Genomic DNA, 144179 nt, shown 5'->3' on the forward strand with positions numbered 1-144179 from the left:
ATACATAAAAGTATTGTGGTCACTTATGCTTGACTAGGTAAGACTGAGGAAAAAGATGGTATTTGAATCAAATAAAAACCTTAAAACATGGGAATATACTTCTGTCTACTATAGTTCTGTAGAAAAAACTTTGGTTATCCTTGGTAACATAAGTTGTAGTTGAAAAGATAATTATTTTTATACATTAGGGATAGATTTACTTAGTTGAAACACTTTGTCTTATGTAGACGAGAAATACCAGAGTAAGAAACAAGAATACATCATTCAAAAATTCTGTATTTTGGAAGAGCAAAAGAGGAGTGGATATTGAAGTAAGCCAATCAGTCCACATGAACAGTGCAGTAGGTGGAGAAAGGGGGACCAGAGATAGGCAGGCAGAAGCCCAATTCACTGCAAATTCTTCAGAAATCAGTGCTCTTTAAGGGGTTAGGAAGCGTGGTGGACAGATCAGCCGTGCATCCTTCCCTTACAGCAGGAATGGTAAGGTGGGTCATAACAGTTTGTGCTGCACGCTGAGGGGCTTTCTCCTGCCCTGGCTGGCTGTGTCCTCTGTGAAACATTGGTGGGGCCTTCAGCTAGGGTGACTCCAATCCTTGAAAGAGGTCCACAGACTGAGAAAATATGGAGAAGAAAAGGCCAAATGTTCAAGATGCAGGAGGAACCAACATATTAAGAAAAGATGCTAATTTTTAAGCAATGAAGGGGTGTGACAGTGAAATAATTTAGGGAGGCGTATACCTCTATCACTAGATTTTTGTTGATTAAAATAAGAAAATAAGTTGAATAAATATCTCCTAGTCCTCTGTAAGTCTATCTCCATCGGCTAATGTCCAAAGGAGGATTTAAAAAGTAAACACTAAAAAATATAATATGTCCTGAATTACATAGGATACAGAATTCTCTTTTCTAATTATTGAGTCTCTAAGAGTAACAATTTTTCAATAAAACAAAGTGAACCAAACTTTAAAAACTATCAACAAATATATTTATTGTGGTGGCTTTCCCCCCTACTAGATACACCTTGTTAGAAAGTAGTATCCCTTTTTAGTTTCAGGTGGACCATTAAGCAGGTAATAAAATCGTTTCTCCCTCATTGAGAACAAAAACACATGACTTTGCAAACATGTTGTATTCTCCTTGTTCTAGTTTTTGTTTTCTATGAGATCAGAATTTTCTTGTAATAAGTGTGATTTTGCTTTTGGAAGTAAGTTACAGGTATGTGTTTACAGACTTCCATAACCAAGGGGTAGCAGAGGCTGAACCACAGTGCGGACAGAGACTGGAGACTGTTCCGGGTTATCACAACCCTTCACAGTTTTGGAAAGCATTTAAGTAATCTCCAACTCTATGGTTTCTTCCACATTTGCCTTTCTCCAATCCCATACAGTATATTTAACTCTATGTGCATTCTCATGCTTCTTGCAGGACAGGATGAGGGCAATAGAACCGATCTTAAAACTGTTGTTTCTGTGGTGATAATTCTTATGATTCCAAATGCCAGGCCCTAACATCTGATCACTCTCTAGATCTCCTGGACAAAACAACACTGTCCTTGGAAAGTTGTTTCTTTCCCCCCTGATCTCTTTATTTGTTTTGAAGGGATACTGCATCTTTGAATTTGCAGACCTATCTTTTGCTTCTTAAAACAACAGCTTGAAGAAATATTTTTTTCATAGGAAAAAGATGTTGCTTTTCCAGATGTCATCATTAGGTTGTTACAACTTATAGCCTATTGATAATTATGTACATGATTTCTTGTCTCTTAAAAATGCACAGAAGCACGTAACATAACAATTTTAAAGCATCCCTTCTTTGAACTTTGGGCTCTGTGTTGTTAACTATGCTTGTAAGAAGATATAGCAACTATTTGGAATGTTGTTTAGACTGAGCTGTCACTGACACGTTGTCCATTTGTGGTCCTAATGGCTAGAGCACCTGTCCTGGGCATCTGGTTGAGATAGCAGCATCACGAGTCTACAACAATCTCATGGGACCCTCTAATGCACAGTGCTGATGGATACCGATTTCTGTTGTTTATCTTGGACCTTTCGCTTCTTCTGCTGCTGTTTATTTTCTCGTTGTTCTGGGGTTTCTCTGCTGGGTTCCAGACCTTTGTTATCAGGTACTGCATCCTTATTTTCTTCTTTATTAAGTTTTTTTCTTTTTCTTTCCCTTCCTTTTCTTCCTGAAATGAAAATATACACCTTTTAAAAACATATTCAATTATTTTCTATTTGGTTATTCTAAGTTTTAAAAAATGAGTTAAATTTCTCTTAGGTTGCATACTATAATACCCATAGATATCAAATAGCTTCTCTTGAAATCATTCACTCAACTACTCTTTATTAAGTTCATATTGTAGTTCCAGCAATGTAAACATGAAACACATATAAAATATAATGAAGCAATTAATAAATAATAGTTCTGAAAACTGGATTGTTTTATTGTTATACATTTGGCGATGTTTTACATAATAGTTATTTATAAGTATTGAAATGTATTAACAAGTATATGTTATCTGGATTGTATTAAGGCTCTATTTTGTATTCAAATTTTTCCAAGTAGCAATTACATATTTGCAATCTGCCAATATATCTGTTTGCCCTCTTCTAGAAGAGATTTGATCTGCATACCAAATATGCAAATAATGGTTCATGAAGAATACTAGGATAACTATATGTAGTTTAACACAAATATTTATATATTGATATTAATTTCCATTGCAATTTCTACATGCAGGGACAGTGGGGACTATAACACCAATAACCTATAGTAAGCTACAAAGGCAAGGACTCTTATCAATCAAAATGTGTCTCTATCAATCAAATGAGCTGGTTTTTATTGCATATATACTGGCTTCCATGGTGTTTGAAGTATGGATTTTAAGTCAGATTGGCACTATGAGGCATTTTACAGAGTGGAATCAACACTACTTTGAAGGTTTTGATGAGGAATGCCATTCTGCAAGGCAGACGGAGCCAGGATGAAGACCCGACACTCGTCCTGTGGGCACTGGAGAATGGCCGACAACTGGAGAGGAGAGTAATGTGATAATGCGCTTGAACCTGGCACTGCATGGGATGGATTGTTTTTACTTATTTCTAAATCGTGAATTAACTGGATGTTTTTCTGTTGTGTAAATATTTTACATATACAATCGACAGTGTAAAATAATTTCTGAGAGCATGGTTTTAGTAGCAGCCATTAACACATATATCTTAATGAGAAATTACTAATTAATTCAATATTATAGTAAATGAAAACTAGAGACCAACTATTCCTTGAGAAGAAAAAAAAATACTCAAAATCTGTATTCCCCACCTACTAAGCCATGCAACATTTGATATTAGTCTCTGCCTACAAAATGTTACTTTGGACAAAGGTATTTTGGAGAAATTATTTGCATGAGAGAACCAAAATATTTTCATGTCCTGAAATAGGCTGCAAATATTGAATTCAGTGGTTTGGCTTTCCTTTTCGAGAGGTCTGGTTTCAGAATCCCAGGGAACAATATTATTAATAGTGCATACGTGTACTCAGCCAATATAGTCTCCTTGGATTAATGATTTTATGCCACAACTAGTTTTGGCCGAGACTATGTTTACAAAAGCTTCCAGTTACTTTATGAAAACCTGCCTTGTTGGACTCAACATAACACACCTCCAAATCCTGGACTGTGAAAGGACAGTTAACAAAAACGAGAATTCAGACCACTGTAAGGCACACATCAAATTGTTTTGGATATGTAAAGATGAACAAAAAGAAATATTTATTAAGCCTAGGCTGAACTAGCTGTACACTGGCTCATGAATTCCATTTTTGTTTTCACTTAAAAGAACACTGCTGGATTGATAAGATGCCTATAGAAGAAGTCCACATTTTGTTCTGTCTTGGTTTTTGTTTTTCCCTATACTGGCTTTAATTACTTCACACTGAAGTGTTAACTTGCACTTGGTAGCTAAGAAGAGAAAAGTGAAGAGTAAATATACCTACTGAAAATCAAGCATAATCTAAGTATCATAAAGCTTCACAGACTGAAAGAGAGAAATGCTGGTTTTCAAGGTATGTGCTTGGTTTTCAGAAAGACCTGGCTGCAGAGGTTAGATTATATAATATTTCCATTTTGAGGAGTATTTTGGAGGTGTTCAAGTTCAACTCTAAAAAAAATATTGTCAGTGAAAATCAGTCCAAAGTTTCATAAAAATTACTGACCCAAAATGTTACTTTTATGGAAATCATCCAGAAGTTCAGTGTTTGACATTGTTCTCTTGATGGTGGTCCAACATCTTACAGCTGTGATCCCAACCATAATGTTTTGAACACATAAGAAATATATTGTTTCTTTCCTGGTCACAGATTGATTTATATGTTTTTTAGCCACATGTAACAACATACTCAACTTACAGCGCTTTTCTGCTTATTAGCAAACTGATATGATTATTTCTTAAGACAAGCAGAAACATTTTTGGAAGTAGCTTGAAACTCAGTCTTATAGTTTTATTATCCAAGGGATAGCTATTTAGTCTGGGCGGTGAGTGAAAGGGGAGGCTCTAGTCAAGTAACAGGAAACTAACACATTGTACATTGTTGTTGCCCAACAGAGGGCTATTGCACAATAGAAAAATGGGATTATTATTTTTTACAGGCCATGTGTTAGTGGTTGGAAACGCTAACTACCCTTTTGCATAAATAATATATTTTCCTCTAGTTCAAGAAATAAAATAAAAATGCAGAAGAGTGGCTGCAGTCCATTAAAAATTATGTGCAGTTCGGGAAATTTTGCAAGGTTTTCATTAGAAGGGAGTTCTTTTTTTTATTCTGGTAACTTTTCATTGATGCGGTCAATAGTTATTTTTATATTTTATTTTTTTGTAATTTTGCAAACTAAGCATTCCAGGTATCACTGTCTTACATATATGTTTTTGTATCGCCACTCACTGATTATGCATGTGTGCACATGTACGCTTGCCCTAGAATTAGGCTGTAAACTATTTTTATGATTAAAAGAATTTTCATCTTTCCTTAATGTTCCAGCTATAAGGTGGTGTTTGGATAGAAACATCAAAAGAGAAATTGCCACTAGCAATCAAGTACATTCTGAGCTCTTGCAGAGAAGACCCATGGTGTAGTTTTTAAGATCCCTGTCTTTAGAGTTAGAATGACATGGTGTTCAAATTCTAGGTCTGCCACTACCTGTTGTGTGACTTTTTGGCACATAGTTAAAGTCACTTCAAATTAATTGTCTGATATTTAAAATGTGGATAATCATGCCTGACCAGGTGGTGGCTCAGGGCATAGAGAGTCCATGCGGGATGCTGAAGACCTAGCCTCAAAACCCCGAGGTCTCTGTGGCTTGGCAGTAGGCTCATTCGGCTTGAGTGCAGGCTCACCAGCTTGAGCACAGGTTTGTAGGCTTGAGCTTGGGATCATAGATGTGATGCCATGGTCGCTGGCTTGAGCAAGGGGTCACTGACTCAGTTGGAGCCCCCCCCCCCAGTCAAGGCACATTTGTGAAAGCAATTAATGAACAACTAAAAGTGCCTCAGCTATGAGTTGATGCTTCTCATCTCTCTCCCTTCCTGTCTTTCCCTGTTCCTCTCTCTCATTAAAAACAACAACAACAATATTAATAAAATAAATAAAATGTGGCTAACCATTACTATTTGTTAAACTTGGTAAGGATTACACAAGACACTTGTAAAGAAGTTCCTGGCACACGTTAATCATGGATGAAATGAAAGCTAATATTATTAACTCATTACATAAACATGAATGAAGCCTCGGCTCTGTGCCAAAAATTGTGCTAAAACCTGGGGAAACAAGTGCGATATGGAGACAGATACAAACAGTTGTAGTCACAAGCTAATACTAAAATAGAAGTATGCTCAAGATCGTGTTGGGAGCACAGAAAGGAGAGCAGTGAACTCTGCCAATGGAGATCGAGAGAGACTTCCCCAGATGGGTGATGTTTGAGCTGAGCCTTACAGAATGAGTGAGAATTTACCACACACTCATGGGGTGGGGCAGTGGGCAGTATGTGAACAACATGAAGGCATGCAAAGATATGAAGAATCTGGGGAGCTGAAAGTAGCCTTCCTTGGTTTGGTCAGGGTCTGTATATAGGATATTACCCAGAGTGGCTGGAATGGCATACAGGACTTGATTGCCATATTGGGAGTTTGTTCGGGACGAAGCGGTACTGAAAAGTGGAGAAGGGAAACTATCAGAATCTGAGAGCAGGGTGGAGTTTGGCTGTTTTTGTGATGAAGTTAGAAAGGCCAGTTTTGACGTGTATTTCTTATGTCAGAAACACTTCTGTAAATAATTACCCATAGAGGGAGTGTAGGCAGTCACTGGTATTTAATTTTGAAACTCAATGGTTAAGAGTAGCTAAAATCTCTGTTCATACAGCATAGGTACATATTATTTAAGACTTTGTTGTAAAACAGTATCACAGAAGTGAATCGTATTGACATTTTTTGGGATTCTGAAATTATTTTTCACTGATACAAAAATAAGCTTCATTATATAAGCATCTCCTAGGGCTACCGACCAGGTTTCCAAGAATAAATGACTTCAAAGAATGCAGAGCTCCGGGCTCTGCTTCTGGAGATGATGATTCAGTAGTTCTAATAATGGGCCCGGGAACCTGTAGTTAATAACAAGTTCACCCCAGTTTATTCTGATGTGCAGCACATTTAAGAACCAAAGCTGTAGATCAATAAAAGATTCAATTTTCTTAAACATTACTCTCAAAATCTATTTTATATTACAGAGTTTCTCATTTAATTTATCTCTTTCCCAATGGATAGCATATATTTTTGACTTACTCTCACTACTAATTTTTAAGTCAAGTTTCCTGGTTAGGTACCTTTTAAATTAACACATAGGTACAAAATAAAAACTAATTGCTGATTGTCTCTTAAAAATATGTCCAAATAGACATATGAACTAAAAAGCATAAACATGTAAAAGGGAACAAAGACAGAAGGAAATGATCCTGAATTATTTTTCCTAAGTTATGTATTATATATTCAAATTCCAAGTGAATATAAAACCTAAAGAAAACGCTCAATTACCCTTTTAAATGTAATAATGTTATAAATAAAAAGTTTCTATCCTATAATCACAAATAGAAATTCCTTATTGAGAGTTACTCGAAATATGAATATTAGCACATGCTTTTCTTGATATTTAGAAACCTGTTTAGAAAAGCTGTGAAATTCTTAAAAGACACCACTAAGGGGAGCCATTGAGCTATAAGTAACTTCCCTTCCAAGACAAACATTTTTTTTTTTCCCCTCAAAAAGCTACAAATGTATCCCACATTCTAAACTGAGCACTAAATATCACTGAATCTGCATCTCAGATCAGTTAAATAATTATTCTATTGAAATTTTAAAAAAATTCTAGGTCTTTTCCTTTTATTGGGAGTGGAATGAAATTCGGTTGGAAACCCACGGCTTTATGCCTTTAAAAAGGCACAAATGTAAAAATGTGGTTAATGATTTTTGAATCCAGAGTTGGACCTGATTTTTATGTATAGAGGATGGAAATTCCAATTTTTGTTCTTTTTGGTTAAGATATCACTTGGGAAAATTTGCAAAGGCAGGTGAATTGCTACAGTATAACTTCTTCTGCAATTATGATCTATTGTGTATCAGGGGTCCCCAAACTTTTTACACAGGGGGCCAGTTCACTGTCCTTCAGACTGTTGGAGGGTCGCCACATACAGTGCTCCTCTCACTGACCACCAATGAAAGAGGTGCCCCTTCTGGAAGTGCGGCGGGGGGCTGGATAAATGGTCTCCGGGGGCCCACATGCGGCCGGTGGGGCGTAGTTTGGGGATGCCTGGTAGATATTTATTTAAAGGCGTTTGAACTATGGGTTATATAAAAACAGAACGGCCTGATCCAATGAAGAAGCAAGGCCAAACTATTTCTCAGCTATATTATTACCAACTGGAATTGATTTGAGAAATGCATTCAAACTTTTTGTCTAAATTTTGTGTTTGTTTTAATAAGATAGAAATACTTCTTTCCTTACTATTATTTTACCTTAGACATGTACAACAATATGTACTTAATGCCTCCAAATTGAAATGTAAAGCTATCTGAATAATCTACTCCATCGTTTTGATATGACTTAATTCAATTACATTTCTATTCAACTTCCAAGATGTTTTCAATTAATAATTTACATAAAAATAATCTGGCACGTTATTACACATTCTACTAGATGCTGCTAATTTAAGAAATTACTTTGAACCCATTTTTGCAAAGATAGTTCTGATCATTAAAACATATGAAGATGGAAATAGCATTTTGCCACCATTTATAAAGAACCAACTTAAGAGATGCAGTCTATTTGTGTCACATTCCTTTGGAATTCTGAAATAAGACTGACCTGACAGCGAGACACTGATGGTGAATTTTAGGAGGTGACGGATACACCCAAGTATCTTAATACGCACTCAGAGTCCTTGCCTTTGGTGACCTGGCCTCTTGCTTATTTTGTTATTCGTTTCTATAGCCTCACACTTCTCTTCCTTTTCCCTCCTGTAGTTCACTTGCCATAATTCACAGTATTTATTGATCCCATATATTTGATACATTTACCTAAAATGCATTTTCTATCCGTTGCTCTAACCTTAACCTTTTCCTTCACATGATTATCTATGATTCTATTCTCTTTGACCTATAAACTTCCAATTAATAATCTGTTACATTAATCAAGATGATGACCTGGTGATCTGTTTTTAAAAATAGGAAGAGTAATGACAACAAAAATTAATAGACACTGGTAAGTATTAGGCATACTTCTAAGCAACAGCACCATTTCTACCATCTTTATTATAATCGCTATTTACCAAGTAAAGAAAATGAATGCTCTTAACCCCTGTATTTTTCCGCCTCTCTATTATGTCTGGATAGAGCACAATGTGACATGGCATCCTTGTTTTATTTCACAAGTAAGCTACTGAGTAAAAAAACAAAACCAAACCAGGAAAGTGTCCAGGTGTGAACTTATTAAATAGATGAGTTTCATAAAAGTTGAGGTTTAGAACATACTGAACCTCTCTTGAAATTTGAATTTCCCGAGCAGCAAGTTGCCTGTCAGAACCTAACTGCATTTTTGTAAGCGCCATTCAGTTACCTCATTCTCTACTCTCTTCTTTTTTATTGCACAAGTATATTTTTCCTGTATGTCTATGCCTCCCCCAATCATATAAACAAACATAAGATACAATATATATATACAATTTCAAATTATTTTTGTGGCATATATGTTAGAAACTTAATTTTACTTTTAAACTACCACCATTACATTTTGAAATCCTAATTATCGGAGATTTTTATATTTTACATTTAATACCAAAAAAGAGAAGGAAAACCTGTATGAATTTAAAATCCCACTGAAGTTTGAATGCAGTCCTGTCCATTCATTTTATAAAAAACATACTAAATATCAATAATCATATTTTTAGGATCTAAATTTCAAAGGATGTAGCATAATGAACTGCTTTGCCAAATCAAATACATTCCTTATGAATCAATTATGTCAATAGGCCCATACAGATTTTTTTTTCCTCTGTTGTTTCAATAATTTTATTATTCACTAAAGATTTAGGATCTAAAGTTTTGAATTTTAGATCCTAAGTCAGATGTCCTGACAGAAATTTCCACAGCCCTATCGTCCAAGGTAATTCCATTCTATCTTGTCGCTTTCATTGCCCAACTCTAGCCTGGACTTTTTGCATTCAAAGGGAACACTAACTAGAATTCAAGAGAAACTGTTAAAGTATTGAAGATTGCTTATTAGAAAGTTTTGCTGCTGTAAATCAGCACTAACAGAATAGTTAAAAGTACAAGGAGGAAAAGTGCCCAAAGATTTTTTACTATTTGTAATATTTACAATTTATTTATTATAAAAGTAAAGACTATACTGTATTCTATTATTTCATTTTACAATATTTTAAAACATATAGCATTACAATTTAATTTACATAACTATTTTAAGTTTAGTATTCTTAGTTACCTTATTTAAAAATATTAGCTGTCAATCCAGCTACAATATGCTATGAAAAAAAGTTTAGTATTCCTTTATGTGGGCTTATTTCTCTTGAGTCATCGACCTTTTGATTGAAAGTTTAATTGAAAGTAGTAATTTCAGTGGTTTTTATTTTGTTTGTTTTTTTTTTTTAGTATGAAAATCTCTTGGCTTGACTTTGAAATTCTATCCATCACATTAGGTTATATTACAAATCTCTCAGAAACTAAATCACACACATTAATTTACGTGTTAAAAATTTCTTGACCTAAGCATGTTTGGATGATGTGTTTTGAACAAGATCTTGGGTCTTTGACAATTCTATCTATTGTATAAACAAGGAAATCTTACAATTTTTACTTACTATCAAAGGGCGTGTTGATAAATTTCACCTTTTAAATTTAGTCATATTTTGTTCATTACTTTGCCATAAAATTCATGACTAGTTTGTAAAATGATATTATTTCTCCCTTAAGAAAAAAATGATTCTGTGCATATTTTGATTGCGTTATATGCTGTTTACAAACTTCTAATAAGGAGACTTATGTGATGCTGCTTATCTGCATTTTAGACAGCTCTGTGGATGGCTCCACTGTTTCTTTTTTTTATTTAAATAAATTTTTATTAATGTTAATGGGGTGACATTAATAAATCAGGGTACATATATTCAAAGAAAACATGTCTAGGTTATCTTGTCATTCAATTATGTTGCATACCCATCACCCAAAGTCAGATTGTCCTCTGTCACCTTCTATCTAGTTTTCTTTGTGCCCCTCCCCCTCCCCCTAACCATCTCCCTCCTTCCCTCCCGCGTCCTCCCTCCCCCCACCCCTGGTAACCACCACACTCTTGTCCATGTCTCTTAGTTTCGTTTTTATGTTCCACCAATGTATGGAATCATGTAGTTCTTGTTTTTTTCTGATTTACTTATTTCACTCCGTATAATGTTATCAAGATCCCACCATTTTGTTGTAAATGATCCGAAGTCATCATTTCTTATGGCCGAGTAGTATTCCATAGTGTATATGTGCCACATCTTCTTTATCCAGTCTTCTATTGAAGGGCTTTTTGGTTGTTTCCATGTCTTGGCCACTGTGAACAGTGCTGCAATGAACATGGAGCTACATGTGTCTTTACGTATCAATGTTTCTGAGTATTGGGAGTATATACCCAGTAGAGGGATTGCTGGGTCATAAGGTAGTTCTATTTTCAGTTTTTTGAGGAACCACCATACTTTCCTCCATAATGGTTGTACTACTTTACAGTCCCACCAACAGTGGATGAGAGTTCCCTTTTCTTTTTTTTCTTTTTCTTTTTTTTCCTTTTTGTATTTTTCTGAAGCTGGAAACGTGGAGAGACAGTCAGACAGACTCCCGCATGCGCCCGACCAGGATCTACCCGGCACGACCACCAGGGGCGATGCTCTGCCCACCAGGGGGCGATGCTCTGCCCCTCTGGGGCGTCGCTCTGTTGTGACCAGAGCCACTCTAGCGCCTGAGGCAGAGGCCAAGGAGCCATCCCCAGCGCCCGGGCCATCTTTGCTCCAATGGAGCCTTGGCTGCAGGAGGAGAAGAGAGAGATAGAGAGGAAGGAGGGGGGGTGGAGAAGCAAATGGGCACTTCTCCTATGTGCCCTGGCAGGGAATCGAACCCGGGTCCCCCGCACACTAGGCCGACGCTCTACCACTGAGCCAACCAGCCAAGGCCGAGAGTTCCCTTTTCTCCACAGCCTCTCCAACATTTGCTATTACCTGTATGGTTGATAATAGCTAATCTAACAGGGGTGAGGTGGTATCGCATTGTAGTTTTGATTTGCATTTCTCTAATAACTAAAGAAGATGAGCATCTTTTCATATATCTGTTGGCCATTTGTATTTCTTCCTGGGAGAAGTGTCTGTTCATGTCCTCTTCCCATTTTTTTATTGGATTGTTTGTTTGTTTGTTGTTGAGTTTTATGAGTTCTTTGTAAAATTTGGATATTAGGCCCTTATCTGAGCTGTTGTTTGAAAATAACATTTCCCATTTAGTTGGCTGTCTGTTTATTTTGATGTCAGTTTCTCTTGCTGAGCAAAAACTTTTTATTCTGATGTAGTCCCATTCATTTATCTTTGCCTTCACTTCTCTTGCCTGTGGAGTCAAGTTCATAAACATAAAATGTTCTTTAAAACCCAGGTTCATGAGTTTAGTACCTGTGTCTTCTTCTATGTACTTTATTGTTTCAGGTCTTATATTTAGGTCTTTGATCCATTTTGAATTAATTTTAGTACACGGGGACAAGCTGTAGTCGAGTTTCATTCTTTTGCATGTGGCTTTCCAGTTTCCCCAACACCATTTGTTGAAGAGGCTTTCTTTTCTCCATTGTGTGTTGTTGGCCCCTTTATCAAAAATTATTTGACCATATATATGTGGTTTTATTTCTGAGCTTTCTACATATATATGGTCCACTGTTTCAAAAACCTGCGAAGACTGCCTCGCGGATTGTCAAGTGTCTTCCATGAAATTCTGAGTTTAGTCCAGTCTTCTCAAAGTACTAAGGACTATGTCAAAAATGAATTGATATGTTTATCTTCTTTGTAACTCAAACCTTACCTCATCTCCCTCCTCACTGCCCACCCCAACTCATATGGCTGCTACCTTATATCTCAAGGTGGAGAATATGTGGGAAGCTATGGAATATTATGTCAAATATTTCTTTCATATCTTTTTGTAACAATCTATTTCATTAATTTAAATACTGAGAAAAACCAGTGAAATAGCCTCTTTAAAAATGCCTATCATACACATATTGGCAGATGTATGTAAGTAATATCATGGATAGATTCTTTCCCATAAAATTATTTAAAAGCAGAATACACAATGGTCATTCAGACCTTCTGTAGAGCAATTTCTTTAAAAAGTCTGGAAAAACTATATGTTTAATACTTCATTATAATTATGGTTAAAAAAACTTTTCATGTTCTTTGTGATTAATTAATTTGCCTAATTTGTGTCAATTTAAAATTTAAATGTAACTTTATTTAATATATTACTAATTAACAAATAAATTAAAAGTACTGCCTAAAGTATAGATGACTTTGAAAATCTATGTCTTAAAAACATTTGTTTCCAGTGGACTTTTATTTTCTTACTCTAAATCTGAGTTGACAATTATTACCTCAGCCCCAATGACACATATTAAAGTAACACAATAAAGAATGCTTAAATCGGATGACCTAGCCAATTCATTTATCTTAGAAAAACCGGAAACTTCACTGGTATCAATATTTGATTCTGAAAGTTAGTAATAGTTTGATTTTTTCCATCCTTTCATTTTTCTCTCATCAGACAGCACAGTGACAGTTTTTTATGTAGAGTTTAGAATAACACTGGTATTTGAATTTTCCCCATTTTTCTTTAGTTAGATCCGTAGGCTCACAGTGCAGTCTTTTGTATTTGAATTACATGTTCCAGATTCTGTTTATTATAAATATCCACCAAATGCCCCCCCCCCCATTTTTTAAGAAAAAGAGAATCACTAAGCCAAGAGCACTGTCTTCATCTTTGATGAAATATAGCTTTCCAATTAACAGGAAAGGCCTTCATTTCAAAAGGCTGAACAGAATGCTACTTGAAAATTCATTCCAGCTGGTTAAATTGAAGTACTGAAAGAATTCCAAAGAAAGAATATTCTCTTGGCATTTATCATTTGATTTTCATTTGGATAAATTTTCATTTGCTCCAAGAACTTGTCTCAAAATTTTGTTCTTCTGAGACAGAAAAAGAAGTGTTGATAGCCATGTTTGACTGCGCTCTACTTCCTCCCTTACCCAAATTGTCTACTCGGTTGTATTGACAGGAGGGGATGGCCTCATACTTGCTGACACATTTGTAGTGATTGATTATACAAGAAATGTTGATATTATTCTAGTCTCTTTCATCATTTTATGCACTGGTTGCCTCTGCTGTCTAATTCTCATTCTACCATAGCCCACTCTCTTTTTTCACTGAAGCTTTTTACTGTTCTAAGGGGAGGGGAGAAGGGGGAGGAATGTAATTCTAATCAGGAATTACATCGCAGGGATGAAAACAATTACATCACAGGAGAAGAAAAAATACCAAGTATCTTACTTAGCGTACACTATGCCATGATATTTTTAGTACAATGTTGCATAGTTTTATAGCTATAATTAGATATTTTAGCAATTTATTACCTTTGTAAAGCAAATTTTTTATGCACCTTTATTATATTCTGAAATGTTTTCACTCTGTTTCAGTTTTCTCTTTCCTTCTTTTTTGTTTGTTTGTTACAGACTCTCTCAAACTGTTGATTTCTTAACTAGTTTCGGAAACATAGGAAACCTCACTCAGCCTCTATTATAATTTGTAAAAAATAAGTTTTATTCAAAATATAAACAAGATTACAAGGGGCATATTTCATTTATGGAAGATAAGGCAAGCTTTAAAATACTTTTTCTCTCCCACTCTATTTCTTGGTGAAAGTATCTGTTCTTTGTTAAAAAGACTTTCACATGCATTTCCATAACCAGCAAGATAGCTCCTTGTAATTACTTCATCAATAGTGGTTACGTATACTTGAATGGAATACAACTGATTTCATTACCTTAAAAAATTTTGGCAGTTGGAAGTTTAATAATCTAGAAATATCAACCCTATAATTAGGCAAGATTAGGAAGATTTTACTGTCTCTCATTTTACAGCTTCCATTGTGCTTCCTTTACCATAGTATTAGAGTGTGTCAGCATGGAGGAGGAGAGTTGGGAGAGTAGACACATGGACAACAAATGTGTATGTATGTTTGTGTATATATACATAAATAAATATGCACGTATTTATTTATAGGTCCCTTCCCACCACAGATGGAAAAGTTTTATTTTCCTGGTTGATTTAAAAAAGTCAATGAAAAGACCATGGGCCTGTTTTCCAATTTAATTTTCAGTGAGTCTGAAAGGAGAGTCATTCTATTTACAGGAGCCTTCAGAAACTTGAATCCTTAAAATAAAAAGACTTTGCTAGGTCGTATGACTTTGAACTTTTTCTTACTACACTTATTTTCCATGTGTTAACACATGTATCTTCTCTATTTTCTTTCCTTGAAAACTTTCAAAATATTGTGGGGTAAATAAAATATGGTGCTCTAATAAGCATCTGATTAATGTAGAAGAAATAAAAAAAGTTGCTTTTGTTCTTCAGATACTCATCCTTCTAAATGTTAACTTTCAATACTGACTATCATTAGAAGCTCAATTTTCCTCTTGTTTCTTTGCTAACTAGTTCATTTTTTCCCCATTGTTTTGATTAGATCCCTAACTGTATATTATAATGTATTATCTACTGAATTTCTTTTCTATATTTTAAGCCCTTTTGCAATTTGTCAGATGATAAGAACTGCTTCTATTATTTTGTGATATAAGGAAGAACAATGTAGTAATAATTGCATAGAGCATAAACCTATCTTTATAGAAATTCATTCTTGATTTCCTATAAAAATATTAAAAGAGAAAATTCAATTCACAGGACAGATTATTTTTAGGTGGAGTAGGGTGAATAAGATTGGGGCTTATAGTGGTGGGTTACTGATTAATTTTGTGTACTGAGAACCTCAGAAGTATATGAAGCACACATACCTGGTCAGCCTTGCTATCACTGTTCCAAAGAATGTGGTAGCTTTGCCTTTCTCTTTGGCAAGAGTCTGTGCACAGTAGCTACTCAAAATACTTGTTGAAAAAATTAAATGAAAAGATGAATAATGCTTTCTTTTCTTGGTTTTATATCTGCCATTCTATTAGCAGAAGAGTTGGGGAAGGACAGGCGTAGAGTTGCTTTGGGTGTTATTCTCACATAGGCAAGCATGCTGTGATTACCCAGTAATTCAAACAACTGGTCTTAATGAGTCCATTATTATTATGGAGTCCTCAGCCAATTAGCCACTTCTTTTTCAGTATCAGCTTCACGTGGCTAAAGCCCACTCCAAAGAGCGCATTATGGTCTCAGGGAAATAATTTTGACTTGTCATGCTCTAGAAGATCATCTTCGGGACCAAGCCAAAGATGAAAAAGAGATTGCTCTAAGACTGCTTCAAGAAGAGAGCTTAGTAAGTCCAGGTTGCAACAGAGAGATTACAGAGGATTCTACTCTTTCCTCTTATTTTGAGAAGAAACTAATTCTAGAGCTGTTTGGGGGATTTGAAACGGCTTAAAAAGTTTCACTGAAGTTGGGAGTGTGGACCAGAGTCCATCTTCAAGCCCAACGCCGGGAAACGGTGGCCTAACAAAACGTTCCCGAGACTGGAAGATAAGAAGTGGGCAGGGAGAGGGACAGAAAGGGGAAGTGGAGGCAAAGAAGAGGGGACTTTGGATGATTGTGAAAAGTTTTAATGATGGCAAAATAACCTTTTTGTCTTGAAATTATCCTTTACAGTAGGAGTAAATGATGCTTTATCTGGTGGAGTTGGGAATGTAGTCTTCTTTTAAAGTAATGAAATATGACCCTGGCTCATCTTGGCTCAGTCTTGGGGCTTTTGAAGTGGCACTACAGTCTCAGAAGCCTGATTTCCTTTTGAATTTTGAATGGCTGTGGCTTTGGTTGTGATCTGTTGAATTTTGCTTTCAGTGGAACTCCACCAAAATGAAGGGCCACTGGGAACCATAATAAAGCTTCTCATTTCAGAGGGTGCAGCAAGGGCAGAAATGGCATGTGCAATATGATTAATGGCGAGAGAAAGTCCTAGAGAAGATTTGAGCAAACAAGTTGAAATTTAAAGAAATTGCGACATTTCCTGAAGGAGTGAACTCCGTTGTGATCAGTTCCATGGAAATGAATAATTTATTGCTTAACTGAATATTTAAGAATCAAATAAGGTGGTCTTGAAAATAAAAAGTCTAAATGAAATTTAAAAAGCATGTTTTAAAAGGATAAACAGTTTTCATAATCCATACTCTTGGTTTTTATTTTCTTAGCAAAGTAAATCATCTTCTTGTAGGCCTACAAACCATATCAAGGTAGAACAAGGGAATTTTTAGGGAAAGGGGTAAGGGTCAGGAGGCAAATAAAAATACTGAAGTAAAAATATTTAAGGAAATCAGAAAAAAATTTAGATTGGCAGATATGTCTCTCTGCTGTGCTGCGGTTTGGGGAAAAGAGAAAGGAGAATCCTTTCTTCTCTGTTACACCTTGGCAACCCTTAATCAAATACATTTCTGGGGGACCTTGTGAACTCTGTTGGTGCTTTTTAGTTGCAGAACCTTGAGGAGTTAAGCACAAATCTCCTGGGCAGCCTGCCCTGGATCTGAATAGGTCTGGGTTTGAGTGTATGAGTTGGCCCTAACAAAAAATGATACCAGGGATTTCTAAAAACCAGCAAATATTTCAGAGATCACTGACTGGTCTAATAGATTATTTTCATTGACATTTACAACACATGGGAAGCAGTTGTATTCTTTATGTGTGTTGATATATTTAACATTTTTTATTTATACACAAACTCGACATATTTCACTGTACTGGCTGTTAAGTATTCTGTAAACCATGTTTTGCCTATATATATCCTTCAAGATACTCTTTGAAGGCTGTTTTCTCCATTAAATCTTCCCTGCCATTCTCCAATAGGTGAATAGGGATGCAGTAAAGCACTGCTTCTGTGACCAGAGATTCTGAAGTTAGAAAGATCTGATTCTCTGCTAAATCATTTGTCATTGTCTTTCCTCAAGGGTGATTACTTAAACCCTTAAGAACTCACTTTTAAAAAATATGTGCTTAAAAATTACATGTGACATTAAACTAAATGTGAAAAGTCTGATCTGGGTATCAGAAAATGTGCATTCTAGACTTGGTTATAGTACTTATCAGCAGTGCGACCTTAAGTGAAGCCCATTCTGTACTTCAGATAATAAACTGAAGTGAAGTCCATTCTGTGCCACATTGATAAACTAGAATGAATGATTTTTATTAGCTCACTATGTGGGCTAGGTGCGAGGAACAAATAATATATAAGCATTAAGAAAAGGCAAAGACTTATAAAATAATATCCCCTAAAAGGATGATGATGATGGTTCCTTTGGAAACATAAAATGAGTAGAAAATGTTATTTTGGAAAATACAGCAGTCTTAATTTGACTAGGGTAAAACGTCAGGGGTACCTAATTCCTTTAAGAATTTTGGTGAAAGTCACCAACTCACTCAAGTCCATTTGCTTTAGTAAAATTTCACAAATTTTACTTCTTAGATAGCTCTCAAATGTCTTATACCTTCCTCTATTTCATTTGCTTCCTGTCTCAGTCATCTCTAGAATGTATTTTTGCAAAAACCAGGTCTTCTTCTTTTGTTTGCTTCCTGTTGTTTTCTCCCTTCCTGCCAGGTTCCCTTCTTATAGCACTGAGAGCTGGTCTATTGGTCCTTTATGTCTCTTGTTTTTAAATCTCTCCAGGGTCAGTTATCCCACAGTTTGGACTTCATGGTTTAGAAAGCCCTTCAGAATTCCACTCCAGCCTGTTTTATAAAGCATTATCTCTCCATAATTTGCCCTGTTTCTGCACATGACACGTCTCACTATTATTTGATCTCTCATGCTTTTTGTTACTTTTGTGCCATAGACACTGCTGTGACCAGAGATTCTGAAGTTAGAAACATGTGCTTCTCAATGGAAAAATTCTATTTGGCCCAGAAGAGGCAATAACAACTCCCCTCCTGTGTTCTCAGAGCATCCTACCCATCTGTCTACCTTGCCATCATCTGTTTCTAGTCAACACCCCCATGAAATTATGAACTCTCAAATGAATCTCATATAGTATATTTCTTTATCTTTCCTGTCCTTTTCACTTCTAGCACCAAGCACGGTCCCAGGCATATAGCTGTTATTCAATACACGAAGTTGAATGAAAGGCTAAAAAGGTAGAACGTAGATCACCAGACTCATGCAAAGCTCGATGAGTGGTGATTCCACAAGGCTTAAACAACAAAACAGTTTAATGGCAATTTTATACATAAAAACACATTTTCTAGTTGGATAGCAATTTATTTTATTAGATTATTTTTTCCTTTGTCACAATTACATAGCTTTGTCTGCTTCTTTATGTTGTTCTTAGTAAAGGAATCTTTGCTTATAGTGATAATGTGATCCAGTAAATAAAATTGTTCTATATGAGGCCTCGGGTCATTACATCACCCCAGCTGGGAGCAGTGAGGATACAAGGCTCTCACAGTATTGTCTCATCCAGCTTCCAATTTCTAGGCTTCGGTATGTCCTCTGATTAATATGCGTAACACATGCATGCATGCATTAGGGACGATAGATTTATTCATATTTTTTATAGTTTGTTTACAAGAAAAATTAACTTTCCATTTTAAATCAGTAAAAGATAGTTAATAGGGAAAAACAGAGAGTAATGAAAGATCTGGGCAGACTTAGCTGAATCTGTCAACAATTTCTCATAGAGGAAATCATCACTGCAAGTGTCTAGTTTATAAAAATGAGCAATGCCCATTAATGTTTGTCCTTGGCTTGATCTCTATTCACCTAGCATCTATTAAGAGAGTATTATGTAAATCAGGGGCCCTTCAAATTCTATGCAGCGTGACCCATTTTTCTGGAATAGTTCCATTTCTGAGAGGCAGACTAGTAGCCTCTCAAAAATGACAATGTGTCCTAATTCTGGAACCCGTGATTATGTTACTTCACATGGCAAAGGGAATTAAGATTGCAGATGGAATTAAAGTTGCTCATTGGCTGCCTTTGAGACAGAAAGATTATCTGAAATTACCCAGGCAGGCTCAGTCTAATTATATGAGTCCTTAAAAGTGAAAGAAGAGGCAGAAGGGTCAGAGAGATGTTATGTGAAAAAGACTCAACCTGCCATTTGTGGCTTTGAAGACAGAAGAAGGGGTCATGAGCCAAAGAATGTTGGCAGACTCTACAAACTGGAAAAGGCAAGGAACTGGATTCTCCCCTAGAGCCTTCGGAAAGAAACAGCCCTGCAGACACCTTGATTTTAGCTTGAATAGGCCTGCATTGGACTTCTGACCTATGGAACTATAAGATGATACATTTTTCTTTTGTTTCAGACACTAAATTTTTGGCAATTTCTGACAGCAATATAACACTTATACAAACTCAAACGTTGCAATGTTTTTTCTTATATTTCAGTCCATAAACATATGACAATAACAAATGTAAAGACCAGAATCTGAATAGACCATCCTGGTCATGAACAGCACCTAGCTTGTCTATACACACTGTGAAAATACAAGCATCTTAATTTTCTTTCTTGAAATTTTAATCCAGGAAATTTTGAGAAATTAAATATATCGATGGCCAGATGCTAAGTAATAGGTCAAAAGCAGGTAAAGTGTCAGAAAAAACCATATCTTATTTTTTCTTAAGCTCATACCTCTACTATGTATCTAATTTTTATAGGAGCTAAAAATTTGCTGATTTAAAAAAAAAAAACAACCCATCTGAGTAATTATTAGTCACATTTTGAAACAAGGTGGATCCACTCCATCTTATTTTTAGATAATATGGTGGTTATACTTTCAGTGTCAATTTGTGAACAAGAATTCCTATTAAGCAGAAATTCATCTGGACTATGTCATCTGCAAGATCAGCTTTGAGAGAATGAAAGAATGTGAAAACAGGGAGATTCTTTGAGAATGAAATTATGCCTTCTTCCATGCGCCCACACCAATGTGGTTACAGAACTTTGGGGAATTTATCCCAATGTTTTCTCTACTCTCGGTGTTCATTGCTTCAGCTCTTCCTATCAGAACCTCTTGAGGTCAGAAAGTTTTGCCCTTTTCAGAGAATTTTTTTCGGCTGGTGAAGGCTTCTGAGCTAACCAGAAATCAAAATGGGATGCTGCATTATGTCAGAACTGCATGTTTAGTCTGCTTTCTTAGAAATAATCAAGAAAAGTTATATGTGAAAAGACACAGATGCTCCTTTCTCAGAAAAAGTTTCATTCTTTTGAAGTATAATATGAAAAAATCTAGTTGAAATCTAGAATATGCATTTTGTATATCGGCACATATTTTATTATTTTCATTTATAAAAGCTCACAAAATATAAACATCTTTTGAAAAATGCCCAAGATTATATATATATATGCTATATATTTATATATATATTATTAATATTTACATACTATATGTAATGCAAGGCAATAAATGTTTATCATGTTAATGCTGACTCTTAGCCCAGAATGTGTTTCTTTGAAAATTGATAGCAAATTGATATTTTACTATTTTTTTCACTTACAATTGAGCATATTTGCAGTGCAGAGAATATATGTATTAGATTCCTAATCATTTAAAACATTTTTTGAAGGGATACCTAAAACTAAATTGCCTCAAGTTTATTCATTTTATTTTTTAAATTTCTGTGAGTATGTGACAAACAAGCTCAGATTAAAGCTGCTTTAAGAAATATATTCTGTTGTGAATTTTGTAAGCAAAAGGCTTATGTGGGTATCTGAAAGATTCTCAAGGAGTTGTCTGTGACATTTATAGTTGTGCAGCCCAAATCATATAAAATGTCTTTGCTTGTCACTTCTAACATAATCTGTTTAAAAATATACAGTGAAATATAGTTAGGTAACACTTTGCTATCTGGATGCAAGGTAACTACAAAGACTCAGATGGGTAGCCCTGGAAGAGCAGCTAAGTAAATACCGATTCACGTTCAATGAATACCAGTTTCCTTTTGCACTCCGTTTCTATTTCAGAAATATGTCAAAGAAGGACCATATCCTACAGATTATGAGACCAATACTAGCATTATACAATTTAGTTCACCATTCTATTTTGGGAGAGAAAAAAGGCAACAAGAAAATCCCAATAATAAAAACAAAACTTTAAGATCACCATTTGGCTCTCTCTGACTCCCTTTCCCGGGACAGCACTTAACAATGGACTTTTGAGGAAAAACAAACACATTTGTAAAAAAGTTTGGCTTCTTGTGAGTTTTTCTCGGTTTACGTTATTTTTTGTGTACATTATTTTTAAACTTTCCAATTCTTATTTCACCACTTCAGCTTTTCACCCAGCTCTGTTTATTTATTCCATTAGCTTGTGATATATGAATTTCATGCCTTATCATTATTAATTCTAATAGAATATAGAGTTAAATTATTATGATTGCAATAAGTTCCACTTCCTTCTGGCATGGAACTTTTGGTGCCAACCTCAAATCGGTTTCAGATTACATTTGCATTCACATCTCCTTTCTGACAAGGCACGACCTTCTGCCATCCCAGGACAAACAGGCAGCCCCTGGCTGCTATATGACCCGCTACGCATCAGGAGGAAGAACCTCGCTATTGGCAGCTGCCTCGTGAATGTATCTCTTCTGTGCAGCTGAGAAATAGAGTTCTTATTGGTGAGCATTTGGTGCAATGTGGTAGCTTGAAAGGCTGGGAATTCGCATTTGTGATATATAAGCAGATTTTAGGTTCACTGGCTTATTCCCAAGAATTGGGTAACATGTTATAGTTTTTAATGATTTATTGGTTATTTGTTATTCTTTAAAATTCCCAAAGAATGAGAAAGCTATCCGGTGGGAACACTGACGTGAGCAATAGACTTAGCAGTCGCTTTCATAAGACATCAGCCGTGGCGCATCACATTTAAAACCCCAACGGCAGGCCGATCTTGCATCAGAATTATCCCCAGTTAGAAAAAGGCTCTCCATTAAGGGAGGACTAAGTTCAAGAAAAGTCTGGCTTAAAATGTAATGTTTGAGTGTCTCAGTAAGTGGAAGAGGTAGGGGAAAGGTACTGTTTATTAGAAATTAAAATTTGCTGCTGCGAGGAATCAAAGGGACTATTAAGAGTGTAATAATTCAGCTAGAAGAAATTCATTTTTTCAACAGGTGTCACTTGAACTAAATAAAGATATATGTTAACTTTTATTTGAAATTATATATATATTTCATCATTAAAGTGCATCATGAGTTTTTTCATTGTCAAACTCTATTATCACAAATTCATTTAAAATTACTTTCTTGTGATTCCTAAGATAAAGTTCTTCCTCCTCCCCACCAGAAATTAAAACACATTGTGCCCGTCTCAAAACTTTTCCATCTGTTTGACCTTAATAATAGTTATGAAAAATAGCTGACCAAATAAGTGGGATTTTAGGACCCAAAGGAGCTAATAGTAAGAAGTGATATTTTAGGTGTACTCACAAGAAAGAAAATAAGTTCCCTGACACTGGAGCTTCGACTCCTTTTGTAACAGGCTTCCACTTCAGCTTCCTTTTCTGCTTAGTCATTGCTTTCACTCCCACTCTGAGATTAATTGCGTGACCCTTGGAGATGAATGATCTTCCACTTAATCTTAGCCAATGCAATCTGGACAACCTCAGGATTGGTGAGGCTCCTCTTGGGTGGTTTTCATTTGTTTTAAGAACATTAAAGTATCCCATAAATCTATATTTATTATATTGGTGAGTAATCTACTATAATTAAATATGAAATGCTGAAGACAATGCTAAGGTAACATTGGGGTCACAAACCCCTTTTTATGGTGGTTTCATGGCTACAAAATACTCTGGAATTTGCTTTTGCATTTATGTCTGCATCTGCTTAACATTACATTCAGCAGCATATCCTTTTCAGCTGGGCACTTTATAAGTGTCTTAAAATCATAGTGATGTTCTCTGATGATAAATACATAGTGCTTATAATAAAATTATTTAAGATGAATCTTAGAATATGGTTAACAATACACTTATTCAATATAAGGTGTTCTCCCTCACCAGTATTAGAAAATTTGGTGAACTTGTCTTAAAGAATACTGTCTAAGATTATCCAGGTTTGGTATCAATCAGATCTGTTCTTACTAGTTTTTAGACTGAGACCAGTATTGAGATGCAAAAATCAGGCTGAGTCATAAACATAGGTCAGCTATAAATCCATGAATTTGGAACCTCTAATTGTGTGCCAAAATTGACCTTTGTCATATCATCAAGGAGTAGAAGGATTTTTAAGTAGATTTAAAATAGAAACACACAGTCGTTTTCAGAGGTATTTAAATGATCAGAAAGTATATATAATGTTTTCCAGTACTTTGTATCATTTATGTACAAAATAATCAATGTTTTCAGGCACTGTTTCTTTGTTTTTTGTGGGGTTTTTTTGTTTGTTTTTTTAAAGATTTTATTTATTTTAGGGGAAAGAGAGAGAGAGAGAGAGAGAAGGAGGAGAGGAGCAGGAAGCATTGTTATTTGATAATTGAAGCAGTCACCTAACCTATATCCACTTAGCAGCAACAGATTAACCATATACAATTGAAGAACGTAACAGAATTGTATGACTTTCAAATATTTTCTGTAGTTCACACTAGCAGAGCTCTTACTTTTTTGAATTATCTGGGTCTTCAATATTCAGAAAGATGCATTCCCCCACTCCCAACCCCCCCCCCCCCAAATCGACATACTGTGCTTTGAGACTTTATCTTCCAAGAGGGACTTTATTTTCTAAGTCAGACAAATGAACAAAACAAAACAAATGGCCATACCGGTAGGTAAGAGATACTAAGGGTCAAATATAGAAATAAAACTACAAATCAAATAACTATATACTGGGAAAATGCCTAAGTCAGAAGACAAGTGAATTATAAAGTGTCATATAAAATGTGCTATAAAATCTATTCACTAGAAAGTTTTAAAATTGGATAAATATCCATGCATTTGTGTCTAAAGTCAGAGATACAAATGAAAACATCCTTAGAGTTGAGTTCCTCACACATACTATTTCCTGGCTAGTTTCAAAAGTTAAGATAAAATTGCCCTGAGATAGAAAGTTGCTCTATAAATCTAAACACTATTTTTGCCAGCTACCCCGCAAAAGTGGCTTAGGAAAATTTGACTAAGTACTTCAAATGGAAATTTATTGTATAGCTGAGAATAAATGAAAATAGCTAATAAAATAGGCTTTATTTAAAAAATGTGTTGGCGACTACATTTCCAGTTCTCTGACTCCAAATGCATTATTTTAATTACTGTGTAACACACACATATTTAGTCTTTGAGGACAATATTCCACATTCTATTGGTCCTAGAGAATACAGTGGCAGTGAGGTCAATCTGAAAAGCAGTGGTCCTCATCTTCCCATAGGAAAACAGCAGCACACTAAAATCAGCTCAGAGGCAGTTTCCTAATGCATCCATTACCCCGATTTCTCAACATCCCACGTTTCTTTTGCTTTCCTCACACCTCTTGGTTTTTTCCTGATGGAAGCATACCCACTATTGTAAAACGAGGCTAAATTAAGTGTTTGTAATAATACACAGGCAATAATGCCAAAATGGCAACCACCAATTTTCTATTTCCATCAGAACATCCTCGAATTTGAAAAAAAAAAATTTAATTATGTTTCAACTGCTTTAGAAGGTTTAATAAACTGCTAGTAGGTTTTTACCACATCTTAATTCTAAAAACCTGTATATAATTTAAAGGAAACATATCCATGTGTTTCTGACTAACTTGCCATTAAGCTTATTTTGTGAGCTCAATTTCTTGTCTAAAAAATATTTAAAAGCCTCTTTAAATTTTTAAGCTTTTGCTAAGAGCAACGCATTACAAACACACACCATTAAAAAGGGGGTCGGCATTTGACATCCCAAACTGAAGTCTGTAAATAGCATCTAATAACATTACTACAGGAAATAAATGCACCCATCTTTTGGCTCACTGCCCTCTGTTTGCCACCTTGGAGAGAAGCAAGCCGTACGTTTACAATGTTGACATGAAACTCTAATTCTGAGAGCAGTCTCCCATTTCTAAGGTTAAGCTACGATATCCTAGGATGAATTCTGCACCATTGCCTTAGCTTCCATCTCACGTGCCTTCAACAGATGTCTACAGCAATTGAGAGCAGCATTTGATTTTTCCATATAGTCGTGAGTTCCCAAAGAACAAACCAAAAGTCATGCTGCATCTGCTTTGTTCGCACATGCACATTGTGTTCTCTCTTGGAACTCTATCCACTTACAGCTTGCTTCAGGCTTGGAAGCCTCCTGGGGTTGGAACTTTGCTCCATGTCTGGCATATCCACCGACTCACATGACACTTAGGAAACCATATATACAGTACTTCATAAATTGAGTTGAAAATCTGAACCTTTGAAATACACTTTTTGGTAAATTTCATTTTTGTGTCTTCAGTGTTATTTTATAGTAGTTGGAAGGGGTATTAATTTTCAGGACCTTTTAAAAAGCCAAACAAAGATCTTTATTGGAATCCACATTTAAACATACCCCTAATGAAAACTGCATAAAGCACTTAGAGCCTAAAGGTCACTGACTCTATTGACTGATAGTCTTTGTTTAGACAGAATGATGTCGGCTAATATAACCATTTACCAAATTTGAATATGATGTTGTCAATTTGTGAAAACCATTTGGCTTTAAAACAGCCTTGTGATTTGAGGCAAAAGGGAAATCATTGGCCAGTTTGCTCATTAAGTTCAAGTTTGTTCTTTGAACATCAGAACGGTTGTAAAAATACAAAAAAAGACTTAGCAGGTTTGGTGGTAGAACAAGAACGTTCTCAATTTTATCAGCAACAACAGTGAAATAAGAAATAATGGCTAATGCCAACCACATGTGTAGTGAGTATAATTAGAAAATATTGGACAAATAAAAGTAAATAATACCGAGGCAAATTGTTGAAAGAGACAGCATGGGAAGACAGTTGTGTGAATAGACCAAGGTTCTCATTCTAGTCCTGATTACTTATACTCAATGTCTTGATTTCCTCATTTTCCAAATGGAGTGGATAACAACAAAGCAGAGATGCCCAAAATATTTAAAGAACTACACAAGATAAATATGCAACTTGCCAAGCTTTAAACAAGACATACTATTAAATCACAGTCCAACAGGAAATAATTTATATCAATGGATATGGTTATTGAATTTGAGTAAGACATATAACCCAAGCAAATTATTTTCTTGTCTTCTGACATTTTGTAAGATGATTTGGGCCCATTATAATTGCCTTAGAAAACCATTTTTACTTTTAATAACTAGAATGTATTCTAATCTTTATTTTAATCATCTGATCAGGTTCCCAAAATAATACAACTATGTAACTAAACTACTGTGCCCTGACTCCTTAGTGCCCAGAGGTGAATAAATCCCCTTCCAGGTATACTACTTATTGGGCCTCCATGGAACATTAGGATTTAAACCAACTCAGGAACTGTATTTTATGTTTTAAAAATGTCTAAGCCTAACTAGGCAGTGGCACAATGGATAGAGCGTTGGACTGGGATGCAGAGGACCCAGGTTCGAAACCCCAAGGTCACTGGCTTGAGCGCGGGCTCATCTGGTTTGAGCAAAGCTCACCAGCTTGGATCCAAGGTCACTGGCTTGAGCAAGGGGTCACTCGGTCTACAGTAGCCCCTGGGTCAGGGCACAAATGAGAAAGAAATTGATGAACAACTAAGGTGCCACAATGAAGACCTAATGCTTCTCATCTCTCTCCTTTTCTGTCTGTCTGTTCCTATCTGCTCCTCTCTCTGTCTCTCTTTCTCTCTGTCTCTGTCACACACACAAAAATTCTGGTTATAAAAGCTGTACATGTTAGACCATTTAGTTTTAGACTGTGAAATCAATAGTTAAGGGCATATTAATGACTCACAAGTTTTCTTTCTAGAGAAATCTAGGCTTGTAAAAAGTATAAAGAGGCATTTTAGTTTACATGGATAGAGTTTCATGGCAATCCAACGTTTACTATGATGAATTGAAAACACTTATGTTTCCTACAAAAAAGTGGGTGTTTGCCGTTAGAGGATTCTGGATCACATGTTGGTAGTTTTATTCTTTTCCTTATTCCAAATACATATATTCAAGCCCTTTGGGTCTCAAACTGACTTATTTTTTTTTTAATGTAGTATTGCACACACATTTTTAGTTAAGCAATAAACATCTGTCATCTGCCATTTATTAATATTAATTATAAATGGTCAGTGGCTCATGGGATCCAAGTGTAGCAGCTGAGATTTTTCTAAATCTGACCTCCTTAGAGTTTATATAAAAAGTGTTCAGAGTACTTCTCCTAAGCTCCTAGCCAATTTAAGTCTGGTTTGCAACCTAGTGTTTCAGATTGTGTATTTAGCAGTCAACAAGGAGATATAAATGATAGACATCTTGAAAAAAGCATTGTGCCAGGGACTTAGGGGAGACAAATAACAAGAGAAGATGTTTTTCTAGGTTATATAATGCCACAATTAAACATGACTACAAGTTAAAAAGTATGTGTGCAGTGTATGTGTTAACATGATACAGAATTTCATGTCTCTTCTCCATAGAGTTGCTGCTACAGATGAAGAATGTAGAAGGGGCATTTCTACAAATTATTGTAAGTGAATACAAAGCAGAGGAGAAAACCAAGAAACAAAGTCCAGCATGTTACTGTATCCCTGGAGAGCTAGTGTTCACAGCTCCTTATTCCTGTCACCCTGAGCATCTACAGCTATGGAATAATATACACAATGACATCTGACACAGCTTCTCAGTGCTTTAGGAGCCATGCTGATACATTTCTTCCTTTTGAAATTCAAGCAACTTTCCTATGAAAAAATATTGTGCTTTATTGTAGTAAAGGGTCTATATATATATCAAACTTAGGTTGTATCTAATTGAAAATATAAAAGAGATTTTATAAACCATCTTCTTTAATAGTTTCATATAAAGGACTCCAGCACAGGGTTATTGGTTGATGAGGCCTCTTACTTCAATACAAGCCCTTCTAGATTTTTAAATTATTTTGAATTGTGGTTAAAAGCTCATAACCTAAAACTTACTTTAATCATGTTCAAGTGCACAGATCATTGGAATTAGGTACATTCACATTGTTTTGCAACCATTGCCACCATCCATCTCCACAAATATTTTTGTCTCTCAAAACTGAAACTGTATCTATTAAAAAATAACTCCCCGTTCCTGCTTCCCCTGCCCCTGGCAACCACTGTTCTATTGTCTGTCTCTAATAAATTTGACTTTCTAGGTATCATTTATAAATGGAATCATACAGTATTTGTCTTTTTTGTGACTGGCTTATCTCACTTAGCATCATATTTTTAAGGTTTATCCATGTTGTAATGTGACATATTTTTTCCTTTTTAAAGCTGAATAATATTCCATATATATTTATATATCTTCATATATATATTCCACATTTTGTTTATCCACCCATCTGGATAAACAAATGTTATCAATGGAAATTTGGATTGCTTCCTTCTTTCGGCTATTGTTAATAATGATGCTATGAGCATGGGTATACAAACATCTCTGTGAGACCCTGCTTTCAATTATTTTGGGTATATAACTAGATGTGGTATTGGCAGATCATATGGCAGTTCTATTTTTAATTTTTTGCAGAACCACCATGCTGTTTTTCATAGCATCTCTACCATTTTACATTCCCACCAACAGTGCACAAAGGTTCCAATTTCTCCACATCCTCCCCAACAACGTGCACTTCTATTTTTATCTATTTTATATATTGGGCTCTGCATAAGATTTTAATAAAGCAGAGAGTTCTGTTACTAAATCCCATTTTAAAATGACTTATCTCATCCAATCTTCTCATCTTGTAAGCATCTGTAGATAGCCCAGTAATGTATTACCAGGAACAAAGCAGGACTCAGTAAAATGGCCACGTTGAGGGGAATATGGGGGAGGGGAGATGCATTCAGGACAACACTAGAATCTATGTAAATACAATAAATTAAAATCAATAAAAAAAAGTTAAAAAAAATAAAAAGGCTGCCTTTCTTCTTATAGGAAACCGCTTGTTGCCTGTCTCTTCATTACCTTTGTTCTTTGATCTTCTCTTTTGGTGTTTCTTCCCAGACCACCTTTCAGGTAGAACTTTTTTTTAGCCAAATGCCCAAATCTGCTTTCCAGAATACCTGGCTCTAAGCCACACCAGCCAGTGAAAACAAACCCACTGAGAAAGACCTATTTCATTGAAAAGAGAATGTCTCTTTTCCATAGTAGCATCAAAAATACCTCAAGTAGCAGGCTCCCTTTGCTGTTTAAAAATAGGTGATAAGAAGTGATTCAAAAGAGGAGAAAGCTGGTAAAGTTAATATGGTGATACATTGTTAGATATCTATATAGTTATAATATTGAATTAGTAACATCAATATAGTTCTTAATGGAAAGCAATTAAATGATATTACAAAAAATATTGTGTCCATAAAGCAGCATGATATATTGGAAGATGCAGTGCACTCAAATTGGGACAAGGATGCTTGGGCAAAGTCATTTAATCTCTTTGGTGTTGATGTTAGTTATTGCTTAAAAAGAAAAAAAAAGAATAGATGAACTTGGCACCAAAAGATCCGTTTTTAACTCTCTCATTTTGATGTTTCACCTGTTGCTATTGCTATACAAGAGAAATAAGATTAGTCCTAACACGCATCTCCTATTAATTACATTGATAGGGACAGAGTGAGTTTATGAAAGATACAGGGCAAGGTAGTTTCTATACAAGGGCCATCCTACGTACATAACAAATAAACACATTTATACTAGTGTGTCTGGCACTGTGTCTAACACACAGCTTCTGCTAAATAAATATTTGTTGAATAGACAGCACACATATAGGATTATAATATTTAATAAGTTTTTTTTTTTAATTAGCAAGTTGTGATCATGTAAGATGGGAAAACTCTCTGTAAACATAACAGTCAAGTAAATAACAGAGTAAGAAAAATATTTGCTATACACGTGACAAAAGATTAATATATCTTCTATATACAGTGTGTCCATAAAGTCATGGTGCATTTTTGACCAGTCACAGGAAAGAAACAAAAGACAATAGAAATGTGAAATCTGTATCAAATAAAAGGAAAACCCTCCCAGTTTCTGTAGGATGATGTGGCAGCCTGTGCGCATGTGCAGATGATGACGTAACAATATACAGCCGAGCAGCCTGTGGCCATGCCAGTAGAGATGTGGACAGTACAGAGGAAAGTTCAGTGTGTTCTGTGGCTTGCTAATTTCAAATCTGTGACCAAAGTGCAACGTGAATATTGGCGCATTTATAACGGAGCGCCACCACGTAGGAATAACATTACTCGGTGGGATAAGCAGTTGAAGGAAACCGGCAGTTTGGTGGAGAAACCCCGTTCTGGTAGGCCATCAGTCAGTGAAGAGTATGTAGAGGCTATACGGGACAGCTACCTAAGGAGCCCTAAAAAATCTGTGCGTGAGCCCACATCAAACTGCACTGAATAGGTGTGAAACTGGGAGAGTTTTCCTTTTATTTGGTGCAGACTTCACATTTCTATTGTCTTTTGTTGCTTTCCTGTGACCAGTCAAAAGTGCACCACCACTTTATGGACACACTATAGAGCTTCTACAACTTATTCAGAAATAATATAATAGAAAAACAGGCAAAGCATATAAATAGCTATCCTATAAAAATACAAATAACTAATAAACAGATGATTAGTCTTACTAGTAGGCAGCAAAATGCCAATAATAAAATAACAACATGCTACTGTTAATTCATCAGATTGGAAAGAGTTTTAATTAATTATTTTTATTTATTTTATTTTATTTTTTTTACAGAGACAGAGAGAGAGAGTCAGAGTGAGGGATAGACAGGGACAGACAGATAGGAACGGAGAGATGAAAAGCATCAATCATTAGTTTTTTCGTTGCACATTGCGACACCTTAGTTGTTCATTGATTGCTTTCTCATATGTGCCTTGACCGCGGGCCTTCAGCAGACCGAGTAACCCCTTGCTGGAGCCAGCGACCTTGGGTGCAAGCTGGTGAATTTTTGCTCAAACCAGATGAGCCCACGCTCAAGCTGGCGACCTTGGGGTCTCGAACCTGGGTCTTCCGCATCCCAGTCTGACACTCTATCCACTGTGCCACCCTCTGGTCAGGCTGGAAAGAGTTTTAAAAACAGGTAACATCCAGATTCAGTGGTAGAGCATCAGCCTGATATGTGGACGTCCCATTTTCGATTCCCAGTCAGGGCACACAGGAGAAGCGCCCATCTACTTTTCCACTCCCCCCCCCCCCTCTTGTTTCTCTCTCTCTCTCTCTCTCTCTCTCTCTTTTTCTCCCTTCCTGCAGCCATGGTTGGATTAGAGTTAGCTGAACCCTGGCACTGAGATTGGCTCTATGGCCTCTGCCTCAGGTTCTAAAAAATGGCTCTGGTTGCAACAGAGCAAGATCCCCAGTTGGGCAGAGCATCACCCCCTAGTGGGCTTGTTGAGTGGATCCCGGTCGGAGTGCATGTGGGAATCTGTCTCTGTCTCCCCTCCTCTCACTAAATAAATAAATAAATAAATAAATAAATAAATAACAAACAAACAAAAAAGCAGGTAGCATCTAGTTCTGGCAAGAGTGTAAGAAAACAGGGATTTCTGTACACTGCAAATGTGAACTGTTAAAACCTTTTTGGAAAGTAATCTGGAAAAATACATTAATATTTAAAATGTGCACATCCTTTCATTTACCCATCCAATGTTTGGGTCTCCATTTATATTAAGTCTCACATTATTGGATGCTTACCATGTGCCAGACACAAGTCTAAGAGTTTTATATATACTCATTAATTCCTTACTACATAACTCCTTGCAATAACTGTGAAGTAGTTAACTATTATCATCTCCACTTTAAAGATAAGAAAAAGAGGGTATATAAAGGCTACGTAATTTGCTTAAAGTCATAGAACTGGTTAGAAGCACAACTGAGATTTGAAAACAGGCATGTGGTTCCAGAGTCTCTACGTACTATGACATATCAACTCTTTTACCTGTGATAGAACGAGGCGCATCAGTTTATTACCATTATAGAGATTTTTATTATAGTAGTAAGTGCACAACAAAGAAAAAATTTACTATCAATGTATGCCATTATGGCATATTGTATATTTACCACTACCGTTATTAAGATAAAAAATAATGCTTTTGTAACAACTCAACAAAGAAACAAATAAAAAGCTAATCCAGAATTGAAGTAAGATGGTTTTGCCTTTTAAACTATTTTGGCACTGTTTTGCTTCACTAAACTGACACGGCACGTATTAAACAACTTTTGAAGATTTTGAATGCAAAAAAGAAACAATGGGTCCATGAGCAGATAATTCTTCGAAAATGGAGGAAATGTGCTGGCATGGCAGGAAAGGACGACGAGGCAAGCTGTGACGTAGGAAAGGGGCATGGAGGGGGCAGAGCAGGCAGGACGCCCAAGGGTGAGGGGAGGAGTTCCACATGAAAATTCCTTTCTCCTGCACACTTCAAAGCAAAACTCGATAGACTGAGTAGGTGTGAATCCACCATAGTTCTGCCCATGAAGTAGTTTAGTAAACTGTGTCTTATTTATTGAAACGAATGAAATTTGAAATAAAACCCAATTCCTTTGTGATTTTTGTGCTGCATGGAAAGCAGATATGCATCACATCAGACGTTTACAGTGTGCACTTGTCATTCCGAGGGCTAGTTCACCATCATACGCTCATATTCCATAAAAAAGTGATTAGTTCGTTAGCATTCTACTGATTACATTACAGAAAACTAGGTTATTATTTCAGTTAATTAAAGCAACAGGGTTGCAATTAATTAAATATTAACTGCTGGTTTTAAGTATGCATACATTTCTATGGCTGTTTTGTTTTTGGAATTAGTAATTATTAATATTTCTCAAATGTGAATTTAATATGTTGATATATCCTTGCCAAAAGTGATAATTCATAAAACACCAGTAATAAATAAGTGACACTGTGCTTCTAAACTTCTAGAATTCACATGATGCAAAAGTAAAAGGAATATCTCGTTTAAAATGCACATGTTTTGCATTGAGGTATAAAATGTAATTGGAATCTGTTCAGAAACAGTTTCCTAAATCTGATTCTTTGCAAAAATAGAAAAAGCAGACTTTTCCAGCAGAAACAACAAATAAACAAAACAACCCTTTACAAGGCAAATTTTTCAATTATGGCAGCCTGAGCTAACAGAGGCTAGAGTTATGACCGAGTGGTGTATACACAGTATAAACACAAGAGTTCAGTAATTAGGTTTGAGTTAATTTTAAAGTTCCAGTGGCCTGGTGCATAATCAAGCAAAAGGTCATTACCCACACTGGTACATTTCACACAGAGCGCTCGGCAGCTAGAAATGGAAATGGACATGTCTTTATTTAAGCTTGCACAAATCAATCCCAGAAACCACTCATATGAGTAGTGGATTCTTTTTCTATTCATTTCAGAGCCAGTTTACTTACATAAAAATGTTTCTAGCAAACCAGAGAAATCAGAAAAAAAAAAGATTAAAATATTATTAGCATTATGCTGGACATGGCTCTCTAGTTTAAAATCGATGGAAAAAAGTTTGGTTACTCCTCCTCACTTAATTCCCCCCTCCCCCATAAATGATATTGGGCAGGATTATCTTATAGAAGAGTATAAGCTTCTAAACTTTTAACTTTTTTCTTGAAATGGGGGGGGGGTGTCATTTGTAACTGCTGTTTGTCAGCCTAGCCTTCTTGTTTCTACATAGAATTGCCACTGAAAATGGCCCACATGTTCATTGGCTTCAACAATGGGCATGCGACTTAGGCAGGCCAATCACAGTGACTTGTTCAGGGGTGGGCATGTGACCCAAGCAGGGTCAATTTGAGTCCATTCATGAGATTGGATGAATGAATCCTGAAAGAGAGAGAGAAGCATCCTTTTGGATTGAGAGCAACATGGATATAGACTGAGGGCTGCCCAGAGCCAGCTTTCCCCCTGAGTAGAGAAAGGCTCCCTGCAGCAGGGGGAACAAGGCAAATTAACAATGAGAAACAGAGGCAGGATGAGTTGAAATAGTGAGAAAGAGCCAAGTGATATTGTTTAAGCACTTAGAGCAAGCTGCGCCTGGAGCCAATAGTTTTCTTTCTGCTTAAGGTAATTTGAAATCCTTCATTTTCAACTAAAATGCCTGATGAATAAAGAGGCGAGTTAACAGCGAGCTTGGTGAAAAGGGATTATCAATGGAGATAAACACAAATATGTTGTTTTTCTCTTCAAGCAATAATTACACATATTTGACAACAATGTATTTGGGAAATGATAAAAATGCATTTCCAATTTAGGACATGAAAATGAGGTGTTTTAAAGAAAAGGTAAAGGGACTAGGATGGCTGGTCACTCAACACTCTCTTCCTATCTAAAGGACTGTCCCTTTCTTTATAAAAACACACTCAATGGGTGATACAGATATTGTGTAAAAGGTTATTTTTATTGTACTTTCTAATTTGTAAAGGGCAGAACGGGAAGAATAAATAAAAGGCCAGGCCAAGATACCTTCATTCACTTAACAAATATTTATTAAAGCACCAGTTATGTGCTAGACAGTCCTAGGTGTCTAAGGTATAAAATGAACAAGATAAACACAAAACAGCCCCTGCCATTATGAATCCTATTATTTTAGATGTTGGCATCATGGCTTATGTCAGTCCACAGGGCAATGAGCATTGATGATCAGCTCCCTTGTAACATATACTCGTGTGGACTGTTTTTATCTTTGCAATGTGCTCTATCAGTCGCTGAAGTCTTCATTAAAATTTGCTAACACATTTATTTACAAAGACATATGTTTATGCTGGCAACAAATGATATATCTCTGCATACTTTCAATGTGGTCTCAAGGTGAATATATTTATTTCTTTTTGTGACCACCATGTTGATGTGCTAATACGTGTTTTTGAGATGGTTAAGTAGGGTTAAAGATACAGCTTGTGGCTGTGGAACAGAGCTGAGTTAAAGGGCCCTTTGGAGAAATGACCCCAAGACCTTGGCTTCATTTGCAGCCTGTTCTAGCCAACTGAGATCCCTGCCAATTAAGAGGGTTCCCTAGAGAGAGGCTGGGAGAGCATCAGCATAAATTTAAATTTTGGACCCCCAAGTATAGTTTCCAAAAGGGCCTTCTTGTCCTTTGCTAATTACAAAGTAAACATTTCTCCAGCAAAAGACACTTCCTCCTTTCATGCTCCGGTCCTCTTTCCCACCTTCTTAATACAGTCACTCCTTGAAACTGCTGGTGTTGCTGAAACCTCTTTGGCAGAGAAGACATTCCACATTTGAAGGCACAAAAGAATTATTCTTTCCATAGACCATTATCTTTTCCTTTTATCTACTCTAGCAACTTCTTCATAGAAACATTACCAACTAACTTTGTAGATTGTTACAGCCTGGCAGAAAGGAGTGGATACCTTCTCCTTAGGCCTCCCAAGAGGTGAGACCAAACAAATACAACCAGATTACAATTAAATTTGGTGATACCATTGAAACAGAAACATTCTCAAACTTGTTTACATTAAAACTGTGTCACGAGTTGGAATAGACACTCAAATAGCTTAATCCTTACACACAAAGCAGACCCTAAATAGAATGAAGTATATTTTTTTATTGATGGACAAATTCAAACATAAAGTTTCTAGCACAGTGTCTGGCACCAGTAGGCTATTATTATTAACATGGATCGAATGGGTGCAAATAGCAAATTCTTCAAAAACTCTTAATTCACTATGTTTCTGTATTTTTCCATATGTATTTCTCTATTTAATCTTCAATTCAGTTCTTTTTACATTTGCTTATTTTTCACACACACACACACACACATTTAACTTTTACAAATAATCATACCTTTTTACTAGGGGTTCACTGTTGTATTTATTTTTTGTTTTTATTTATTTCTTATTGAATTTATTGGGGTGACATTGGTTTCTAAAGTTATCTGGATTTCATGTATACAGTTCTATCATACATCATCTATATATTTTATTGTGTGTCTCAAGTCAAGTTTTTTCCATCGCCATTTATCTCCTTCTACCTTCCTCAAGAAAAACTGCTTTTCCTTTCCCTCTTCAAACCTCCTAGAATCTCTAGCCACCTTGATAATGATGGAAACGTAACACAGTTTCCTGAGTTCTCAGCCAGCCAACAACATGAGGGAGCCCAGATGGAACTGTAACAGGGGATCTTAGCCAAAACTGCTCATTCACGTTTATTGTTATCATTGTTTTAAACCTCTATGTTTTGGGGTCATTTGCTATGCAGAAAAACCTAACCAAACAGCTTCACTTTCATGCACAGGATCTAAACAATGGCAAACTCATTGTTTGCTTAAGGGCTGAAGAATGTTTTGTATACTACAGCTACCGCTCTACTGAATAACCTGACTCATGTGTGGTCAAAAACCATTAGATATTTATAAACATCACTAAAAAATCTGAGAAAATAAACACATTTGTCTAGATAATTTATTATAAAGATGGTCTTAGAATAGGGATGCGGAAGTGTACATCATCAGAGCAGAGCAGTCTAAGAGTGAATATTCTATCACCATAGCAAGGAAGGGACTGCACGGATAATGGTAACACAAGTATTTCCCATCATGAATTTTGAAGACCATGAAAAATGTCCCCCAAATTTAGAAAGTCAACAAAAATGGGATAATATGAATTTGGTATTAATTATAAAATGATAACTGACGGTTGAATTATAAAAAATAGTATAGTACCTAGGATTACAAGGCATGAAATAAAAGGCTTCTTATTTTCTGCTGAGCTATTTCTGTAAAACTGAAATGTTTAAGAAAGAACATACAACAGGATTGCAAAATAGCCTTTAAGAGGAGGTACATACATTTATATAAGGGAACATCTCTCTGAAAGCAAAAAGTGTTATTTACTGCAATGGGCTACCTTTCTTGGAAGTATAAATATAGCTGAATATTTTCATGTGACACTGAAATCTTTTAAATTAAAAGGATATTAATTCCTAATAAAATTAGTTATTTTTTTTATTGATTGGGGAGAAAAATTTTCCACTCTGTTTCACCATCTTGTCCTTGTTACCAAAGCTTTACACCATGTACAGGTTTTCGTTGGTGGCAACTAGTCCTCCCCAGAACCTGAACAAACAACCCATTTAGGTAGGAACAGACTAGAACCCAAAGAGAAATAACAAAGATCAATTGTTGAGTGTATACAAGACTTTCTCCTCCTTGGCATTAGCAGATAACTTTTATTGTGGGGAGCTATCCTGCATTATCACTAGATGCCTTCCACTAAGTTATGATAATCAGAAATGTCCCCTGGGGAGCAAAATTAGGCAGTCTCTAATGCCGTTATTAACTCAGCTTTGTACTTTTTCAAAATTTCTCTGACCTATGTCAAAGGGCTAGTCCACTGGTTCGCTGAAGGAGAAGAGCAGGGAGCTCCCACCCTCCAGTGCTCAAGCAGGACGAGCGCCGTTAGGCCAGCTGGTCTTCCTCCATGCAGTGAAGGTGGGGAGAGGACATCATCTACACACTCTAAGCCAGTTGGCATCCTACAATTTTGAGCTAGTGAATCCATCTATTTTGATCTTGAGAACTGTTCAGAAAATATTGGCTAAATATCTTGTTTTGAATTTAAACAAATATTTAATATAAATCCTTTCTGTAGAAAACTCAACTATTAATCACTGGAATAGTTGCTATAAAGATTTTAAGACATAAACTAACAAACAGAGCAGGATACTTAGGAACCAAACAGACTCATTTTTTTATTTGCTTGATTTTTTTAAAAAAACTTTGCCATAATTTTAAATATAGTGCTCATGATAACCATAATACATATTTATAATGTGGCATTTGAAGGTATAATTAATAGCAATTTATAAGCAAACATATAACATATTTCCTTTGTTTAAAAGCTACTAACTTTTACTACTGTCTGTTTAACTTGGGGAAAGTAACCTGCAATATGTTAAAATAATACACTAATTCCTACACTCTTTCTGCTAGGCAAGTGCCTCTAGACATTTTATTTATTTATTTATGTTTTAGTGTATTCTATTCTCTTTTTCTGGTGGAAGGGATGCTATTTCTTCCTGATACCAAGAATGTAGACCTTACTCCATTTCTTCTGGGACAACTCTTCTCCTCCATTTCTACTCCAAGATCCTGCGCTGCATATTATAAAGTAGTGTGTTCTGCATGCAATTAGCCAAGAAATAAAATTTTTTTCTTTCTTTGTAGATTGCATGAAATTCACCCAATATGTATAGAAAATTTCCTTTAGTCAGTTAAAAGAATGTATGAATGAATAAGAAACATATATGGTGATTGTCCTTCCTTTGACTCCATCCACCCTTTTGCATCAAATGCAGGCACACATATATTTCATTGTCCTGTTTTCTTCTTCTTATCTAAGATTGCTACACCTAGTAAATCAAAAGAGTCAGTATATATAAGCTGATGACCATTGAAAGTGCATTTTCTCTTCTACATATTTCAATAAATTGTTTTAATGCATGCATGATTTAATGCATGTCTATATGTATAGTAGTCTATATGCTAGCCTTTAAAATATCTTAAAACATTATATATCTTTGATATTTTAGATATATAATTTAACTGAGATAGGTTTAAGCTACAAACTATTGCAATGGTAATTTATTAAAGGTAGTAATCAATGGAGAAGTTAAGATTGATTGAAAAGTAGCACATCAGATAAATGGAATAATCTTAAATGGTACAAGTAGTACATTAGATAAACATTCAGATTTTTGGCTAGAGAAATTATATTTTTTTTCTTCAAAGATTCATTTACTATAACTATTCTAGGCATGAGAAAAATGTTAGTAAAGAAAAATGTGTAGGTAAGATTAGCAAACATCTTTTCAAATATATATAATGATATATACGCCTCTCATAACTAGAATAATCTATTTATTCTGTTACTAAAGCCTACTTCCTTCTATTCAGCCTCTTTGTGTACATTTTAAAAAGTCATTTCTGGATCTTATCATTCTTCCCTGGAGGCCTTGCCTTTGGCAAATACAACACAGCAGAAAAAATTTGAACACATGCTCCACACCTTTTCCAAATATGACTTATCTACCTCTGTCTATTGTTACTCTTAGGCAGATATATATGTAAGTTTAAATTCAAGATTTCCAAGCTAAATTTTGCTTTTTAAACATTATCTTTTAGCTTACTCTTCAGAAAAGTTTCAGCTATGAACCGAAGAGATCTTATTTTCTGAATTTATATGCATTTAAGGGCAACTCAAGTAGTAGCTATTCTATTGGTAGGAGAAATCATGTCATTATCAATTTATTGTCTTTACCTTCAACAGTTTATTTATTTATTTATTTATTTATTTATTTAAAGAGAGAGAGAGAAAGAGAGAGAGACGGGGACAGACAGACAGGAAGGGAGAGAGATAAGAAGCATCAACTCATAGTTGTGGCACCTTAGTTGTTTATTGATTGCTTTCTCATACCTTGACCAGGGGGCTCCAGCTGAGCCAGAAACCCCTTGTTCAAACCAGTGACTTTGAGCTTCAAGCCAGTGACCTTGGGGTCAAGCCAACAACCATAGGGTCATGTCTATGATTCCACACTCAATCCGGTGAACCCATACTCAAGCTGGTGAGCGCACGTTCAAGCCAGATGATCCTGTGCTCAACCTGGCAACATCTGAGTTTCAGATCTGGGCCCTCAGTATCCAGGCCAATGCTCTATCTACTGAGCCACCACCTGGTTAGTTTCTTGAATACTTTATTACACACACACACACACACACACACACAAATATATGTGTACACACAGAGAATATCTCAGAGCCTGAATAAGAATATTCTGGGTAATATTATTTTGATGTGATATAGTGGCCTGTTCAGAGGTCATAAATACTTTTCTGATTGGTCTCTCCATGTTCAAATAAGATATTTGATAAGTTATCATTAAAAGTAGCTAAGAAGGGCCCTGGCCGGTTGGCTCAGTGGTAGAGCATTGGCCTGGCGTGCAGTAGTCCCGGGTTCAATTCCCAGCCAGGGCACACAGGAGAAGCGTCCATCTGCCTTTCCACCCCTCCCCCTCTCCTTCCCCTCTGTCTCTTTCTTCCCCTCCTGCAGCCAAGGCTCCATTGGAGCAAAGTTGGCCCGGGCGCTGAGGATGGCTCTGTGGCCTCTGCCTCAGGTGCTAGAATGGCTCTGTTCACAGTGGGGCAGTGCCCCAGATGGGCAGAGCATCGACCCCTGGTGGGCATGCTGGATGGATCCCGGTCAGGTGCATGCGGGAGTCTGTCTGACTGCCTCCCCGTTTCCAATTTCAGAAAAATTAAAAAATAAATAAATAAAATAAAAGTAGCTAAGAAAACTGTTAGGTTAGAAAAGTAAGGAGTGAAGGAACAAGTGGGTTTCTTTCTAAAACAAGAGAAAATTTTTTGAAGAGATAAAAAATGAATAAAGATTAATAAAAGTGGAACTGAACCTACTATTTAATTATAAATTCAATTCATATTTCTTGCTTGGTTGTCTATGCATTATCAAATTTGAAAATGAAAAAACACATTCGATTTTATAGTTGTATAAAGTTCTTTTGTAAATATAAAATGTCACTATATCCTATCAGAGGGGAAGAAAAATGATCAGAAAGAAAGTTTTAAGCCAAGCTTATATCACAGGTTACTATTTTAAAATTTCTTGTGACATTATTTGTCTTATCCACTCTTAGTTTTAAGAACTGACACTTTCAATGTTAATGTTTAAGTCAAGTGCTAGCAAAATATATTAGACTATATTCTCAAGTAAAAAATAAAATGTAATTAATATCATAATTTTTTCTATTAAATAAGATTTTTTTTTACTTATAGTTGAAAAGTCAAGTATACTGAATACTGATTAGTAATGTAGAGTCTTTATAAAAAGAATAATATGAGTAAATACCACATGTAAGTCATTAAATCTCAAGAAAATTTAGTAAACATAAGGAAATGTACGGCTATGGGAGCTTACCAGCAAGTAGAGTGATGAAATATTTGATTTCCAAATCCAACTTTTAAAAATCTAAGATGTTTTAAATTAATTGGTAACAAATGCCAGAAGACCTTTTTTACTAGCCAACTTTCGTTCCTTAAACCTAATTTTAATCAAAACCTCCTACAAATTTGCAAAAGTTTGAAATTTCCTTTAAAATAATCCATGTCTTCAAGAATTTTATCACATTAACTGCTTGATTACTAATGACAACAACAGCCTCTATACTTTCTGATAATGGCCAGTTTATTTGGTATAATGAATGACACTTTGCAAAGTATAGGTGACCCAAGTTCTTTCTTATATGAGCAATATTCAGGGTGCACAATACCTGCCTCTGTGTTCCTGTTGAACTTATTCACACACATATTATTTCCCTAAATATACGATACTGTGATTATCTGTTTAAACATCTCAACCCTCCATAGGACTCTGAGTGAAACTTCAGGATAGAAATTGCACTTTATTCAGCTGTGAATCTATAGCACTGTGTGTGACCATAAAGTAAAAACGCAATAAAATGATCTTAATTGAATAAATAAATGAATAAATGAAATAAGCAAAGGATGTTCAACTACAGCAGTGGCCAACCTTCTTTCTTTTTTTTTTTTTTTTTTTTTTTTTTATTCATTTTAGAGAGGAGAGGGAGAGACAGAGAGAGAGAGAGGAGAGACAGAGAGAGAGAAGGAGGGAGGAGCTGGAAGCATCAACTCCCATATGTGCCTTGACCAGGCAAGCCCAGGGTTTCGAACCGGCGACCTCAGCATTTCCAGGTCGACGCTTTATCCACTATGCCACCACAGGTCAGGCCAACCTTCTTTCAAATTAGTTAATTGAGGGGTTGATTTATTGACTCACCAGATAATTATCAATAGTTATATAAACCTATATAACAGATTTTTAGGGAGGACATTAGTGAGAAAAATGAAAAAAAAAATATTGAAGGTCAACAACTTGTAGATGGACATATAATTACCTTAAGACATCATATTAAAGGGTATATTCCTCCTTGGCAATCATAGATTTCAGAACAAGTCCTGACACAGAATTATTCAATACTGTTCTAATAGGTTCTATAATCTCATATATAAAGTTAGTATACTGTGAAAAAAAACTGGAGAATAACGTCATTAATGTTTGTATTCTATTTATAAAATATGGCTTAGTTCTATAGTTCAACTGTAAAGACAATATTAAAAACATATATCTATTTAAATATTTTTAAAATCTCATGTAACTTTTAAAATATGGTTAGCTACAGCCCCATCGATTAGGTCAGTCAGTAAGAGCATCATCCTGAAATGCTGGGGCTGATGGTTGGATCCTCAGTTGGGGCACATTTGGGGAGTGGCCAGTGAATGCACAACTAAGTGGAACAACAAACAAATGCTTCCTCAGCCCTCTTTCTTTCCCTCAGCATCCCTCTCTCTCCTCCCCCCACCCCACTCTGTCTCAGTAAAATCAGTCAATAGAAAATTAAAAATGCAATATGTTTAGCTAAAAAGCCTATACCCTAACTGCACTACTTTGGTTTGTAGGCAATGAAAAAAAGGAATAAATTTATTTTCTGGTGTCACTTCACCATGGACTTGTACCACATGCTATTATACTTTATGTTTATGAGATTCCCCCCAAAGTTTTCTAGGGACTAGGGAAGAAGAGTAGAGGAAAGATAATGTACCCTTTCTCCAAAATAGGTCTAGATTCCTATGATGCAACCTCCTTTATCAGGATTCAATGGGCACACTACTATAGTAGTTTACAGTTCTTATATCAGGCTCCATTTTTTATAATTACACACCTATATTCTGTAGTTTACAGCCATGTACCTTTTGGTTGGTTACACATTTTAGGGTTTTGAACACTACTGGTAAGATCACATGCATTCTAGAAATAAACTGAAATTTGCACCAAATTATGAAGATTCAAATAAGCACACTTTTTTAGTATGGTTGTACCTCGTTCTCCCTTCTGACACTTCTTTCTTTGCACTGTACACTTTCTTGTCTCGTTGGTCGGGGGACACAGGTTACCCTTTGCTGAAGGATGCTGTGTTATTTCTCGGACCCTTGTTTCAGTCCCTCTTTTGAAGCCACATGTTTTTCCTTTCTTTGTGCATGGACTCCAAGGACTCCATTCACTGGCTTCACAGTGCACTGAAACAGAACAGCAGAAACAGCCTCAGCTGGCTCCCAAATATTTTCACAATGGTTAAATAAACAAAGAGACTTGTTTCCATCAATACTTGCCCAAATTCCGAGCAGAAATCCTGCAGAGCAAAGTTGGGCAAGGTGATTTAAAGATAAAGAGAAAGAGAAAGGCTGGAATAGAATGTTTTCAGATTTTTTAGTAATCATATTATCAGGTAAACTCATTCTTACATTAGGTCTGTTTTTCACTTTAGATTTGATTCACCAGCAACTAATATGATTACTCACAATTGACCAATATTTTATAATTTTTGAGCACTGAACAATTATTGATTGATCCTGACCATAACTTAATAGAACATTCGTTATTATGTGCAAGAGAATTGATTTTTGAACTGTAGCATACAACAGAATCCCCAGGAGGGCTTGTTAACACACTGAATGCTGTCCACACCGCCAGTGGTTCTAGTACATCTGTCGGGGATGAGGCCTGACAATATGCATTTCTAACAACACACACAATACTGATTTGCAGGTATAAAGGACATGCTTTGAGAACTTCTGTGCTACAAAACGGTAAAATGAAAAAATGAATTCAAGTCTTTAGCCTCCAATTCATTACCTCCTCTACTTCATTATTCTTTGGTACTTAATTTTTGTCATTTATTAATGGGTATGGTTCAGGCATGGAAACATCGATTTTAAATTAATTCTGGGTCAATTTCAGCTGATAGACTGCTTCTAGAATTAACTTGACCAAGTAATTCTTAAGACCAACTGATACGCTTTTTCTAAAGTTTCTTTTTTCCTTATATATTAATCTCTTCTTTGCAGTCATGGCTTTTCAAGGTCAGATTTTTGCACTCTTAATGAAAATAAATACCTGCAAGGTGCTATTCTTATATTTATGTCCATAAAAATTCCTGACTTACAATAACTGTAACAGCTTGCAACAGTAACTCTTTCAGATGACATAAGACTCCCTTTCCATGAAACCAAATTTCCAGTAAACTTTCTTGCTGCCTTCTGATTCAAAAAAACCTGTCCTTTAGGGCAGAATGCTACGTTGTGTACAACCTCCAGAAATAAAATGTAAATGTTTTAGAAATTTAAATCCATTTGCCAAACATTTCTTCACATGCTTTTTCAGTCACTTTCAAGTATCTGAATGCAAAACAGGTTTAGGTGAAAATGATTAGATAAGTGAAGTTTCTATGAACTCAAATGAGCTTTATTGAACAATTTTTCAAAACAGTCTTCGTGCTCAGTTATACCATTGTTAGAGCAATTACATCACTTAATGACATAATCTCTTGCCACTTAAGGAAATATCTTCCATTCTAATATTAATCATTAAAAAGCAGTGATAGGGCACACAAGTAAAAAGATCCCCAAGAATACACATGGAAAAATACAGATCAAAGCTTGTGAGCTATCCCTTTGTTTAGTATTCACTTAGTGCCAGAACCAGGAGGACTAAATGAGAAAAAAGTTATATGATGTGGAAGTGAACCAAACTTTGGTGCGTTTTCACAATGGCAAAGGTGGTCTAGGCAAATGTATACTTAGACTTAAGAAGAACATTTTACAAATTACAGCATAGCTAGTTATGCATCCTTAGTCAGAAGAGGAATGGTTCTGCAAATGTAATTCTAATAATGATATTGGATAATTCCATTGAGAAATGAGAAATAATATTCAAAATAAATGAGTTTGGATAATAAAAAAACTTTAATAGATACTATATTAAAAAGTGAGAGGCCCTGGTTGTTTGGCTAAGTGGTAGAGTGTAGGTCCAGTATATGGATGTCCTAGTTCATTTCCTGGTCAGGGCACATAGAAGTGACCATATGCTTCTCCACCCTTTCCCCACCCCTTTCTCTCTCTTCCCCTCTTGCAGCCATTGCTCAATTGGTTCGAGTGCATTGACCCCGAGTCCTGAGGATGGCTCCATGGAGCATCTGACTCAGGTGCTAAAAATAGCTCCATTGCAAACATCACCCCAGATGGGCAGAGCATTGGCCCCCGGCAGAGGTTGCTGGGTGGATCCAGTTGGGACACAGGCAGAAGTCTATCTCCCCTCCTCTCATTTGGTAAAAATACAAAATAAATAAATAAAATAAAAAAGGATAAATAAAAAGACTTGAGAGAAGGAGAATTTTTCCTGGAGAAATACTGTAGAATGAGTCTATAATATTGATGTTCAAAAATATTTCTGAGAAAAATGGAAACTCTGGAAAACATGTAAGGACAATAAAATAAGTAACAAGTTATATTCAGGTCATTAAATGAACAATGTAGAACTAGGGCACTATTTGGTTAAGAAGCAATTAGGAAAAAACAAGACTACTCCACTTCTGTATTTATTCTATTTTCTGTATTAATAAGAGCTTTAACACTGGAAATTAACTATTCACTAATGAAGCAAGCGTGTTAAAAAAATAATTAGTTCCCTGTTCCAAGAAGTGGTCATTCTGTGGTTGATCACTAGTCTAAAATGCTGTAAAAGGGATTCTTAAACTGGGAGGAAAGTTGAACTGGATGTCCCACCAGTACTTACAACACCATTATAATACCATTACTTCTTTGCGCTCATTCTTGTTGGCTAAGCACATGGTTCCATAGAGAACACAGCAAGAGCATGTCCCTTGCTACTCACTCTTTGGAGCTGAGTATCTTCCCTCTTGAACTACTTGAACAAGGCCAACTTTCCAAGAGAAAAAATAAGGATGACAGAATTGAATGACAGTTCAGAAAGAAAGCAAATATCTAGAGTAAGAAGCAGAAAAAATGTGTTCCCCTATAAAATTGGGTTCAGAGGACATTTGTGCTTCATTTGATTTGAAAACCATGGCAATGAGTGTTTGTAAGTTTTTCACTTAGCTCTATATCAGGGTGGTGTTTTTCTGTTTATGATTTCTTCTGTCAACTGAAAATCTGAGTAAGCAACATGCCATACAGTGTAGATTTTAGCAAAGGCAGAGAAAAAACTTTCTTTAACCTGATGGGTGGGCACTAGAGAGCTAGTCAATTAGTCCAGGCACATATTATAACACAGAAAATAACTCACTTGCACCACCATTTCAGCTCACTGAGTCCTAGTTTTCATATTTGTTAAAGGAATAAGCTTTGGCCCTGGCCAGTGGGCTCATTAGATAGAGTATGGCTCAGTGTATGGACATCCTGGGTTCAATTTCTGGTTAGGGCACACAAAAGAAGCAACATCTGCATCCCTTCCCTCTCTCTCTTCTCTCCCTCTTCACCTCCTGCATCCTGTGGCTTGGTTGGTCCAAGTGCCTCAGCCTCAGGTGCTAAAAATAGCTCAGTTGATTCCAGTATCAGCCCAGACAGGGGTTGCTGCGTGGATCCTGGTTGGAGTACATGAGAGAGTTGTTTCACTATTTCCCTTCCTCTCACTCAAAAAAAAGAGAGAGAATAAAGAAGAAATAGGTTTTAATGCTCCTTTCTGTTTAATGGTCCTTTGTGATAATCAAGCAGGTCATCATTTTTTTATGAGATTCTAGGCAAGCCGATGGGCAAGGTCTGCATAGTGCTAGTAGACTAGACAACATATGATGGCAGACACCCTATATGTAGCAAGCAACAAGAGCCAGCCCTGAATCAAAGTTGCTGACTTGCACTACTAGTACATCCCAGGTTATTTCTACCTGTTCAGTGAGCTAGATGCACTAAATGGCTTTTGGATTGCTAACCCTTCCTTTAAAATGTGTAATTTCTCTAATTTCATTGTGTTAAGAAATAATCTTTTTCTTTTTCTTTTTTTTTTTTTCAGAGACAGAGAGAGAGTCAGAGAGAGGGATAGGTAGGGACAGACAGATAGGAACGAAGAGAGATGAGAAGCATCAATCATCAGTTTTTTGTTGCGACACTAGTTCAGGGGTCCCCAAACTTTTTACACAGGGGGCCAGTTCACTGTCCCTCAGACCATTGGAGGGCTGGACTATAAAAAAAATTATGAACAAATCCCTATATACACTGCACATATCTTATTTAAAGTAAAAATACAAAACGGGAACAAATACAATATTTAAAATAAAGAACAAGTATATTTAAATCAACAAACTGACCTGTATTTCAATGGGAACTAAAGGCCTGCTTTTGGTTAATGAGATGGTCAATGTCCGGTTCCATATTTGTCACTGCTAGCCGTAACAAGTGATATGACGTGCTTCCGGAGCTGTGACACGAGCATCCCATGTCACCGGAAGTAGTACTGTACATAAGTGACACCATGCTTTGTGGCGCCACCACATACAGTATTAGTGACCACCAATGAAAGACGTGCCCCTTCCGGAAGTGCGGTGGGAGCCGGATAAATGGCCTCAGGGGGCCACCTGTGGCCTGCGGGCCGTAGTTTGGGGACCCCTGCCTTTGTTGTTCATTGATTGCTTTCTCATATGTGCCTTGACCGTGGGCCTTCAGCAGACTGAGTAACCCCTTGCTTGAGCCAGCGACCTTGGGTCCAAGCTGGTGAGCTTTGCTCAAACCAGATGAGCCCGCGCTCAAGCTGGCAACCTTGGGGTCTTGAACCTGGGTCCTTCACATTCCAGTCTGATGCTCTATCCACTGCGCCACTGCCTGGTTAGGCAAGAAATAATGTCTGAATGGTAATATAAATTACTGGTAATCTTTAAAGACTAATTCAATAGTTTCAAGTTTTTAAGTGTTAGATGATATATTTAACACTGATATATTTAAAATAAATAACCTTTCAAGGACTGAATGCTATACTTCCAACAACTAAGAAAATCTTAACATGTGGCTCTTTTCCTGGGTAGAGAAATATCACCAACTGTCCCTGAATATTGCACAGAAATGTTTTCTGTGTTTTCCACAGTTTAGAACTTATTACTTCTGATCTTTATACCTCGGTACCTACAAAAAAAGTAAAGTTGTAACTTTTATCTTATATCGAAGGTGTTTTTCTGAGTTTTTATTGACTAGAATATATATATATATATATATATATATATATATATATATATATATATATATATATATATGAAACATAGAACCAAAATGAGCCATGAACTGTTTTGGGATTGTTGTTTTCCAGATGCTTTTGAAATTATCTTTTAGGCCCTGGCCGGTTGGCTCAGCGGTAGAACGTCGGCCTGGCGTGCGGGGGACCCGGGTTCGATTCCCGGCCAGGGCACATAGGAGAAGCGCCCATTTGCTTCTCCACCCCCCCTCCTTCCTCTCTGTCTCTCTCTTCCCCTCCCGCAGCCAAGGCTCTATTGGAGCAGAGATGGCCCGGGCACTGGTAATGGCTCCTTGGCCTCTGCCCCAGGTGCTAGAGTGGCTCTGGTCGCGGCAGAGCGTCGCCCCCTGGTGGGCAGAGCGTTGCCCCTGCTGGGCGTGCCGGGTAGATCCGGGTCAGGTGCATGCGGGAGTCTGTCTGACTGTCTCTCCCCGTTTCCAGTTTCAGAAAAATACAAAAAAAAAAAAAAAAAGAAATTATCTTTTAAATATCATCTATTTATTTCATTCTAAAATAAACAGCCTAAAACTGTTTAGAAAGCAGTGTTCTGTGTGGACCTGCAATGGTTAAGCCACCACTTTAGAGTTATTGCTCCAGCACTTTGGTTTCTAATGGATGTGTCTGTGCGGACCCCAGGGGAGTCCTGGAGACTATCTTGTACTGAATCAGGAGGACAGTTGTGCGCATATGCCAACATCAGCGCAGCATCAAAGGTTCTTGGAGCTCTTGCCCAGGGGATTTTGAGATTTAGTACGCTGTTTTCCCATTCGGTTTAGCATCTGCTCCCCAAGTGTTCATCAAACTTGTAGCTGTAGTAGCTGCACAGCATTTAAAAGAAGGAAAATATAGCCTGACAGTGATCTGTTATTTAGACAAACAACTTGTCTGAGGGACCTCCCCTCCAGGAAACTCAGCCTGCAATTAATCAGACCCTGGGACAATCTCCTCTGTCAGTTTGAGTAAGTCCAAAAATCTCTCCTTGTTTCTGGATACCTGCATAGCAGGACATTTCAGCAGAGCGGTGTGAAAGGAAAAGTTAGAATTTTAACTGTTTCGGCTCCAGTTCTCTAGGTGTTTGATCCACCCACTGAGCATGTTTTTTTCCCCTTGGAAAGGGGAGAAAAGTATGGCCATTGAATGACATTAGACTTAAGTGTTTTTGTGAAATTTTTGCCCTAGACTGGAAATTTAGTTCAAGACCAAATATATTTATATAACATTATAATATATGTACATATATATAATATATATAAATTGCTGTAAGTAAAATTTCATTAAAGAATGATACAAAATAAATTTATAATGATAAGATTATTTAAGCCTGACCAGGTGGTGGTGCAGTAGACTGGGATGCGGAAGACCCAGGTTCAAAACCCTGAGGTCACCACTCGAGCGTGGGATCATCTGGTTTGAGCAAAGCTCACCAGCTTGGACCCAAGGTCACTGGCTTGAGCAAGGCATTACTCAGTCTGCTGAAGGCCCACGGTCAAGGCACATACGAGAAAGCTGTTAATGAACAACTAAAGTGTCGCAACGAAAAACTGATGACTGATGCTCCTCATCTCTCTCCCTTCCTGTCTGTCTGTCCCTATCTATCCCTCTCTCTGACTTTCTCTCTGTCTGTGTAAAAAAAAAAAATTAAAGATTAGTTGAAACAATTAGCTCCCACAGAGTATTAAGTTGTACTATAACACATGCTGGGTAAAGCTATAAGAACACAATTAAGATGGAAGGCTAGAGAGGGTTTGAGAGACAGGTTCTTGTGAAACAGGACCTTAAGAAGCACTTCCATAAAGAACAAACTTTCATCCGAGCTATTTCTCGTCGTTTCTAAACCTCAGGGTTCCTCCTTACCGATACTGACGCACTCCATGGTGTGGTTATTGGCTTCCAACCCTTCCGGGCAACTGTCAAGGCACTTTCCAAGATGTAAGTAAAATCCACTTTTACACTTTGTGCAGAAATTTTTGTTGAAACAAGTATCACAGTCAGCTTTGCATTCTGAAAGAAAAATAAAAGAAATATTTTATTATTATCTTCACTTAACTATTGTTGCTCTAGTTCTGTATACTGACAACCTAGGCACAGGCAACTTTTTTGTCAAAAAAAAACATTTAGGGTTCAAAATTATTTTGCCAAACTAAATTAAGGATTCTCCCATAGTCATTTAGTTGATGTATTTCAGTCACTGATTCTAGAATTTTATTGATTGCCCTATGAAAAAAAATTGGCAATACGTCTACCTCCAAAAATGTTTATAAGGTCAAATATTTATTTATATTAAATAACAGTAAAATTGTTTTATTAGAACTTTAATTAGATATACTCAGGTATTTTCATTGTGTTGTTCTTGAGGTCTATTCATTCATTCATTCAACAAATATTTGATTGCCCATTATAGGCCAATTACTTTTCCAGGTATTGATTGACAACTGCACAGAAAAGAAACAAGGCCCAGACTTCACAAAGCTTGCATTCAAGTATGGGAGGCACAATAAAAAAACAACAACAATAGTTGGATACTTATATTGCGATACTATAAGGCATCCACTATTAGAAGAATTTTTCAATATTAAGTCATTCAAACCTTCCAATAACCCAGTGAGGTGGTTCCTATTATGATTCCCATTTTATAGATAAGAAGACTCAGACTCAACAGGGTTGTGTAACTATTCAAGGACCACAGGGCAGATTTGTTTTTAAAGCCCAGGTAGTCTGGTTCCAGAATAATAAGTTCCTTGGAAAAAAAGAAAAATTAACAGTATAAAAAAGATATGAAAAATTACTGATAAAATGAAGAGATTGTTTATTTGGATATGATGGTCATGCACTGTTTCTCTGAGAAGGTGACATATAAGCAGAATCTTGGATTTAAATAAAGAGTCAGTCATGTAAAGGTGTGGACAAAAAAAGCTTTTGCCCTGGCCAATTGATTCAGTGGTAGAGAGTTGGCCCAGCATGTGGATATCCTGGGTTCAATTCTCAGTCAGGGCACACAGGAGAAGCAACCATCTGCTTCTTCACCCCTTCCCCAACCTCTGCCTTTTTTCTCTCTCTCTCTTCCCCTCCCGCAGCCATGGTTCGATTGGTTTGAGTGCATTGCCCTGGGTGCTGAGTATGGCTCCATGGAGCTTCTGCCTCAAATACTAAAAATAGCTTGGTTGCAAGCATGGCCCCAGATGGGCAGAGCATTGCCCCAGACAGGGGTTGCCATATGGATACCAGTTAGGGTGCATGCAGGTGTCTATCTCTCCTCCTTTCACTTGGAAAAGAAAAAAAAGCTTTCAAAATTGCCAGAATAGTGTGTGTGGAACAGTAATTGCAAAGGTTCCTAGGTAAAAAATCCTGTAAGAAGGCCAATGAGGTTGGTATGAAGTGTTTGAGGGGCAATTGTAGAAGATAAATTTGGAGAGGTAGACAGGGCTACATATGGTATAGGATAAAGGAATGACATTTCCAAATTTACATTCTGAAAGGTTACTCAGTCTACAGTGTGGAGAGTAGACTTTTAGAGTGCAGATGAGAGGGGATATGACATTTCCAACCTTTATTTCCAACTGATAAATGTTTCAGTATCTATACTGCAATCCTTCCTGAAGTGAAAATAACTGAATTAATTCTTACAGTCATTAACTATTTAGATTTTATAAATAATGAGAACACAGATGGCATTGGCGCTTGCACTAATTTTCTATGTTCAATGAGTAGTAATACCTAGAAATGAAACAATGAAAAGAGACAAACAAACAAACAAAAGTTGAGTACTTTTTATAAGTAGTAAAAATTTTCCTGCCCCTGAAAGCAAAATCCAAGTAAATTTAGCCTAATTACTAGGTAATTATTATTTACTTAACATTGGATAGGACAAATATTCTAGAGGCCATTTCTAATCTGGAAAGTCCCTAAGGATGAGATAAAAACATAATTTTGTGTAAGCACTTACTTGTACACTTATTTATATCTGGATATCGAGTTCCATAATATCCACTTGGACATGAAGAGAGACACACTCCAATCTGCTTCATGCCAATTCTTTCCAGAACAAAAAATAGTCTGGGCTTACATGACAAACAGCCATTGTAATCTGAACACGTCGCACAGCCTCCTTGGCAGCCTTGACTGACGTTAGGATGCACTGGGGGACAAATGGAAAAAGACAAAAACAAAGGTTAAATTGTAAATGTAGAAGTTCAGTGACATTCTCAGCATAGGACACACATTTTCTTTCATTAGTTTTCAATTTTGTGATAATGGGTGAATGAGTAGGAACTTTTTTTCCTCCCCTTTTTTTTTTTTGTGATCTGACATTTCCCTTTAATATATATATATATATATATATACACATACATAAACACACACACACATACATTGTTTCTGATTTTAAAATTTTTAAAATTCAAGCATTCAAAATATAAGAATATAGTGTCTTAACTATCTATAGATCATATATATATATATATATATATATATATATATATATGAAAATATCCACATTGAGCTGACACCCTGACAGATTTGAGATGGTAATTTTGTGCTCATTGAAATCAATACACATTAGTTTTGCTTTTCATTTATGTGGTAGATGATAAGTACGTCTCTAATTTCTTCAAGCAAGGATGACAACATAGACCAGGGCTTAACTTGAGTAAGGACACTGTGTTCTAGGATATCTTTTTTCAACTATGGTCTGTTAAGAGTACACAGTTCTACTCTTTGATCCAATGCAAATTGATTCTGAAACTATGTAGCTATTCAGCACCCCCACCTCCCCAATGCCTTCCTGAAATATTTCTTCTCACATGAGTTTAATATTTATCAGTTCAAATTGATATAATGCTGAAAATATGATGTTTAGCTTACTGGTATTTCCATGTAGATCATCTGTGAGCTTTTATTATAACTTATGGTCAACATTTTATCCGTTAGGAGAGAAGTCTTAGAGTTCTTGTGCCCTCATCTTACATTTATTCGAGCAAAATATATATTCGTTGAGGACATGACCAGTTCACACTGAGAACTACTTCTACACATATTCCTGATAATTTCAAGTTTTCTGAAAGTCACTTATTTGTGTGGTAAGACTATTCAGTAGAAGTCTGAACAAATATAACCCAACATTTGGAAGATTCATGTCTACTTGAAATGTTACAGTTTTATACCTTCTTAGGACTAACTGGTCACCGACAGCTATGTGTGACCTGATAAAATATTGCTAACTAAAGTGAATCTCTCAAGTAGCTGGGGTTTGGGGTGATTTTTTTCTCCTAATGTATTTTCCACTTTAATATAATATTAATAGCTTTATTGTGCTTTCAGGAGTCCAGAATATAAAAATATTAACCTTTATGGGAAGCAAAGGCTGATACATAAGTGTATAAAAACATCCCAGTGTATTTCTGATTTCTTTTGTTATTGTTGATAGTGGAAGGGATGCTCTGATGGACCTTGCCATTATTAAATGTTTCACAGTGATGTTTGATTATTGCTAAGTTCTTTATCACAAAAATAAACCCCACCCAGCTTACTTAGCAGGGGTACCCATAAGATCAATTAGTCTTACCACAGGGTGCATGGGTTAGCTACAGAAAGGTCACTCAGTTGACCAGCATCCTCTGCCTGGAGGAAACCATCCCTGAATCAGCCACAGGAACCACAAGCAGCTCATTCTCATTCCAAGACGTTTTGTAAATAAACTGAGGAAATGTGTGGGGGAAGGGGAGTCTGCTTTTCCTGTACATGCTCCTCGGTGGGGTGGGGCAGACACATAAAGTGGCACAGGAGGTTTGGACATTATAGGGCCTGGGGGACTTGTAAGTGAAGACTGCTTTCCAAGTAACAGGGTACTTTTTCATGCCAGTAACTCAGCATCGGGGACTTACATATTTTAAGCGGGGAAAGACTCTAGGAAGGAAAAGAGGGAAGAGAGCTTCATGTGATTCTGAATCAAACTGACACATTTTAAGATATAAGAGTGTAGACAAAAAAGAAGAAAGAAAGAAAGAAAGAAAGAAAGAAAGAAAGAAAGAAAGAAAGAAAGAAAGAAAGAAAGAAAGAAAGAAAGAAAGAAAGAAAAAATAAATGCCCTGTGAAACCTTTTCATAAAACTCTATGGGCCTGACCAGGTGGTGGCGCAGTGGATAGAGCATCGGACTGGGATGCGGAAGGACCCAGGTTCGAGACCCCAGGTCGCCAGCTTGAGCGCGGGCTCATCTGGCATGAGCAAAGAGCTCACCAGCTTGGACCCAAGGTCGCTGGCTCCAGCAGGGGGTTACTTGGTCTGCTGAAGGCCCACGGTCAAGGCACATGTGAGAAAGCAATCAATGAACAACTAAGAAGTCGCAACGCACAAAGAGAAACTGATGATTGATGCTTCTCATCTCTCTCTGTTCCTGTCTGTCTGTCCCTGTCTATCTCTGCCTCTGTAAAAAAAAAAACAAAAAAAAAAAACCTCTATGGAAAAGTAGACCTCAGTTTGAAAGACAATCATTCCAAGCCCAGGGCACTAAGTGACTCTGAGTTTAAATGAAGATGGAGTGAACTGGTCCACGCCAATCTGTCCCTCTCTGCAATACAGCTGCTCAAAGGAAGCACAATACACTTTTGAGCACCTTGAAACATTTGTCAATTATGACAAAACTTTCAAGAAATCAGCTATGAAAATAAACATGACTCACATGTTCAGAGCATCAAAAACCAATGCACAATTAAAAAAAATTATTTTAAAGACTGAGTTTTGGATTTTTGAAACTTCTCTGAAAGAGCTATGTGGGTCCTATGATTGGTGACAGTTCACACCAAAATTATGGGGGAGCCCAGTTCCCCCTTTAAAACTTTTACTGATGAAATGCAGCACAATTGAATATTCTTTTTGCTTGGTTTTTAAAAATAGACTTTCTTTTTTAGAGAGGAGTTTTTAACAAAATACCTTTTTGAAAAAGTAAAGACATAATTGTCCTAACTGGCAAAGAAATTCTTATTTGTTCTTAGGGAATTTTGAATATGGGCAAGTACAAATTTAATGGCAAACTTTATGTCATCAAGGATGTTTAAGGATGATGTTATGGGAAGTGAGAAGAATTGAGACTATAAAGTTCCTAGTCTAAGAGTCTAGATTTTTTTTTCACAGTTGAGTAGCACAGTGATTGCTTTCTTGAAAGCTGTATAACGATCAGTGCAATTATATAGTCAGTATTACACAACTGGACACAAATTTCACAAACTTCATTTTAAGGCAAGAATTTTTACTTTTTATATAGAAACCACAGAAAACTTTGGTCTGGATTGACTGTAACAACCCGTTTAGCCTTAAAATCTTATGATTCTAAGAAAGAAAATAGAATTCCAATTGGTCATGCTTCTTCTTTGTTCCATTGAATAATAACTTCATTTTGTATCTCTGAACCACTTTTCCAACCAACGTTTTTGTATCTTTGTTTTATATGGTCTACGGAAGTGTTGTTGGTGGCGAGGTTGCACAGACTATCTCATGTGTGTATTTAACTTTAGAAAATGAGCTGAAGTTGTCAGTATGGAAGTGGCAATGGCAGGGCAAGTGGAAGGTATACCACAATGACCACATCAAGAAAAAGACTAGCATTAGTTCAATGCAACTGATGCTTAAGTAGTGGTTAATGGTAGCCTGAAGAATATCAAGGAGATTGGAAGCACAGGGTAGATCTAGATTATGAATGTCTTCGTGGGCCAAGGACATTATTCTGTCTATATGGAGAATTTCAATCTGATGAATGAAATGTTCACATTTGCATTAGAAAGGTGATTTTCTCCCAGTGCATGACAGGCATGGAAACTTGGAGACAGTGATCAAGGTAAAAGACTGAGAACAACTCAAATTACAGCAGGGGCGATGTAATGCGATGAGGAAAGGAAGCATATTCCATGGATATTTAGGAGGTGAGATCAATTAAAGATAGTGAGCAGCAGAATGTGGACTGAAGAAGGAAGAGGATTGGAGAAGGTGTGTTTTGAGTTCCAGCCAGTGAATGGAAAGGAGAAGGGTGCGAAGGGAGTAAAAGCCTTCAGCTGGAGCTTTGGAGCAAGGTACAGAGAACAGAAAGGTCTAAAATGATAAACGTGGCTTGGGATCATTGATTTTGCAGATATTATAAAATATCCAGGAAGCAACGCTCAGTAGATAGAGCTTTATGGTGTGATTGTTGATTGAGATGTACAAGTGAGTCTCTGGTGGTAGCTACTTAATTAGAGAAGACATATTGAAAGGGAGGGTGAAGAATGCCAGAAGAAGGAAACAGATCCCCAAATAAGGGGCATTTGGTAAGAGCAAAAGATATTATCAGCTGATTTAAATAATACTTTCTATTTTGGTGCTGCTTTTGCTTTCAAAGAAAGTTCAGTTAACTGTGGTAACTGTTGTTAGTAACGGTAGGAGCTGTAACAATCATTTATTTTGAAATCTCAAATTAGAACTCAAAGAAATACTGTAAACTACTGGACAAACGGTGTGTTTAGATAAAAAATTTAGATCAAAAGTTAAAACCTAGATCTTTACTATCTCACACCAATCTCTGTCTACATAAGTAAACTTTAGGTGTGTAAGGTGGGTAATTATAAGTGGAAAAATAGGCAGAATTCATGGGAATTTTAAATTGGGACCTTCTGATTAGAAATGTGTCAAATACATGGTAAAATTAGTATGGCTTTCCATAAAAATTGGGAAAGGGGAAAGTGTTTTTCTTAACTTGTATATGAAGGTTAAGTCTGAAAAGAGTTTATGTTAATGCATAACAAATTTTCAGTGTCTGAGCTTTCAATATTCTCAGTGACTCCAGTTTTTATTTTAATTGTTAAACATGACTCTTTACTATTTCGCTGTTTTGCAATGTGGTAATGCATGACTGACACAACAGTTCCTTAAGGCTATTCTCATGAGTGTTAACTTTTATCATCCAGAAAGAAGTTTGAAATGGTATTATAGCATTTGGTAAATACAATATATTTAGGTAGTTATTTTCTTTTTTATTTTATTTTTGTTTGTTTTATAGTAAGAGAGAGAGAGAGACAGACAGACAGACAGGAAGGGAGAGAGATGAGAGGCATCAATTCTTTGTTGCGGCACCTTAGTTGTTCATTGATTGCTTTCTCATATGTACCTTGACCGTGGCGCTCCAGCTGAGACAGTGATCCCTTGCTCAAGCCAGAGATCTTGGATTCAAGCCAGCAACCTTGGGCTTCAAGCCAATGACCTTTGGGCTCAAGCCAGAGACCATGAGGTCATGTCTATAATCCCACACTCAAGCTGGTAACCCCACAATCAAGCCAGATGAGCCCATGCTCAAGCCAGCAACCTCAGGATTTTGAACCTGGGGCCTCTGCATCACAGGTCAATGTTCTATCCACTGCGCCATCACCTGGTCAGGCTAGGTAGTTATTTTCAATGTTTATGATATACCAAACTAATTGCAACATTGGAATCTAAATTCTGTTTCTGTAACAAATGAAGTGCAGGCTTCAGGGATTTGCTTTATTTTAATCCCCTTAGAAAGGCCACTGCAAATATACTAGCATCTATTGTAAATGACTATGTGGAAAAGACCCATTATTGCAAACTGCCAATTACCTCTGATGGTCATTTACTTGTGGCTAGAGCATTTCCAGAAGTATGAAATTTAATAGACTTTAGGCTTATAAAACAGATTTGACTAAATTTAAAAGAAGTGTTAAATACATGAAATTAACTTAATTTTATAACTCAGATAATGAAAAATTAATGTTAGAAAATATGATAAAAGTTATTTTTAAGCAAAAATGCCCCCTCCCCCAGATTTACTCTAAAGCATTCTCATCTTTACAACATTCATTGCCTACTCTTCTCTACGTAGTGGCTTGAACAGACAAGATAGGGAGAAGAGACCAATGAAATTGTATAATCAAAATTAATTTTACATCTGTCCTTCCTTCCACATCTTATCCCCCTACAAGGAACATTTATATGGACTTCTTAAAGGCAAGAGTCTGGTTGGTCTTGGTAATTTCTTCATCGCTTCCTTGATAGCTTTCAACTTCCTCATAGTTTTCTGGATTGACAGAAAACTATGACAGAAAACTAATTTTCAAATTGACAGCTGCTTATTGAATAAATTCTCAATAAAGAATGTTTGGCCCTGGCCGGTTGGCTCAGTGGTAGAGCGTCGGCCTGGCGTGCAGAAGTCCCAGGTTCGATTCCCGGCCAGGGCACACAGGAGAAGCGCCCATCTGCTTCTCCACCCCTCCCCCTCTCCTTCCTCTCTGTCTCTCTCTTCCCCTCCTGGAGCCGAGGCTCCATTGGAGCAAAGATGGCCCGGGCACTGGGGATAGCTCCTTGGCCTCTGCCCCAGGCGCTAGAGTGGCTCTGGTCGCCACAGAGTGACGCCCCGGAGGGGCAGAGCATCGCCCCCTGGTGGGCGTGCCGGGTGGATCCCGGTTGGGTGCATGCGGGAGTCTGTCTGACTGTCTCTCCCGGTTTCTAGCTTCAAAAAATACAAAAAAAAAAAAAAAAGTTTGATTCTTGAGTGAATGAAGGGAAAAAAATTAAAGAATAAGCTATTTATTTATTAATAAAGATATTTGCCTGACCAGTCAGTGGTGCAGTGGATAGAACATCAACCTGGGATGCTGAAGACCCAGGTTCACAACCTCGAGGTGGCCAGCTAGAGCATAGACTCATCTGGTTTGAGTGTAGGATCAGCAGCTTGAGTGTGGGATCATAGACATAACCCAATTGACACTGGCTTGGGCCCAAAAGTGGCCGGCTTGAGCAAGGGGTCACTGGCTCAGCTGGAGGCCGCCCCCCTTCCTGCTTCGGTCAGGCACATGGGAGAAAGCAATCAATGAACAACTAAGGTGCTGCAACAAGGAGTTGATGCTTCTAATCTTTCTCCCTTCCCATCTGCTTGTCCCTGTCTGCCTGTATGTCATCTGTTTCTCTCTCACTAAATAAATAAATAAATAAATAAGTCAAAGGAGTATATATTTAATAGAAATTTCTAAGAAATCATTTTTAAGTAGGCTATACCTATGAACACCTGGTTAAAAAAAATCAAATTTCAAATCAGATATACTTTGAGGATGCTCAATTATGAAATCTTTCAAAATGAAACAATGCAAGCTTTCCTAGGTGCCATTTACTTCAGTTAGCCATTCACCTAGAAAAAAATGTAGACTTTTTCTCTAGCTTAAGTTAGGACAACACATTTCTATTATACCTTGGGACTTGATTGTTATAGAATCATTTTTAAGTTTAATGTAATGTTATGGTTACAGAAAGAGTTGTTTCATGGTTCCTGTGGAATGTTTGGCAATATTCACTTTAAGAAAAATCTAATGTTAAAAATTTGAATTACTTGGCAGTCTCTTTCAAACTCTATTGAATCGTCCCCAGAAAACATTGAGAGCCAATGTTTCTTAGTTGCTCAGAAGTTAAAGTATCCAAGTAGTTCTGACAATGTCTTGATCTATGCAGCCATTTATAGAAAGCAAAATATCAAAAGCTCTGTGAATGGATATAATTGCTTATTGGCATACAGCACTTTTTAATATCCTCAAACAATAATTTCTGGATAAACAAATTTATCATAGTCTCTCGTTATTAAGTGTGGCTGATAATTTGTTGAAATAGTCACATGTTTATACTGACAAACATAAATTTTGCTTTTTTTGAAATACTATGCATCATCTGATGGTTTTATAATTTATTAATGTTTAAATCACTAAATGAGCTAAAACTCATTTATGCTACTTAAGTATACATATGTGTTCATGAGTACATATGTGATGATATGTGTGTTTGTGTATACATGATCAGACATATAACACACACGCATTCTATTTGGCCTTTTATTGACAAGTCAAGAGCTCAGACATTAGTTGACCTAAAGCACTTAGGATAATAGAGTCCATCACATCTTTTGTCCCAGCGAATCAACCTTGAATAGTCTGCAAGTTTGTGCCCACACTAATGGTTTTACAAAATTCTTAATAGTCTCAGGGAGGAATGTGTTCACTAGTTGCTGAATATAGCCCAGTTAGGGCTCCACCATTATTATGTGGGGAAATATACTGTTTTTAATGGAAACTATTTTTTTGAGAACTTGGAAAATCTCTCTTTTCTCTTACTGAATAATAATTTCCTGAAGGGAGTCTAATATTTATATCCTATAAATACTTTAAATAAAACCACAGCAATGAAACAGACCTAACATTAGGTAGCAATTAACTAGACTTTCCACTAAAATCAAGCCAGCTTAAAACATTAAGAAAATGGCTAGCAAATGATGGCAGATATAGAATTCCTGAAATCTAAGATATGATGACTATTTGGTAGCTAGATGCCAACTTGGTGGCTGATGGCTGTGCTTTGTTTATCCACAGGCTATAAAATCAAGACTAGAAATAAAAGATAGATGGTGAGGGGGGTGCAGGGCTGGGTGAAAAAGGTGAAGGGATTGAGAGGAAAAACTCATAGACACAGACAACAGCATGGTAATTACCAGAGGGGGAGGGAGATGTGGGGAGGTAACAGAGGCTCTGGGGAGATAAATGGTGATGGAAGGAGACTTGGCTTGAGGTAGTGGGCACAATGCAACATACAGATGATGTATTATAGAATGGTATACCTGAAACCTACATAATATTATTAATCAATGTCACCTTAATAAATTTAATTTAAAACAAGAAAGTGGGCATCATGTATACATTGTGGAGACTGTTGTTATTGTTCTCAACTAAAATTTCTGATAACTCACTATATGCCCAACAATACTCGCAATGCAGAAAACAGAGGGCTGAACAAGACAACCGTTCCTGTCCTCATGACATTATTCAGTTAATAAGCAAGTAAAGAAATAATTGGTTAAATATTGTGGAGGAAATAAACAGGTGGATAAGGCAAAGAGTAGCTCTAGGGAGCTAGGGTGGCCAGAGAAGGCCCCTTTAAAAAGATTACCCTTTAGCTGAGACCAGGAGAATGAGAAGGAGTCAACCACGAACACCTGAGAAGGAATAGTTCAGGTGAAGCATCAGGAAGTGCAAACATTTTAAGACTTTGGGAAAGAACTGGGCATGAGGAGCAGCGCAAGGGGACCAGTGGGGCCTCAGTGCTGTGAGTGGAATGAGACGACATTAGAGAAGGAGGTTAGAGCCAGGTACTACCGACCCTCGTGGACCAAAGTAAGTAGCTGGGATTCTTTACCCAGTGCAGTTAGATTCTGCACTGCTGAGCAAATATCAGAGGGAAAGTCAAGGACACATTTTGCCTGATATATTTATTCATTTTTATTTTTGTTATATTTATGGGTCAGGGAAGAGAACCAGCATCTTGTATTCCATGAAAACATCTACTCTTATTAATGTTTATATTAGAGGAGAATGTTCTAACTGGCCACAACTTGGGAATTTACATTCCGATTGCAATCTTTAAAGAGACTGTGCATTGATCTACATGTTCTTTGCTCTTGGGAACATTTTATTTCTTCTCTTTTCCTCCCATTTCCTTCCAGCAGTAATTTTAGTTTGTTTTGGGGTTTTAATTTCTCATTTTCTTTGACTGGAGTGTGTGGGGTGGTGGTGGTGGTGGTGAGGAGAAACAGCGAAGTTATGAAATATAGAAGAGGTCATAAGAATGAATAAAGAGAATAAAAAGTAAAACCTATTGCAATTTTGTACACAATCCTTTTGTATTTTTTATGAATCCTTGCCATTAGAGATGTCTGCTGACTCAGTCTAAATAATTTAGAGCAACAACACGATAGTTCTACTTCTGATATAACCTTCCTTTTAGAATCTCAATCTTACGTTCTTTTTTCCATTAAATAAGTTAATAAGTGAAGGTCTAATTCTAAAGTTGATTATTCAAAAGTATTGAAAACCATATTAGTTTTCCTGGGTCTTACCAGAAAGCTATAGTTGATTCTGCAGTTGAAACTGTAACAAAAAGCATTTGTAAAACCAAACATAGTTGTTTTTATTTCCTAACCACAAGTGGAAATTCTATCATAAAGTTAATGCACTCTGCTAAGGGTGTAAAATGTAAGGTACTGAATCAGCATCTCCAGCTGTTGCTAAGGAAGGGAAAGCTTCCCCTTCTCCAAGTGGCCATGTTCCCAAATGGAGGTGAATAGAGGACAAGAGGGTGTGGATCGGGGTGATGGAGACCCAGATCCTCAGAGAGCCAGGACCTGTTGATGAGTTAGTGGGTGGTAATAACAGCGTTTTTCATGAGACAGATCCAACAGTGTTCATCCAACAGTGGGAATCATTATGTGCTCTGGTCTGGCTGAGAAAGCCATTCCTTTTTTTTTTTTTTTTTAAAGGGGAGAATTAATTAGAAATCAACATAAACAGAAAATGTGATAGTTTCATGGTAATGAATCTGCATGGGTGTGTGATTCCATAACTACTAAGTTCGCATTCTTGAACGAAACAAACTTCAGTTTGTGCTAAACACAAACTCCACTTTGTTATATTATGAATAAACTTGGATCTTCTTGCCACATAACATGCTAAAGTAGACTATCTGATGGCTGGAGTCTTAGCATAAGCAAACAGCAGTCAAGGGACTTGTGGTATTTTAACAGGCACAAGAAGATGTGCAAATAGTGGGTATACCATTAAATAAGTCCAGCATTCTGTGTCACATCTAAAGTCCTGAGCTGAAAAATAAGTGGATTTTTCTACTAGGTTCACAAAATTCCTGAGACTAGGAGGTGCTAACATGCACCTTCATGAGTTTGGTGCATTTTTATACTTAGGTGCACACTCACTGAATTCCCACCTTATTCAGAAATGGTCCCTGCACACTTCCCTAAGAGGCACCGGAACTGGGTGATGGAGAACTGGCTATGGACTCATACAGAGTTCTGGCATTTACCAGCTGAAAAAAACAACTTTATCTCTTCATCCAGCTATTCATTTAAGTAAAATATGCAACATCCAGACACTGTGCTTGTTAGTGAGCATCCAAAGATGAATAAAACCAATCATCTGTACCCAGGAGTTCACAGTCTGATTATTTATTTAGACAGAATTGCTTACCTCTTTGAGCCTAGGCTTCCTGATCTGTAACATGGGAATATCTACATGATAGGGACTGAGGTGAGAAGTGGAATTAAGTGAGATCATATGTAATGGCCTAGCCCTCTTGCAGGCACTTATTACCAATCAGTAGGCATAAGCCATTTCACCCAAGCAAAATGTATCTTAAGCCATTTCCACTCATTAGAGGTAGCTGAAAGCTTTAGTTAATAACTGTCTCAGAAAACTTCATGCAAGGCAGCTGGAGAGAGGGCAGATGCTGATGCTTCCTTCTAACAAAGAAGATCTGGGGAAAGTCAGGGAACCAGGGGCTCACTAATAGTCATAGGGAGAGGCTACTTTTTAAGGACCACAGGCAGATTTTAATGGGTATCAATGGCAGGCTCACATAACATTCTGGACAAGAAATCCTCTGGGACTCTACACTCAAGACAAGAACCTGCTTGAACAGACAGAAGGTGGTAAGGCATGCTATAAAAACAATACCAGAATGGTATATAGAACCTGGAGGTCTATGTCAGTGGTTCTAAAACTTGACTATATTTGAAAATGACCTGGAGTACTTTTTAATAATGCTAGCTGCATTTATAAGAAGTAACACCAGGTGAATGTCATGCAAGTGATACAAGTATCACACTGTATCACATCATTGCCATCACAACAAATAAATATTTAGTCAGCGATTACTGTAAATACTCTTCTAAGGATTGAAGGACAAAACATAGCCTCAATCAAGAAGCCTACAATACAGTTAGTATTATAAAATAGTCTTATGTTCTCAGAGCCACAGGTACATAGACAACAGAAATTAACAGATAAGAGCAATTACTGAGGGTTGAGCTATTTGAAGACTATATAGGGCAGTTAAATACACTTTTGAGACTTGAAGTTAAAAAATCACAGACAAATGGAAAGGGGGAAGAGAGAGAATGTTATAAGAAGAGTTTATGTAGAAACATTAAGAAGATTTGGGAGAATGGTGAATATGGCTGTGAAATTTCAAAGGATCTTAGAGGTCTTCCTTCTCAAATTTTGGATGAGAACACTGAGGTTCATACAGTTAATTAGCTTCCAGCTGATACATTCATAAACGTTGGGAAGTTTAGAGGGATTTAGTTCAAACATCTCCCCCAGAAGTCTATTTAATCCTGTCGAGTAAAACAAATCTTAATGACATTTGGGGGCAGCCAATATAATCATTCTGTAGCATCTCCTTATATTGAACATCTTAAAAGATCTCCCCATATTGAATGTAAACCCGTCTTTCAGAAAGTTCTGTTCCATACAGTACACTCAATGCATGTTCTCTTTTTTCCTTAAGACAGTTTGTCAGATAATGGTTGGCACTTTAGGAAACGTGGTTAAGACCTAAGAGAATGGTGAGAGACTATAAACAAAGTAAAGCTAGTGTGGTATACATAATGTATAGGACTTTGGCGGAAAGGAAACAACTAACCACCTGGAAGCATCTAATTGGAAGATCTGACATTTGAACTGAATTTTGAAAAATAAGGGGAAACTTAATGGGAGTTTGAATCTAACCTTATATGCAATTTAGAGGAACTAATTATGGAAAAGTCAGTGACATAATCTAATTTAGTTTTAAGATCTGATGGCAGTGCCTGACTAGGCAGTGGTACAGTGGATATAGAGTGTTGGCCTGGCATACAGAGGACCCAGGTTCGAAACCCTGAGATTGCCGGCTTGAGCACTGGCTCATCTTGCTTGATTGTGGGCTCACCAGCCTGAGCACAGGGTTGCTGACTTGAGCGTGGGATCATAGACATTACTCCATGGTTGCTGGCTTGAAGCCCAAGGTCACTGGCTTCAGCAAGTGGTCACAGCTCAGCTGGAATCTGCTGGTCAAGGCCCATATGGGAAGGCAATCAATGAACAACTAAGGTGCTGCAACTATGAACTGATGCTTCTCATCTCTTTCCCTTCCTGTCTGTTTCTCTCTTAAAAAAAAGTAAATGAAAAGTTCTGATAGCAGAGAGAATCAATGGAGGAGAGACACTGTTAACTGAATAAAAAGAGCAGTTGGGATGGAAAAAAGAGGGCATGGGTTTTAAAGTTATTTGAAAAGGAGAGTGAATAAAATTTGACAATCAGTTTTAAATAAGTAAATGAAGGATCAATAAACATTGATTTGGCAGTTTCTAACTTGGGAGACTGGCACAAAATAACTGGAAAACGAGGATTCAGACATCAAAGTAGAAGGATAGTTGGTTGAGGAAGGGAGAAAAGCAGGCAAAAATGATTATTTTGAGGTCCTGAGTGCTTAGACTTGTCTTCCTTCCCCCTTTGAATTGCAAACACATAACCCAGGACCAGGTACATTGAGAGGTTCATATTAAATTATAAAGAACAAATAAACCCCTTCTCTCTCTCTCTCTCTCTCTCTCTCTCTCTCTCTATATATATATATATATATATATATATATATATATATATATATATATATCTCCACCAAAACCAAAACTGAAGCTTATGAAGTTTTGGTTGCTTGATTTTGTTGTTATTTTTGTTTGTTTGACTGAAAGATAAAATTGATGGAGAGAAAAAGAGGGAAATAAAAGTTAAGGCAAAACATAAGAAACATGTTAAAAAGTTCCCTGTGAAGATAAGAAAACACCACTATTTTGAAAGGCAATGAGATTTTAGGAAAAGTTGTTTATGTGTTACAGGAGTTCAAAAACAAAAGTTGGAGAGGATGCTTCTGACCCAGCCGGTCAACCATCACACCTGAGCATGCTTGAATTTAGGTATGGGAGCTAAGAATTTTTCAAAGCCAAAGAGAACTAGAATGCAGGAGCTAAGCTTAATTTCTTAAAGCAGCATTATCCCATTATTTCTTCCAGGGTTTGAGATCATTCCCTGATGTGGAGTCCAGGTCTGTCATTGTAGAGACAGGACCTGGAAAGTTAGTCATGAAAATTGACCAAAGTAGGAGCAGAGACACACCTGACAGTAATTCCTCTGATTTTCCATCTTCCCCACAGGATAAAACAAATTTTCCTGTGGTCTATTATAAATGATCATTCTAATTGAAACTACAGAGTCAAAACCTTTTGTTACTAAAAGACCCAGCATGGATCATTTTTCATCATAACCACAACAGGCACGTTGCTTTGCTTTGGACACTCTGCATCACCAAAATGTTCTCTGATTAATTTTCATAAGGAGCTTATTTCAGGATCCTAATTCAAACATACAATAATTACAATGAAATAAAATGGTAAAGTTTTTTTCTTAACCATTTTACAAAATAATATAGCAATATGAGTCTCTTCTTTAAAATTATTTTTAGTTTATAAGGACTCCCAGGACAGCTATGGACTTAAAATTGTATTCTTAGATTTGAAAGCATTTTTGCTCAGTCTTTCAAACCGATTATCTGGCACCCTATGGCTCCTATCTCCTAGCCCAGGTGATGGGGTCACACAAAGGTATGCAAATGGAAAAGGACCTTAAAGATCCACCAATTCACCTTGTCAGCCAGTAAGAATAACTCATTTGAACAAAGATTTCGCCTACTTTACACGTCTTTCATGTCAAACCCAAAGAAACGGTACTAACAGAAGGAAATTCACAGGAGATAAACGGCATAGTGGCAATGCAGGAAAGGCCATGGGTTTTTAGTAAACAAAGCAAACGTTTTCTCGTAAGAAATGTGAGGCTGAGTTCTGCCACTTACTACAATAGCTTTGTGATATTGTACAAGTCACTTAACATCTTTAAACTTTACGTATAAAATGGGAATGGTTAAACCTGTTCTGCCCAGTCCATAAGAATATGGGAGGGGGGGGAATAAGCTGCATAAAATATTAATATGTTATTGTTAACAAAGGCATAGAGACTTAATCTACTCCGGGCCAGATTTGAGCCTAACCATTCTCAGGAATAAAATAAGGATTAATCTGATGAAAAACTGACATCTGAATTTGAGGATATGTAAAGCTGCTTTCTTTTCTTTAAATTGTGCCCTATCACACATGAGTCGTGTTAAAACTAGGGCAACAGGTTATAGTAACTTTATAAAATTTAGATCTCATGGAGGAAGGAAATAAAGAAACTGAAATAAATCTTCATCCAGTGAACAGATAATTCTCTTTGAAATGAGCATTAATTAAGTAAGAAATCAGATTCCCAGAGGATCCTCTTCTTTGGAATGTCAGTCCTTGCACCATCTATTTGCTGTGTGCTGTGTGGTGTTACAGAATGAGTCGCTTCTACTTATCGCTCCACTGCAAAGTGACTTCAGTCAATAACTTCTCTGGCCTCTCTTTTTCCTCTAAAGTAACATGAGCAGCTTGCACTGTATATATTCTATCTAAAAATCTTCCTAACTGTTAAAACATGTTGAACACCTAAATCACATGTGTTCTTTTTCTAATATCTTCTATTTCACTAAAGGGCACCATTTAGTTATTAAAGTCAGAAATCTAGAAGCTCTCCTCATTCCCACCTCCAACTACCCTTTCCCATGAATTCTACCTTTTTAATTAATGGAGCTCCCAACTTTCCATTTCCTGCCTGGACTATTGCTACCATTTAGCAATTATTGATTTTTTTTTTTTTTTAGGAATAATTATTATTAGGATCCTGCTTTAAAAACAGTTTAAAGGCTTCACATTGTATTTATCAAGTAACCACTTCTGTCAGTGGGCTTGTTTCACTCTTTCATCCTCACTTTTTTGTCTAAGGAGTCACTAGCAGTTCACTCTGTGCCACAGAAAGATAACTCTCTGTCATTTAAACCTCTCCTGGCATTCTCTTTTTTTTTTATTTACTTTTTTTAGATTTTATTTATTCATTTTTATTAGAGAGAGAGGGTGAGAGAGAGAGAGAAAGAGGGAGAGAGAGAGAGAGAACAGGGGGAGGAGCAGGAAGCATCAACTCCCATATGTGCCTTTCCCAAGCAAGCCCAGGGTTTTGAACCAGCGACCTCAGCATTCCAGGTCGACGCTTTATCCACTGCGCCACCACAAGTCAGGCTCCTGGTATTCTCTTTTAACAGACTTATTAAAAGGAGAGTGCGGCCCTTGCTTGTGGCTAAGTGCATATATCATCAGTCCAGTATATGGATGTCCCAGGTTCGATTTCCGGTCAGGGCACACAGGAGAAATAACCATCTGCTCCTCCACTCCTCCTGATCCCCCTTCTCTCCCCCTTCTCTCCCTCATCCCCTTCTGCAGCCAGTGACTTGATTGGTTCAAGTGGCCCTGGGCACTGAGGATGGCTGGTTTGGTCCAAGAGTCAGTCTCAGGTGCTAAAAATAGCTTGGTTGATTCAAGCATCATCTTCAGACAGGGTGGATCCTGGGTGGGGTGTATGCAGGAGTCTGCCTACTAACTCCCCTCCTCTCACCTTAAAAAACAAAACAAATAAAAACAGCAGAGTATAATGGAGGAAGCTGTGCTTTAGGTCAGATGATCTGGTACTGCCATTTTTGGCTATGTCATTTTGATCTATTCCTTAGTTGTTTTGAGCCTCAGTTTCATCATTTATAAAACAGTAATCAATATATCATGAGATTGTTGTAAGAGTTACATGAATTAACACATAAAGTTTCCTTCCTTACTCAAAACCGTTTGAGTTAAAAATAACATTCAGAAAGCAAACTGGATCATGTTATTGTCAAGACTGAAGTCTGGCAACTGACATCTTTAAAGCTATCAATTGATGTTAGAAAAGGTCATCAACAGATTTACGTGAGACATTCAAATAACTTGTTGATATGTGTTTGCCAGACTGGTGCTTCACATAGATCAGATTGTATATTCCATGTAGTGGTCAAGGGTTTACCATAAAAGATTGAAAAAATGACTCAGAGAAATAGGCACTCTTTTTAAACATAAAATATTTTAATATTTGTTTGGTGAAAGTAATTCCACTTAATGAACTAGTGTGGAAGTTCAACTATAGAAATCAGTCAATGTTCTGAAAATGGAAATTTGCTCAGCCAAACTATGCCACTCCATTACAAGCTTTACCTAACAATGCCAACTACGTTTATAGTGCGCATAGCTTACTTCCTATGATTGTCACAAACGTCATGCTAAATGATGATTCCTGTTCACTGGTTATAAATTTTCAGACAAGAAAATACTGAGAAGCCCAATAAATTCCAGTGTTTTCAGTTCATCTTCCTTCCACCTTCCTGTTTCATCCCCTTGCTGTCTAATAATCCTTGTTTGCCAGAGAAGAATCTGGATGTGCTTTAGACTCACTTGTAAACTAATTAATTTCAAGTTCTATTTAAACAAACCTTTAAAAATATTATTTAGTTTATAAAGAGCGTCTAATCTTAAGCCAAACATTATTTATATGTTTAGGTTTTATTTCCTTAACAACTGTGACACTCTATAAGAGTAGTTTTCATGTGTGTTTTACTCACTTTTGTAATCCCAGCAAATATTAAATGTTTAATAAACGGCTGTTGAAGAAATAAATTTATGCTGTTTTAATTAGGGCTAAGTTTAATTTCAATTTTTCCCAAGACTTTTCCTCCAAAAGAACTTATTTTTTACTTGTTAGCTTTCTAAAAATATGGCATAAAAACTCCATGAAAGTACAAAGAGAAATGTATGCTTTTGACTTCAAGCCTTAACTCCACATTCCTGAAGTTTTGACAACTATCTAAGGTTAGAGCATGTAACAAGAAGGAAAGGGAAAAACTCTTTGATCTTACTGTTGGAGGACCTTCAAGATCAGTCTCCTGCTTACAGGTAAATGAAGATTGTAAATTCCATTTTCTAGTGGATGAAACTGAACCACAGACTAAATGCTTTGTTTAAATCATACAGCAGAGTACTAATTAGAAATCAATCTACCTGTCCCTAACGTGGGGTTTCTCTAACTATAGTCCAAACTCACCAAGATCTAGATTCCAAGAAAGCAATTAGAAAGATGTTATTCTCCCGAGATGAATTTTATAAAATTTCCCTTTCAGTTCCCTTAAATCTCTTTGTATCATTTTCTTTGCTAAATTGTGAACAAATACAGGACTCAAGTGGGATTCAACTGGAGACTCAGCAGTGGATGATTGTTATTATATGTTTGAAGCAAAAGTAAAATCTCATTATAGATATTTTCACATCTTTTTTCTAAAAAGCTTTTCTACAGAAAAAAAACCTTAAAGTAAAATAAAAACTCTTACTCCTGCGGAAGAGAAAAGAACTGCATATAACAATGAGAAATCTTAGTGACTTATAAATAAAGACACTGCATTAAAATTTATAACTTTGTATTTTAGTGTAGGCCTGAAATCATCAAAGGAAGGAGGAACAAATAACTAAAGGATGTACACCTGTTGTAGTCAAGTATCATAGCAACCATTAATAGTGCAGAATTAATTTTAAATTCTGTGGGTAAATTCTCTAATCCTTTATAAATTACCTAGCTGTATAGTATAATCCCTTAGTATATAATGAGCATGTATAAATGCCATGCAGTCTGCAAGGCATAGAAGTGGAACACTGGTGAACTTCTGCCCCTTGAGGCTAGGGTACCTCCCTATTTTAACAAATGACATTTGATATGAGCACTAGAGCCCAACCATTATCTCTTTGAATAGTTCTTGAATAATAATATAGAAACCGGATCTTATCTCTGACCTATATTCTCTCATTTGGTGGGAATATGGAGGAATAACTAAAACCTGTACTTGAACTGGCATAGTGATAAAAAAGGTCTGGCATTGCCTCTCTCCATTTTTTAAACCATTAAATGCCAGAAACAAATTTTTGCTACTTTCAATTTAAATGAACTCATTTCCCCTACATTCTACGCACATTAAAACTTGTCATATCTGATGGAAAATGATTTGACTTTGGGTGATGGATATACAACACAATCAACTATTCAAATGATGTAGTGATGTTTACCTGAAATCTATGTACACTTGTTGATCAATGTCACCCTGTTAAATTTAATTTTTTAAATAATAAACAAAACAAACAAACAAAAAACACATCTCTATAATGGTAACTTAAAATAATATTTTGCAGCCTAGATCACATACAGTTCAATGTCATTCCTGTCTTGATTCTTTTTCCCTTAGTCTTTCCTGCAGTGTACAGTGTTGGAATCTCTGCATCAGATAGCATAAGGCCTGCTGTTGCAAACATTAATAAGATCTATCATTTATGAACAGTTACTTACACTTTGTTTAATCTCTAATGGAAGAATTTTTCTAAATATTTATACCAGAACAGTTGTCAGAATGAATCCTGCAAAATTGCTGGCATACTCCCAGGAGCAGGGGTTGGTGTGTGGGGGAGGAGAGATGCCTAGTCCCTGGTCATATCATTGTAAGCAGCCTTAGAATTTTAGGGAGTGGCTTGCTGGAATATCAAGGGTTTGCATTAACGGAAAGGTACTCCACGGTGCAGATCAGGGTGCTCACATGTCTATAATGGATCTGAACGGCCACTTTCATTTATTGTTCTTATAAAAATGACTCTCCATTTACCTTAGCTTTAAAGGCATTATTGAGGTTTCAGAGTCCCAGGAAATAAATTGTTTCTGAGGAAAGAAAACTGTTCAAGAAGTGTGAATCAGCACCATACTTATTCTGTGCAGCGGTCCTCGAGGTGCTTAATCTACAAAAATGACTTGTTCCTTCCATGAGCTGCTGGGTGAGAGAGAGCATGCAAGGGTTCAAGAGCAGAGGACTGAAACCTGCCAACATAAATTGCACAGAGTTTTAGAAATTAGCTCAGCTATCTGTGTTTGTTTTTTCTTTGGAAGAGTCTAAAATTACGCCCGTTCAGTTCATCTGAGTCGTGGTTTAGAATTTGGGGAGTGGATAAGGAAGTGAGTTTGGGCTCTCGGAAGGGTGGAGAAAATGTCTGCGCTGGAAAGCTCGGCAATTTTCATGTGAAATGTGTTATTTGATGAATGATTGCACTTCTGCCCCACAGCCTGTGATTTAAGTAGTTCGGTTAAAAAGCATTACATAAAGTTTTCTGGAATTGTAAACTCTCTGTGTATACTATGGGCAGTATATTAATTAAGTTCAGAGGCAACTAGTTTATAATGAATTCCTGCAATGTGAGGTGTCCACATGGGTGCTGAAAATAATTGCAGGAACCTGAAATGGTTTAGAGCACCCCTTCCTGAAACTTTCCTTTATTCTCTTAGAAATTAAAATTTGAGGTATGGGTATGTAGTGCTCACAAGTCTAAAACACACACAAATCAGGTCTGGGGCCTGGGCTCAGTGCTGAGTGTAACAGCATGTGTGATTCACTGTACTAGGACCCAGGATGCATCCACGTGGTCCTCGCTGCAAGTGCAACTGTCTTCTAAGAGAATCCCACTGATCTATGTGAAAAGCTTGAACAGACTAGAAAATTGGATGGATGTCTCAGAAATGTCCTATAGGAAAGAGAGACTGCCCCTTTTAAATGGTATTAATCTCTGTGGTAGGCACTAAAAGTTACCATTTTGAGTATGGCATGAAATGAGTAGGGGAATTGAGGCCAGAGGGGCTAAGGATACCACCTTTGGGCTTTATTTCTTGTTACCAAAAAGTAGGCAGGGTCCTTTTAGATTTTGATTGACAAATTGGTCATCAATTGGAAAACAAGACTGAATTCTGTAAGAAACAAATATTCAGCTGCTCGTTTGGTGCAGCCAGGCAGTATTTGTCTATATATTTTATAACTCATGGCAGAAACCAGATGCGATAAAAAGATAGTGATATAAGTAAACACAGGTAACAATTTTGTGATGAAATTTCCAAGAATTAACATTCTTCTATTCTTTGATTATCTCATGATCAAATTCAAGACCAAAGAAAATCAAACATTTCCATTAGATTGGCAATATATTGACGGCGGGTCAAAATAACTCTTTGGTGTGCACAGAGCTCAAGGTCAAGATTTATTTACCAAATATGACCCAGAGATTGCCACTTGCCAGAGAAAGCTGGCCAGAAAGTGAATCTGCCTGCCTGCCTGTCAGTGGATTTAAAATAAGCAGTATCACTTATTCACGTGTTTAAACAAAGAGAGCTAGTAGTCCAAGGCAGTGATTGTCAACCTTTTTCATCTCGTGGCACACATAACCTAATTACTCAAATTCTGCAGCACAACAAAAATATGTTGTTCATTGATCTGACAAAAAAAAAAAGTTATAATTTTGATTCTTCACACTGAATAGCTATTGTTGCTTTGACTCTTGTCATATTTTTATTTGACAATCTAAGGGAAAAAGGATCAGTGTTCTTTACTAAATAGTCAGGTATTGCATGCTTTAAAATTTTTTGTGGCACACCAGTGTGTCATAGCACCCAGGATGAAAATTGCTGGTCTAAGGTTATAGGAGTACTGAAATGTACTGGAGTCATTCTGAGTCTTAAAGGATTGTGAAACTTACCACATTAAGAATATGATCAGTGGAAGCTCTGTCTCTTTGTGCCATAAAGATCCGTCACTGAAGTGACAGAGTATCTTTTTTGGGTGTTTGAGTCAATGCTGATAGTTTTAAAGGTAAAATTTCATTTAGATTGTTAGATATATTCATACTCTTTGAATATTTGCCTGTAGAAAAGTTTAACACTTTTCTAATTTCTAACGTACTGAAAGTTTAAAATTAGAGCGCTGCTTAGTTATTGATAATTTCTACTTAGCTACTTACAGCACCATGGTTCAACATGGTATTTCTTTTTTAAATACAAGAAATCACAACTTTGCTCTGGCCTTCTCCTAGCTCTAGAGGTTTTAGAATTTCAGCCCTGGTAAATTATACTACTATTTTCTTATTTCCAAGGGTTACTTTAGTAATATTATATGTAAATTGACCTTAGGATGTTTACAAGAGTCCCTTCCCTTCCCTTTCCATGCTAATCAGACACCTCTCTCACAAAGACACAGACTAAATTCCTTGGGTTCTTTTTATCTACTCAGGAAGGGAGGGGGAGAACTTGGAATGGTGACAGCAGGAGGTCTGTATGTGTGTGTTTGTACTCATGCAGGCAGACAAGGTGGTTTATATGACGACGGTGACATGAACTGTGTCCAAATACCGGTGGCATATTTGCATTTCTTGCATGCTTAGGGTGAATAACTTACCAAGGGAAAAAAATTGGTGGAAAGCATTGTTTTCTGGTGGATTTTCTGCTCTCTATAACTCATGATTGTTTCCAATCCTTTGGGACAAGTAACTAGGTCTGACCACGGAGCAATGGCTCAAACGTGCTGTGATGACCCTCCTCCCAAGGAGCCTGGCTTTCCTCAATCTAATTACTTCTGGCAATTGTGGTTATTGGGATTTGGCCTAGTGACTCACTAGAACCCAAATTCTCCCAAGAAGCCCCCTTAACAAGCAAAATTAAGTCTGACAGGAAGTCCAGATTTCCACCTCACTATACACGGAGTTTCCCTTTGTGACAAGGTTTGAAAATCCTTCCTGGACTAGAAAAAATAATAAACAAGATTTAATGAAGATAACCACCCGAAGAAGAGCACATTAAGAGAAAAATGAAAACAGTAAGTTCATGGATAAACAACCTACCACAAAACATAACTCATTAACATAGAATAAAAAACTATGCTATTTATAGTAGCTTTACTGATCACCAGTAGTCAATCTAAAGTTGGTCAACAATTGTAGAAACTCTAAAAGAAAGGCATGCTTATTTCTTGTTATGCAGTTTTCTAACCTAAAAACAAAGAGGACTCAGGGACACTACAATCATCAGGTAAGGCATAAAAAATCTGCTTATTATTAAGTAGTTCAGTAAAACCTTTTAAGTATGGCTGATACCTCATCTTCTATCCCATCTACTCAGCCATGATACATAGAGGTCAGCAGTAAGCATACTCACCCCAGATTGCAGGTCCCTCAACGGTGTTCTTATTCTATGAGACCCATATCTGTTAAACTCACTATCATGTCCTTCTGTGTGCAAGTTACTGTCTTTTCTTAGACTCTTTGGCTGCGACAGTTCTCTATCAGCTAGCTCTGTGCACTAGTCAGTGTCACAAATTTAACAATATTTTATTGATAAACAATATTGGACTATCAAACTGCTTTACACTTTAAACAACTATCTGTTCAACTGACATGTATCTCCTCTTTTATTTATTTTTTTAGTGAAAGAGAGAAAAAGAGAGAGACAGACAAGGACAGACAGACAGGAGGGGGAGAGATGAGAAGCCTCAACTTGTGGAAATTTAGTTGTTTATTAATTACTTTCTCATATGTGCCTTCACCTGGGGCTCCAGCTGAGCCAGTGATCCCTTGCTCAAGCCAGAAACCTTGGGTTCAATCTAGCAACCGTGGACTCATGCCTATGTTCCCACACTCAAGCTGGTGACCCCGCACTCAAGCTGGATGAGCCTGTGTTCAAGCCGGAGACCTCAGGGTTTTGAACCTGGGTCCTCTGCATCCCAGGTTGATGCTCCATCCACTGCACCGCTCCTGGTCAGACTGTACCTCCCTTCTTATCACAATCCACACAAGTCTGTTTCATCTATCTAACCCTCATGAACTGGCACTGTTTTCCACAGTTGCTCAGCAGTAATAGTTATTCTTGAATTGAAGATCCAATAGTTGTTCTCATTCTTGGCTACACACTAAAATCACCAGGACTACTTTTGAAAATATAGATGTCCAGGCCCCAGCCCCAGAGATTGTTTCATTTGATTGAGGGTGGAGTCTGGTATTGGTTTGCCCTTATTTATTTATTTATTTAATATCTCCAGGTGATTTTAATTTGAAATGAGGGTTGAAAATCACTGTACCAAGGCCCATAAACCAAGAATTTGGAGTATAAATTACTATTAATGATCATGGTAAAAGTAATACAAACAACAGATTTTATGAAGTACCATAAAGATAACTTTTCTGGATAACAAAATCTAGCCAGTGAAATATCTATTGTGGTTGTAAATTACATAGAAAGATTTTGATATTTAACTGCAAAATTATAGACTTTGCCCACATCCTCATGCCTAAGTTAATCTTCTCTTGGACATGAACACCATGGATGGGAAGAATAATCTTAGAGCATTTCATATAAACTGTGCTGTTCTATTGCTTCTAATAAAAGATAACAACAGTTTATGTTTAAAATCAATAGGGAAGAATGAAAGGGAAAAGGTAATGAAAAGAGAGAGATGCGAGAGAGAATGCTAGAATACCAGAAGCAACTTCTATATTAAGTGTTTGAAAAAGACTTGTGCTTTGTTAAATGAGGAGGAAGAAATAATGAGCAAAGAGAGAGTAAGGGAAAGAAAAGATAAGGTGATATTTGAGAAAATGCTTCCATGATTGCCTCCAGTACCAATCCCAAGAGTTGAGGGGACAAGAAGTAATCAAGAGAGGACATGGGCACCTGACCAGGTGGTGGTGCGGTGCATAGAGTGTCGGACTGGGATGCGGAGGACCCAATTTTGAGACCCCGAGGTTACCAGCTTGAATGAGAGCTCATCTGGTTTGAGCAAAGCTCACCAACTTGGAACCAAGGTCGCTGGCTTGAGCAAGGGATCACTCAGTCTGCTGTACCTCCACGGTCAAGGCACATATGAGAAAGCAATCAATGAGCAACCAAGGTGTCGCAACAAAAAACTGATGATTGATGCTTCTCATCTCTCTCTGTTCCTGTATGTCTGTCCCTATCTATCCCTCTCTCTGACTCTCATTCTGTCTCTCTAAAAAAAAAAAAAAAATAGAGGACATGGGCATTAGAGTCAGATCAAGGCTGGAATCCCAGGTTGACTGGAGCATCTAACATGAGACTAGTGAGGAATAACTGAGATAATATTTGCAGAAACATCAAGTACAGGGTCTGGCACTCACAGATGATTAAAACACTGCAGCTATTTAAATAATAACCATTATCACAACACTCACTTCAAAAAGTAATTATAAATGTATATTAAGATAAAATGTGTATAAATATTATAGTGGCTCTGAGAACTAAGAAGCTGTAGTTCACCCTGAAGTGCGTATACACACACACGTTGGCACAACATTTTGTCTCTTTTTTTATAAGCAAAATGTCCCTGATACCACCTTTCCCTATATGAAAGCCATTGTCAAGATGACTGTGTTTGAATCTGTGAGGTCGCTTTGTATGAGAGAACATAATGAGAAACTAGCTGCTCTTTTTCTTACCAACTTATCAAGCATATGTTAAGAAAACAGTGTTCTAAAATAAGCAGCTCACAAATTCTGTTATTTTATATTGTGTGGTAGTGGTTTGTATCATGTGGTTATAAAATGGGGCTGCTTTACCACTTACTCTCAGGAATGTGCTTTGTATTGGGGTATAATTATAAATATGCTTACCAACTAGTTTTCTGAGGACAATTTTTGGGAGTGAATATAGTGCATTGCATTATTGTGTACTCATTTTAGAAATATGTTCTAAAGTAACTAAATCCAATCCCATGCTCATTGCCAGGGTCTCAGAAGAGAACCAAGAGGACAGACTAGAAAGTATAACCTGTTTCTGATACAGACTGTTCAAATTGAATAGGAGGAAAAAGAGAGGGCGCAGGGTGGAGTTGTTATTAGGACTGGACAATTATTCCATGGGGATGTGGCAGATGTAATCCACACACTGTATGAATAGACTGCATTATTTCCAGTCCCATTCCACCCTGGGATGCTCTTATTTTAAAGGAGGACACTTTGTAGAGAAATCTACTTGAAGGTAGACTGCCACCATCAGGAGTAGATGCTAAATCTAAATGGAATATTATAAAAAAAAATAATTTTCACATCTTAAGGAAACTTATTTTTCTTTACCATAAAGTTTTTAGAATCATGTATAATCTGTGGCAAAGTAATATAGTTCCACTAGTAATGACACTTCCAAGTATGGTCATCAATTCAAAGACTTGGCAAGTTGAAATTGCAGCTCACAATACCAGTGACCATTCTTATATACAGAGAGTACCATACATAAAAATAAGAAACCATAGTTGAGAATGATACATTAGACTCTTTAAAATAGACAAAGTACCTTAATGTAATTAATCGGTTTTTGATGCTACCATTAAGGGTGAGTGTCAGTGCCAGCACTGCAAACACTTTTAATCATAAACAAGACACCATGAGAATTTATCTCATGTGTCTAACTATCCCCTTCATGTGGGTGATTCCAAACTAACTTATCTCCAGACACTGACAGTCTCTGAAACTCTTATTTGGAGTTACAAAATGTCCGGCTGGCCCTCAAAGTAAAGATCACTCAAAAGAAAAAAAAGTTTCTCACCAAAGATGCTTCGCCTACCTTTCCATCTTTTAATCTCCATTGTTTTTCTTTTTTTCCAAGTAAGAAGGAGGAGAGAGAGAGACAAACTTTTGCATATGCCCCAATTTGGATTCACCCGACAATCCCTGCCTGGGGCCAATGCTCTGCCCATCTGAGACCATGCTCACAGCCAAGATATTTTTAGCGTTTGAGGCTGAAGCTTCATGGAACATCCTCAGCACCAGGAGCTGATGCCTTCGAACCAATTGAGCCATTGGCTGCAGGAGGAGAAGAAAGAAAGAGAAAGTGGAGGGGGAGGGGTGGAGAAGCAGATGGTTGCTTACATCTCAGCACAGGCTACTTCTGAAAACCTGCCATTGGAAGGGGAGTTCTGAAGCCTCTCTCAGGCTGTTGTTCCGAACCAGATCCCTGTGACTCTAAGCCCAAGAACAAGATGGACTTGCCAAAGACTGAGTACACTGACTGATGCTATGGCTAAAGTTTTCAGGCGCTCGAAATTGTGAAAGATGGGAAATACAATAATTAATTCATTATGTACTCTGATAAGTTATTTATTAATTCATCCTTATGTGATGAATTTACTTATAGTAAAGAAATACTTGAATTTGCTTTCATTCTTAATCTTTATCCATGGAACATAGTTGAATAAGACAACTAAGTTTAAGAGTGTCGAACTCCCTAGTCATGAATAACGTTCTTTATGTTTCCTTACCGAAAGGTGAAAGGTTGAAGAGGCTATAGGATCTAGATTTTTAACCAACCATCTCATTTTTCAGATGTGGAACTGCAGCTTAGTGTGGTAAAGGGACTTGACTGGCTTATCCAGACATTAGTAACAAGGCTGGATCTGGAATCCAGCCTTCAATTTTCAGTCAGTCTGCGTTTCCCAACATACACTGGGGATTCTCACTCAGTGGCTTCTCAGGTCACAGCCTCTACCGTGAACTTAAGATGTTCAAAATTTTAAAGGTCAGGTGGAACCTTAATAAAGAAGAATTGTGAATACTGGATTAGATTTTTACGTGAGGCATAAAGACAGTTAAAAGCTATAAAATAAGACATTTAATTGGGCAATCATATCCTTTAGTACTAGTTTTCTCTGAAAAGACTTTTAGAAGAATTTTAGTGTCAACAGATGGTAACTAGGTCCTTTGCCAAGATTACAAATAAGGGAGAAATGCTCTTATCAGATAAGAGGCACCTGTAACTATATTTTTAAAAACAAAAAATTTAAATTATTCAAAATTTTCACATATAAAAAGAATTCAGGTAATTTTCTCAAAAGGTTCATGTTGCTGAAACACCTTTGGAGCAGAAAACAGAATTACTTAGCACTCAATGGCACTTAAATGGCAAGCATTTTCCGCACTACCATAATTCTTGAGAATGGAACATTTCATTCTTTTCAGTATTGCTGGATGAGTACTTTAATCAGAATGCCAGTAATATTCCTTATTTTATTTTTAAAATTTATTCATTTTAGAAAGGAGATAGAGGAGAGAGAGACAGAGAGAGAGAAGGGGGGAGGAGCAGGAAGCATCAACTCCCATATGTGCCTTGACCATGCAAGCCCAGGGTTTCGAACCGCCGACCTCAGCATTTCCAGGTCGACGCTTTATCCACTGCGCCACCACAGGTCAGGCGCCAGTAATATTCCTTAATGGAAAGATATGATGGACAGAATTAAATAAATAGAAAAAATGGGCCGCATCTCCTACAGATGTATATTTCTTGTTATACAGTTTTGTTAAGGTATAATTGTAAAGCCTTTCAAATTTACCTGATTGTTCATCAGATGGTAGATTTTAATATGACCCAAGCATTTTAAACCTTAAGAAAAAATTACAAAATTCTACATTATTTTTCAAAATCAAAAGCAAGGCAAAATATTCTATATGGTTTATGATTCAACACTTTTTCAAATGATCACTCTGAAAAGAATGTCAGTGTACAATGTACTGTTCAGAGAAAAAATAGCCCTAACCAAGTAAAACATAATTTCAACACACTGTCTCGCATGATCCTTACCATGCTCTCAGAACTGAATGATGTTTTCCTAACGGTAACCAAAGTTGATTCTTACATTTCATGAAACATAATACCCACTCTGATGGCATTTCAAAAATTTACTACTCAGAAAATGATTTTGGGGTAGGGGGTGAGGAGACTGAACAGTGAGGAAGTGGGAAGAGAGGTTAGTACAATGTCCTAACTCCACATAATATTCTATCAACATTACATAGAATTAAAAAAATATTGCATTAAAATGATAAGCTATTTAATTTAAAAATATTTTAGACATTTAGTAGCAATCTGAAGATCTCTCCATTCATATTAAAGTAGTCTAAAATGATCAGATGACTAATAAACTTGTTTTGTAGTAGTGTGACAGGGTCTCCTCATAATAACTTGAAAACTAAATTTAACTATATGTTGTAATCTCCAGCCATAGCTTTCTAGGGACCTATTTGTAGAGTATTAAATGCAAGGGAAATATTTAATGGAGAAACGAGTTAGCAGAACTTATCTACTTACAAATTAAAATACTGTTCATATTTCATGCTTTACATAATGTTGAAATGATGGCATTAAATCAATTTCACACTTATTCTTATATTCTCCATTAATTTATATAGAATAACTTAGGACTAAAAAGACAATATTTAAAAATTATCATTGTTAATTTTATTGATAAAAATCCTTCTATTGACATCTAAAAGAATTAAAATAGTATAACAAAGCTTTATTTTATAAGAAACAACTCTGATAGTTTTATGATGACTAAATTAGAATTCATAAAAATAAATATCTTTTGTAAATATATATATATAGATGTTCCCATTACTGTCTAAGAGTTTGAATTTGTGGCTTTGATTCATACAGATATTACAGGATATGTTGCAAAATATACTTTCTCCAGAATATTTTACTCATATCTGACTCTATTATATTTCTCTCAAAAACAGGATAGATTGGTAACAAAAGTAGATAGATGAGTAAATGCATTGTAGCCAATATCCAAACTATAAATTCATTCAAAGTAATATTAGAAAAATTCAAGCCATGGCTGGTTGGCTCAGCAGTAGAGCATTGACCCGGCATGTGGAAGTCCTGGTTTCGATTCCCAGTCAGGGCACACAGGTGAAGCAACTATCTGCTTCTCCACCCCTCTCTTTTCTCTCTTCCTCTTCTGCAGCCATGACTCTAAAAGTTCAAATAAGTTGGCCCCAGTGGCTGAAGATAGCTCCATGGCCTCACCTCAAGCACTAAAATAGCTTGGTTGCCAAGCAATGGAGCAGTGGCTCCAAATGAGAAGTGCATTGCCCTGTAAGGGACTTGCTGGTTAAATCCCAGTCAGGGCGCATGTGGGAGTCTATCTGTCTGCCTCCCTGCCACTCACTTAAAAAAAATGCATAGCAGAATGAAAGTTTTTTCCACCTTATTATTAAATTGTTATTTTTCAAGATTAGAGAACAAACATCAGAATCTCAAAGAATGGCTCAACATCTGAAACAATGTCATAAGCAATAACCAGTATATTGCAATAAATTATTTTTATTTTATTACCATTAAATTATTTCATTTGTATTCTTACTCTTTTATCTCAAATATCTTTATGAAAAATTTAAAGATTTTGGAGATTGTGCAATGGGTATTTTGTAATTATTATGTATACAATGGCTTTTCAAATCTTGCTTTTATTTGCAATCTAAAAATTAAAATTCAATTTGTACATAACATCAAAGAAAAGGTATACCACAATGTCAACTGATGTTTCTAACAATAGTATCTGGCATAATATGGCCCTGCAATTTCTTCTGAATAATCAATAATATTCTATAATAAGGTTCACTATCATTATTGAGAATGTAATTTTTTGTCATCGGTCATTAATGTATAGTACATAGAAATATCATTTAAAAAATTTCCAGTTAACCAGAAGAGCTTATTCTCCAAACATAGATAAATTATGGCTTAGAGATCGTAACATCTATTACTTAACACACCTGCATGAGTTAGTGCATATTATAAATAGCAGGAGACGAGTCTTACTTACTAGCTGTATGGCTTTGTATAGGTTACTTAGCCTCTGTTTCTTGGGTTCATTCTCTGTAAAATGGGAATGTTAATGGCCTGCCTCTTTAGCTCAAGTGGCTATTCAGGGGCCATTCAAATGAAAACGTGGTGTGATAGTAAGTTATTGTGGTTTTATTATTATAGCAAATTTAAGCATTAATTTTATTAGCAGATAACCTGAAATTCAGAAGCTGACTTTAACAAGTTGCAAAGGCTGAGCTGAATATATTAGAAGCTGGGTTCCAGGTTCTTGACTTAGTATCCAGTACTTGAATCTAAGGCTGACCTCTGAAAACATTGCTTAATGGGAATATTTAAATAATGATTCCATTTCATTTTTATCATGAATAAATTCAATTTAGTCATCCCTAGGAACTGAATATTAATCCAAATAGGTAAAAGTTATTGTGCATCTACTCATCTCTCTCTCTCTCTCTTTCTCTCTCTCTCTCTCTCTCTATATATATATATATACCACATATATATATATATGATATACATGGGCTGGAAGAGTGACATATATATATATATAAAGTTTTGTTTAAATGTTTCTTTTATAAGAGGAAACAAGATCATCGGTTTGCAATAACAGAGAAAAAGGTTTAGCCGTTGTTTCAGGGAAACAGGAGAATACGTAATATGGCTTTATATGTCATACCTGAGGATTTGCCATAGTTCCTTAAACTTGAGAATGTTTAGCACTACAAAGTAAACATCTTCTTTTGCAAGACACTTTCTACTAAAGTATTCAAAAGGCTACTACTAAGTTCTTATACTCCAATTTTCTATCTCTCATATTGTTAAGATTTTAACAATCTAAGAAAGTGGAGCTATTTAACTACATGCTAGAAGGGATACTCTAAAATACTCACTTTAGTTATCTCTTCGAAAAACAGGAAAGACCACTTCTTTCTAGAATATTTCTGACTTATTATTTTATTTTTCATTAAAAAAATTTCTAGTCCTTATTTGAAAAAAAAAATCTCTATATGTTTTTTCAGAGATTTCCAGTGAAATTATTAGGTACACATGCAATTTGGCCTTTAGTTTTTGGACATTCAACAAAGATTTCTCCTTACCCTCCCACCCCTTCCCCATTCTCCAAAAAACCATAATGCACCTGCCAAGAGGGCCTGGCGTGTCTCCTCGGAGGACACAAGGGGTCGCCACTCGTCCAGGATTGCACCAGCAGACCCAGCCGCTAATCCAGACTCAAGTGCGAAGGAGCCAGGAGTGTCGCCCGCTACGGGAGCTCTCTCCCAGTCCCACTCCCACAGAATAATTGGAATTTCAACCCAGTTCCACCCACTCCTTCTCTCACCCGCGCTACACAACCAGAGGGCGCCTTTGACTTGGCCTTGAGACGATTGATTAAGGCAGGTCGAAAAGCAGTTCTACTTTTGACTCTGCGACTAGGTCCCCTCGCAGAGCTGCACGACCCCGCAGCTCCCCCCCCCCCCCCAGCCTTGGGTCACCCTCAACAGACAGCTGCTGCCCCCCCCCCCCCCGCTGGCTTCGCTGAGGGAGGTGGGAGCGAATAGATGGCCGGCTTTCTTCCCTCTGTCCTTCAGGAAAAGGGCCACCAAAACTTCACTCGGAGACACGGAAAACACTGCCACCGAGGTCCCCGTCCTGCCCCGGCAGGAGTGTGGTTTCTCGCCCTGTGCGCTCTCAGCGGTGCGGGAGGACGAGGACTGGGGGCGCCGGGTGGGCACCAGCTGGAGGAGCGCTGGCCAGCGGAGGCCGTGCTCGTGCCCGGCCTCCCTCTCCCCACGGATCTGCGACTCAATTCCTCGGCCGGACTCCGCCAGAAGAGGCGGGGGCTGCCAGGCGTGAGCTCCAGGCTTGAGTGAAAGGATGATTGGGAGTTACGAAGAGTACAAAAGCTTCCGAGGCCAAGAATAATAAATCGGATGCCCTGACATGTTTAGCTCTGGTCCTCCTGCCGCCCTGCTACTCGGTCCGAGAGGCGGGGAGTCTGGGCCAGAGCCCCCGGCTCTCCAGCCCAGCCACGTTTTGAAAAGGCAATTTTCAGATGAATCGAACCTGGTCTGCCCGAGGCCAGGGCACAGGGGCGGCTTGTAGGGTGCCCTCACGTGCGGGGGCAAGGCAGAGACGAACCGCTGAGGAGAGCGATGAGCACATCTCCGTCTCACACAAGCCTGGGTTGGATCCCCCGCGTGGCATCCGCGACTGCGGTGAGGGGCCGGGAGGGCTTCTCGCCTGGGACCCGGAGCCGTCAACTCTGTTTGGCTCCCCGGCCCGGGAGGTCTGAGAGGCTGAGTCAGTAGCATCACCCTGTGCGCCACCAGGAACTCCGGAAGGTCTCTCCCTCCTTCTCCCCAGCAGCGTACCCCCCCACCCCCCACTAACGCTAGGGTCGCCCCTACTCTGCTATTTGAGAAGGGACTGCCACCGAGGGCATAGAGTTCAGAGCGGCCTGCGCTCTGGGCACCTCGAAGCCTGGAGAGGTGACATTCTCGCGTCTGTCCCCTCATCTCAGGAAGACACTGCCTTTCACTTAGACCAACCTGGATTGAGGGTGCTCTGGGATGCTTGTTTCATCCCAGCAAGGACACGGTTTTAAGAAGCTTTCACAAAGCCAAGCTTCCAAATAACAGGAGTCAGAGCTCGAGGCTTCAGGGGGCACCCCACCCTCGGTAGGTGTCTGCCCCCAGGGACCCACTTGAAAGGGCCTGAGATGATAAACGCGCTCAGGTGTGAAAGGCAAGGTTGTAACTGGAAACCGGACTCTCAGCGGCCGTTTCCGAGATCCTCACAGCCCCGACTGGGACTGAGAGCGGCTCTGAAGTGCGCAGACAGGCGCACCCTGAGCGCCTCTCCAGCCTCCGGCTCCACCCGCGCGCGTGGAGGGGGGAAGCGGCTGCGCAGGGCAGGCTCTCGCTCGCTCGTTCCCTGGCTTCCCCACAGGATATTAGCTGCCCCGCGCGGCTCTTCGCTGCAGATCGCCACGCCACGCGAGGGCCCAGCCAAGTCTCTCCACGAGAGATGGCCATGCGAGTGGCGGGTGCCACCGTGAGCGCGCCTCCTCTGGCGTTTCTTCAGGGGTCAGGGGCATCCCTAGGGTTCGAGACCCCCATCGGAGTCTCGAAAGTAAAGCATAAATTCTTAGCGCTCTGCAAACGAAAGACCCGAACTGTTCTGCAAACCTTAAGTCCTAAGGGGGCGGGAGACACCTTAGCGCCTGATCAACTCGACTCTGGCACCCCGCGTGTTTGCGGGGAACAGAGGGATGTGCCGAGGAAGGCGTGAGAGACACGGTCAATCCTGGAGCCTAAACTGTTACCTCCTACGGAGGCGTGGGGTGCAGGGCGGGAGGGCCGTGCAGTTGGGATCCCATACCGCTTGGGCTACGCAACGATCAATCGGACAGGTGAACGCGGCGGGAGGGAGCAAATGCATAAAAAAAACCCTGCACTTACTTCTTCGCTGGCGCCTTCCCCGGGAGGCGTTTTGGCTGCCGATGTATTCCATAAAGTTCAAAATGATAAAAAACCAAGAAATCAGTCGCAAGTGCATAGTAACCCAGTAATGTTTCCCTTCCTTTTCTCCTTTTTTTCTTTTGATGGTTAATTATATTGAATGTTTTAGAAAATATATGTAAGGTGTTAGGCGTATAGAGAGAAAGCCAGGGAGAAGAACCCAGGCAGCGGAAAACTTCTCCACTCAGATCCGATGGGCGTGCTGGGATGGCAAACGAAGCGGGTCGGGTGGAGAGGGAAACCAACTATTGTACTTTCAAATTGTCCGAGCCCTGAACTGCGGCGGCTCCGCAAGGGTGGCTGTCAACGCCGCGAGCGAGAGTTCCCGGAGCAGCGAGCGGCCTCGCCGGGGTGGCCGCAGGTAGCATGGTGCGTGGCGGCGGCTGCGGCAGCGGCCGCAAGCGGGATCCGGGCGGGCTGGCTGGAGGCGGTGGTGGCGGCCCCTGGGGCTCAGAGGCGGCGGAGGCTGCGGCGGCGGCAGAGGCAGAGGCCCCGGGAGCGGAGAGAAGCGGGCGCCGTCTGCACCGCGGCCATGGCCAAGGGGCGGTGGAGAGACCCCGAGCTGCTGCTGCCTTTCTTGAGCAGGAGCCGCTCCGGTTGGACTGGGCTGCCAGGAGAACCCCGGAGGGGCGGAGGGAGGGAGGAGGGAGGAGGGAGCGCAGGGAAGACGGGGCGAGCGAGGGGGAGGGGGAGGGCGAGGGCTTCGGGGGGCGGGGGGAGCTCGGGGGCGGGGAAGGAAACTGCCGGAGCAACAACCCCGAGCGACCTCAATAACTTTCAATTTCAAGAGGGAAAGAGGGAGCTGGAAAAGTACAGGCGTTGCGATTTGGCAGCGGGACGGGAAGAGGCGCCTAAGGGGTCCCGGGTCTGCGGAGGAGCATCTCTGGATCCTGCAAAGACGGCGGGAGAACGGGAGCCGGGAAGGGGGGGGGGGTAGTTGCGGAGCAGAGCCCTCTCCAAACCGCAGCTTTCTCAGGGGGAGGTGGGCGTCCTCGGCCTGGGAGTGTTGAGGCCGAAGGTTCCAGCAGGCTCGAGAGCCCCGCGCCCTACTTCCGAGTCCCCCTGGTCTGCGCGGTCTCAGGCTGGGCGCGCTCCGCTCTCGCTCTCCCGGGCCGAGCGCTCGGCATCCCCGAGTCCGCACCCCCAGCGCCGCCGCGCAACGACCGGCCTCCGGGCAGCTAGCCCCTTGACAGCTTGGCAGACTGCTGGAGGGTTTCTGGCTGCGGACAACTTCTCAGATTTTTTTTTCTTTTTCCTCTTCTTCTCTCTCTTTTTGAGCCTCTCCTCCGTTACTTTTCTTTCTTTCTTTCTTTCAGTAAAAGTAGCTGCAGTGAGGCGCAGGGCGGGTGGTCCGGAGGAAGCTCAGTGGCCGCCTGCGGTTAGCTCGTCAGCGGCTTACCTGCCGGGAGGTGGTAGGACCCAGAGGTGTGTGTGCGCTCAAGACCTTCCCTTTGGAAATGCAATTAAGCTGCGGCTTTCTTCAACACTGAGCCCGGCTGCCTGCGGCCCTGGAAGATTCCTCCTCCCCTCCGGCAGTTCCCTCGCTCTCCCTCATTCTCCGTCTCCTAAATCTTGTTGTGCAATTTGGTTTCTCATCTGGGACACTGGGAATGACACTTGAAAAAATTTTCCCTGTCTTGTGGGAGAATAGGGTCTCTCTACTACTTCCTTCTGTTCCCAGCGCAGGTAGGGGGCCCAGGGCAGCGGAAACTAAGGTTCCTTGGTCCACCCAGGGGTGGGAGAACCGAGGGCCAGCACTTCTGAGTGGTGTACATCCTGGCTGTAAGCTTCCCGTGTCCTTTCTTTTAATAGCACAAGTCGACGAGCTTCCAGTAGTTGCTGTCTTAAGAAGTATTTAGTTGAAAATCACAAGCCCCCAAGGGGATTTTAATACAGACCCATCCTTTGGGAATATCTGCAGGACCACATTGTGCAGTATTAGTTTTACACAGCCCCAGGCTGCTGGGAGGTCACTTTGGAAAAGTCCCTGATTCATAGACACCTTGTTAATTCTTATGCTTAAATAATTTAGGTTGGGGGAAAGCAAGTAAGACATGTATTCCTTTCTCTTTCGTCCATTTGTAACCCCTATTACTGGATTGCCTTCAATTTACGTGTTGATAAATGAGAGGAGGGAAAAAAAAAAAGGTTATTGCCCCTATCCACCCTATTTTGTCAGCTTGCAATGCTTCAAATTGTTGTGTGCCTCTGAGGTCTTCCAGGGCGGAGCTATACTACATCTCAGAAGTGAGGACTGGGGGATAAAAAGGCCTGGATGCAAAAGGAAAGGAACATAAAATAAGAATTCTTGCCAAGGTGCTAAAAATTAGAATCCGAAAGACTGGCCTTTTCTGGTAATTCCTTAAATATTATTTATTACTTTGCACACCTGTACCGGAATTTCAAAGGTAGGAATAGTCTTGTTAGATTGTATATTATGAGGAAGACAACAAGCACAACAATCCCATCATGATTATGATTTCTGGCTTATTTTTAAAGAATCCTCATTTGAGTATTTCTCTTTCTGGGGTAGAACTCTTATTTTCTGTGCATCACACACACAAGCACAAACACTCTCCTTTTTTTAATCTGTTGCATAATGTTCAATTGCAAATGACTGAGTTTATCACTTTAAACCAGAAAAGTTTCAAACAGCAGGACAATTCCAATAGTGGCTATCCAAAAAAGAAGCAACTTTATTTTTCTATGCCGATTACAGTCAGCTTTGCTTTCCTTCTCACTTAATACCTCAGATCCTGAATATCTGCACCATAAAATGTGGGGGGTTTAAAGGCTGTGGGAGGCTCCCTTTGAAAAGGACTCCAGAGAAGGCCATTCTAATCCAGGATACTTGAACCGGATGGGATGAGATTGCAAAGGGGATGTAAAAAAAAGCAATTTGGTGAACAACTTCAAGGAAATAAACACGAAGAAAGACATTTACTTTTCTCTGTGTGCTCTGCAGACATATGTTAGCTTGGATGAGAAGGGGAATGACAGTGTAAATAAATAAACAAACAAAGTGAGAGGCTGTAGTTCTTGAGCCAACCCAGAAAAGAAGTACTAGATGTAGTGGGCAGGAAAGGTTTGTCAAGAAATAAGTGCTGTTCTGAGGAAACATAAGGAAAACATTAAATAAACGGCGAGTGTATTCTTTCTCTCTTGACGCTATGCTTTAGAACTTTTTCCTGATCCATGTTACCGTACTATTAAATGCGTGTTTACTTGCCTGGCTGAGTCTTACATTCCCTCAACTGTCCGAGCAGCTTATGCAAAGCATGCCATGGCTTATTTTGTGCAACACAGTACCCCACCCCCTCCATTTTTTTTTTTTTTTAATCAAGAAAGCAACACCCACAGAAGCCTGTGACTGCCAATGATTTCCAGGGCCCAAGCCTAAAGCAAGTTAGAAACCATAGGCTCCGTATAGAAGTCAACATTTGTTTACTTTTCTCCACAAAACATTCAAGTCCCGGGGAGTTTGGATAACCAAGAGTTTCAGAGAACTGGGCCAGAAGAATAGCATAGTTTTGGACAAAGAAAGTGGATTAAACACATCCAGAGTAGTTAGTGCAACTTCTCATCTCTCCTTTACCACCTCCCCCACCAGGGAGTGACAACAGTAACAAGTTATTTTTGTCCATTGCAGCAGTGGCACTTTAAGAAGAGAAAATGATTGTCATATTGTTGAATCCATACTGCAAATATGCGAAAGGAGGTGTGCTCCAGAACAGAGAGCAAGCCCCATAGTTTGGAATGGGATAGAACTAGTAGTGATGAGAGATGTTTGGCAAAGTTCAGGCTGACATCAGTCATTATACCACAGAGCTGACATGCAGATCCTGAAAGTGCTCAGCTCTCCAGTTACTCAGATCTAGAGGCATCTGAGTAAGTCAAACAGGGTACTGCTGGCGGGGTCTGTGTAACTGAAGCAGCTAGAATTCATCCCTGAAATATAGAGCAGACAGCAAGCAGTATTTGAAAGCCATTGAAATTGGTAGATGAAGGACAACTGCTATTTTTAGAGAGAGAAATTGAGGAGACAGAATTATTATAGCAGTTTAAAAAATGATTAAATGGTTATATAGCATTAAGGAAATGGGAAAATCAAACCCATGATAGATTACTTTCTGTCAACAAGAAAAAAATATTCTTATTCTTTCTCCCAGATGAAGTTATATGGCACTTATAAAATTGTAGTGGGCACTGTGTGGTGTGCCTATTTTTAATAACTTTTTTTTTTCACAAATTGGTTAATTGCTGGACTCACTTAAAAATGAATATCCAATAGTACTTACTATAAAAAATTGAATACTTCAGGAAACTTTAATTATAGATCTTTAATATAAAGAAGTTGTGTATTATATTAAGACGGGCTCTAAACTAGCAATCTTAAGGATCAAGGTGAGTCCTTATTCTGTATTTGCTGTTGTGTTTCAGGTTTCTTCATCTGTAAAATGAAGGTGTTCAACTAAATGATCTCCTAACTCCCTTTTTACTCTGAAAATAATTGCAATAGATCCAAAAAAGAAAGACAGACTTGTAATTGCAAATGTCAAAGCTATTTCTAGTTATGTGACATCACAGCTTTCACTTACAGAATTGTGTTTAGTTGAATAGGTTCAGACTTAGAAATCTGCTGGGAAACTTGTTGATTTTTTGGAAATGTCTAACCCATTAAAAGAATCCTGGATGACTCTGCCTTAGTGAAGTATGCCCAGGACTACTTTAATCTTTCTAGAGATCTTTAGATTTGGGAGTAAGGAAGAACTCTCTCCATCTCTCTCTCTCTCTCTCTCTCTCTCTCTCTCTCTCTCTCTATATATATATATATATATATATATATATATATATATATATATAATTTTTAATGACAGAGACAGAGAGAAAGACAGAGAGAGGGACAAACAAACAGGAAGGGAAAGAGATGTGAAGAACCAGTTCTTCATTGCAGCACCTTAGTTGTTCATTGATTGCTTTTTCTCATATGTGCCTTGACTGGGGGTCTGGGGGGGGGAGCTACAGCAGAGGAAGTGACCCCTTGCTCAAGCCAGGGACCTTGGGCTCAAGCCAGCAACCTTGGGCTTCAAGCCAGTGACCTTTGGGCTCAAGCCAGCGATCATGGGGTCATATCTATGATTCTACGCTCAAGCCAGCAACCCTGCACTCAATCAAGCTGGTTGAGCCCATGCTCAAACCGGCGACCTTGGGATTTTGAACCTGGGTCCTCTGTGTCCAAGTCCAATGCTCTGTCCACTGCACTACTACCTGGTCAGACCATTTTATATATTTTTATTTTTTATTGAATTTGTTAGGGTGACATTGGTTAATAAAATTATATAAGTTTCAGGTGTACAGTTCTATAATATATCATCTGTATAGTGCATTGTGTTCACCACCCTAAGTAAGTCTCCCTCCATCACTATCTATTCTCCCTTCCCTCCTCCACCTTCTCCCACCTCCTTTCTTTCCTGCAATCCCCACATTGTTGTCTGTGCCTATAATTTTTTTCTTTGCTATTCCTTTCACCTTTTTTACCCAGTCTCCCAACCCCTATCCCCTCTGACAGCTGTTAGTCTGTTGAAGGAAGAATAAATTTCAAATCTCAGATTCTGGGCAACATGCAGAGAGAATAGAGAAACACACTTTTTACCCACTGGAGGTACCACTCAATCTCAGTTATCAGGAATCATAGGTGAGGAAGGAAAATGCATTTCATTGAGTGACAACATGTTTTGTTTTGTTTTTTTTTCCCTGTTATTCCTTTCTTTTTCTTACCTGTATCTGTAGATGAGGATTTATATCCCTCTCTCTGTTGTCCCAGGAAACTCCTCAGAAAACCAACAGCGAAGTTTGAGTGGCTTTGGTCACAGCTTTAGGTTGAAGGATTACTAACAAAGACACAAAAATACTATAAGACGTAGTTTTATAGCTAGATGAGGGATAATTCTAATGAGCAACCTTTTTGCAGTTGCTTTTATATGTGTTATCTCAAAACAACTTCAAAACACATTGTTTCATAGATGAGGCAGCTGAAGCCCAAAAGTTAAAGTCACTTGCCTGAACTTCAGTGGAAACCACGGCCTAGCTCTCGACCCGGTTTCAATAACATTATTTACTCTCCTGCCTCTTTAGGTGTAGGAATGGAAGTGAACTCCCCTCGTTCTTAGTCCTTTGGTGCCTCACATCTTGTGTTGTTTCCCTTAACTCTTTACTATTACAAATAGTGCTTTTGTACAAGTGTCTTCCAAAAATTCTTGCTGGGTCCCCAAGTGTCACATAAGTGTCAGAACTGGGACTTGAAACCAGGTCGTCTGATTTAAAGCCAGTGCTTTTCTACCATGTCATCTGGCCTTCCCAGAGGAATGCACTCTGGTCAAAACCGTGTTGGGTGAAGGGGAGGGAACCAAGAAAGGCTGGAGGGGCTCAAGCCTGGAAGACCTATCAAGTAAGGAACACAACAGACTTCAGAGCAAGGTTGTGGGCTAAACCAGAATGATAACTAGAATCAGAGTGGCAAGAAACAAAGTAAAGTTCATGCTCACAGTTGTCAAACTGGTCATGCACAATTGATTGGTGAGTAAGGGTATGTTATTGGAAAGTGAAGGGTGACAGGTAAGGTAAATCAATCATCCATCTATCCTACAGATATTTGTTGATGGCATCTACTATTGGTGATTCCAGACTAGACAAAGAAGTAGAGTTCGATGCATGACTTTTAAAAGAATATTGAAGGGTTGACTTTGTAAGTAGTATTGATGCTGTGGTGGAAAACAATGTTACAGTTCATGACAGAAATAAAATGCCATGAAGAAGAACATAAGGGCATGCTCAATAATAACTTAGAAAATATCATTTCAAAGCAGCAATATTATAAAACAACAACAACCCCCCCCCAAAAAAAAAACAACAACCTCATACTTACCTATCATTTATGGTTTACGTTTGTTACTACCAGTGCATTTGAGTAGGCACTTTTGGTCCACTAGTTGCTCTTATTTCAACATCAATAAACATGTGGCAAATATGATGCTAGGCTCTAGAGGTACAAAATGATGAAGATGAGGGCCTTGCTCTCAAGGAGAACACCCTCACTGAGGCAGGAAGGTAGGCATATAAACCACTCAAGCTCCTATAGATCAATGCTATGTGATATGTTCTGGGAAGAGGAAAGAGGAACAATGCTTGGGAGTGGCAGGGGGAGATAAACTCTGTGTCTAAGATGTACAGCTTTAAAAGGACTGAGGGTGAGTCTTAATGCAGATAAGAAAGGATTTCTTCCTTTGTCCCGATTCAGAGGTGGAGGGCTAAGCTCTTCTGTCTTGTTTTGTGGAGGTCAGTGGTCATGGTTGTCTGCCTGCCTGCTAGGGAGTTGCCACCTCCTCCAGCAATTCAGTGTGGCTCAATATTGAACATGTGGGAGTGTTTTTAATGGCTGATACCTGTGTGGGTGTCTGTGTCAGTTAATGATTTGACCAATTTACTATAGCTACATTGTGGTTAGATTTCTCTCAAGTGAGAAAAATGCCATTTTATCTCTTCTTTTTCCTGCACAGAGAGTAACTAAAAAAATGAGGGCTGGCCTAAGTGTCTGGCTGCTCTCACTCTCCCAGCCCAACCTCATCCTCCACCGTTCCTCACACATTCTAGTACTTCTTGCAGCATGTTCTCCCCAACAGTGTTGTGTGCACCCAACCTTACCCAACAGTCCATGCAGTGCTCAGTGATCTGGCTCTGTAACCTTCCTCAGATTAGAAGCTCCCTGCTCTGAAACCCAACTTATTAATGACAAAGAGTTAGCTTAGCTCTGCCCTTCTCTACTCCTGCCCTCTCTGTATAATACTTTCTTTCTTAGAAATATATTTTGATTTCATATTATCCTATGGGGTGTGTCCCAGATAAAGGGAATTTCAAGGCCTTATGAGTAAAAGAAAGTGTTCTGGTTGCCTGGTCGTCCTGACATTGGTTTGCTAAACTATTTGCCACTTTTTCCAATTTGGCAGGCGGTATTCTATACTTATAGGTAGAATTGCCTCAATGAGAAGCAGTCTGCATCAAGATGGAGGGAAACAAAGTACTTTCTTCCTAGGGCGTTTCTATTACATATTGCTATAAAACAGCCTTCCCCCCTTTAATGTTAGTGGCTTAAAATGTCAACTATTTATTATATCTCACAATTCTGTGGGTTGACTGGTTGTTCTTTTGGTCTTCCTGTATATGCTCATTTTTTGAGGGTTACTCATGCTACTTTCAGCTATCAAATCACTGGGTCTGGATTCAACTGAAATGGCAGAGAAGGTGTAAAGCCAGTAGCCACGGTCAACCACAGCCACCTGGCCTGTGTAGGTTCACATTTGATTTGGACAGACCTTTGATTTGGATAGAGGGTAATGAAACAACGGAGCCAAGAACTGGTGGGTCATTACCTTTAATCCTAGCTTTCATCTGGCGGGCAAGAAATACACACAGTGGGAAAACACTTCCCTTTCCATTCAGGGCTCCCAAAGCCACTGACTTATCCAAGTTTTCTAGAATCAAAGGTTTCTAACTCACCAGCCTTATTCACCTCTGTAAAGCCAGTAGCCACGGCCAGGGCCACTATCACAGCAGCCCAGCCCATGCAGGTTCGCATTGGATTCGGACAGTCGGTAAAGAAACAAAGGAGCCACAAACTGGTGGGCCATAGCCTTTAATCCTACCTTGCACCCGGCGGGCAAGTAAAAATACACACTGGGCTCCAAAACCCTGTCACATTCAGTGCTCACAAAGCCACTGACTTATCCGAGTTTCCTAGAATCAAAGGTTTCTAGCTCACCAGACTTATTCTCCTCAGTTCCCCATCTCCTTCCTTATCCCAAATACAAACTCTACACAAACTGGCATCTCACTCAGCACTCCACCATCTTGGCTGCTTCTCCTGGCCTCCTCCACGTGGCCTTTTTCTGCTCTCCTCTGCTCTCTCTTCTAATGATAATCTCAGGAACCAAGACTCAAGTCCCGTTCTGCCCCCATTTTATAGTGTAGCTTCACAACCTTTAATCCAATATACAAAATAGGGTAGTCTCTAATACAAAGTCACTTCTCTGAGGCATGATTGGATTGTACCGCCCTACAGCAAAAAGGGTGGGAAAGGCTTAATCCCAAAACCAAGCCCCAGGTTACAACGATCTCCAACACACATTAATATCACCTGGGCGACAGCCTCCTCGTGGGCAGCGTAATCTTTAACAAAGTGAGCATAATACATTTTATCTGCCCAACAACCTCTGTTCCCCATCTCTTTCTCTCTGCACAAACTGGCTTCTCCTTCAGCACTCCACCATCTTGGCTGCTCCTCCTCTCCTCCACATGGCCTTTCTCTGCTCTCCTTTCTCTGCTCTCCTCCAGCATGGGCTCCTCTGCCCCATTTCATAGTGTAGAAATCAAAACCTTTAATCCAATATACAAACAAGAAAGTCTCTGATACAGCCTGACCAGGTGGTGGCGCAGTGGATAGAGCGTCAGACTGGGATGTGGAAAACCCAGGTTCAAGACCCTGAGGTTGCCAGCTTGAGTGCAGGCTCATCTGGTTTGAGCAAAAGCTCACCAGCTTGAGCCCAAGGTCACTGGCTTGAGCAAGGGGTTACTCGGTCTGCTGAAGGCCTGCAGTCAAGGCACATATGAGAAGGCAATCAATGAACAACTAAGGTGTTGCAACACACGACAAAAAACTAATGATTTATGCTTCTCATTCTCTCCGTTCCTGTCTCTCTGTCCCTGCTTATCCCTCTCTCTGGCTCTCTCTCACTGTCTCAAAAAAAAAAAAAAAAAGAAAAGAAAAGAAAGTCTCTGATACAAAGTCACTTATCAGAGGTATAATGGAATTCCTCCTAAGAGTGCACCACCCCCTATCATGCAACAGTCAAGGGTGTGGGGAAAAGTTTAGGCTTAAAACTAAGCCTTAGGCTATAAGGACCCTGCCTGCTTACAGCCTGTCCTGCACACCCAATGCAAACTATAAGTGAGCAAACATATATATTATATTTACAAACTTATTTGACCAACTGAAGGTAAGCCTCTCTGTAAAGCCAGCAGCCCGGCCCATGCAGGTTCGCATTGGATTCGGACAGTCGGTAAAGAAACAGCGGAGCCAAAAACTGATGGGCCATAGCCTTTAATCCTACCTTGCACCCGGCGGGCAAGTAAAAATACACACTGGGCTCCAAAACCCAGTCACACTCAGTGCTCACAAAGCCACTGACTTATCCGAGTTTCCTAGAATCAAAGGTTTCTAGCTCACCAGCCTTCTTCTCCTCAGTTCCCCATCTCCTTCCTTATCCCAGATACAAACTCTACACAAACTGGCATCTCACTCAGCACTCCGCCATCTTGGCTGCTTTTCCTGGCCTCCTCCACGTGGCCTCCTTCCGCTGCTGGCTCTACTTTCTCTGCTCTCTCATGCTAACCTCAGGAACCAAGAGCGCAAACTCTCGTTCCGTCTCCATTTTATAGTGTAGAAATCCAAACCCTTAATCCAATATACATAATAGGGAAGTCTCTAATACAAAGTCACTTCTCTGAGGCATGATAGGATTGTACCACCTCACACCAAAGAGGGTGGGACAGGCTTAATCCCAAAACCAAGGCTACAAGGATACAACAATTCTCAACACACATTAATATCACCTGGGCAATGGCCTCACGTGGGCAGCGCCTATTTTTAACGAAGTGAGCATAATACATTTTATCTGCCCAACACTCTCTCCCCATGTTTTTTCATGGTTTGAGCATGGAGCTCTCTGGGTTCTAGATGCACAAGAGGGGAAGCTGTAAAATCCTTTGGAAGTTCTACAATGTCATTCCCACTATATATTCTTTCAGTCAAAGCAAGTTATAGGGCCATATCAGTTTCCAGATTTTACTCAATAGACTCTAACTTTTGATATAATGTTGGGCAGATAAAATGTATTATGCTCACTTTGTTAAAGATGGCGCCACTGCCCACGTGGAGGCTGTTGCCTAGGTGATATTAATGTGTGTCTCTGTGGATCATTGCAGCCTGGGGCTTGGTTTTGGGATTAAGCCTTTCCCACCCTTTTTGATGTAGGGCGGTACAATCCAATCATGCCTCAGAGAAGTGACTTTGTATTAGAGACTTCCCTGTTATGTATATTGGATTAAGAGTTTGGATTGCTACACTATAAAATGGGGACGAAGTGGGAGCTTGGGCTCTTGGTTCCTGGGATGATTAGAGGAGAGAGTAGAGCCAGCAGCAGAAGGAGGCCACGTGGAGTAGGCCAGGAGAAGCAGCCAAGATGGCGGAGTGCTGAGTGAGATGCCAGTTGGTTTGTATCTGGGATAAGGAAGGAGATGGGGAACTGAGGAGAAGAAGGCTGGTGAGCTAGAAACCTCTGATTCTAGGAAACTCGGATAAGTCAGTGGCTTTGTGAGCACTGAGTGTGACTGGGTTTTGGAGCCCAGTGTGTATTTTTACTTGCCCGCCAGGTGCAAGGTAGGATTAAAGGCTATGGCCCACCAGTTTTTGGCTCCATTGTTTCTTTACCGACTGTCTGAATCCAATGCGAACCTGCATGGGCCAGGCGGCTGCTGTGATGGCAGCCCTGGCTGTGGATACTGGCTTTACATATAAGGACCTGCAAAAAAAATTGTTGACAACTTTTAGTCTACTACAAAGCTAGTAAACAGTTTATTTATCTGTATGAAGTCAAACTTTTGAACCCCTTTGCCAGTCAGAAAACTAACACTGAACTGAAACAAAGTAATACTGAGGTTTACCATATACGCTCACTGCAAAAAATGTTCTACTTCTAGATTAGTTTTTTCTCTCTGGATTGAGTTTCAAGTAAAGTCTTGAGGCTTCAGGATATTAAATCAGTACAAAGTTCCAGGCCACTTCTGGAATGAATTTTTGGGCTTAAGTCCATAAGTAGAAAGCCATTATGGTTTGGAACTCATTGAGAAAAAAATTGTTGGGGCATTCTGATCTTGGGGGAAGTCACAAGGGCTTCCCTTATATAGAGGTAACTTCAGCCTGTTATTTTCCCTCTTCTCCTTCTTGTCTCAACAGCTAGGATAGCATTACTTAAGATTTGTAAATTCAACATAGAAAGCTTCTCATTAAAAGCAACCGCTGTGTATATGCTTTACCGTGTATATACTTTATTGCTGGGAGGCCTTCTTTTGTGTACTAAAATTGAGAGCACTTACCATTTTAGCATGCAGGAGTACTAAATCACTATCTTATTAAATTTCAAAATTCTAAGATTTAAAAAAAATAGATTCAATCATTTTGCCCTACAAAATAGATTCATCTTGAGTGTTTAAGAAAAGAGGCAAGTGAACTGGTAAATTTCTGTCTCAGTGTTAATTGATTCTCTGACTTACCTAAAAATTATGCATTAATTTTGCATCACTTTATGGTGAATTTCCACTATTTGTGATCGTAAGAATTAAACATTACTTAGTAATATTGAAATTTGTATAAAATATGGTATCTTTTATATTTTTGTTAAAGATCCATGCTATACTAGTTAGAAATTCAAGGCCAGTCTGGCTTGTAATAGATGAGTAAAACTACTTGAAATCATCACAATTAGAAATTTATTTTAAATATACATACTTCTAAGAAAGTTAAGAATGAGCAAATTACTTTAATTAAATTGTTTTTTCTTTCTTAGCAAATTCCTGGCATTTCACAAGGAGAGAAGGTCCAATATGTGCCAGACATATTGAAGTGTATGTGGCAGACTTTTTTTTAATAAGGATGCTGAGTAACTATGGGAGGTAGGCAAGTGAGGGCAGAAATAGAAGCTGTAAGAAAAAACAGCAGCAGAAAGATAGCTATGAGTGTTTCAAAGATGAACTTAGTTTTCTAAGGATGTCCCTATAAAGCATTAATATAAGTATAAATTAAATACCCCTTCGCAGTCCCCATAAAATTGGAATAGGCAGTATAAAAAATTATACAATGGATTGTTATAAAAATAATCTAAAATTTTCTGACATAAATTCACCAGAGAGTTGGTGTGGTCTATAAGATAAGAAGGAAAAAAAATTGTCCAGGAAGTACATTTGAAGGGTGAAAGTGAGGAATATATATTCTCAAACACAAAAAGGTGAGGCAAAGCATATAGTATCATTTTTATTCTTCACTCATGTGCTTGTTAAAATTAGCTGTTTTTGAAATTGTTGCTATTATTGATATTTGTTACTGAGAATTGTATGAAAGGATTGTCTCTGACCTAACTGACTTTTAAATACTTCATTGGGAGAACTCTTAGTGACAACATAGATATTTTTTATTACATTCTATTACTTGTCCTACATTTTACTTTAAAAATTGTCCCAGCTGCTGAAAAACATTTTGTTTAACTTATAGCCTTAAGTTTAATATTCTATATTGATTAATGTGAGAATAACAGTTTCAAAAATGTTAAGCAGATGAATTTATTATTCCCTGAATATTATTTTTCCCTATAGCTACTCTATACATTGAATCAAGGCCATTTATTATTTGGGGCTAGAGACAGACCATAATTTTATCATTCTGCTTTGAGCCTCAAAGCTGCCTTTCTTGAATCCCTCATTAGTATCAGTCTTGCCATGGATTTGTTGAAAGACAAGAAATTCTGAACTCCAAATTTTTTCTTGATATATACAAGCAAAGTTAGCAGTCCAAATATAGAATTTCACTGAAAGTTATAGTGTCGTGAGGAATCAGGACATAGAAGATAACCTTGTCAGAGGGAAGAAGGCATAGAGAACCCTTCTGGAACTGGAGGGAAGAGAGTGGGAGAGTGGGACAAAGAAGTCATAGTCTAGTCTCTTCTGCACAGCTCATCATCCATGTCGTTTTCCATATAGTAAGAGCAGAACTATTATGGATATTTAGGGTCTTGTGTAAGATATCTCTAAGAAAATTATAATAAAATTTCAAAGATGGACTAAAATTTATCTCTGTATTGGTAGGAACTAATATAATAGTTCGAAGGCAGATTTGCTTGGGAACCAGAGGCATCTTATATAGCACTCAAATATGGGTAAGAGTGACTGTAGGTGTTGTCCCTCTAATGCTGGCCCTAGCATGGCCCTACATGGTAGCCATAGGGCTGTTCAGCAAACAGTCTGTTTGTCTTTGCTATGCTTTCTAGACACTGGTATAGATTTCATTTCCTGGTCCCTCTCTGTGATTAAATTTAGTATAGAATATAAGAATTGGAAAAAAAAAAAAAGAACAGAAGTGACACTAAGTCATTACCAAGATAAAAGCTTTCAGAGCCAGGGACAGGTTTAAAACATTCTCTTTCTGGTCCTGTGATGATTATGGAAGCACATGAGAAAATGGATCTGTATGGCCAGTAGCCACAGCAACTATCACAGCCACCTGCCCTGTGCAGGTTTGCATTTGATTCGGACAGACGGTAATGAAACAACGGAGCCAAGAACTGATGGGCCATTACCTTTAATCCTAGCTCGCACCCAGTGGGCAAGAAATACACACAGTGGGAAAACACTTCCCTTTCCATTCAGGGCTCCCAAAGCCACTGACTTATCTGAGTTTCCAAGAATCAACGGTTCTACCTCACCAGCCTTATTCACCTCTGTTCCCCATCTCCTTCTCTCTGCACAAACTGGATTCTCCTTCAGCACTCCACCATCTTGGCTGCCTCTCCTCTCCTCCACATGACCTTTATCTGCCCTGCCTCCAACATGGGCTCCTCTGACCCATTTTATAGTGTAGAAATCAAAACCTTTAATCCAATATACAAATAAGGAAGTCTCTGATACAAAGTCACTTATCTGACGCATAATGGGATTCCTCATGAGAATGTACCACCCCCTATCATGCAACTATCAAGGGTGTGGGGAAAAGCTTAGTCTTAAAACTAAGCCTTAGGCTATAATGACTTTGCCAGCTTACAGCCTGTCCCCCATACCCAATGCAAACTATAAGTGAGCAAACATATATATCATATTTACAAACTTATTTGACCAACAGAATCCTTTATTAGACTAGGTCCACGTAGGACTCTGGTGAACAGCCCCCTCAGTCCTCCCTCTGCCGCCCATGCTGGGCATATAGCATGAGTGAGAAACACAGCATGGTACCTACTGGGCTACTGATTTCCCATAAGTCAGATTCTGATATCATCAGGCAGCCTAGGTCTGAGCATATGTAAATCAAGATATGTGTGTGCAGAACGGGAATATATAAGGGAATAAAAATAGAAAATTTTCACCAAAATCATAAAGAGGGAGGTAATGAATAATTTACAGGGTAGAATTCAATAGGTCCTTATTAATAATAGGCAAGATTGATTGAAAAATGGAGTAGCAGAATCCTCTGGAATAAGCTATTTTTCCTGTTAATAGTATTTAAAAGTTAAATGTAAGAAGGGATTCTTTTATTTTATGTCTATAATTAAAAAAATGATTGCCTTTTCTGCCAGCCCTCAATTCTGTAATCTATGGGGTCAGAACCTGGCAGATGTCCCTACAGAATGTTCAAATCACATTCAACAGAAATTCCTGAGAGCTCATGTTCCAGGCTCTATGCAAGGTACCATGGGATGCTGTCACATTTGTTCATCTGATAGTTCTTTCATCAATAGGTAGGTTAGCAACTTATTCTCAATCTTCTCTTCCACACTATTCATCTTATTCACCACTGGAATCTAAAATATATAACTAATGTGTGTGTGTGTGTGTGTATGTGTGTGGCAGAGGAAGATGGAGAGGGGAGGGGTGTGAGTGAGAGCTAGCTCTAGCTTTGGCTCCATTCCCAAAGATATCAGTTAAACTGGCTTTGTTGTTGATATGAGGTCCACAGAGCAGTATAGTCCTGAGATCACTTCATTAGAAATGCAGAAGCTAGCGCCCCACCCTTGACCCAATGAATCTACTGAATCATCCTAACCATTCTCCCAGGTGATTTGTATGCACATAAAATACAAGAAGCTGCTTCAATGACATACTAATCATTTGAAGGAGCTTTTAAAAATCCTGATGTTTTAGCACAATTAAATCAGAAACTCTGGGGCTTGGGCCTCTGCATGATTTAAACACTTCTTAGGAGGTTCTAATGTGCCAGCAGGGCTGAACACATTGCTCTGCTCTTCCCCAAATGTATCTAAAGACAAGAATCACTTAGAGCCCTTGTTAACAAAATAGATTCCAGGCTAGGTTTAGAATCTACTGAAGCAGAAATTAATTTCCAGAGGAGACACCTATTCATTTGTATATATAACAAGCAACCCAGAGGAGACACCTATTCATTTGTATATATAACAAGCAACCCAGATGCCATTTGTTAACGAGAAAGCTTAGGAAACACTGCTAATCCTATGATGTCCCCGTCCTTTTATCTGGTGGCCTTGTGGGAGCTTATTTTTGTCTCAGTACCTCTATAGGCTTTGACCACAGGACAAGAGGGTGTGGACTCACAGAACAAGGAGGGAAACATGGAAAGGAGAGAATATGGGATGAGATACAGGTTTAGAATATCTGATAGGGTGGGAGCTGAGGTGGAGGTAGTACTCACATAAGCTAGCATTCCTTTGTCTTTATCAAGAGCCAGTGCTGCATCGGAATCAGTGAATGATTCTCAACAATTCTAAACCTTTGTTTGGGAAAGGGTTGGTGCTCAAAGGGAACATTTCAGAATAGATAACCAAAGATTTTAGAGGAAGAAAGAGAGCAAATCAGAGGTTAACGTAATGGAGAGTCTTAGGGTTCAATGTGATAGGAATGAGTGGGGTATTCAGAATTGTGGGAAGCTAGCCTTTGGATTCCTGTTCCTCTTATTTAACATCCAGGTTGAAGAATACTGATTTCAAAAAATATGTGATCTCTTTATTGGTAAATGTGATACAAAACACAACATATTTCTAATACTGGTGTGGATTACATTTATTGCATCTGTTCAATATATCTGCCATCTTGACGTAGAACATGAGTTGCTTGAACAGATTGATTCTTCATAAAAATTGTGTTAGCTGTTATTCAAGATCTTGCATTGATTTATAGAATTACTCGTACTTTTATTTGTTATATTTCACAGTAGGAAATCACCATGTATTTTAAACATCTACACATAGAAATATGTGGAGCATTCTGCTATGTGCTAAAGATAATGATAATAGTAATAATAAAGGATATAGCTCTTGCCTCTGGAAGGCTTAAAATTTTTTGTAGGGGTGGGTGAGAAACTGTACCACAAAAAATAAACAACAGTGCAGAGAGCCTATATTGAGAGCCAAATGGGAGGTTCAGACAGTGAGCACTAAAGGGGCTGAGAGTACTGTTTGCCTTCAGGTATTATGCTTTGAGTGTTCCCTCTAAAAGGTGCCTGTGTGAACCAGGAGACTGTTTTCTGTTTCACTTATTCTCACTTATAACTTTAACAACGATTTGACTTCTCTGAATATTAGCTGAATGCAAGTGCTTCCTGGATTTCCCCTTGTGCTAAACTTAAAAACACAATGAATTATCAACTTTGAGTATCTAAGGACAATTACAAGACTCTAAGATAATTAGTCTTTGTAATATGCACCCAAACAGGACATTTGGTAGATAACTATTGTCCTGCCTTCTCATTCTAGCAAAGAGTTGTGATTTCCCAACAAAGGCAGAGGAGTTGCAAAACAGCAGGACTTTGCCACAGTAAGTAATTAATGAGGTGCTAAAAGTGCCAGAGCAGAGGTTCCCAGACGCAGTGTGTGACTCAAAGGGATAAGAAGCACCCAGAATTTCAAACAAGAGTGTCAGTTAAATAAACTGAAAGTCAAGTGAATCCAGTCTGGGGAACGGAAAATGGTCTACTGACATCAGGAGCCATCTCACAACTGTGTAATACAATATAATAAGGATTACTCACTATATTTTGCAATGTGATAAACTGGAGATTTTCCCCCCTTTAGTTCTGGAGAAAGTGAGCAATGATCTGCTTTACAAAATTCAAGAGACTCAAAATGAACTCTTAATGCCCTATAGTGTTCAAATAAAAACCAATCTGTTACAGGTTCCCACCAGCATGACTTACTTCTGACCCTTTAATTTATATTAATCAATCAAGTTAATTATTAATATTAGTAGACAAGCCAAAGTACTTTACTAATCAACTAATAGCTGAGACCCAAAGCCTAATGAAAGCTTTCTTTACTGAGAAGGACATTACTGAAAGAGAATGACATAAGGGGTCATTTTGGACCATGAGAGCTGTCTAAAATGAAATGTGTTTTTCTGCAAAGTAGAATTCCTGCATAAATTCGGGTGAGTGTTAAGGTACTTTCAAATAGGATTTGTGATTTCTTCTCCCATATTATTTCCAAGTTTCTATACATACAGTATAAAGTTTGAGGTGGTAGATGCTAAAATAACACGGAAATAGTGTCTATCTAACATAGATTAGCAGAAGCTCACTAACAGAGCTCACTTTACTATGTACCAATAGCTATGTATATACATATGTATAAATGTATAAAGTGTATATAGACACACTTTGTATAGGTTCCCTATGAAATGGGAAAGAATTAAAGAGAGAGAGAGAGCTAATACAATTGGATTACCCTAGCATGGGTATTATTCTTCTGAGGGATTTCATAAACACTTTTGTTATTTTTGATGTATGGTACTTAATGCTGCAGTGGCCTTGAGAAAAATTGTATATTGAATATCTACCTGAAATTGGAATGCAAAGCATGTGGAAGAAATCTCTTAACTATGTTCAAATGTTAAGATTTTAGAAGAATTAAGCAAGTTCCTGGGTTTTTTTTTCAATATGGAAGTAATACATATATATCTTGCCACAAAGGAGCATATCACATTTGCACATTTACAAATGAATGTAAGTTCATTGTATATGTGAAAAACTAAAGTCATTGAACTTGGTTAGTGAACTTTAAATTGTAGAAATAAAGACTTCATGATAGGTTTATTGGATTCAATAATATTTATTAAATGCTAGCTCATTAAGAAACATTACCTGCCTTGCACTAAAGCTGTTACTTTGAATCTGGAATTTTAGTACTTTAAGTCACAAAGCAGGTATTTAATAACTTGACTTTAGAGATTTCTGGTTCTGATATCCTTAAGTGAATGAATTAGAGATATAGCTTTGTAGTTTACTCAACAGAAACATTTTAGCTCTGTTCGTTAAGAAAGTTAAGAAAGACTGAATTGCTTTTTTGTTTGTTTGTTTGTTTTCTGAAAGAAAACTCGTAGATTTTGTGGGGGAGGGGGCGTATCGTAGCAAGTACTTTCCATGTTTTAAAATGTGTATTGAAAAAGAATTCACTGAATCAAGTCTTTCCCTCTAACATACTCTAGAGGGAGTCAAATATAAGAAAGTTATGTTTAATGCATTTCAACTGCTATTGGTTCTGTTTTAGAAATTCCTTTCCTTGGTGACAACATTTTCTTAATAAGGGCCCAGTTTAGGATTTGGTTAGAACCTGCAGCTAATGAGGCCAAGGTAGAGTCTGACTCATTGTGAACCAATTAGCATCTTACAGAAAAAATACCCTCTCCTTTGCAGATTGCTTGGGTTAGCCTGTGAAGCAGTGCATATTTTGTCATGAATGGGGAGAGAATGAGAGGTTGAGTGTGGAGTAAGATACTACTTATGAACAGGGAAAATCTTTCCTCCAAGACTGGAATAATAAACTTTGATATGGGTCTCAATGCTGCCATTAATTTCTTTATGAATTGAAAATGTTACTTATCCTTTTCAGAATTCAGTTTTTCAATTCTGCTAAAAATAGACAGTTGATCTAGAAGGTCCCAGATCTAAATTTTATGATATTATTTCAACAGAAGATAGTTTATGGTTTGCATAAAAGTGTGTCTTGAAAATTTGAATATAAGCCACTAGCTCCTAGAAAATTATGGAAGTCTACCATTTCCTTTTTCACACACTTGTACCATCACTAAAGATTCACAACTGTACTTGTTTCTCCCCATAAGCTCCTTGGACTTTTTTCACATTTGCTCTTTTTATTCAACTTTTCTTTCAGCTTTCTTTGAATTTCTTTAGCTTCTATCTACAATTTCAGAAACCCTAAGTGTTCTTTAAGGCCTGACTCAGCTGATGTGTGCTCCATGAAAAACTATCTTATTTCTCCCAACACTGGGGGGAATGACTTCTATTGATACTTCCTCTGAACTTCTCTGACACTTTGCTTTAGTTTTTCTTTTGACGTTATCATTTTCTGCCTTGCAGTAGAGTTGTTTTCTGGCCATGTCTTACTTCTTTAACAATCTTCAAGCTCCTCGAGTGTAGTGATCAAGTAATCTAAACTTTACATTCTTGATTTTAAGCAAATTGATATGCTCATAGGAGATGTTTGACAAAAATTGCTCACAGATGAATTAAAGAGAGCTATTGGAAAAGAACCTAGTTTTTAAAATCTTATGCTGATGGAGTCTGTTTTAGTATCATCCATTGTAGATCTTCGGGCTTCAATCGTGAATGCTGAGATAGCTCCTGTGTTTGTGAGGAAGCTTTCAGGAAGTTTTCACTTTAGGAATTAAGGCAGAAAAAAATATTTTATATTTCTTTTTCTTAGGTATTTTACATATTTATTTCTAAGAAATCACACAACTTCAACTTTATTCTCTGGCAATGTAAATTGGTATTTATTCAAAAGAGATTTCGAGAGGATTTTTTTTTTAACTTGTATGGCATTTTCTCCTGTAAACGTGGCCCTTGGAGATGAAGAGTAGCCAGCATTATTCTCATCAGATACCAATTTATTTTTACATGACAACAGGATCAAATCTCCAGATAGGGCTGAACTTGATTAAAAGATCTTACATGATTTACAAGGTATATATTAGAAATTTGCTTTACCGTTTCTTAGTTATTATTGTAACTTTAATTTCTATTATTAAACCTTCTTACTTTCCTACTTTCATTTCTACATTTTATTTCTTACAGCCACAGCTACAACAAGTAAGTTATATATTAGGTATCCAATACATATTTTATTATTTTATTTGCTTTGAGTCTTACTGCTCCCTTTTATTAACCAGTCTGTGTGTGGGATTTTATTCAAGGAAAAGAGTGACATATGTGGAATTTATTTATTTTATTGTTTTATTTACAGTCACCTAACCTCTCAGTGATCTTTTTCACCACAAACTTTTCACCTTGCATTTTAGCTTTTCTGCATTTCTTTTTCAAATGGCTTTATTTCATTCCTCTTGGTATCTGCTTAAACTGTGAGATCCCCTCCATTGGTACTTGCAAAGCATGAATTCCTAATACTAAGATATGAAATGATGGGGTTGAAATTTTTGGACTGCAGGAGCCTTGTGCATCATCATTATGGTCTTCACATTACCATGCCATGAACATATATGGCTTTACCAGTGGGTGTGGGCAGAGTGTCATTCTTTCTACCCCACGTTGAATCTCTTTCACTTAGGTATAGCCTCCTTGTCTTTAAGCTCAATGCAGGTGAAGCAGAGCTTTAGAACGGTGGTTTAACTTTTCCCTCCCCATACTCCTTTGTGCCTCCTCTGGACTCTGATGACTAGAGTGAGAAGACTTTAACCCCACCTAAAAATATACCTAACATTTTCATCTTATTGATGATATAGCAGAGTAGGATCGTAGACCAATCACTGAGTCAGAAGGTGTCAAAAGGTTTATGTCAAGGGCCAGCTAGAAATATGGCATTAGAGAGATATAAATGTCATTGGCGAGGTTGTGCTCTGGTAAGAGTTCCTAGTGGCTGGTAATTTAGTTCTGTCTCTTGGATTTATGCTCTGTTCAAGTGCTTTTTTTCTTAGAGTTCCATAAATCTGAGCAGCGTGGAGTGTGCAATGTATAGAAACATAGACTGCAGAGGTTTTTAAATAACTTACCTTTCAGGTTAATTTCTATTCTTTATTGTAGAATGAATATGTTTTTATATAAAATCAAACTACTGATGAGACAGAAAAGAAAAAAGCATTTTTATTCTTTACCATAAAACTCTGAACAGAATTTTATAATAAAGATTAAGCACTATCTATGATTTTGAGCCATAGTTTTTATATCTTTTTTGATAATTCCTTTCACAGTCTGAGGTGTGTCTTTAAATTGTAGAGGAACATTTTCAGTATTAAAGCCATTATGACTCTACTAAGGATCAGCTGGCTCACAATGTGCTCTTATAATATGGCTGGTAACATTCTTTTTCTCTTTTCTTCAGAGCCAACTTCAATTTTAGGTTGGCTCCTTATGCTATTGAAAATAATATGTGATATAAAATATAACATATATGACAATATTAATAAAGTCAACATACAGTTTCCTTCCTTCCTTCCTTCCTTCCTTCCTTCCTTCCTTCCTTCCTTCCTTCCTTCCTTCCTTCCTTCCTTCCTTCCTTCCATTTTACCTACTTCCCTTTTGTCTTTCCTTTCTTCTTTCTTTATTTTTTAATTTTTTGTTTCTTGTTCTTATAATTGCCAGCAAGTGTGGATTAACTGACAAAGAAATGTGATTACGTGTACTGAGCTCAAATCTTTTTTGAAGCTCCTAAAATAATAATGCTAGTGAATATCCTGGAATGAAGACATTAATGCCATAAATTTTTAGAATCCAAAGCTGAACATGTCACAGCTATTGTGTTTCTCCACAAAGATGTATAAGGCTAGTGTCAACATCATTCCTTAAAAAAAAATTGACAGAAGAGTAGTCTCCATAGTAACCTATGGGCTTCCAATAGCCACGAAAAGGTTTCTATTAGCCCTTATTGCTTTTATCTTGGATGAATGATTCTTATTCTTCATATTTTATTTTTTTTAGGTGAAGTTCATAGTAAGGATAGAAATAAAGGAAGAAAAAATTATACAAACATCTTCCTTTTTAACTGCACAATATCCTAAGAATTAATGGTAAGGACTTTGAAGGCATATGTATATTTCTATAATGCCATAATTCTCTCAAACACTTAGATATTTCTTTGGAAAACTCACTAAAGGTCCTTGATCTAGAGAGAAAAAAAGATTAGGTTTGACTTACAATGGTGCAGAAAAATACATTAAAAAAAGGTTTGGAGGAAAAATATCTATGTTGGGGTAGAGGCACAGAAATAATGAATTTATCTTAATCATAGTGAACTCAAGTCTTATCTGAATTATTGCTAGTGATTTCTTTTGTTGCCTTTATACTTCTGTTCAATCTTGTGCCAAGATTTTAAAAAATACAAAGTGAGAGAGAGAGAGAGAAAGAGGAGTCAATCTTACAACAGAGCTTAAGGATGCACATTTTCTCTTCACTTTTTCTCTGTCCACCCCACCAAAGTATCTTAATGCCACTGTGGTATCCATGATTTAAAAAACTGATACATATTTCCATACCAGAATAAAGGAAATATTTCTCTTACTATGGATAACTCAAATGCCATTAAAAATAATTTAATGAAACATTTAGATTTAGACTTCCAAATTGCTCAACTCTGATCAGCAGATTTTATGCACAAACTCCATTTATCTATATTCATCATGTGTTTTTGGTCTCTTTTTCTGTTTACAGTTAGAGATACTCTGCATTAGAGGAAGATAATATTTTAGTTTTTATGCCGAGGGGTCTCAGAATTGCTGAAGAGTGTTTTGCCAATAAATAATTGGATGTTAGTTTACTTGTTTGCTTTAATACTGACTATATATCCTTGTCTCCTAATATGGGAGTTAACTATTTAGCACAAGTTAAATGTCTGATATTTCTTTTTAGTATTTTGTTTTGTGCTTTCTGATTTTTTGGGCTTCTTTGTAGTCTCTTTTTAGTTCTGTTATAAACTAAGTTTTTTTTTTTTTTACTCATCTAGAAATTTGGAAAGTAAGCATTCTAATTTTAATTCTACTAGTAAACTATAAGGTAGAATCAAAATACTTTCAAAAACACTTTAGTTTCTTTACTTACTTTATTATTGAAGGTAAAATATATTAATAAATTTTATTAGTTATTAAGTTAATTCTATAACTACTATATTTACATAATTTAATATGTCTATGATAGACTAATCATTCATATACCTTTTCATATTCACTTAGCTCCATCTGCTTCTGGGGTCTTGACCACTTGCTCAGTGGAGATCTTTGGCCTCATACTGAGGAGTTAATCTCACCCTCAAATATCACTTGCTGTTTCAGGTTCCACTGGCAAGAACTCGGGTTTTATTGCACCTGATGAAGGGAGATCAGCAGCAGCACCCAAACCAGGCTCAACTCAACTCAATGCATGCCAATTTTGTCTCCTCCCTCTGGTTCTACAATCAGATGAGCACTGGGCATTGGGCATGAGATCTGTCTTTCTCAAAGGCTCTCCAGATGCGATGAAGAATCAATCCAGAAGTGCAGGCAAGTTAACTTGTAAGAAAAACATTGATGAACGAAGAATAGAAGATGAAAGAGTGCTGATTCTCTGGTCCACTCTGCATCCTACCCCCAGCTGTTTCAAGGTGCATATGTTGCATGTAATCTGCCATGACATGTTTCCAGCTATGCTTTCCCATGAAGCTGCACTCTCCATACTGCCCCATGTTGTCTCTGCTTTCCTTGCTTCCCTGCCTCATTTTCTGGATACCCCACTCTGTGGTCATTAATTACATTCTTTCCACGGTAAGACATTAATATCAAAGGTTTACATAGGAAAACCTGAGCTTTAATACACAAACACACACACACACATACACATTTGCTTTGTGGAGTTTTTCTATAATTGGAAAAATTTTGTATGTATTTTCCTGAAATTTTATTTCTTAACACAAAACTATGAATTATGGACATTGTTCTATGCCAGTACCTAGAGTTCTATCTCATTCTTTTATACACAGTATTCTGCAGTATGGATGTACCATATTGATTTAACTGACTCTCTTTTTAACTGACATTTACATGTTTCCAATTTTTTGCTGTTCCAGATAATGATGCAATAAATATTTTGTAAGTGCTTCTATGGGCCCATGTTAAAAAATTTTTCTGGCATACAGAAATACTCTGAGTGAGACTGCTGGAGAAGATGTGACGCACACTGCAAGTGTCACTAGCTACTCCAAAGTCCCCCATTTCTCATCGTCTGCACACATATTTACTATGACTAGTTTCACTTATTTCAAACTCAGCAGTCCTGGATAATATAAATCTTTACTTTATGCCAAGCTCATATGTGAAAAATAACATTTCACTGTTGCTTTAATTTATATTTCCTTAAGTAAGAATGACAAATAGTTTTCCATGTTTATTGGCCACTAAAATTTCTTCTAAAATTTCCTGTTTTTATTCTTTCCTCATGGTCTCTTTTGGGCCCACATGTATCATGAAATATGTGGGAATAGTTTGCTTTCTTTAACTGTACTGCTACTGAGGTAAAGTTTTTAGTAAGTTTTGTTTATTTGTTTGTTTGTTTTTGGCTTTTATACAAGATCATTACTAGCAAATAATGATTTTTTCACTAGGTTTTATAATCAAGTGAGAATTTCAACTTGATTTTATGCTGAATAGAATTCAGCACTTACCATCATTGTTAATATTATAATTGCGTATACAGTTCTTAATTTTGACTTATTTCTTAGTTGCTGGAAATATATTTTACTTTAACTTTCATTATTCTTTTATGACACAAATAATTACATAATATAAAAATAGACATTCACATGATAAAAACAAAAGTTTTCATACTAGTTAACATTTTGGTATATAACATTAAAAATATTTTCTATAATATATATACATTTTTAATTTTATTTATTAATTTTTAGAGAGGAGAGAGAGAGGGAGAGAGAGAAAGGGGGAGGAGCTGGAAGCATCAACTCCCATATGTGCCTTGACCAGGCAAGCCCGGGGTTTCGAACCGGCGACTTCAGCATTTCCAGGTCGATGCTTTATCCACTGTGCCACCACAGGTCAGGCTCTATAATATATTTTTAAAGATTTATATTTTCTCAAAAAATTTCTTAAATAATGCCTACTTTATGATCTGCCTTTTTCATTTAACTTTATAAGACAAACATATTTTGAATATGACTTTTTAAATAACTGTTGCAAAGAATGTATGTTTCTAAGCATTTGAATATCTTCAGGTGTCTTCACAGATGAATTATAACTTGACTGAATATTAAATTATTGGGCCAAAAGTTTATTCTCAACTCTTGATCATTATTATTGCAGAAAAGAACCTATGTCCCATATGTAAATTATTTTCTAGCTTATATTTATTTTTATGGTTTTATTCTAATAGTTGAGGTAACTTTCAAATCATCAGTCACGGTCTCTCTCTCTCTCTTTTTTTACAATTTTTTTTCTAGATATCCTTGTTGCAGGACATTATAACAGAGTGAGTAACAGCATATTTTGATGTTTTGATGTCTAATGGCCTCGATTGTAATTCTCTCTTTCCCAACTAGCTTGTGATCTTATGTTAGTAATTTTTTCCTCAGTTTTTATATCTATAGATATGAGGATAAATTGTTGAGAGAATTAGAAAGTAGAATATATATAAAGTGATTCATAAGTATTAACTATTGTTGCATATTTAAATATTTGCTCTCTGGCCTACATATTGATTAGTTTTCTTCTTCTTTTTCTGTAATATTTTGAGAGACTATTTCAGGCATGTCTACTACAACACAAGTCAGATTTCTCACAGTGCTAATCTCATTTATGTCCTCCAATGAAGATTTTAATGTTGTTATTGAATTTTAGCTTAAGAAATTAATGCTTTCTTACTTCACCTATATCTATATGTTTTTTGGGTTCTGCTAGTTTTTTTGCCTGACCCTTATGTCTTTTTTTTTTACATTTCCTAAATGTTCTAACTTTTTGTATCCTAATTAAAGTTCCTAATATATATTATACACATTTTATATTTATTTTTTTCAAAGTTCTCTTTCTTTCATTGGTCCTTAAATTTAATGTAACCTTTCTCAGGTGCCATTACCTTTCCATTCCCCCAGAGGTCCAGCTTTCTTTCCTTTTTATGTTTTATTTATTCACTTCTGGGGTTTGCCAGAACACTGCATGTGTGCCTTGCCCTTTGGCCTTTAGTGATGGTTCAGTCTACTTCTCAGACTAATGGCTTAAATAGTTGGTTAGTGCACAGAGTTTTTCCCCAGTTTTCATTAACTGCAACAGTTTATCTAGTGTTACTATTTAAAATGCGATGTACTTTTACATTTCACTGCTTGTCATATGCCTTTTTGAGCAAATAAGTACACTAAATTCTATAATCTTCAATATACCCTGCTTCCATGAATCTTGTCTCTACCTAAAGCTGTAATGACCGACTTGTAAAATATATAACTTCTAGAAATAATTGTGCCATTACTATTTTGTCCACACTCTATTATTCCCTGCCTAGTTTCCCAGAGTGTGCAGGATTAGACTAGATGTAGAAAGAGAGGTCCCAATGGTAGAGTGGGAAGTAGAAGTAGGAATAAGCCCTTTGCCTGCTTCAGAAACCTGCACCTACCATGAGGGATATATAGAAACTCCCTCTGATCCAATGATCTTCAATGAATTAGTTTCCTAAGGCACCTACTAAATTACTTGACACATAGTAGGTATTCAACAACTATATGTTCCTTTTCTTTATGGTGGGCAGTGCCACTGACTTTGCATTTAGTTAAGATTTTTTCCAAATGTTTCTTCAATTCTTGTATCTTCCAATCTTAAGATCCCAGTATTTTATCATTCTTTCACTACTTTTGGATGTAAGTAGTGAGAAGATTTATTAAAGACTTGCAGGATTTTCATACTATATTATGTATGTTCATTTCAAAAATATTGTTCTGGTATTATTAGGGCAGCTGCATTGATGGGAACTGAAGTTGAAAAGCAAGAAGAGTTGATAGGCTACATTCATGTTTCTATCCCAAAATGATGAAGACTTGTAAGTTTGTGAGAGGATTACAGAGAAGATTCAATAGGTATTTATCAAGTATAATAAAAATACTTAGAAATCAATAATTTGTGATGTCTAGGGCAGTGGTCCCCAACCCCTGGGCCACGGACCGGTATGGTCCGTGGGCCATTTGGTACCGGTCCACAGAGAAAGAATAAATAACTTACATTATTTACATTTTACTTATATTTAAGTCTGAATGATGTTTTATTTTTTAAAAATGACCAGATTCCCTGTTACATCCATCTAAGACTCACTCTTGATGCTTGTCTCAGCCACGTGATACATTTATCTGTCCCACCCTAAAGGCCGGTCTGTGAAAATATTTTCTGACATTAACTGGTCCGTGGTCCAAAAAAGGTTGGGGATCACTGGTCTAGAGGAGATTGATGAGTAAGAGGAAGGGGCCTACAATGAGTAACAGATTTTTTTTAAGTGACAGAGACAGAGAGAGAGAAACAGAAAGATAGGGACAGACAGGAAGGGAGATAGATGAGAAGCATCAATTCTTTGTTGTGGCACCTTAGTTTTTCATTGATTGCTTTTTTATATGTGCCTTGACCAGGTGGCTCCAGCCAAGCCAGTGACCCCTTGCTCAAGCCTGCAACCTTGGTCTTCAAGCCAGCGACCTTTGTGCTCAAGCCAGCGACCATAGGGTCATGTCTATGATCCCATTCTCAAGCAAGCGACCCCTTACTTAAGCTGGTGAGCCCATGCTCAAGCCAGATGAGCCTGTACTCTAGCCGCAACCTCGAGGTTTTGAATCTGGGTCCTCTACATCCCAGGTTGACGCTTCATCCACTGGGTTACTGCCTGGCCAGGCAATGAATAACGGATTCTAACTTGCACTATTGATTCAATAAGTTAGTGCAGGGGAGAGTAGGTTGTAGGACAGGAAATTTAAAAATTCAGGTTTTGACATGTTAATCACATGGAGTCATCTGAACATCCATTTGAAGATTTTTAGACAGTAGTTGTAATTATTGATGTGCAGTTTAGGAGATCAGTCAGGACAGAAGATACAGGTTTGGGGGTTTCCAGCATATGGAAGTAGGATTGGAGTGAATGGATACTGTTGTATATCAGGGAGAAGATGATGAGGAAAAGCAAGACTTTAGTCAGGGAAATCACTTAGAAAGTTGCAGCAATCCAGGAAAGAAATAATCACTGATTTTTCCAGAACAGAAGAGTAATAAAGCAAATGAGGAGAAAGACCAGATTTCAAGAAGCTTACTGGGGCTATGCAACTAAGAACATGGTAGGGAGATAGTTTGGAAGGAGTCATCAGCTGGAGCCATGGTGAGTGTGGCAGAACACAGAGCCTAAGAAAGGACAGGAAAATTTGAAATGGCTAACATGAGCCAACAAGAGGGAAGGACAAAGGCCAGGCTCAAGTGAAACATTGTAGGCCCACCTGAGGCCAGAAAACAGGAATTTGTGTGGACCAAAATTTTCAAAATATATGACTCTCTCCATATTTCCTGGATATGGGTGGGGTTTTTACATTGATGCATTTTGGAGGTTTTCTGATTAGCAGACATTTGATCCTGCTTAAAATGTCCACAGAGATATTTGATCATGGCCAACTCATCTATCTCACCCCATGTGCCGTTACCAGCTAGGCTACCAAGGCCCGAAGGTTATTGTTGGCAATACAGTGACAACACAATTATTTGACTAATAAAACATGATAGTATTCTTTATATATTAATCCTGTAAACTAAAATTATAAGTAAACATTACAGGCTATTTGACTTCAGGGAGGCTTTCTTAAGTGTGGATGTTTTGGGCTTTTGACATTTGGCAGATTTCTTATTTGCAGTTTGTCTATAACCTGATATGTCAATATTTAACTTGTGTGCAACAATGGAGGTGGCTGTCATAACCCAGTAATAAATAGATCTGATGACTATCTGATTCTGCATGATTGCTGTAAGATGCATCTTCAACATCTATGTTATTTTTATCCTGGCCATGTTATCTGAAACTTTCCTTGGATTGCTTTTCTTGCATTAACTTTTTAAAAACAGCAACTCACGATGACCGTGAATTCACAAAAAGATGAGAGTGATTTAGCAGCTCCTTTTATGCAGGCAGAAAAGAGCAACCAAGTCAAAGTGCTGGATGCGTGGCTGGAGAATGAAGATTATAATAGTTATAGAAAAACAAAAGTTACTATTATTTTTCTTTTTAATCCAGGCTAGTGTTTATATTTCTAATACCTTAAAATTTAATAAAAATGAATGACAAGAATGAGCCTAGCAACTGGTAATTTTGCTTCACTTTAAACTTTGCAAAAGCATACTAACAGTTTTATATAGATAGATAGATATTTGTATACTTACAATATTTATAAAATGTTTTCTATTTTGATAGGCCAAATCACTTAATAAATATGGCATGTTAAACCAGCTAACAACCTAAATATTTTTGTTGGAGTGCAATGTGTGTTTGCTTCTGTGATGGTCTGTTTCTAAGGATAACTGCCCACTTTAAGTTCCTTTAAGGCAGGGGTTTTGTTTTGTTCATCATTTGGTTTTCTGTGTTGAGAAAAATGCTTTAAATATAGTAGATGAACAATGACTTTTATTCCACAAAAGAAGAGCACAAACAATTATAAACTCAAAGGAAGTTATAGGTTAAATGTAAATTCCAGGGGGAAACTTCCATTGATAGAATTAAGAACCCTGCTTACCCAGGGTCCTATCATGCAATCCTGCAAAAACCCAAATGATGAATTCCAGTGTGTAGTTATTGAAATAAACAGTTCCTCTCTTTTGTGATACCAAGTCGTGTAAGCACATAAATCTGTTTTGGCCAATTTAGTAAGGCCAGAAAGAAAACTTGATTCATTACATAGATTAGTTGGGGTGGGTGCACTATTTCCCATTGTCTTTCAAACCTCTCTGTTCTTTTGTTTCCATTGAATAATTCCCTCCCTGCTTTTCTTAGCAATATTGCCTTCACTTCTGAGTAGGAAGACTTGTTCAACCACAAACTACCAGACTCAATTTTTGTATATCCTGATGAAAATTCTCAAATTTCTCTACTGAATGTAAACATCTGTGTGATGAATTTAAACTGTAACTTACGGAGTGTTAGCAAAGATTTGCTGAAGTGAATAGGGTGTATTTCAATTGAGTTGTTTGGAACATTAAAATGATAAAACTTTAATATAAATTTTAAATATTCACTTAAATAATCTAAGTTTAGGATACAGTAGCATGACTGCCTCAGGCCAGCACAGTAAAGGTTACCTCTGCCACTTCTTCTGTCTCCTCCCACCACGGACTTCCCTCTTTACAACCCTTTGCCTGACATTCAACTTAAGTCTCCACATTTTGTTTCTTCTCATATATTTACATGTCAGATCCTTCATCCTTTCTTTTGCATCATTATCAAACTATATATTAGGATGAATGCCCTAATCTGAATATAATGCTGATAACATTAAAAAATGAATTAAAAAAATCCAAGGTGCTTATATAAAGGATACCATGTGGATATTGTCCATATTTCCTATAGCTTTTCATAAAAGGCTTACAGTACTGACATTATAGCTATTATAACAGAAACTATGCATATACATATATAATTAAACTATAAATTATATCATTTGATATTTTCAAATGTCCAGAACATCCTGAGGATACAAAGAAAAAGTAAGTGTAAATTAGAGCAGATATCAGGGATAACTAAGGTGAAATCAAAGTTAAGAGGAAAACTTACAGAATTTCTAAATTTAAGTGATATCAATTAGGGGAAATAGGATATTCTATTGTTTAGGATAATGTACTCAATGTATTGTTAAGTATGAATGAATTTATTTTTAATAAGTATACGTAGACTCCTTAAGTAAAGTTGTATAAAGCCAATATTTTTGCTGTCTAAAATAAAAAAGATAAACATCCCATAATTTTGTACAGTGGTTTGTCCATTTTTTAAGTGTTCCCAAGCCTAAGGTAAAGTATCACTTCTTACCCGGAAGCAGTTAACAGAGGTGAGTCTCTCTTAACATTCTTTTTTTTTTTTTTTTTGTATTTTTCTGAAGCTGGAAACGGGGAGAGACAGTCAGACAGACTCCCGCATGCGCCCGACCGGGATCCACCCGGCACGCCCACCAGGGGCAACGCTCTGCCCACCAGGGGGCGATGCTCTGCCCCTCTGGGGCGTTGCTCTGCTGCGACCAGAGCCACTCTAGCGCCTGGGGCAGAGGCCAAGGAGCCATCCCCAGCACCTGGGCCATCCTTGCTCCAATGGAGCCTTGGCTGCGGGAGGGGAAGAGAGAGACAGAGAGGAAGGAGGGGTTGGGGGTGGAGAAGCAAATGGGCGCCTCTCCTATGTGCCCTGGCCGGGAATCGAACCCGGGACTTCTGCACGCCAGGCCGATGCTCTACCGCTGAGCCAACTGGCCAGGGCCTCTCTTAACATTCTTTTACAAGTGTTTTATTTAAAAAATTTTAAATTTGTTTTTGATATTTCATACTCTTTGCAAGCTGAATAGTTATCACAGTTTCATAGATGCAGGCAGAAGACACAAGATCTCTACCCCAGAAAAAAAAAAGGGGGGGATCATCTTATCGGCAATAGAAATAGTCAGAGTTGGGCATTTTCTTGTGCTGGTTCCCCACATCCCAGTTCCCATAGCCAGTTCAGTGAGAAGGTGATGCCTGTCCATGCAGAAGCTTGGTATGCAAGGAGGGGGCACCTGAGATTAGACAATTTGAATCTTTTACAGTAGATGGTACCCCTAAACATACTGTTTATTATACACGACAGTAGACAAGCCTGCCCTTGGCTTTGGTGGGAAACACTGTTTTAATCTTGCAAAGCTCTTTGTTTTACAAACATCCTTGAAAAGATGTTCTGGAGAAATGACACACAGTGCCTCTGCTCACAAGATGGGCAAAAATAAAAGAAACCTATGGAGAGTTGTCTCTCCAAACAAACTTTGACAAGAACATTCCTCTCCTCTAGATAGTGTACAGTTAAATGATTGAGTGGTCTGGGAAGCCTGTTCCTTTTATTCTGCCAGAGCCATGATGCTAAGGTGGCCTCAGAGGTCCAGAACACCTTAGGAGAGTTTGGCAATTTTGTCTTCTCTACTGAGTAGCTGTAGTAGTATGTATGCAGCTTAACTCTCCCCCGAGCTGACCCACCATTCAACATCCAAAAAAAAAAAAAAAAAAGGTACTGGCAGCCTTACTTTATTTATTCACAGGAAAAATAACAGTATCATAAACACGAACATTTCACTACATGCCACTTTCTCTGATTTTGAACTTGCTCATGATCTCTTTAGCTCCTGACTTTACTTTTTGCTGTATTTCCTGTCTGCGTCTTTATGTTTGTTTCTTGGATCTTCCGGTTAATAATATTCTTCCGATAGTGACCGGTAATCTCTGTGATAATACTAGAGCTTGTTCTTTGGTTTCCATCTGCTGTCTAGCGCTCTGCAAAACAAATCTGATCCAGCCAGGCCTCCTGGATTCTGTCTCAGGCTTCAGAATTGGTCCACAGGGTTGAAGTCTACACTCAGAGTTTTCACCAGCTTTTATGAAAAGAAGTCAGACTCTACCCCAAGGATGAACACACTCTGTGAAATTCCTATCAGATGGCCAACAAACTTTTACTTGATTTGTGTTTTCTAGGTTGACAACGCAGTCAAAAGAATCAAATAGCAATATATACTTAGGAGGTATATTTGGAAAACAATTTTAATAAAGACCCAGACCTTAGATTTAAACTTATTTCAGATATATTTGCATTTAAAAAGTATAGAGAAGGCCCTGACAGGGTAACTCAGTTTGTTTGAGCTCCAAGCCAATATGTCAAGGTTTTGGGTTCAATCCTCAATCTGGGCATGCACAAAAATTAACCAATGAGTTTATAAATAAATAAAATGACAAATTGATGTTTCTTTCTCTATCCTTATCTCTTTCTCTCTCAAATCAATAAATTAAAAACATGTTTTAAAAAGAGTAGAGAATAATTTTCTCAAGACATGTAGAATTGTCAAATTCTGAGTGCTTCCAATATGACATAAGAAATAGGGTATGTGACAAGGCTTCCCTGATTGAGATAGATATTTTGTAAGAAAATACCATAAATATTTGAAAATATATAACCTTGCAAATAATAATTTTACTACCTTATATAAAGTTTATGTTTAAGCATGGAGAAAATATAATGTGAAGACTGACATGGCCTGACTAGGCAGTGGCGCAGTGGATAGAGAGTTGGACTGGGATGCCGAGGACCCAGGTTCGAGATCCCGAGGTTGCCAGCTTGAGTGCGGACTCATCTGGTTTGAGCAAAGCTCACCAGCATGGACCCAAGGTTGCTGGCTTGAGTAAGGGGTTACTCGGTCTGCTGTAGCCCCAGGGTCAAGGCACATATGAGAAAGCAATCAATGAACATCTAAGGTGTCACAATGAAAAAACTAATGATTGATGCTTCTCATCTCTCTTCATTCCTGTCTGTCTGTCCCTATCTATCTCTCTCTCTCTGACTCTCTCTCCTCTGTCTCTGTAAAAAAAAAAACCCAAAAAACAAACAAAAAAAAAACTGACATGAAAGTCAGTGTTAATAAGATCAAATCATATTAATTTATACATCTTTGATCTAGTTTACCTTATGGTCTTAATCTTTTCACACTTTCCTTATTTTAATTTTTCGACAGTTTCTTTCATGTTATTTTATATATCCTTTTATGTTATGAATTAAAGCAGGATATGAACACATACATAAAATATTCACAGATTTTGCATCTGTTTGATTAATTCACCTAGATTAGAATACTTTGGATTAAAACATGACCTTCACTGTATAGGCTGTAGACTCTACCTTTTTCTTTACTCTCCTAGCAGAGTGCAAGGAAAGTTTATCATATTTAGAAATAATACCTTGGTGTTGGTAACAGTAGAAATCCTGAGGAATGTTTGGAAGTGAGAATTCATAGACTTATAGAATATAGTAAATCCTTAGAAAATAAAACATTTTCTGAATGAAGAGAAAACTAAGCTCCCAGGGGGATAAGAACAGCTTTATCTATTCCATGTAATGAATTAATGGCAAGCCTGGATCTCAACTCAATTCTCCCTATGTCAAATTCAACATTTCTCTGACAATAACCTGCTGTGATTATTTTAGCTTAATATTGAAAAGTTAATCAGAATCAAAAAATTAAAAAATGAAAGCCAATGCTACTTAACAAGAGAGGATAATACTCTCAAGGAATATAGAGCTAATGCATACTGAATTATTTGGGAGAAATTGAACTCATAACCAGGATAGAGAGATGGGTCGTCAGGATAAGAAGTGAACTGGAGATTTTAGAAATGCAGGGTATTTCATAAATAATAGCAATTGAAGTGATACAAATCAGAGAAAGATAATCAAATCTTATACTGCAACACATAAATTGATTGCTCCAGGGATCCAGTGCCTCCTTCTCTTTCTCCCTCTCTCTCCCTTATGAAGTAATTTCTTGGCCCTTAGAACTGTTTTCACGATTTATTCAAAGTGTTGCTGCCAGAGTCCCATCCCATTTGGCAGAAGAAAGAGAACAAAGCGCCCAACAACTCCACTGCTTTCTACAAAGGATTTGACTCCCACTGTCTCTTCATTTCTTGGCTTTGGGCAGTGACAGATTGCAGAATCAGATGTTGCACAGAAGTCTTGATAACAACTTAGAAAGATGACCATTGTTTGCTTGTTTCTTGTTCTGTGGGGTTTCTTTTTCCATTGGAAAGGAAAGTTTACTGTGTATGCTTTCAGGCCTTAAAGAAAGATTCTTATCTTTATCATCACAGGTATCTAACTCTGGGAGGACTGCAACTGACCTTCCAGAAGACCAGACTGATATTTCCCTAGATCTACTAACTATTGCACTACTAACTGGTGCATTTCATTTACTCTAAGAATTCATTTGGCAACTCTTTTGTGCTTGAAGCCAGTGTAAAAATAAAAATCACTTTTTTACAGCCTGGTAAATAATTGTCTGTATTTGTAAGAAATGATGCTCAGGAGAGTGTGGCCTTTGTAATAGGAAGAGCACGTATCTACTTGAAGTGAGAACTTCTGCGTTTGAGTGCAGGCTCAACTGCTTGCTTACCAATGGGGTCACCTAAACAGTTCAGTCCTTAGCTTCACTGTCCTCTGTCCTCACTTATAAAATAAAAATATTAATATCTGTTCTTTCTATTGCAGAGCAATGTGTGAGAATCAGATGGAAAGATGTGTAATCTTAGGCAAATGGAAGTCATCACTGTTACTATCTGAAGCATGTGAGAGGATTAGGAAATACTTTTTTCATAGACAGCCAGGCTGATGAAATATGTCAACTTTAATTTGTCTTCAAATATTTGTGCATTTAATTGTGTCATATCTGTAATATTGAAATTTGCAATGGTAATGAAGAGTTATTATTGCCTTTTTATCAGAGCATTGTTCCTGACTGACGGTGGTAAGGGTAGGGTTGTGGAAAGTACATATATGGTGATGTTTATTGAACCAAAAATTCCATTGTTAAGAAGGATACCCAAGAAGAAAGCATTTTTCAGACCATAGTCCTGTGCAATATCATTACCTTGAAATTTTATGGAGTACCTTGAAATTAAAGTGAAAGAATACTAATATAGGACTCATGAGACTTGGGTTTGACTATTGCCTATGACTAGCCCAGAATAATCAGGATGATGATGACATCAATAATGATGATGATGGTGAAGATGATAGTTAAAACAATAACTTTTATTGAGTAGTTACCCAAGGTCAGGCACTGTGCTGAGTGTATTATACACATTAATTTTTTAAATCATCTTAGCTATTCTGTCTGGCAGATATTATGATTACCCTCATTTTCAGATGAGGTGACTGAGACTCAGACAGAGAATAAAACCTAGAAACCATTGTTGTTAAAAGCCAACATTTAATCCTGACAGTCTCATTTTAAAACCTATGAATTTACTGAATATTCTATTCCCATAACGTTTCTGTATATTATTTCATCTGTAAAATTCAAGGATTAAGGTATTATAGATTCATGAAATTTCTTCAAACTTTTTTATTTTGTAGGCATGATTTATTTTTAAAATTGTGTTGCAGAATTACAGAATTCCCAAAGCACACTTTGGGTATTTATACCTCTAGAATAAAAGAAAAAATGATATCACCTCATTTTAATATTACAGAATTATAAAATTACTAAAAGAACTGGAAGAGTAGTAATCTTCACTTATTGCCCCATTTTTTATTTATTTATTGAGCATTTTGATTCTTATTAACTCCTTTATATGCAGGTATATCCTATTCCTCTCTCTCATTAAAAATAAATCAAAGGTCCTTAGTATTTCCATTATCAACTCTATATTCACAATTTCAATATTTCTATTTTATTCAAACTTTACATTTATTTTTCTAAGTATCTGAGTGTGATTTAAAAAAAATAAATTTTATCATTTTGCCAGGTCTTCTGGTTCCTTGCATTTTTGGCTCTTGTTTACGCACAACATTTCAAGTAATTTTTTCCCCTCATATTCCATTTTTACTCATGGCCCAGCAACAAGGTGAAATCGTGAAGACTTTCTTAGAACATCTCATTTTATCAACAAGTCAGCTACTCTGCCAAGTTAGTTCCGTCATCACAAAGCCAAAGGATGAGACCCTTTCTTTCTATTATCATAGCCAATATTCTAGCACAGATTGTTACCAACTAATTTCTGAAATGTTACAGTTATTTACTGTTTGACTTGTTCTTTGATTTATCTGCATAGTTTTGGCAGAAGAAATTCAGCTTTGATTTGCCTCCTTCCTCTTCAGCTACGAGAACTTACAGTGCTTTCACATTGCCTGCTAAAATAACTCCAAACAGATTTTCAAGATTGCAAGCAAAATCATTTGATGCTAATTATATCTATGTAACTTGACTTCACATATTCCCAATAAGTCTTCCACTATAACCAAGTTAGCTTTCTTACTATCAGCATTCCTTGTTCCATACATCAAACATACAGGGGCATTTGGGCTGTCACTCCCATCATTTCCCCATCTAAAAGCACCCAAAGCACATTCATGCAGTTTCCAGTGTACTTCTATATGCATTATTTCACTTTATTCTCTCTATAATTATAAGAGATAGGTAGGTATTAGTAGTCTCCATGTTTCTCAGATGAGAAACATAAGGTTCGTAAAGGTTATACTGTTGGCCATTTGTATGTCTTCTTGGGAGAAATGTCTGTTCAGGTCCTCTCCTTATTTTTTAATTGGATTATTTGCTTGTTTGTTGCTGAGCTTTATGAGTTCTTTATATATTTTGGATATTAGGGCCAGAAGATACATGGAAAGATGCTCATCTTAGCTAGCTATTAAAGAAATGCAAAATTACAATGAGATACCACCCCTTATCTGTTAGATTGACTATTATCAACAAGACAGATAATAACAGGTGCTGGAGAGGCTGTGGAGAAAATTAAACCCATTACTCACTGCTTGTGGGAATGTAAACTGGTAAAGACATTGTAGAAAAAAATATGGTGATTCCTCAAAAAATTAAAATTGAATTACCATATGATCCAGCAATTCCTTACTGGGTATCTACCCAAGACCTCAAAAATATTGATATGTAAAGACACATGCACCCCCACATTAATCATGGCATTATTCACAGTGACAAAGACATGGAAACAACCAAAGTATCCTTTGGTAGAGGATTGGAGAAAGAAGATGTAGTACATATATACAATGGAATACTATGCAGCCATAAGAAAAGATGACATATTGCCATTTACAACATATACGGACCTTGAGAACATTATACTAAGTGAAATAGTAAATAAGAAAAAGTTAAGAACTATCTGATTTCACACATAGGTGGGATATAAAAATAAGACTCATGGACATAGGTAAAAGTAAAGTGGTTTCCAAGGGGATGGAGTTGTGGGGGAGAATAATTGAGGGAGGGGAGTAAAAAGAGACAAATATATGGTGACAGAAAATAAGTTTACTTTGGGTGATGGCCATACAACACAATCAATAGTTCAAACGATATAGAAATATATATTTACCTGAAACCTATGTACTCTTATTGATCAATGTTACCCCATTAAATTTCATTTTCTAAATAAAATAAAAAAGAAAGACAACTGTCCTGCAAATATCACATTATTCTCAATGGACCTGAGATCTTGTGATTGCAGAAAGGGGCGGATCCTGCTTCAGAACACTTCCTGGAGTGCTTTCCTCGGCCTCATTGTCTTTCCTTTTGTTACTCAAACCCAGCTACATTTTTTCTTTTCCTTAAAGTTTCTTATGGTTACAAAACCCGCTGAGAAGTCTTCTTAAATTAGATAACTATACCATAGATATTTAATAAAAAATATTTACTTTCTATTTCTGCTTTCTCTATTAGATCATAACTGGCTAAAGTAGCATCCTTTTATTTTTATTTTTTCTTCTTCTGAGGTCTTACTATGGTGTTTTGATACTTAAATTATTTTTGTGAATAACTTGTGTTCTATCTTTGTAGTTCAGAAATTCCTATGCCTGACACCTTTGGAACAACTGTTCACGCTTGTATTTAATTATTATTTTTATTAATTATTGTTTCAATAAAAATATTGTCAGTATTTAAAAGTAGCATATATAAAAAGACAACTTTTATTTTTCCCACAGTGATTCAGTGGTAGAATTAGTACATAAGCTTAGATCAGTTGACTCAACAAGGTTCAGTGTTTTTGTCCGTTGTCTAAAACTTTTAATTTTTTTTTTTTTTTTTTTTTTTTTTAAAAGATTTTATTTATTCATTTAGAGAGGAGAGGGAGAGAGAGAGAGAGAAGGGAGGAGCAGGAAGCATCAACTCCCACATATGCCTTGACCAGGGAAACCAGGGTTTTGAACTGGCGACCTCAGAGTTCCAGGTTGACGCTTTATCCACTGTGCCACCACAGGTCAGGCTAAAACTTTTAATTTTAATATGAGAAATATAACTTGACATTTCAAGCTCACTTCAGTTCTCGGTTATTAAATATTTTCTGAGAACAAGGTGTGGCTGTTCAGTATTCTTTGAAAATAGAGATGTGTGTTAGCTAAGTAAAAGTTAATGTTGTTCCACTGTGATTAACCCTAAGATTGACTAACAAAAATTTCAATTGGCTATCTTATGTGACCTTAAATAATCTTTCTTAGCTGTTGTAGTACTTTTACATTGCTAAATTTTCTCTACTTGGCTTGAACCTTGTATATGACACAATTATACATGACAAGCCAAGAACAGACAATATCAAGTACATACTAACAAACGTTTCCTAGTTTTTGTATTCAACAAATCTTAAGAAAAGCACTAAATTAGAAATTCTTTTTTCATATGCAAAAATTACATAATAAATATTATACAAATCTATTTTAAGTGAAGTAGGTCCACATTAAATTATCTTCATTTAAAGTACTTACCTGTAATTATCACTGACCTGTAGATCTGCCCAATTATATTTTCTAATTGCTTATTACTCAATGCATAGATTACAAAAACTCAGATTTAAAAATATATTACATATAATCACTGTGGATGGAATAGAAAGAGCATATCCACTGGTAAGAAATGAAACCAGCTCTCAGCCAAGTCTTCTACAAGAGGTGTTTCCAAAATTATCTCACTCTCAGGTTATAAATTATTCAGGCGGTTGGTTTCACTTGCAGAGATTCTAATTAGTATGTCTGGGATAGGGCTGAGGCATTTATATTAAAAAAGAAATTATATTGTAGATGATTCTTATAATGAGTCAACATTTTGAATTATAATTTTAGAGACTTGCTCAGGATTATTGTCTCTTTCAAGACATTTCAGCTTGTATGTCCCTTCTGTCAGTGATCCCCAGCCCCCAGGCCATGGACCGGTACCAGTCCGTGGCCATTTGATACCGGTCCTCAGAGAAAGAATAAATAATTTACATTATTTCAATTTTATTTATATTTAAGTCTGAATGATGTTTTGCTTTTAAAAAATGACCAGATTCCCTCTGTTACATCTGCCTAAGACTCACTCTTGATGCTTGTCTCGTAAGTTCGACAATTATATTTAAAAATACCACAGTTTTTACGCTGGTCGCATAATTTTATTTTGTGCATTTATCTGTCCCACCCTAAAGGCCAGTCTGTGAAAATATTTATATTTTCTGACATTAAACCGGTCTGTGGCCCAAAAAGTTTGGGGACCACTGTCTTATGTGGAGGTATCTTGTTTTAGATGAATTAGGCATAAGAAACTGAGTTACAGAAACAGAACACAATTTATTTATCTAACAAAAATTATTTGAATATAAAGTCACTGTTGTAAGCAATCAGAATCCAAAAAGAGATGCTACTCTAGCCCTTTGTCTAACTCTATATTCTTTATGGAAACCAACATTCTATTGAGATTAATCATTTTATTTATTAACAATTATGACAAATTTATTCTTCAATTAAACAAGGATTGTTGAATATATATTGTACTTAAGAAATTGGCTGTATTAGATTGATCAATAATTCCACCATGGGTAAGAAGCAGCCATTGCCATTTAAGAGCTTATAATAATAACAAACATCTGTATAAGACATAGGGAGATAAGAAAAGAATATAAAAGAGAGAAATTTAAAACTTAATCTTATAAAATGACAATATTTTTAAAAAGAAGAGTTCACAGCCAACTTAATGATCAACAAAGACTGCGTAAGGAAAATGACATTTATGGCAGGCAATGGTCAAGAAGTAGTAGAAGTTTTCCAGATAGATAAAAAAGGATTGTGTTTCATAATAGAAAAAAGTGCTTAAGTAAATATTCTGAAACTAGACAACACAAGGCATATTTAGGAAACATTATGTAGTTTAATTCAGTTCAAAGTTATGGTCCAGGAACAGCATAGAATGAATGGGTAGTCAATGAAACAAGTGACCAGGTATTGGATGGGTATTAAAATCACAAACACAGTATAGAGCTAAATTGCAAAGAGAAAGATATTCTCCAGGTGATAAAGTATTTAGTGAATGAGAAGGAGTGACCTAGAGGATGACAGATATCTACGACAAGGAAGCGGATATCAGTTATCGCATATTAGAATCTTATAGGATATACTTAGAAGTAGCTAGCTTTTTTTTTTGAGAGGTTGGAAGTGACAGTAAAGGGAAGAGAGAACATTTAACACATCCCTGTTAGTGGAAGAAAAAACCATTAATTGAGGGGCATGCAAAGTACATTGGGTCTGATAGTAAGGAGAACTGGTGGAGAAGAGGTTGAGAATACAGTGTTTATTGATGATAATAAATGATAAGTTCTGGAAGGCACAGTGCAAGAATTGAGAATGTTGACAAGGTATGGGGGATGTACAGGTCCAAATCAGGGTTCAGTCCAATTGATGCACAGAAAGGCTGGCCTGCCAGTAGTAACTGAGGTAACAGAATGTAGGGCACAGAGGGATTGAACTTAGTCACCTCACAAGGGACATAGACAACCAGTTCTATTTCCTATTTATTATTCAAATAATCATGTAAGGTATAACATTTTAGTATAACTTATATATTAAGAAAGAAACAAAGATGGAAAAGAACTTTGATTACAAAATAAGTATTTCACTAGACCAGGTTAAATCAGATTATGACACGGTTGTATAACCTTATAATTCATAAAGAGCTCTTTATATAATTTCATTTTATGTTAACAACAGGCTTGTGAAGAATTCCACAAGCCAAAAGCACTATAACAATTTCTCTATCTTACCTGAGGAAATTGAGATTCATAGAATAACTACAGCTGGACAGGAATGATAGAAGGATTGTAAATATAAGTCTTCTGAATTCAAGTATAGTTTCCTTTCCAATATTCTTGATATTTTCAATGTCAAAAATTTTGGAAAAGAAACTGTACTTGAATTCAGAAGACTTATACATATACACTCTACACTATAAAATACTACTCAGCCATAAGAAATGATGACATTGGATCATTTACAACAAAATGGTTGGATCTTGATAACATTATACGAAGTGAAATAAGTAAATCAGAAAAAACCAAGAACTGCATGATTCCATACATAGGTGGGACATAAAAACAAGACTAAGAGACATGGACAAGAGTGTGGTGGTTATGGGGGGGGCGGATGGGGGGGAGGAGAAGAGGGAGGGAGAAGGGCACAAAGAAAACTAGATAGAAGGTGACGGAGGACAATCTGACTTTGGGTGATGGATATGCAACATAATTGAATGACAAGATAACCTGGACATGTTTTCTTTGAATGTATGTACCCTGATTTATTGATGTCACCCCATTAAAATTAATAAAAATTTATATAAAAAAGAAAATAAAAAAAAATTTCAAGGTTCCATTTATACTGACTGATCTAATATGTGAAGAATTCTGTGTAATATTTTTTAACCTGTGGATTGATATTATCAATCTCAATCAAAGACATAATATCTAAAGAGGGTAATGCTTTTGTTAAGAAAGATACCCCTCTGTCAGATGACATGACAAAAGCAAGAGGAGAGTTACATACATGTTTACTGTATTCTTTAGAAACATGTAGTTATGGGATCTTTTAGTTGGATTATGTCTAGCAAGCCAACTCAAGTTAATATAATTAATTTTAGTTTCTCTTAGAAAACATGTATTGCATACAGGTAATAAATTCATATTCAATTGATTCTCATTATTTGTGATATTATGTTCTATAAAGTCACCATAAACACTGAATTCAGTTAGTAATGCTGAATTTTGTTCCTAAAAAAAAATACAGTGTTAGTTTCCTCAGATTATAATAACTTTGACAATTGATCAATATATAACCTTGTTTTATGCATGTTTCTATTTAATGATACCTTATTTAATATAGTATTGATTAATAACATTGAACTCACAGCCAAAAGCACTCTAACTCATGATAATCATGCCTAAGCTAAGCTTATTCCCCTCACACATTACTAGACAGTATATCAACATGACATTTTGGCCATTTTAAATGGCAAAAACATGAACAAAATAAAAATGTGAAATACTTGGTATTTGTGAAAGATTGTTTCTTATAGTATGAAAAAAAAACAAAAAGGCAAAGAATCTCTTTTTTTTTTAACCTCAGCTAGGAGAAATGGCAATCAGTGACTCAAATTTTTTTCACTGCTCCTTGCATGTCTGTGAGTGCAGGGAAAGCATTGTGGATATTCATTTTGAGGTTACATACAAATTTTAGTGAGTAGGCAAATACAGTATTTGTAAATAATGAAGGTTGACTATAGTAAAAAATTGTCTTACACTACCTAAATCAATTTACAGATTCAATGCAATCCTTATCAAAATTCTAGTGGCTTTTTCATAAAAATATAAAAAAACTATCTTATATTTCACATGGAATCACAAAAGACTTCAAATAGCCAAAGCCATTTTGAGAAAAAAATAACAAAGTTGGAGGCATTACATTCTGATTTTAAACTATATTACAAAAGTATAGTAGTAGTCAAATGATTATTGGTATAGCCACTAAGTAAAACAATAAAGTGGTCCTCAAAAAATTAAAAATAAAAATGTCATATGTTCCAGTAATCCCACTTTTAGGTATATATCAGAAAGAAATGAAATCAGTATCTCAAAGAGATATATGTACTCCCATGTTCATTTCAGTGTTAGTAACAATAGCCAAGACGTGGAACAACCTAAGTGTTCCCACAAAGAGATAAATCATAATGCAAAATAGAGATGTAATGGAGCCGAAAATGCTGATTTTTAGATTGGTTTTAAAAGAGATGTGCAAGGTACATTACTATGTATCCAGTGAGGCTTAACATATATTAATTTATTGTTATGCACTTTGCATTTTGAGAGAGCTCATAAAAGAATCACCAATTTGGCCCTGGCCTGTTGGTTGGCTCAGTGGTAGAGTGTAGACCCGGTGTGTGGAAGTCCCAGGTTCGATTTCTGGCCAGGGCACACAGGAGAAGCACCCATCTGCTTCTCCACCTTACTCCCTCTCCTTTCTTTCTGTCTCTCTTCCCCTCCTGCAGCCAAGGCTCCATTGGAGCAAAGTTGGCCTGGGTGCTGAGGATGGCTCCATGGCCTCTGCCTCAGACACTAAAATGGCTCCTGTTGCAACGAAGCAACGGCCCAGATGGGCAGGGCATCGCCCCCTAGTGGGCTTGCCAGGTAGATTCTGGTTAGGCGCATGCGGGAGTCTGTCTCTCTGCCTCCCCGCTTCTCACTTCAGAAAAAATTTGTTTTTAAAAAGAATCATCAATTTTATATAAATACATGTATTTATATGTATATTTTGTTAAATTACGGTTTAAGATGTTGTTCACTCTTATCCATAGATCCTCACTGGAGAACCTGTGTAGTCAATTCTCCTTTGTTTAGTTGTAGGAAAAAGTTTATTTTTGTGGACTTAAATTCATGCTTTCTTTAGAAAAACAAGCACCTCCTAAACACAACATGTTTTGCTTTCTGCCTTAGCTGCCAGGAAATTTAGAGACAATGTTAGTGTTAGCTCTTTAATAAACATCTTTATTCCTGTTTGGGGACATCTGCCTATCTATACAGTTCTAGAACTTTATAACTGGCCAGGAATTTGAAAATAATTTAGTGCAAACTCCTCAATTTTCAAAAGTTTAAAGATGCAGATTAGTCACAATGCCTTTCCCATTCTCTACCCCTCTACAGAAAGTCTATGAGAAGTCTGCCTCCTCTGACTCTCCCCCCCACCTTACCCACACTCTGAATTTGGCTAGCTTCAACTACCTTTCCTTAAGGGCAGAAAGCTCTCCTCTCGGGGTGCATAAAAGAGAAAGGGTTTTTTTTTTTTTACTTGCAAATATTGACCCAATCACCCATTTTCATTCCAGTCCAATTCCCAACATAATCTATTGTATTTTTCTTTAGTCATTTGTCCTTTTTTCATTCATATTTTTATGTTACTGGTGAAGCAGCAATGAAGAAGACAGAAATAAGTTACCTTCAAAGAAATGACATTTTAGGTAGTAGAGAAATACAATCAAGAAAAATTAATTATGTAGAATTTTAGGCTTTGAAAGTGCTGTTAAGATAAAGGTAGACACAGAATAAGAAGTGTGAGGCAGGGAGGGGTGTGTGATTGAAGTAGGGTAATCAGAAGAGGACTGATCAAGGAGACAACAGCTTAGCCCTAGGGTGGGTGAAAGAGAGAGGCTCTAGGATCCTTTTCCAGAAACAGTGAACAGTAGATCTAAAATCGCAGAGGAGAGTGCTTATCTAATATACTGGGGAAATAAAGAGATTGGTGTGGTAAGAAGACAGGGAGTGAAGGGGGAATACTTAGACATGAGCAGCCACTTGGCAATGTGGGGCTTTTTGACCACTGTATAGATTAAGATTTTACCTCAGGTTAAATGGAGCCATTGAAGCAAAAAGCATTTGACGTTTTGAGCAAAGAGTATTAGTCTGAGTGCTCTTTTGAGAAAGAACTCTAGGAGAACAGGTGTGGAAGGAGAAACCCTTTGGGAAGATTTTGAAGTAATCTAACAGGGAGACGATGTTGTGTTAGGAAGGGGCAGGAGTGGTGATAACTGGTCAGACTCTGGATCTACTCAGAACAAGGGAACAACAAGAATTTTGGAAAGATTGAATCTGGCTGTAAGCGAAAGAAGAGGAGTTAAGAATAACTCTAAAACTGAGCAACCAGAAGGATGGAGTTGTTATTCACATAGATGATAAAGATTGTCAGAGGAGCAGGGTTTGGGGGAGAATATCAAGAGCTCATTTTGAATATATAGATTTAAAAAGTTAAGTGGACATTTAAGTAGAAATTCTGAGCAGGCAGTTAGATATATGTCTATATACAGGTAGTTCAAGGAAGAGGTATGGACAGAAATGTAACTAATATAAGTCTGAGAGCTGTCCGTATATAGATAATAAAAAGAGGAAAAAAAATGAGCATTTCTTTTTTCTTTGATGCTCTTTATATTAGGAATAATACTTCCTAATATAAACATATGGACTCTCTCAAAACCTTATTATCAGTAAATATTTTTTACTGAGTGAGATCAAATGGCAAGACAAAAATTAATTTCTCTCCCCAGTTCAAGAAAAAGTAATTTACATTCCTTGGAAACTCAGAGTGTATATTCTAAACAAAGAGAAAAACACATACTACTGTTATTAAGATAGATTTAGTGGTGGCGCTTTTCTTGTACATTTATAATTTTTTCTTTGCATTGGGGACTATCATTTACTTAGTTCAAAATAGCTGTCTTAATTTTCTTAAACCCGTTCCTAATATAGTTAAACTATAAATGATGCACAGTTGTGTGCTTTTGTGCATGCAAGAGTGTATGAAAGAGAGTGTATATACGTATTCATGTGTGTTCTCTTAGGTTAAGGGAGTGTTTTAAGTCATTGAAAATATTTTTGTGTTCTATGTAGGTCTGCATAAGAGACCTCTGAAAATACCAAGTGCATAGGGCCTAAATGTACTGATTAGAAGATCTAAATGTCACCAGGAATGACCCACGGAGTGAATAATTTGTTTCCCTAGGAACATATGGAATGCACTGATTTCAGGAAATACTTTCAGAGTGCACACATATTTCTTCAAGACGTTAACATCCCAGGGGAGGAGGAGGAATAAAAACATGACAGGGAGTAATTTAAAATGGCAGGTACTGCAGTTTTCCTTTCCTGTGCTGGAAACCTGATATTTGATACGAATGTAGATGATTTTCTTATGATTGCTATAAAAAGTTGATACTGTTCTTTCCAAAATTCTCTAAGATTCATTTTTTTCTTCTCCTTCGTGGAATTTTGTTGTTTTTGAATGGCTTAGATTGTGGGTACAAAGAAATCAAAACATTGCACATTATTTCTTATAATGTAACCACAAGAAAACGCAAATGCTGAGGCTCTGATCCACAAAAGAATATTGCCTATTAGTTACGGTATGGTTCAGTGGGAAAATGGAGCCCGAAATTAAATTATATTTCACTAGACTGTAACACAATCAAATCTTGATTTTTGTACATGAGTTATATTGTTTCCCTCTTTAAATTTTAATCTTTTCAACATTTTTTATAAGATTATAACACCTAAGGAGAGTTAAATGCTGGACTTAGACACTGATAACCTTGGTTCCAAGTCTCATTTTGCTAATAATAAGATATGAAACTGGATAAATTAATTCTCTGAGTTCCATTTTTCTCAACTGTAAAAGAAGGCTGATGTTATCCATTTTAAAGATTACTGTGAGAATTAAATCGCATAAATAAAAATGAATAAATGTGTGTTTTCGTCTTTGCTTCCAAATGCCCTATCTTTGGTGGATATTGCAAATGTTAGACTTGCTGAGTACATGATCTACAAATCCCAGAGAACATAATCATCCATAAGACTCAAAGCTTGAAAAGGTGACATTCTGTAGAAAATAATTTTCAGGGTGACTTATATGAATGTGATCTTTCTTTTCTGAAATTAACCTTTGTCATACTGTGGAAAGATGGTCCCTGAGTTTTAAAACTATAGACTTCAAGTGAAGACACAGATTTTTACAATGGCTTTTTTTTTTTTACAATAGCTTTTTGATGATAACCACAATAAGAAGTACATGCTATTCACAACGTATTATATTCATGTACTTATGTATGTATATGCATATGTATAAAACAAATTATCATAAAATAGTACATACCTTTGTTCTATGTGCAGCACTCAGATTTTATTTTTATTTTTTTAGTCCATTTTATTATTTTTAAAAATATTGGCTGCAATCTAATAAGTTGGTTTTAAGATCCCCTAATAGATTGCCTTCCCATAGCTTGGAAACCTTTTTTATTTTTTTACTTCAAACATGAAGTATTTCTATAACAGCTTTTTCTTTAATTGTATTCTGACAAATAGCATCTATATACATTTCAAATTTAGAAGATTCTTGGCAATCACCTTATTAGCATTCTTTTCTACAGTCAGAAAGCTAACATTATTTTTGGACACAAACTCAAGTAATCAACAATCAAAATCTCCAAGTTCCAACTTAAGGCAAAATGTATCACCTGCTTTCTGATGGTAGTGACATTTATAAGTGTTTGATCATTTACCTTATTCTGATGGATGAGCTTGTTGTGTTAAGGGTAGCAGAGGCCCCACACGGGGATGGCTTCATGGATGTGTATGGCTGTGCAGATCACTTGAGGCTTTGCCCTCAGAAGGGCTCTATGTTTGGTTTAATACTTTGTTGTTTCATTTTCAATTCTCAATAATTTTATCTTAGAACTTGTGTTTTGTAAATAGATTTTGATGGGATAAAATAAAACACGCACGTGAGCAATGACTATGTGAGTAATGTGTGTGTCCACCATTCCTGACATCCCATTTGTATTTAGTCTTTGTGATGTCTTGCCAACACAGAATGCCATGAATTCACGATGCATTGAAGCTCAGGAAGACACAAAGCAAAGAAAAGATAAGCATATTATGGAAATCATTGTGTTAGAGGATTAAGACGGGGCAACCTAGAGTTCCTTTCCTTTTCAGTCCTTCCTTACTTATGGGCAAGACACAGATAAAGTGTTGGTAGAATGTGTGCATATTAAGAAGTGAATTAGAACAATTAAGTTTGTTTCATGAAGAGTATTCTTTGTTCTACCAGCAACAGTGTACATATGAATTGTCTAAACTACAACATAAAAATGTGTAATTTCAGTTATTCTGTATGAGATTTTTATAGTTGTACTTTAAACTGGTATTGCACAATATAAAATTAATAATATAATTTATAATAACTTAGAATTTTAACCAGACATCCAATAGATTTAATAAAAATATTTTAAAAAAAATTTTAATTTAAATTTAGTTTTCTTTACTTAGAATGACATTAAATAAGATATAGAAACACCATGATACTCCAGAACAGAAAGGTCAAAAGAAAAAGAAAACATCTTTATATTTTAGTAATTTTAAGACATTTTTTCCCTACTTTATGAGCAAGGGACTCCACATTTACATTTGTGCTGAGCCCTACAAATTACGTTATTGGCCCATGCTACGTAACTTATATATTACATAGTAATTATATATAATATATCTAATATAATTATTATGTAATGTGTATGTACATGTACGTATATATATCACACACATATATATAACTTGATTAAGAGAAACCAGCAGGTAGTTTAAAAAAATTACCTCTTAATTAATTTCTTTGTATATCCCTTTACTTAATTATTTATTTGCTCGTATTAAATTGCCCTGGAAACTAGAGATTCACAAGACAGATGGCATCACTGTTCTCATGATTCTTAAAATGTGGGGAAGGAACCTGTTTAAAAAAATATTTGCATTGGTAATTATTTCATGACATATGTGTTAAGGGATAAAAAGGGAAAATTCAAAATGTTAAGAAAGAATATAATAAACTATATCTGACCTGCTAGTATTAATTAAAAAGCAACTTTTAATTTTCACCTTTCTTTACTAACAGATTTTATACCGCTAGTAGATGCCAGGCATTGTGAGAAGCAGTCGGGACGTAATAAACATTGGCCCCAAGCAGCTCCCAGTGTATTAAAACTGCTACTTCTTCGTTGTTAATGTATAATAGTTAATAATAATGTGATGACAGAGATAGGTCCGAGGCAAAGTGACCAGGAGATGGGAACTAAGAGACCTCAAAGAAGCCTTCTCCAAAGAGGAACGTGAGAGTGAATTTTGAAGGATCTGAGAAACCAATATTTTAAATATTTTATTTATTGATTGATTTTTTTTTTTTTTTTTTAGAGAAAGGAGAAAGAGAGAGAGGAAGAGAAGGGGGCAGGAGTGCGGAACAGGAAGCATCAACTCTCCCATATTTGCCTTGATTGGGCAAGCCCAGGGTCTCGAACTGGCGTCCTCAGCATTCCAGGTTGATGCTTTATCTTTATCCACTGCGCCACCAGAGGTCAGGCAAGAAATCATTTATTTTTTATTTTTTTATTTTTCTGAAGCTGGAAATGGGGAGATACAGTCAGACAGACTCCCGCATACGCCCGACCGGGATCCACCGGGCACGCCCACCAGGGGCGACGCTCTGCCCACCAGGGGGCGATGCTCTGCCCCTCCGGGGCGTTGCTCTGCCGCGACCAGAGCCACTTTAGCGCCTGGGGCAGAGGCCAAGGAGCCATCCCCAGCGCCCGGGCCATCTTTGCTCCAATGGAGCCTTGGCTGCGGGAGGGGAAGAGAGAGACAGAGAGGAAGGAGGGGGGGGGTGGAGAAGCAAATGGGCACTTCTCCTGTGTGCCCTGGCTGGGAATTGAACCCGGGTCCCCCCGCACGCCAGGCCAACGCTCTACCGCTGAGCTAACTGGCCAGGGCCTGAAATCAATATTTTAAATAGTAAAACTTTAAATCAAATGCATCAAAGCTAGAAATTTACTCTGGTATGTTGCCTTTCCCTGGTGTCTAAGGAGAACATCAACTCCAGACCTTTCTACCTCTTCCTTTGGGAACCGAGTTCCTGATACCTCTTGTTCTGGAAAACTGTTTGGATCTCAAGTAATTATTCCATCCGCCATTTAGCACAAATTTGTTGTTAAGTTGGTTAATTAATATTACTATGCTTACAAAAGTGATAGCAGAGTACACTACGATAGTAGGTTTTCTCTTTGCTTGACTTTAATTGCTCATTATTAGCCAAAAGTCTCATTTTGTTCCCTAACTTTCACAGTGTCCTAACATCTTTCTCACATTTAATTTCATGTCTTTTAATATTTATTCTCTGGGATTGAGTATTTATGTATAAGTTTTTCCTAATATGAAATTTTAGCATAATAATGAACCCTCACCTTCCTAAACTTTTCAGAACATTCAACAGAGTGGTATTACCTTAGAGCCCTGGCCAGGATTTTAGTTTGTTAGAGCATCATCCTGACACCAAGGTTTCAGGTTTGACCCTCGGTCAGGGTACATACAAGAATCAACCAATGTATGCAGAAACAAATGGAACAACATATCAATGTTTCTCTCTTTCTTTCTCCCCAGCTCCTGTCTACCTCAAGTCAATTTAAAAAAATTTCTTTATATAGTACGTAGCAGCAAGTAGCCTGCAACATTCCAAGTAATAGAATATATTTTTTTGATTTATAATTAAATCATCTCTAATTACTGTGAGGCTAATGATAGCTTTCCTTGTTAAAAAACTTGATTGGGCCTGACCTGTGGTGGCGCAGTGGGATAAAGCGTCGACCTGGAACACTGAGGTCACTGGTACGAAACTTTGGGCTTGCCTGGTCAAGGCACATATGGGAGTTGATGCTTCCTGCTCCTCCCCCTTCTCTCTCTCTCTCTCTGTCTCACTCTCTCACTCCTCTCTCTCTAAAAATCAATAAATAAAATATTAAAAAATAAATAAAAAACTCCCTGGCTGGGTATTTAAGGTTGTGGGTTCTATACCCGGTCAGGCCACATACAAGAATAAACCAATTAATACATAAATAAGTAGAACAACAATAAACTTAAGAGCTCTCCAGGTAAATGTACTCATTACTTTTTGAAATTTTAGGAAAAAGAATATTTAAGAATTTTTTTCCATTGGAGACAGTGAAGTAATAGGACCTAGCAAAACCTGAACAACCTAGCACAAGTATTTCAGAAGATACCCTTGGCCGTAGACATGAACAGAAGTGTCATTAAAATATTTCTTAGTTTTGGCCCTGGCCAGTTGGCTCTGTGGTAGAGCATTGGCCTGGCGTGCGGAAGTCCCGAGTTCGATTCCTGGGCAGTGCACATAGGAGAGGCACCCATCTGCTTCTCCACCCCTCCCCCTCTTCTTCCTCTCTGTCTCTCTCTTCCCCTCCCGCAGCCAAGGCTCCATTGAAGCAAAAGATGGCCCTGGCGCTGGGGGTGGCTCCTTGGCCTCTGCCCCAGGCACTAGAGTGGCTCTGGTCGCGACAGAGCAACGCCCCAGATGGGCAGAGCATCGCCCCCTGGTGGGCGTGCCGGGTGGATCCTGGTCGGGCGCATGCGGGAGTCTGTCTGACTGCCTCCCTGTTTCCAGCTTCAGAAAAATACACACACAAAAAAAATTTCTTAGTTTCCTTCTTTGTTTCTGTAGAATGAGAATTTAGGTATAAAACCCTAATACTTAAAAAAATATATCTAGCGTCACAAAAACCTTACAACTAAACTTATTTCTAATAGCCCTCAAATATGGCATAAGAATTCTACTTTCAGCATTGTGGATTTCATTCCTTTTCTGATTTTGCTGATTTATGTAGAAACACTAAAAGCATAAGTCGCAAAACAAAATTTCTCAGACTTCATATTATATCTAACAGATCCACAGGCTGAGAAGATTGCACTGTAAGGGGGTCTTATTTGTTATGATCTGGGCAGATGTCTGGCTGGTTGCTCTGGGCCTGGTTCCAGAGTGGCTTGCCAGGACATTCTGGGAGGACCGAGGGAAGACTAGCAAACCACAACAGGACACAATCAGAGGGAAAGGTGCTGGCACCCATGCTCTCGCATTTTTAGCTTTCGGTCTGTGATTTGTAGAAGAACGTCCAATTTAAGAATGACACCAACTGAAAGATTCTTTAAGATTCTTCAAGAAGTTTCTCTTATTCCTCAGCTTTCACCAACAAATCAACACCACCAGCAATATACTTTATGTCTGTATATATGCAGTTGTTCATTAGAGAGTGACTGTATCTTTACCCAAATGTATAAGAACAAAGTATTTTATGTAAGTGAGGGCAACAAACCAGGGAATTCCCACAGACTGGCCTGTTACTGAGACATATAATACGACCACAAGTGATGTTGCCAGTGCCCAGCATACTGTGAGCACCCCACTGAACAAAAGACTGTCATCACCATGTAATATGTTTAGAGTATGTTTGATGGAATCTGAGTGAAAAAAGAAGTATCTGATTGTGCTGTTCTGATTATTCTAAATTTCAAAGCTTAGTTGTTTTACGAGGGAGAGGGAAACACACACACACACACACACACACACACACACACACACACACACACATGCACACGCACACACACAAAATCCCCAAGATCAAATTACTCAATAACTTAGATAACAGGAGGACAGGCCAAGCAGAACTAGATCTGAATAATTCTGCTCAGAGATCATGTTCATTCTCCTTCTATTCAGTTTCTAACTTAGTAATGAGTCATATACCATAAGTTCATTTGGCCTGCATTATCCTATAATAACAATATTTACGGTGGTAGTTAAGTTTCCAGGACTGGTACAGATGCCTACTTTATACAATAAAACATATGCTTAAAGTCTAAATATTTACAGACAAAGTTTTTGGGTTTTCACTATAAAATTATATAAGAAATGCTTTAAAATATCTCTTTATAAGTTGATGTTTGAAGAAAACTACACTTCAGTTAGATGAGTAATTAGAAAACTGCAAGTTTGTGCAGATTTGTAAGTGGATTCATGGGCATTTTCAAGTTCTTTAAAGATTAACTGCATTCACATAATTTAAGCCTAATTTTACTTTAAAACTTCTAACATTTCTGTTTCCTTGGTATAGGTCATGTTCCACAGACACACACTTGTGTTATCAGCTGTGGCAGTAAAATAATAGATGGAGATAATAAGAGAGAAGAATGATTTTTTTTTTCTGAAGAAAAACTGCATTGCAGTGAGAGATATATAAGAAACAATAAAGTGGTCAAAGTGGTATATTTATAAATAAGAGAAAATTATCTGAGATGAAATTATCTTTATTGCTATAGAAATAAAAATATAGACCTGACCAGGTGGTGACACAGTGGATAGAGTGTTGGACCGGGATGCAGAGGACCCAGGTTCGAAACTCTGAGGTCATTGGCTTGAGCATGGGCTCATTCAGCTTGAGCATGGATTCACCAACTTGAACGAGGGGTTGCTGGCTTAAGCCCAAGGTCACTGGTTTGAGCAAGGGGTCACTTGCTCTGCTATAGCCCCCCAGTCAAGGCACATATAAAAAAGCAATCAATGAACAAATAAAGAGCCGCAGTGAAGAACTGATGTTTCTCATCTCTCTCCCTTCCTCTATGTCCCTATCTGTCCCTCTCTCTGTCTCTCTCTCTGTCACAAAAAAAGAGAAAGAAATGAAAAGCCTCTTCTCCACCCTTCCCCCTCTCCTTTCTTTCTCTCTCTCTCTTCCCTTACCACAGCCAAGGCTTCATTGGAGCTAAAAGTTGGCCTGGGAGCTGAAGACTGCTCCATGACCTCTGCCTCAGGCACTAGAATGGCTCTGGCCACAACAGAGCAACACCCCAGATGGGCAGAGCATCATCCCCTGGTGGCTTGCCTGGTGAATCCCAGTGGGATGCATGCATGTGGGAGTCTGTCTGACTGCCTCCCTGCTTCTACCTTCGGAAAAATACAGAAAGAAAATACAGAAACCTTACTGCAGACTCAGGTCTTTTCAGGAAAAGAAATCAATTCACCTGACGTGCGCTGGGCAGTAGGTAAAGCACGGACCTGTAATGCTGAGATCGCCGGTTTGAAACCCTGGGCTTTAAGTCACATACGGGAGTTGATGCTTCCTGCTCCTCTCTCCATCTCTCTCTCTCTCTCTCTCTCCTCACTAAAATAAATTTAAAAAATAGATTGTGAAAAAGACCTGATGACTTAAGCAAAGCATTTACAAAGAGACAGGGCCAGGTAAACCAGAAGCATTCACCTGTGCAGACTAAGGAAAGAAATGAAAACAAAGATCTGAGCTAGAGAAATATTACATGAGCAAATGAGTAGAATCAGGAGTGGTTTCAAGTCCAACCAAAAAAACAAACTAGTTCAAAACAAAAACAACACTCAATTATTGAGTTCTAATTAAAAGCCAGATATATGTTAATTTCTTCACATGAATTATTGTATTTATTCCTCACAAGAACCTCAATGTGGATATTACGATCATGAAGGTATGATTAGTAATATTATTACCCAAATATGATAAATGAGAGAAGAATAACTTGAGGAGGCTAAATAATTTGAATAAAATTATTTAGAAATAAATGGGAGATTTGAGATTTAAACCCAAGAAGTTTGATATTTAGGACCTCACATTTTAATGCAGACATCTCAAAAGATGACTAGAAGGTCTAAACCTAGAACAAGAAGGTTTAGAAGCAATATTTTCCATACCTAGATTGGAATCTGCTGGAGTTTACTTGCTATGCCAGTAGTTATTGATAACTTCTCTTTCCTACTGCTTGACCTCCCATATCCCTTAGAGGTGCCAGGTAACATATATCAAATCAGATCATTCCTTGCCCTAGCCACTAGGTGGTAGTTAACACTATCAACTTAAAATAGTATTTCCTTATATGAATAGAATAAAAGAGGACAAAAAAAAAAAAAACTGTAGTTTTCAGTGGTCACAGTAAGCATTCATTTTGCATAATGAAGTGGTAAGTTGTTAGTGGTGAGTAGGGCAATTATTTTTTTAAAAAGAAAAAAATGTAGAAAGGCCAGATTCTCTTATTCTCTAAGCATTTGTTGAGTATCTACTGTTCTACTGTGTGCTAGACACTGAGACAGACACTGAGTACACAAAGATAAGCACAATAGAGTAGCATGAGGTATATAAATACCTACCTAACCAGGGTTATGTATCAATGTGGTAATTGGCTAGTTAGGGATATAAAAAATATCCTTAACAAATATGAAATTGAAGAAGAAATACCCCAATATAAGGTATGTGCATGAGAGAGGGAGAGAGAAAGTGTGGTCATCTACATGCACAGGAAAGGAAAGATTATAAAAGGTTTAGGTGGGGCCCTGGCCATTTGGCTCAGTAGTAGAGCATCGGCCTGGTGTGTGGGAGTCCCGGGTTCGATTCCTGGTCAGTGCACACAGGAGAGGTGCCCATCTGCTTCTCCACCTCTTCCCTTCTCCTTCCTCTCTGTCTCTCTCTTCCCCTCCGCAGCCGAGGCTCCATTGGCCCAGGCGCTGAGGATGGCTCGATGGCCTCTGCCTCAGGCACTAGAATGGCTCTGATTGTGGCAGAGTGACACCCCAGATGGGCAGAGCATCGGCCCCTGGTGGGAGTGCTGGGTGGATCGCGGTCGGGCGCATGCGGGAGTCTGTCTGAGTGCCTCCCGGTTTCCAACTTAAGAAAAAAAAAAGAAAAAAAATTAAAAACTAATGATTGATGCTTCTCATCTCTCTTTGTTCCTGTCTGTCTGTCCCTGTCTATCCCTCTCTCTGACTCACTCTCTGTCTCTGTAAAAAAAAAATAATAAAATTAAATTAAAAAAAAAAAAGGTTTAGGTGGGAAGATACCAGGACCTAGATAAAGATTTGCCAATTAGGCTACAGGATACAGTAGCATTTATAGAATAAAGTAGGGCAGAATAAAAAATACCCATATCATCAGAATATGAACTATAGTTTCTTTATTTTTAATGACAATAACTCAAATTACATTCAGTTATTGAATAT

The 144179-nt window shown here is 37.5% G+C and overlaps 1 protein-coding gene across 2 annotated transcripts; it reads right to left on the reverse strand.

The window, feature by feature from the left end:
* Positions 1–258: 258 nt before the first annotated feature.
* RSPO3 (R-spondin 3) lies at positions 259–86944 on the reverse strand. 2 transcript variants are annotated; one of them, XM_066373300.1, is made up of 6 exons: positions 86816–86944; positions 52960–53151; positions 50871–51017; positions 43823–44020; positions 2022–2185; positions 259–611 (listed from the first exon to the last, which is right to left on the reverse strand). In XM_066373300.1, the coding sequence occupies exons 1-6, from the start codon at positions 86910–86912 to the stop codon at positions 576–578; spliced, it is 834 nt and encodes a 277-aa protein (XP_066229397.1). In that variant the 5' UTR covers positions 86913–86944; the 3' UTR covers positions 259–575. The 2 variants fall into 2 exon arrangements, with proteins under 2 accessions (XP_066229397.1, XP_066229398.1); XM_066373301.1 differs by lacking the exon at positions 259–611 and having other exon boundaries at positions 636–2185.
* Between the last annotated feature and the right edge of the window lie 57235 nt (positions 86945–144179).

This window comes from Saccopteryx leptura, chromosome 3 (assembly GCF_036850995.1).
Source record: "Saccopteryx leptura isolate mSacLep1 chromosome 3, mSacLep1_pri_phased_curated, whole genome shotgun sequence".
NCBI classification, from domain to species: Eukaryota; Metazoa; Chordata; class Mammalia; order Chiroptera; family Emballonuridae; genus Saccopteryx; species Saccopteryx leptura.

Bases quoted from the DNA above. Each gene is read 5' to 3' on its own strand.
- RSPO3 (XM_066373300.1), bottom strand. From the start codon at position 86,912: ATGCACTTGCGACTGATTTCTTGGTTTTTTATCATTTTGAACTTTATG. The intron at 53,152-86,815 runs GTAAGTGCAGGG...TTTGTCCCCCAG, and splicing joins GGGAAGGCGCCAGCGAAGAA to TGCATCCTAACGTCAGTCAA. The intron at 2,186-43,822 runs GTACAACCATAC...TTTTCATTTCAG, and splicing joins GTGTCAGAAGGGAGAACGAG to GAAGAAAAGGAAGGGAAAGA.